General features: G+C 37.8%; 9 protein-coding genes, 3 long non-coding RNA genes and 1 pseudogene across 32 annotated transcripts in view; 6 read left to right on the top strand and 7 right to left on the bottom strand.

Annotated features, from left to right (window-relative positions):
- The window catches only part of LOC136240516 (uncharacterized), a 7598-nt gene extending 1297 nt beyond the window's left edge, over window positions 1-6301 (top strand). The window contains exons 3-25 of one of the 4 annotated variants that reach the window (XM_066031511.1): window positions 1-36; window positions 653-683; window positions 740-775; window positions 826-981; window positions 1342-1419; window positions 1469-1723; window positions 1886-1945; window positions 2001-2054; window positions 2206-2235; window positions 2391-2441; window positions 2598-2654; window positions 2708-2740; window positions 2791-2844; window positions 3003-3062; window positions 3119-3148; window positions 3202-3335; window positions 3388-3485; window positions 3644-3749; window positions 3810-3919; window positions 3968-4160; window positions 4219-4281; window positions 5977-6132; window positions 6192-6301. The exon at window positions 1-36 is cut by the window's left edge and continues 300 nt beyond it. In XM_066031511.1, coding sequence (XP_065887583.1) covers window positions 1-36; window positions 653-683; window positions 740-775; window positions 826-981; window positions 1342-1419; window positions 1469-1723; window positions 1886-1945; window positions 2001-2054; window positions 2206-2235; window positions 2391-2441; window positions 2598-2654; window positions 2708-2740; window positions 2791-2844; window positions 3003-3062; window positions 3119-3148; window positions 3202-3335; window positions 3388-3485; window positions 3644-3749; window positions 3810-3919; window positions 3968-4160; window positions 4219-4281; window positions 5977-6132; window positions 6192-6224 — 1914 coding nt within the window. In that variant the 3' untranslated portion in view covers window positions 6225-6301. Of the gene's footprint in view, window positions 37-624; window positions 684-739; window positions 776-825; window positions 982-1341; window positions 1420-1468; window positions 1724-1885; window positions 1946-2000; window positions 2055-2205; window positions 2236-2390; window positions 2442-2597; window positions 2655-2707; window positions 2741-2790; window positions 2845-3002; window positions 3063-3115; window positions 3149-3201; window positions 3336-3387; window positions 3486-3643; window positions 3750-3809; window positions 3920-3967; window positions 4161-4218; window positions 4282-5976; window positions 6133-6191 lie in introns of all 4 variants that reach the window. The other 3 variants (XM_066031510.1, XM_066031513.1, XM_066031512.1) reach the window with 3 other exon arrangements.
- Window positions 6201-11934, bottom strand: LOC136240518 (uncharacterized). Of its 2 annotated transcripts, XM_066031515.1 has the most exons (12): window positions 11738-11932; window positions 11152-11233; window positions 11013-11103; window positions 9704-9789; window positions 9557-9650; window positions 9248-9327; window positions 9004-9101; window positions 8049-8188; window positions 7931-7996; window positions 7152-7198; window positions 6586-6737; window positions 6201-6543 (listed from the first exon to the last, which is right to left on the bottom strand). In XM_066031515.1, exons 1-12 carry the CDS (start codon window positions 11775-11777, stop codon window positions 6275-6277), a joined length of 1245 nt encoding a protein of 414 aa, XP_065887587.1. In that variant the 5' UTR covers window positions 11778-11932; the 3' UTR covers window positions 6201-6274. The 2 variants fall into 2 exon arrangements, with proteins under 2 accessions (XP_065887587.1, XP_065887586.1); XM_066031514.1 differs by having other exon boundaries at window positions 6201-6737; window positions 11738-11934.
- Window positions 11935-12646: 712 nt separating this feature from the next.
- Window positions 12647-14422, bottom strand: LOC136241346 (uncharacterized). Of its 2 annotated transcripts, XM_066032536.1 has the most exons (10): window positions 14317-14422; window positions 14039-14251; window positions 13869-13991; window positions 13687-13812; window positions 13570-13638; window positions 13432-13517; window positions 13193-13325; window positions 13030-13138; window positions 12902-12978; window positions 12647-12841 (listed from the first exon to the last, which is right to left on the bottom strand). In XM_066032536.1, the coding sequence occupies exons 2-10, from the start codon at window positions 14177-14179 to the stop codon at window positions 12710-12712; spliced, it is 996 nt and encodes a 331-aa protein (XP_065888608.1). In that variant the 5' UTR covers window positions 14180-14251; window positions 14317-14422; the 3' UTR covers window positions 12647-12709. The 2 variants fall into 2 exon arrangements, with proteins under 2 accessions (XP_065888608.1, XP_065888609.1); XM_066032537.1 differs by lacking the exon at window positions 13570-13638 and having other exon boundaries at window positions 12648-12841.
- LOC136241301 (uncharacterized) lies at window positions 14335-16363 on the bottom strand. Its single transcript, XM_066032495.1, has 8 exons — window positions 16300-16363; window positions 15580-16149; window positions 15408-15521; window positions 15186-15353; window positions 14963-15133; window positions 14681-14797; window positions 14485-14626; window positions 14335-14441 (listed from the first exon to the last, which is right to left on the bottom strand). Exons 1-8 carry the CDS (start codon window positions 16348-16350, stop codon window positions 14335-14337), a joined length of 1440 nt encoding a protein of 479 aa, XP_065888567.1. The 5' UTR covers window positions 16351-16363.
- Window positions 16364-16365: 2 nt separating this feature from the next.
- On the bottom strand, window positions 16366-18271 carry LOC136241345 (uncharacterized). The gene is made up of 3 exons (XR_010694256.1): window positions 18157-18271; window positions 17399-17644; window positions 16366-16431 (listed from the first exon to the last, which is right to left on the bottom strand). It is a non-coding gene; the product is annotated as an uncharacterized lncRNA (long non-coding RNA).
- Window positions 18272-26638: 8367 nt separating this feature from the next.
- Window positions 26639-29761, top strand: LOC136240796 (uncharacterized). Its single transcript, XM_066031840.1, has 6 exons — window positions 26639-26738; window positions 26787-26898; window positions 26951-28779; window positions 28834-28938; window positions 28988-29276; window positions 29328-29761. Exons 1-6 carry the CDS (start codon window positions 26673-26675, stop codon window positions 29537-29539), a joined length of 2613 nt encoding a protein of 870 aa, XP_065887912.1. The 5' UTR covers window positions 26639-26672; the 3' UTR covers window positions 29540-29761.
- Window positions 29762-31525: 1764 nt separating this feature from the next.
- Window positions 31526-33219, bottom strand: LOC136241300 (uncharacterized). The gene is made up of 2 exons (XM_066032494.1): window positions 33199-33219; window positions 31526-33132 (listed from the first exon to the last, which is right to left on the bottom strand). Exons 1-2 carry the CDS (start codon window positions 33217-33219, stop codon window positions 31693-31695), a joined length of 1461 nt encoding a protein of 486 aa, XP_065888566.1. The 3' UTR covers window positions 31526-31692.
- Window positions 33220-42823: 9604 nt separating this feature from the next.
- Window positions 42824-58477, top strand: LOC136240170 (epidermal growth factor receptor-like). Of its 6 annotated transcripts, none has more exons than XM_066031079.1 (7): window positions 42824-43112; window positions 43173-43283; window positions 43345-43456; window positions 43521-43927; window positions 47550-47712; window positions 47761-47836; window positions 47892-47953. In XM_066031079.1, the coding sequence occupies exons 1-5, from the start codon at window positions 42989-42991 to the stop codon at window positions 47684-47686; spliced, it is 891 nt and encodes a 296-aa protein (XP_065887151.1). In that variant the 5' UTR covers window positions 42824-42988; the 3' UTR covers window positions 47687-47712; window positions 47761-47836; window positions 47892-47953. The 6 variants fall into 6 exon arrangements, 4 of the variants coding, with proteins under 4 accessions (XP_065887151.1, XP_065887150.1, XP_065887149.1 ...); XM_066031078.1 differs by lacking the exons at window positions 42824-43112; window positions 43173-43283; window positions 43345-43456; window positions 43521-43927 and adding exons at window positions 49503-49581; window positions 56893-56957; window positions 57017-57175; window positions 58226-58367 and having other exon boundaries at window positions 47578-47712; window positions 47892-48705; XR_010693695.1 differs by lacking the exons at window positions 42824-43112; window positions 43173-43283; window positions 43345-43456; ... (2 more) ...; window positions 47761-47836; window positions 47892-47953 and adding exons at window positions 50435-53155; window positions 53215-54568; window positions 55160-55475; ... (2 more) ...; window positions 56893-56957; window positions 57017-57091.
- Window positions 58478-62138: 3661 nt separating this feature from the next.
- LOC136241299 (uncharacterized) lies at window positions 62139-63714 on the bottom strand (annotated as a pseudogene).
- Window positions 63715-66163: 2449 nt separating this feature from the next.
- On the bottom strand, window positions 66164-129733 carry LOC136240186 (uncharacterized). Its single transcript, XR_010693717.1, has 3 exons — window positions 129658-129733; window positions 129573-129607; window positions 66164-66428 (listed from the first exon to the last, which is right to left on the bottom strand). It is a non-coding gene; the product is annotated as an uncharacterized lncRNA (long non-coding RNA).
- On the top strand, window positions 97872-135430 carry LOC136240164 (receptor tyrosine-protein kinase erbB-2-like). Of its 4 annotated transcripts, XM_066031068.1 has the most exons (10): window positions 129746-130001; window positions 130065-130135; window positions 131986-132099; window positions 133436-133531; window positions 133586-133771; window positions 134167-134230; window positions 134286-134453; window positions 134606-134752; window positions 134804-134904; window positions 134960-135430. In XM_066031068.1, exons 3-10 carry the CDS (start codon window positions 132055-132057, stop codon window positions 135188-135190), a joined length of 1038 nt encoding a protein of 345 aa, XP_065887140.1. In that variant the 5' UTR covers window positions 129746-130001; window positions 130065-130135; window positions 131986-132054; the 3' UTR covers window positions 135191-135430. The 4 variants fall into 4 exon arrangements, with proteins under 4 accessions (XP_065887137.1, XP_065887139.1, XP_065887138.1 ...); XM_066031067.1 differs by lacking the exons at window positions 129746-130001; window positions 130065-130135 and adding an exon at window positions 122799-122941; XM_066031066.1 differs by lacking the exons at window positions 129746-130001; window positions 130065-130135 and adding an exon at window positions 123101-123211.
- On the top strand, window positions 106678-109339 carry LOC136240177 (uncharacterized). 5 transcript variants are annotated; one of them, XM_066031086.1, is made up of 8 exons: window positions 106678-107585; window positions 107634-107796; window positions 107922-108026; window positions 108280-108344; window positions 108405-108433; window positions 108524-108616; window positions 109063-109127; window positions 109187-109339. In XM_066031086.1, the coding sequence occupies exons 3-8, from the start codon at window positions 108016-108018 to the stop codon at window positions 109260-109262; spliced, it is 339 nt and encodes a 112-aa protein (XP_065887158.1). In that variant the 5' UTR covers window positions 106678-107585; window positions 107634-107796; window positions 107922-108015; the 3' UTR covers window positions 109263-109339. The 5 variants fall into 5 exon arrangements, with proteins under 5 accessions (XP_065887158.1, XP_065887160.1, XP_065887159.1 ...); XM_066031088.1 differs by having other exon boundaries at window positions 107061-107585; window positions 108484-108616; XM_066031087.1 differs by having other exon boundaries at window positions 107061-107585; window positions 107922-108232; window positions 108484-108616.
- On the top strand, window positions 126013-129369 carry LOC136240183 (uncharacterized). 4 transcript variants are annotated; one of them, XR_010693712.1, is made up of 7 exons: window positions 126013-127628; window positions 127681-128063; window positions 128114-128383; window positions 128444-128472; window positions 128563-128655; window positions 129083-129147; window positions 129207-129369. It is a non-coding gene; the product is annotated as an uncharacterized lncRNA (long non-coding RNA). The 4 variants fall into 4 exon arrangements; XR_010693713.1 differs by having other exon boundaries at window positions 126014-127628; window positions 128319-128383; XR_010693710.1 differs by having other exon boundaries at window positions 126015-127628; window positions 128523-128655.
- Window positions 135431-143349: the final 7919 nt, after the last annotated feature.

The raw sequence follows: 143349 nt of genomic DNA, 5'->3' as shown, positions 1-143349 counted from the left end.
GACGAAGACCCAACTGATGAAGACACAAGTAATGAGGTATAATGTTGTGTTTTATAATAACATGACTATACTTATAGCAAGAGTATGTAATGTGTGAGGGATAGTGTTGAACTACGATGTTATACTCTGTGGAGGATAAGCTTGTAGAGTATTTTTTGTTACTTCTATGTATTCATGTAATCACAGCTAGTGTTGATAGTCCACATGGCTTTGTGTTTAGCCACTGATTATAGTGGTGTAACTACAAAATTTTTGATGGGTGGGCATACATGATGTCCACCAATACACAAGAAACACATTCCCATTCATGAGAAACATTAATAAATATGTGAAGTGTATGTACACAAGATATGCAATGTTAAACCAGTGATGCTGCACATATTCAAGCAACCTAACTAGTTGTTGCCTTGTTATTGGTATTGTATACCTATGAGATTTACCTATGATTGTGGTAACCCATGAAAAAATGACATCAAATTTACATGCTACAAGATCCTGTAATACATCTATCTCCACTATTATATGCTCACATATGTACAACCCATACTCCAATAAACAACGGATCTGATAGTCACTTGCATGAATGGTACCATAGACTTGTTGATTTTGGTGTTTGTTTAATAGCTATCAGTTTTATATCTGCTGCTTACAGGAAACGTCTGTCCTGTCTCCTAAGCGCACAGGTAAACATAAACACTACTTAGTAGTATGTATTTGCATATAATCTGTCTTTCCAAAGGATACGATATCGAAGAGAGCTGGTTTTCATTAAGAGGTGTAGTTACATTTTAGTGTACATGTGCATACATACAATTCTTCCTGTAGTTGAGTATTTTCAACCATCACGTGCACGGCCACACTCAGTCAGAAGCCATGTGACAAGGCAATACATTTGGCGCTGTATATTGGGAAAGGATTTCACACAACTGGGAGTGTACCATCCTGAAGAGGATGGATATCAAGTGTACTCTATTTCCCTAAGTATGTATGAATGTATTATGTAGCTGTTGTTTTCAGTACAAGGATTTCAGAATTACATTCCCAATTTAGTTTGCTACTAAGCTCTATATAGGCTCTCCCTAATTCCTTTATAAAACAACACTGCATGTATTGCATACATGTATGCACATAAACTTGTAGAAGTTGAATTCTTATGATTGTTATGTAAGGTACAGTTTTGTGCACCGCATGTCCCAAGTGTAACGATATCATGGAAGCGTTACATTTCCTTATTGCATTCTGTGTGTAACAATCATAACAGTAGCATTCTGTGTGTAACAATCTAATAACAGTATGTATTATTCATAAGCAATTGCTGACATCCAGGATTGCTGTTTTTAGACAATTCTCAACTGTTGTCGCCCCTGAATGATGCACAGTGCAACTTCGCTGGCTATGTAGTCAAGGATGCAACAAGTGGTAATAAGGTGCATTGTTAAACAACATGAATATTTTGCCAATTATTTAGAATTAAAGATTATGTGGCAGAGTCCTACGGCTATCACTGTGCATAGCATGAAGCAGCCACTGATCTTGTATTGCATTGCTTCGCTTCATGGCATTTGCACTTACCAATGGGAAATCATTGGGGAAAGAGACAGTACACAGCATTTTCCTTCATCACCTGTGGTGTACATCAATAAAGGAGGCTTGTATCAGTGTAAAGCCTTGTGTAACTCAGATGTGGTAGTTGGGAAGATTATTCGAGTTATTGTAGATGCAAGTAAGCTGTTTAAAGTACCATGCTTTACTGAATAGAAAGCTTTGGGTATTCACCGTACATAAAATCCACGCGTCATGATCAATATCATGCCTTTTTGTCCTTTATACTTGATGTTTTTTCTAGCTTTCAACTTGTACACTGTTTATATGCTTTCTATAATAGGTACTGTAGATAGTGATTCAGAACCGTCAGTCATATCTCAGCCTAAGAAAAGGTTTAAGGGTAAATACATGTTCATTCTTTGGTTTTACAGCAATGAATCTATGCTGTTTTATAGGTATCGAGTATGTAGAAGAGACTGTGACAAAACATTCAGTGATTGCAAATAATGGTAAATTGACGCACTCTAATTGCATCTGTATCAAACAGTATGTTATCCACCTAGTTATACTGTGATACCATCATTCAACTTTTTGTTTCACTACTTTTCATTGTATAGATCCTACTTCATTTTAGATTTAAATACTTATGTATTTATCCAGGCCCATGCAGTTTCCAAAGTCAACGTAAAAGTGAGTTTTGCATATACTGACATGCATTGAAAGTGGTATAATATTAAGGCAGTTTCTGCTACCATTCTGAGGAATAAGTAGAAGGCACAATCAACAGTGAATTCATTTTGACTTTTGAATAACCATCTACCGTAACATTTTTTTTTAAACGTTAGAATGCTCTGGAGAAAGACATTTGTCGGGTGCAGCTTCTGATGACACCATAGGTAGGTTACTGGTCTGAGAAACCCTTTGGGATGTACTTGCATTGCAACACAGTGGAAAACTGCATGCTTCATAAGCAATATGGATTTGTTTACCCCAACCCTTTTTTTTTATGTGACCACTCTGTACCTTACGGTATGATTTTTAATTATATGCAGATCTACCTGTGCTCCCTCAGTTTCGCAGTAATCAACTGCCACGTAATGATACTCGAAGTATGAATTGTCTTTCATTCGCAGGTAAATTTATGGTACGGTTTCTTGTATAGGTAAAGATCTAGTACCTGTTGCTAACTCTGGTGGTATGTATTTCAATACTGCTGACTGATGTTTAGTATACTCTACCACATAGATCAGGATGTTTTATTGGGGAGCAACCTTATGACAGATCATAGTGAAGATGCTAGTATGTACATATGCCTGACTCTAGTATGCTAGGTCATATTGGCAGCTATGTATACTTGAAACTAAGCCTATTTTAAACCCTACTACATAGCATTTGGACTGTATAAATACATTATTTTTATGCTCTCTTGGATTGTTTTCTCGGTCTTACATGTGCAGGTGTGGCGATTACGGAGGGAAACTTGAATCCAGCTGCACCAGAACAAAGCGGTGACAAAGGTGGGGCAAACTACGTACTTGGTATGTATGTAACATATACTTCTTTACAAAAGCAGCCAATGGAACTAACGATTTACCTATTTATGGTACTGTATGTGTTTGATTTGCTTGGTCGTGTGTTACTATAGTCCCTATTTAGTACCAGAATTCTCTGAAGAGGACATTGTACAAGCATCACAAGGCTTTTCAACCAAATTGGGGGAGGGAGGCTTTGGCCATGTCTACCTCGGCACCATGAAGGGAACTAAAGTTGCCATCAAGAAATTCACCGATGTAAGTAGATGGAGTACATGTACCTTATTATGCGTACTAACATCTCACACAGACTATAGCTGTAGCTCATGCTGCTCAATTGGGAATGCATATCCCAGAAAAGTTTACAACTGGTGGACAGCTAAACTGTGAGGCATGGGCACTTACAAGGTATAATGGTCAGGGGGGGGGGGGGGGAGATCCATTCAGTAAATTAGAATACTTTACAAGGTTGCACATATTATCAAAATACTGAAAGTGTGGTCGACCCTAATCACAGCATTATGTAAATACAATATTGTCATCATTATATGCCTTTGTTTAATTAGATGTCGTCACAAGAATCTTGTTGAGTTGATGGGTTATTGCTCAAAGCCACCTATGCTGATTTACGAGTTTATGGAGCAAGGAAGTCTTCATCAACGGTTGTTTAAGGTACACATGGTGCATTAAGGTCTACATCTTACAATTTTGTATTTCTATTTTGCTTTGTAGAAACCTTCATTAACCTGGAGGCTAAAGTCAAAGATTTTAATAGACATTTGCCGTGGGTTAGCATGGCTTCATTCGGCCACACCACCCATCATGCATGGAGATATAAAACTGTTTGTACAGGTGGTATATTGCTGCATTTAAAATTCCTTGTTTGGTAGGCGCAACATCTTACTTGATGAAAACCTCCGTGCAAAACTGGGAGACTTTGGATTCTCACAGGAAATCCCCCAGTTGATAGCTGGAAGATCCGTGATCACCGTACCCATGGTGTCCAGATCAGCAGGGTACACAGCTCCAGAAACAGAATATGCACATGTATCAGTGAAAACTGACATGTACAGCTATGGAGTGGTATGAAAACTTGCAATTAAAGATTGTTTGTGTATAGTTAAGCAATGAATTCATGCAGGTAGCTTTGGAGTTATTTACAAAGAAAGTGGCGCATGACAAGAAGAGAGATGACCCGAAATTGGTATGCTAGATACACATGTGCTGCTTGAATGTATTAGAATTCTAGTAAATTTAATATGCAGTGCTTGGGTATGTCTGTTTATGCCATGCACATGCACGCATCTGTACAGTCATCTGCTTAGGGCTTTGTTATCATGAACCACGATAGTGGTTCATAGTAGGGACCACACAGGAGTAGGCGTGGCCCACGAATAAGAATCACCCGAAAACCAGCCTCGTTTTTCCCAAACAATGATAAGTCAGTATTGGTTAGTTGAAGCTAAGCCCAAACAACCCTTTAGATCCTTTCACCAAGTTGATACAGAATTTTAAACATTATTTATTAAACATAATTTTCTACTGACTTCCTGGTGCCTTCAGACAAGCATAACTCGATAATGGCTAATGCTATGGGCTTGATTTTTTCACTGTTTGACGTCGCTTCAGCCTGAGAGGTGCCTTTTGGCATACCGCAGTCCATACAATGCATCCTTCATGGACTTACCAGTGTCCTCCTTTGTGTCCCATTAATTTTTTGCTGACAGCTAAATGGTGCACGTGTGATGGCTTCCCTTTCGCAATGGAAAAAGTCCATATTTTCGTACACGCTGATTAGAATGTAGAGGTGCTTTTCAAACAGTTCTTGATTCGTAATGCTGTGTAACGGGTGGAGCATAGCTGACAACGAAGCATAATGCTACTTCACTTTTCAGACAATATCTGAGACGCGCATAGCCATTTATTTCATTTAATGCTGTATGCGTGGGTGCACCAGTAATAATAATTATTTTGCATAAAAAGTTAACAAACAAGTACACAAAAAAAATGAATTTTCAACTAGAGTAGGGACCATAGTAAGATCGAGAAAAAGTACTGAAACAAGCTAGAGTAGGGCACAATACTATAAATCACAGCTTGAGCACGGTAGGGATATAACCCTTCTTATTGTTTTACTGTGATTTTTAGTATCATGTCCTACTCTAGTTGAAAATTCCAATTTTTGTGTACTTGTTTAAATACTATGTCTTAATTGTGTGTGGTCAGAATTTCTGTCATTGTTAAAATATTGTTGTGAATAGCTTGGACCATGAAAGTTAATAATATAGAACTTTACATTGTGTCATGAAGTGGATTATAACCAGCAGAAATAACCACGTCAAAGCGTGTTTAAACTCCTTTTACCATATAAGTGCGATGGTGGGAGTTGTAACATCACTGCAAGCGTTATTGGCAGGTGCCTTGCTAACTAAGATTCCAGCCATAGCAATCGTTTGCTATGTATCAGAATTATTTGCTACAAATATACTTTTAAATTTGATCCGATGGAACAATGCATCTTACACAATCATGATCTGTTTAAAAAGGATCTGTTTAAAAAGGTGGTAGTAAAATGTGACCAGATTTTGAAAAATCAGTGCTTATGTCACAGACAGAATTATACCATTCATTGGGTTGCCGTTACGGAGGCTATGCATCTGCTGAATTATTTCACATTATTTCTGATAATTCAAGGCATAGAAAATATTACTGTGAAGTTATAAGTTCCTCATAAATACTTTACTGTCAAATGTGACATTAGAACTGATTTTCCAAAATCCGGTCACAAATATTGTCCAAGAGAATATTTCGCCTTGAAAGTTTATAATGACGGAAATAATTTCAATTTTTCCAGAATGTGCGGCACATACAGTATGTAACAAGGGTATTTCCTACTCAGACCGAACATTATGATGAAGAGAGGAGGTCACTGGAAGGCTACCGCTCCATAGCTGATGATTCAGCCGATGATATTGCCCCAAACCTCCTACAGCTATACTATAAGATTATTGAACAGTGCCTCCTCAAACACAGCAAGAGGTGTTCGAGTGACCAAGTAAGTTACCTATAGCATGTGCATACTGGAAATTACTTATTCAGCCATTGTTGTTAAAGGTGATGGAATGGTGGTCAGAAACAAACTTTTAATTGTTGAAAATGATATTTGCACTTTAGTACATCATATTTGCACTTTATGCTTACATTGCTGAAGTAGTTGCTGAGAACATTGAGCATATAGTAATACCTCTATTTACCAGTTCATCTATTAACTCTACTAAAGTGAGGTAAACGTTGCGGCAATTGTCATGAGTAATTCCACCATGTGTCAATCCCAAAGCACTTTGTAAGATGGTGGTAGCAGATGTCTTGAAATCATCTGGATAAAATGTGGGAGATGAACTGGATTCATTCAGCATGCACGTAACCCATAAATCAGTGTCAAATGGTTGCAATTGATCTTCTACCCCTGTAAAATTACATGCTGACAGAACATCTACAAATATGATACCTTGCAATGCTGGCATGTCAAATAGATCATCGGGACAACCATGTGGTGATTTAATGCGTCTATTTTTTCTGATTGGGTGAGAATTCCAATCAGCAGCAAAGCTATCTAGATCTTTCTGCAGCAGATTTGCAAATGAAAAGGCAAGTGTGTATCTGAAATCACAAAGAACACAGTTCACATATGAAATTGTTTTTGTAGGGGGGATGCACACTTTAACCCTTAAGCCCACATGATACTGAAAATACATGTACTACTTACAAAGAGCGTGTCCTCAAGCGAAGACTTGTAACTTTTAAAATGAACTTCTATGGCTATGCAGTTTACGTCATTCTACTGTATTAAGATTAAAATCCTAGCACTAAACTGCACCCAAAATGTGCCGTGTAAAGCTCACAGACTCTTTCCCATTCCTTTATAAAATAAAATATACCTCAGGGGCAGTCCCTCCTATCACCTTTGGACCACTTTCATTTGATGCGCAGTTAATTTTGGCATGAATATGCAATCTCAGAAATTTTGTGTGTTTAAGGGTTAAATCTTATTTAAAATTTCTTGGGATAGCTAACCTGTGAATGGTGTTAGAATGGTCATAAAGTCCTTCAGACTGAAGTCCCTATGCAAAACAATGATATCCTGAATATACATGCATGCACTACACTATATACAGATCACAAAGATAAACGCACAAAAAACCAGTAAAATCAAATGTACAGAGGAAGAGATTACTTAAGCCACAGTACCTATGTGAATAACCATCCATGGGGCAATGTGCCCGTATTATTTACATTATGAGGTTGCTGGAATTTATTGCATCATCAATTCATCATAATAAATATGTCATTGAATGATCATGTGTTGCACCTACATTTGTACCATATTATTCCATGGATGGAGATATCAAAACTTCGTAGACAAACTATAGGTAGATACTGCCTATGACCTGTACGTGTGATTGTCAAGTTGCACAACAAAATAGGCTAACATTTTAGAATCTTTATGTAATAAATGATACGAGCACATCATTCCTTCAAAAATTTATAAAGTACCAACTATACAATATGTGACCAATCAGCTGAGCTAAAACCCAACTTAATGCATTTTGTTCTCAAATTTCATCTTATGACTTCATTGTTATCCTACAGTATATGGGAAACAGTACAACAATCAATTTGTACAATCAGCGTGCTGAAGGTATAGTCTATTTTACTGTTTTCTGAAGCAAAAAAAAACATGCATAAGATTTTTGTAACATACAACTTTTACCCTGCATATTTCAATGTGTTGTTATATTTGAAAAATGGAAGCAAGTCGAGTTATTGCTCAGCATGTCAGATATAGGACATACTTTACATAAATCTATCCACCAGTTGGTCTTAAACCTTCGCAACTGTGACCACCATGCCTCTATCCTCTTGACAATGAACAAAGATATAAACAACCATAAAACCATGGATAGAACTCACAATGTTAGCTGTTGAAGGTCCATATATAAAACTCCTGGCACCAGACAAACAATCTTCATGATCCATTCGGAAGGCAATGTGACATTTTGCAACTAGGCAGTTTTCAGTACCATGGTCAGCACGTACCACCCTTGGACAACCTATATCAATAACAACAGCTGTTGGCTATACTTTATGATATAAATAGTTGTGTTTTGTTTTTTCATATAAAACTATTTGGCATTTATAATATACAAAGGAAATCTGAGTGATGTTACCTTTCGATTAAAATCATGTACCACCATTCATTAAGTATGTGACCCAGTCTGACAATATCAGGCTCATCGCCCATCACAGGAAGTTTGATATTTTGCCACAAATACAAAGGTACATGAATGAACTATCAAATATCAGCAGCACAGTCAGCCAGGATTCAGTGGTCTGCTTCTTCTGGCTGCTTTTCCCCAGTCCTGTGGCGAGCTGCACTAGCGGTCTGGTGCCTTCATGAAGCCCCATCAACCAGGAGATGGCTGTGTGTGGCTGTGCAGCTACGTGGTGTTGGACAATGAGCTGTTGTGTAAATTTCCTCTGTTTTTGGCTAGTTTTGAGCCCTTAATGGCCCATAATTTGACCTTGTCCATCCCAACACCTCGCCATTTAATTTTTTTCAGTAAACTTAGTGCCACCACCAGCCCCCTCCCGCCCTCCCAAGTTGAGCTCGCCTGATACAGTCAACCTTGGTTTAAAAACTATCTAAAATGACGGGAAACTTAATAGTTGGGTGCTTGTGAGATGGATGCTCTAGAAGGTAAGAAAATGTAGTAAAACGTGTGAAATTATCACTGGCATAGCTCCAGCCTTTAGCGAGCTACAACACTTTGAATACTTCAAACCGTCTTTTCTCAATACTTTGAAATAGGCGATAAGCCCGGTTTTGTCAGACCAGGTCACATATATGAGTACATGTACATGATACCTTTAATTGTTTCAATGCTTTCTAGGTAATGCCTAGAAATGACTTTTGGATCATGATTTGTTGGAGAGAGCTTTAACCAAATCAGTTTCCTTGAATACCTACAGAATAATTAAGAGTAGGTTATAGGCAATTCACCCTATAAGCACAGCACACGACAACCAAAATCAACTCCCTTATGCAGTATATACTACAAAATTTAAGTTACTGTACAAGTTCATGAGAATACTTTACACATTCCATTTACCCATCGATGCATCCATGAATTGTTAGTCCATATGGACTCAATTTGTCATATCCGTCCAAATGCCAGATGTAATTTGGACCCTATAACAAGTATGGATATATCTTAAACAGCATAGATGTTCCATTGTGTACATACTATAAATCACTGCAAGTGCAACAACTTATGAAACTCTGTAAATGATCTGATGCACTAATGAGTATGCATAATGGCAAGCAAAATAATTAGTAGAGATAATGCAGTAAAAGCATTGAAACAATGCATAATATTTGATTGCATACATTTCAACTCCTATTTTAGCCACACGCTTACTTTGGAATTGTACAATCTACGCTTAAGTCTCCTTTTCTTTCGTAGTTTAACACCTTCAGGATCTATTTGTCTCATAATTCTCATAACTGTATCTCTACAAGGATACCCTTTATACTACACTGATACTCTTTGGAATTTAATCTGTACCTCCTAACAGGCAGCCTGTACTTGCTGTATAGAATCCTCCAAACAGCCCGGTATCCTCGAAGTTGATTTGAGCAACTTATTATTGACTACGTATAACATACAAACACAATGAGTAGTCATATTATCACAAATATATCATATAAAGGAATCCTTGAATTGGTGGATTTGCCTATGGACCTACTGTACAGTCTACAGTGACCAACTATATAACTAAATACTCAATAGTATATGTCCAGAGGGACCCCTCCTCAAGAAATTATTATATTACGGTATGGAAGAAAACTTTGGCGAATCAGTATTTTGGCGGAAAAAACTTTGGTGATTTGATGTGCTGACACTAATAAGGACTCACAATAGCAATAGCAATTCAGTGGGAAAAACTTTGGCGAATCACAAGTCATTCACTAAATTCGTCAAAGTTTTTGACCGCCAAAGTTTTCTTCCGTAAGGTATGTTTATGAGTGCACAACAGGCCCCTATTACTGTATGTTGTCCTGTACTACCTATACTGCATGACTGCAGGCAGTGTAGGGACAGTGACTCAGGGTCAAACACAGAGGAAGCTCCCTTGGAAAAGTAAAAATACTCTAATAGAACAGTCAGGATTCAAACTAGAAATAGATTGAAGTGCTGCGGATTATTCAAATCTCAACAAATGGCATAAGACACGCAATCACTATAAGTGGAAACCCATAGATCTGCCACAGATGTCTGATTAGCTTGTAATGTATATATTCTTTTGGCAATGGTGGACTCTAGTGATGATTCTCTCAAATCAACCAGTTTGTAACATCACATGACTGTTCTAATAACTCTAAAGGCATCACTGCAAGATCAATTTAACTTCACAAAAATGAAAAGAGTCAATCAAATCACTCCGGGTTCTGTACAACCAGAAAGGAGAGTGCCAGATGAGCAAACAAAAACCTGACCATTTGTAGTACTGCCACAGTAAACAAACAGCTTGTACATGTAGTGAGCTATATCCACATTAGCTTAGTAAGGCAATAACCTGCACTAACATCAGTATAAGTGTAGGTTTCCAGTTGGTTAGCTAGATGTGCACATCATGGCAATATGATATGCCGGAGGAACATTATTGTGTAAACAATGCACAGGGTGTGCAGAATCACCTTGTTTGAAGTCGTAAGGGTTATTTTTTACCAATTTCCAAGACCTCTCCCTTCAAAAAATCCTGGATCCACCCCCCTAGTGTCTACTTTCTCAATAACAGAAATTATACAGTGTATAGGTTCACTGTTAGGTCAAACGTTTGCTGGCCTTTATATAAAGTAGCCAAATAACCAACTTCAATCAGTGTCTTTACTGTCTCGTCAGGAGGGTCTGGAGAACGCCTCTTTAGACCTAGTCTTTTCAGTTGTCGCTTTAACCAGGACATGCTATAGAATGTGTCATTAGAAATTGACCAGATCACAAAACTCTCTTACCTTCTGTCAATACCATGTATTAGTTTTAAGCGTTGCAGTATAGCTTTGTATTGTCTTGTAGAGTAAAACAACTCAGCAATAACTAAAAAAGATATGTACATAAACAACTAATTGGTGCAACATAATATTATAGTGCATGATGGGGTATGTGACTATAGTAATTCACAATATCCTTTCAGTGCTAGCTACCATACAGCGCTAATTATGGGGAAATTGTGATTTTGCACGTACTCGAGGTATTATATAGTAAATAAGACCGACCAAATTTAGGCATATTAAACCTTGATGTCAATGGTCTGGGGGCAAGACTACCTGTTACACTGTAAGGGGGCGGTATCCTACATAATGAGTAGCCTTTCACGTGATATATCCAAATAAATAATTCTAAGCAATTAAAGACTATCAAATTCTGGCTCTGGGTCATACTATGCTTACTGTATATGATACACGAAGAGAAATCACCGAGTGGTGAATAGAATGGACTCCCAATACAACTGCAACCAGAGAACATGGGAAAACGGCTATTCATGGTTAATACACTAGCATACATATATGTAAAAAATGCTTTCGTACAAGTCATGCTTACCGTCATCTATAGAGAATTCTTTATCCTCGTCCTGATCCATTCGTTGTTTGCGTGCTCTTTTCTTATTGCAGCTCACCAATACGCAAACGATTGTCACGTGAGCATAACAATATGGCGTGGCCGACGCGGCTTGCACTAGGCCGACGCGGTTTGTACCGGGCCGCAGCGGCTTTTACTTTGCCGAAGCGGCTGACCCTTCTCGGCCACCATACTACTGATGCGTATGTTGATAAAGAACAAGAATCGTCACGGTGATGTCGGGATCAGGGTCAGACAAAGATGCATCAGATAATGAGGCAAGTTGTGCTTTTACCTATAGGCTTTTTGCTCATGCAGTCTCGCCCAGCCACTAGTCGGACCGTTTCCCCCCCCTCTTTTGCCATTGGGTAGGGAAGAAAAGGTCCCAACCAAAAGAAAACGTGGAGGAAAAAGTGGTCCGCTGGCTGTGTCGGTGAGACTATAACTGTTAGTCTGTCACTGTGACCTGTCATGCGACAATTGGTCCCCCCAAAATCAGTCCCCCCGGACTAGTTAAAGCCGCGCTATATGGTCCCCCGGACCACTTGAGACACTTCAACTTGTCCCCCCCGGACAACCTAGAGCGCCACGGTTGGTCCCCCTCTGCTACAAGTGGTCCCCCACGCTGAATATGATCCAGGCGCGGCAAGCAACACGGCCGGATCAGTTTCTTCGTACAGCTTGTTTTTAAACTATAAAGCTACAGTGCCAGTGATCGGGTATGAGGCTACAGGCTGTGCCTTGTATGCTCGGCTAGGCCTGTGCTTCGTGGATTCTCAGCCATGATGCCGGTGATCAGTCTATGTTGTCAATTCACTACTAATGTATTCACTGACATGCGTCATGCCAGGCTATATAGCTAGCCATAAAAGCGATGCAGCTAGCATAATTAATGTATGCCATGAAATAGCTAACTAGTTAGCAATATACATCAACAATTGTTACAGTCATTAGCTAATGTGTAAAGTCTTTACGTTGTTTGACACAATCAATACAGTTAAATTCATAAGAGGGTGCTGAAGGGTCATCCACAGTTACTCCTGAGCAGATTACATGCACCCACGCATTACAGTTACCACACTGGATCTACATACACAATAAATATACATAAAGTTCTCACATGAATAATATATGTGTATAGCATACCCAGCGATCAGTATAATCTTCATGCTGAAAACTTTCTTCAGATCGTCCACACATGATGCAGCACTCAGTCATGTCAACTGAATTTGAAACACACGTATATATGCACACTTTAACGCAGAGCAAATTACTTGAATTGGTGAGGAGTGCTGTGCCTATATCTATTCTGGCTTTCTTCATATTCATTTGCAAAATGGCGTCTTCGTCGATACGGTTAAAATTTAACAATTGTTCAGCAATCTGTGTATAATACACAAACTTTATAGCCTTAGCTACAAAAGCGAGATGTTATACCTTTAAACTCAAAACACCACAGTTGAAGCTGTCTCCTGGCTTTTGCACACCTTTCTTGAGCTGAATGAGCTCAAACTTGTCCAATGAGACGTTGTCTTGACCAACGCAGTTATATCTCATAGCAAAGAACCTTCTATGGAGCATATAAAACTAGGTGTAAAAGTGCATTGCATCAATTTAGTTCACAGTGATGCACTGTATAATTATGTTAACAGTCAATGTTACAGTATTGAACATACTTCAAACCTGTGTATGCTCCACGTATGGCTCGCGATGGTCCAAGAGGATCGATGTAGTAAAACTTTTTTTCTTCCATGTTGATTGCCTACAGAGCAGCACAACAAGTGTATTGGTATCACCCTATGCAAATTGCTTACAATCAATATCCAGTGGTTTTCTCCACGATTGTACATTCCAACAATAAACATTTTGGTGCTTAGCGTCTCCTATAGTATGAATAAACTAACTCCTCCACGTAGCATTTGTGATCTTACCTTGCTTAAAAGGTGCGATGATTTCCCAGATTTTGAGCGATTAACCCAGGCAGTGATGGTTTGTGACAAGACAGCAAAACTGTCATTCCTCAATTCAACTAGCATGCGTAAATATCCATTCACTATCTATAACATTAATTTTAGTGCATCAAATTTAGAGGTATATAATACAATGCACTGACCTCATCATTTAACCAGTTATTTCCTTTCAAGTTGTGAAAGCTACCTTGATGTATAGCCAAATGTCCAAACCTAGCTTTAATTACATAGCACGGCTTTCTTTTCCAGATAGCTTTTAGCTGATCCTGTATGTATATATATGAGTCATATGTACCACAGCACAAAAACATACATAGGCTGTAAGTGGTATGATGCTTCCATTGTTGGCTCCGGCTGTATTAATCATTCCTGTTACTGCTGTAGACATTGTAGCTGTTACGTTAGGTGTGGCTGTTATCTTGGATTCCACTGTCTCTGTTGTTGTCGCAATCATAGGTGCTACCACTGATGGTTCCGCTATTGTAGGAGGCTTTGTTACGGTGTTTTTCTGAAACTCCTCACATCTCTGTGTAATGGTAAGCACACAATAATTACAATAGCTGTCAAGGAATTATCACAACAAAATACAACCTTTATAAGCTTGCGACGTCATCTCAATGGCTTAACTGAATTCGTATCAGGACTATCAGAGAAATTCAGCTTTCTCTTGGTAACAATGTGCTTTGGTGGTGAGAATATATCAACAACCCTCTTTCCTATTGGAACTGTTGTGATGTTTTTCCAGCTATCACAATTTACCTTTATCAGATGTAGGCTTTATTTTAAATTCAGTGTTCCAGTTTTTGGCTGTAAATAGGTGATAGCGCAGGTGCACTAAAACTGCCAAACTCTGGGAAGTAGCCTCCTGCTTGTTTGGGGAACTGTAAACCAATGGGCAATTCTGAAAATAGACATTAGTAAGATATGTGAAGAACGAATTGGAGGAACCTCTAACCACATTAATAGCAACTGATACATTGTGCCCTTGCTCCTTATTCATTCGTACTAGATCTTTACAGTGAGTGATATCTTCCTCATCCCATCGTGATATCAAACTGGGATAGCTGGGTTCCTATTACATGTACTCATATAGAATTCCACGTGGGTGTATATAGTATGCTACAGTAGCTATGTAACCAGCAAATCAGTGAGCTTATTAAAACTACTCAAAGTATGTATGCTGGCTGCACTACAACCATAGTTACCATGCTTGGCAATAAGCCTATACATTACTTACTTTGTCACTCATGATGCTGCTAGGATCATAAGAAATGGACGTTCTTGAAGAAGAGTCACTCTGATCATGAGATGTACGAGCATGTAGGAGCACTGATATGTTGCCATCATCCATTTGGTCCAAAATTTTGGTCTTAGTATCTTCATCACACTGAGATGTCAAGATGGGATCCTATAACATGTACATGATATAAATATTACAGTATAGTATCAAATAATCTTACTTTATCACTTTTGGTGGCACTAGGTTCATGTGAGATAATGGACACTGTTGGGTTGTGAGATTTTGAAGTATGTGTACAAGTATTGTGAGTAACAACTGATGTGTTGTCCTCCTCTATTTGGTCAGTCTTGATATTGTCATCATACTGGGATATCGAGTTGCATGGTTCCTATGTATTGCAAGATAATATTACATCAATTAACATGCAGTTATAAGTTCTTACTTTGTCGCTCACACTGGCACTAGGATCATGTGAAATGGATCCTTTTCCACTTCTGACAGATGTGTTGCCACTATTATCACTTTCGTCATGAGATGTTGAGATACAACCAGTTGCCTATACAATTATAACTTACATAAACACACACCTGTGTGCCGCACATACATGCATGTACCTTCTTGGGTGGATAGAACAATTTCAAATGTGTACCATGGACTTTTAAAGTCTGTTTAATGTCATTGGTGTTTAGGATCTGAAAAATTCCTTTACCAACAGACTTCACAACTTTATAAGGACCCTGCCACTTATAATCCATTTTTCCACCAGCCCGCTTTTTCCTCTTCATATCTTTTCTAAGAACCAATGCTCCAACTTTGAATGTAGCTGGGTTATGATGCTTCCTGTCATACACTTGTTTTTGACGCTTTTGAGCGGTGAGTATGTTCTCCTTCACAATTTGTGCTACTTTTGTTTGATGAATGAAATGTTGTTCTATAACTTCATCATTATGATCCAAGTGCTGTACGATATCTTCTTCTTTGGGATATTGAATTTCAACAGGTAACAGAGCTTGTCGTCCAAACATCACAGCAAAAGGGCAGTATTTTGATGACTCGTGTTTAGAAGTATTGTAAGCAAAAACACAGGTGTCTAAATAATCTTCCCAGAGTTCCTTTTTCTCATTAACAAACTTTACCAGCATATTCTGGATGGTCTGGTTAAAACGCTCAACCAAGCCGTTTGCCTACAACAGACACATAATACAGTTGTATCTACTTAAAGTGCATAAGGTAAATATGCATATTATAGCACTATGCATTTCTTTACCATGCAACTATTAATGTTGATTAGTTACAACATAGCATATAATATAGGATAGTAGAGTAGTAGTTACCTGAGGATGGTAAGGGGTAGTCAAACGGTGGTCAATTTTCATCATCTTCATCAATTTCTTGTCAAGGTGATTGTTAAATTCACTTCCTTGATCAGAAGTAATTACTCTTGGAAATCCAAACTGCATGAATAACTGTAAAGTATGTAATATGCAAGTAAATAACATGGTACACTTTGAATTGCATGGTTCTGGTGGCTGCTTGGGTTATAATGACTACTCCATTCTGTTAGTATTTAATTACATTTTTGCAGCACACTATAATACATTGCTTCGTCTTGGGTGTGTGTGTGTGTGTGTGTGTGTGTGTGTGCGTGTGTGTGTTCATGTATATGTGTGAACTTTTCCGAATGTATTAGTAGATTTTATTTTGCATTGTTTTATTGTTACTGCATGGAAACAGAATTAGATGCAACATACAAAAATATTCTTTAAGTCAATTTGGACACCTGTGGATGTTATTAACTGCATGCACAGTTTCACATTAATGACAAACATTCAAAGTACATGTATTACTTCTGCACGGTTATTCTGTATTCCGTAATCTCCCAAATATTGTGCAGTTGTTTTACATACTCCTACATACAATAAGCAATCAAATTGAAATTTTCAGCACCTAGCTGCTTCTCTACCATCTCTATCTAGCTACTTTTCTACCATCCAGTAACCGAGTCAAAATATTTTGGTGATCATAGCATAGGATTGTGATAGGCTTAATTATAAAGGATCCTTTATGATGAAGCTATGACAAAATTAATAAGTTTCAGCAGCCGCGTGAAAGGATAGGAATACTAAAGCTAATCTATTGACATCCAAGTAAGCAAGATTCACATCTTGCTAAGATAAGTGATTTAGCCAAAGGTTTTCATACAGCTATACAAAATGTTTCAATTAGACGTAGAAAATGAATACTGGAATTGGTATGCTGGGAGAATACGGGTTAAACGGCCCACATAACTGGCTATACAACTCTTTTCCGACCCATATTATATAGCTGCTTTAACAAACATATACTGTAGTTCTGTATTAGTCTATACGTCCAAGTGTTTGCAAACTTTAAGTAAACATGTGCATTATACACACAACATATATATATATATACCTTAAACAAAGCACTAAACACGGTTGAGGATTCCTTATTGCTGCAAGCAAATGCCTGCACAAACTTGCTAAAGTAGTCTGCTACTGTCAGAATATAGCAATTTCCTTGAGTGGACTTGTGCTTTAGTGGTCCGACAAAGTCTATTCCAATGTGGTACCAAGTTGCTACAACTGGAATAGGGTTAAGTTCTGGTACCCCTGTGTCCATTTTCTTTGTCATCCGTTGGCACACATCACATTCCTTCACCTTAGATGTATAGAAAAATGTGATGATGCAAGTTTATTACTGATGAAATATTTTGCATCTTGTGCAAAGGCATTATGTATACGTGCATGGTAAACCATTATTCTTTACAATCTGAAAGCATATAAAATTAATAGAGTTTTGCAGTACAGTTCTATAGCAACTCCAACATGTTGATTGATATAATTGGGTCATTTTTCATTTATGTAGCTATTTAGAAAACAGAATACTGCAGTTGCAAGTGGTATAGAAGCATGCAAGCAGGGTAAATTTTCAACATAATCATAATTATTATATATGTCTACAACATTATCATAAAGTAAAACTGACAAGACCAAAAAGATGTAACAGGGGCATCATACTGTAATAAGCAACCAAATTACATAGCTGTTTGGTATACGTATTGTGAAAGCTGAGTATTAGTCTGCTATTCTAAATTGCAAGGCATCAACTGCATGATATACTTCCGCATATATGTATACCCCCAAGGTATAGCTGTATAGGTATGTACTTACAAATGCTTTTACATCCTTTCCTACTCCTTGCCACATGTAGCGTTCTGTAATCCTTGCCTGTGGGTCATTCCATGTCAAATCAACAAGGAATTTAGGGTCACCTCTCGGATTTTGACGAAACTTGGTACGTTTGTAGTACCTGTGGTGCTTATCACTCATGCAAATTTTTAGCTCCATACATTCCATAGTTTCTGATTTATAACCACAAATATTTTGAATATTTCATGAAAATTTGGTCCATCTCTAGTTACAAAATCAACTGCAACTTTGTACTGTGTAAATATTTTTACAGACAATTTTCACCGATAGAAGACTGTTGATTGACCTTTCCAGAGATCCCTAAATTATGGGATATCTACTTAATTAAGGTTCAATAGTACTTCATTGAAAACTTTAAACCTTTATATTTTGAAAAATGCTGCTTGAAATTTTTTGAATTCTTTTGTGAATAATGATTGGGTCATAGTCTATGTTTGATAAAATTTTTGTGGTGGGACCACAATGGGCTCAAGAGGTATAATGAATTATGTTGTGGTATGTGATGAAATTTGCAGTCTATTATTGCTGTATTGGAGTCTACACCTCCAATAACCACTCACAACAAGGCCATGCCAAGTTTATCTTACAGAGTGAAGGTGTCTAGGTACATTGCAACCTGTATTAATGACCACCTGTATTGGAAGACCATCTATAAGCTGCAGCTAATTTATACTTTAATTGGATCTTAATGTATAGCACCAAAGCATCAATCTTTTCTAGTAAATCCAAAAATGGTCCTTATTAGACAGGTTGACTATAAATGAGATCATCATGCGTCCATAAACACATTAATGTTGTACCATCTCTTCAGTTATACCTTATTTATTTTATTAAGTAAAATCTTGCCGTTATGCGCTTACATACATATCCCCACTCTACACTATTCAAGTTATGTACATGGCTGCATAGGTACAACAGGCCTCCTCAAAAAGGATATCTGGGCACCTTGATAACCTCATGATCTTACTTTATAATTGTACGTACATTTTGGACCCAAGATAAGTCTGTGGTTTCTCAAAAATGAACACTTCATCAATGGTCCAGGGAATAGAAGAGTTACACTATATACAGTAGATGCATTACTTGTACCAAAAGTTTTTATATTATTAACACTTGTTTGCACCTCAATGTGTGATTTGTAGTACTGTAATTACTAAAATTAATGGTTTTTTAAAGTATTTTGCGTTCACGTTTTGAAGATCTTTACAGGTAAATGTTAAATATGTGGTCATCACGTTTAGTTCCTACGTGAGTATGTGTATGAATTTATGACTTGATCTTCAAAGTGGTCGTGAATGTAAAGTAATTTAGTAGTTAATTTCACACATTGAAGTGTATGGTGCATGTATACAGTAAAACCCCTCCATCCCTAGGACCATAATCAAGTGCTCATATTACAGAAGCCACAGAAGTATCTTGGTCTAAATGTACGTGCACTGCTAGAGTGGGAGTACAGTGTATAAACAGGTGTCCTGGTTATCAAGGTGTCCAGGTATCCCTTCTGAGGAGTTCTGTTGTTTGTACCTATGCAGCCACATACAGAACTTAAATATGGCTAAGTCGACTACAGTGGGATTCAACTTAATTAAGAAGGTACTTGTGAAGAGATGGTACAACATTTACATGATGCTTATGGACACATGGTGGTCAGATCTGTAATGTATAGTCAACCTGTCTAATAAGGACCATTTTTGGATTTGCTAGAAAGGGTTGATGCTTTGGTGCTATACATTAAAGAAGTACAACTTAACTGCAGCACATAGATGGCCTTTCAATACAGGTGGTCATTAATACAGGTTGCAATGTACCTAGACACCTTCACTCTGTAAGATAAACTTGGTATGGCCTTGTTGTGAGTGGTTATTGGAGGTGTAGACTCCCAATACAGCAATAATAGACCGCAAATTCCACCACATACCACAACATAATTCATTATATCTCTTGAGCCCATTGTGGTCCCACCACAAAAATGTTATCAAACATAAACTATGAGCCAATCATTATTCACAAAAGAATTCGAAAAATTTCAAGCAGCATTTTTCAAAATATAAAGGATTAAAGTTTTCAATGAAGTACTATTGAACCTTAATTACATAGATATCCCATAATTTAGGGATCACTGGAAAGGTCAATCAACAGTCTTCCATCGGTGAAAATTGTGTGTAAAAATATTTACACAGTGCAAAGTTGCAGTCAATGTTATAACTAGAGATGGACCAAATTTTCATGAAATACCCAAATTTGTGGTCATAAATCAGAAACTATGGAATGTATGGAGCTAAAAATTTGCATGAGTGATAAGCACCACAGGTACTACAAACATACCAAGTTTCGTCAAAATCCAAGAGGTGACCCTAAATTCCTTGTTGATTTGACATGGAATGACCCCTGTGTCTTCTTTGTCCCCATGTGACCTGATGTAGGGTGTACATGACAACCTCGCAATATCCGCTCTTTCTCTTTCGGGTCTAGTATGTATCTGACCTATACAAACCATACACTTGTATTACCAGTCACATACACTGCATTATAGTATGCTGAGTTAGCAGCTATATATGGCCCTACAGCTCTATACAACTTAGAATTAGAGAGTCAATAGGGTCTTGAACTAAAAGAGAAATTATCACACCAAGCAATTTGTCCATGTAGACAACAGCAGGCCATGCAAACTAGGTGGCTACCAAGTACCGGAACCATAACATCCTGAACGAAAAGAACTTCTTATTTCAGTGGAAACTGAATCAGTTCTGTTTCATTTACCAGAGGTTGCACTATATGTATGTTTTGCATTGATTTTGCAAAAGTTCAGAAATACTCTATAGCAGCCAGCCACTCCAACAGAACAGTGACAATTTTGTTTATTCAGCTGTGCATAGCAATTCACTAAAATGGTCCAAAACTTTATTTCAGTTGACCCACCCTGTTTAAGTGAAAAGTTTGGAAGCCATATAGTCACTGCTGCAAAAGTTTATTCCTGACTCATAGGTTTGCTTTCTGTACTCAGGGTTACTGTGATTAAACAAATAATAAATATGGCAGGGAGACAGAAACATAACTATATGTTTAAGTTTTCATAGTACAATTATCTGGAAGCTAGCCAGATGTAATAAATAACAGAAAGGAACCATGGGACACGTGGTAGACTGTAAATACAATGGCTTATACGTTGGCAGCTGCATTCGCAGTTTCTAAGTGTGACTGCTCTATTAGAGCAACTGACTGTTCTATTAGAGTAAGTGGCTGAGCCACTTTCTTTCTACAATTATAGAAAGTAAGCCCGACTCGGGGAGTCTATGCCACGGCCTCCTAATGCTGGCTTCTCCACCTCCGTCCTATGCATACATGATGCATTATAATAGTAAATCTTTACCTTGGTCTTGTCCTGTTTGGTGTACAGAAGCGCTCCATCTTCTAAAGTGTACCTCATTGCCTTTCTTCTAATACACCTCTTCTCGTTCTTTGTACACTCTTGTCTGTACCTCTGCTCTTGAAGATACAGTAAAACATCCTCGTGCAGTTGTCTCTCAATCTCTCCACGACTATCTTCCGACTCCGTACATTGGCTGCTGCTACTGTGACCAGCAGGGTTAGCGGAGCCATCCGCTATCATCCTTAAACTGAACTGTTACAAATACTGCTCTAAGCATCCTTACAGTGCGAGTTAAAGTGACGAGCACTCAGCCGAATCAGTACAGCTATAAACTTGAATCAAGTAAAGTCACGCCAACAGTCGAGGCCAACAGTCGCTGTTCAGCAACTGACACGTGTTTAGACTGTAGATCAACCGTATCAATATAAAATATGGCTGAGTCGACAGCTGCCAGTCACCTTTGAACTCCTTTCGACACGATAATCAAAGGCAGCGGTGTGCCGGAAAGCTACTGATAACATCCACATAACTGAGTTTTCCGGTAACGACCAAGTAACCCATATCTAACCGGCCTCTATACAGCTGTTTCATTGGGGGGACCAATTGAAGCAAGGCGGACCACTTGACGCAACTTCACATGGTCCGGCCGGACAGCCTGAAGTGCGCTAGTTGGTCCGGCCGGACCACTTGGGGCGAGGGACCATCTGTAGCGTGACAGACCTCGTTCGTGTGGTAAAGTCAGTGCCGCCAGCAAGGCAAAAACTCCGGCCGGGATAATTTTTTTGCTCAACTTGAAGAAACTTACCGGCTAATACTATAGCTATACATTAGTGTCGGGATGAATGCATGAGATCAATATGTCATGGTACTTACTGTAATGTTTATTTACCGCGTAGCTAACTGGGGATGTGAAATCTAGCTCACTGCCATAGCATAACTGAAATACCAAGCATTGTTTTCTGCAGTGTCAGCTATGCAACTGCCTCCTGTTTACTCTAGCTGTGATTAGACAATGGTATGCAGCATTTCGTTTGATGTGTGGAGGTCTATAATTAGTGAAGACACCTCCTACCAGGTATCCTATTGGTAAGACACCTGGCTCAATAAGACACCTGTTTACAACCTCAACATAACAATTGTAATTTTGTCTGTCATCATTTAAAAAAAGAAATAAAAGATTTAAAAGATTAGTACAAGTTTTTAAACAGTTCAGTAAAGTTTTTAAACAGTTCAGTAAACACATAAGTAATCATTTTTGAGCACACTAGTTATAGTACACATCAGTTGTAGTAGCAGAAAGTCACTTGAAGTTAAAGTTAATAGTGAAACCAGAGGCTCCCTCAAAGTTCCAAGGCATAGTGGGAAGGTTAACATTAGGGCATACCTTTTGTGTGTTTTCTTTTTGCTCTTCTTTGATGCTTGCCTTTTCTTCAACTTTTGGTGTCTTAACAATAGTTCCATTTAATACAGCTGACGTTAACTCTTCAAGTTTATCAGTACGTCTCTTGTATGCACGCACCCCATTGACACTCCTATGACCAGTGCATTGCATTATGGAAGCTTCGTCCAGTTGTGCTTCATACATTCCGGTAGTTGAGGTAGCTCGCAGAGAGTGGTTTGTGTAGAAGCCAGGTACTCCAGCTTGTTTCAGTAAACGAGGTATTGTTTCTGCCAGCTTATTATGCCCAATATTGGGCACATGGCTATACCAACAATTTTCTGTTGGATTCTTTGATGGAGTCAAATACAATGCATTGTTTGGGCGATCATTGGGACACAGTTCACTATATCTAAGAAACAAGTGCACTAAACATTGCGATGGATTGTCTGTATTTGCATGATGAATGACACGTTTAGGGGTAAGTTTTCGGCTCTTTAATCCCCCTTGATTAGTTTTAGAAATATCTTCATTGTACATGATGTATGGTACCATACCTTCCTTGCGGACAACAGTTATTTGACTTGGGTTGTGTCGAAGACGCCGATGTTCTTCTCCACTCCTAAGTGCAAAGTTCAATCCATTTAAGTATACCAGTGTATCAACAAGGACTTGTGGGCTGTGATCACCCAGTAAGCTACTTTCCCATAGTTTGTCTTCCATCTCAGCAGTAATTAACTCTGCTTTTCTCTTTTCAACGTACTTTCCAGTCCTATTTAACTGCTTCAGCTTACCATCCAGCACACCACGAAATTCAGCAAACGCACCATCTTCGAATATATTAACAACTTGTTCAGTATTTTTCACACTCCGTTGAAGACCACAGCACAATTGATATAAACTATCAGGGTTGTATTCTTTACCTGACATCGCCCTCGCTTCAAGGATAAATCGACATAGCCAGAAGTTCATAGCTTCCACCTTCATAAGTACAAATGTTTTTTCTAGTACGTGTCCACTCCCTGCTTCATCAGAGGACAACTTTTCCACTTGCTGTGTAGCCCAATTAAACCAAGCTCTTTCTGCCCATTCCGTATTCTGTTGTGTCTTCTTTGGAATAACTGACATTCTTACCATTGAAACGTCGCTGGCACTTTTAGCACAAGAAAACCTTGTACTAGCACAATTACTTTCTGGTTGGCTTCCTGCTTCTGTCGTAAGGGTCGGTAGGGTCTTTTGTTCAGACTCGGTGTACTTAGCTAACTGTTTTTCCACTTCCTGTGATGCTTCGAGTAGTAGTTGATCGATGGCTTCTTCGCTATCATTATCTGCCCTTGGTTTCTCATACAATTGTGATGCTTGTATAAGTAATTCATCCTCAAACTCATCAATCTTAGTGTCGTAATCATTGAGGCAATTATAAGGCGGTTTGTCCTCCGGAGTGTCACTAAACAAGTGCATAAAAATTCTACCAAATCCTTCAGGAACTGGCTCACTAAAATCCCCACGATATATCAGAGACAGACTAACCACCGGCACAGCGTTCGCTTCCATTGTCTAAAACACCTAGACACTCGTAATACGGTGTCTTTGAGGATTTAAAAACCATCGGTGACGTCAATAATTACCTCGGCTGCGCCTCGGTAATTATTGACGTCACCTCAGGTTTTTAAATTCTCGAAGACACCTATTACGAGTGTCTAACTATTACTAAGACATAAAAGTGCATTCATGACTTGTTTCATTTATTACCTGGTTCAGTTGTTCAAATATTTACTTTCATTCTCTCCTGTACACTCAGCTAAGCTACAGAATTTTTGTTTCTTTACAGATGGTAGTAGAAAGCTATGCTAGAGATCTTAGTTGTACATGTAGCTACCACCTTCTTATCATTTAGTTAATGGGTCAAGAATTAAAATGATCTGGCTGCACAAGACTGGGCTTTTCTTACAATTGGGAGTGAAATGAGGTTTTGAACATTCATTAATATTGTTCTTTTTTGTTTGGATTGTGGTATTGTACCTGGATCTAGTAAACATCTAGTACACTTTATTTGTACATATTTTTTTTTTACAAAATATAAGCAATAAAGCTATTAGTTGGCTATCAGCTTCTTTTAGCTACATCATCAAATCTACATTGTTCTGTTCATAGTAGCTATTATTTTTGAAGCATTGCCATGATTGCTATGCGCACAATGGTCCATTCAACAAAGCCTTGCTTTTTTTATCCCAGGATTCTTGTAAACTTTGCTATGCCCATGAAGAATAATATGATGCATTATACAACCAAGTACTAAAGATAATAAGAAATCCAGTTAAAATTACATCACAAGTAATGAATTAATGTATGCAGAAACTGCAAAGCATATGGACATGCACTTTGAACAAAGGCACAAACATATATTACTTACTCATTTTTGTGCTGGTGACTAAAACAGCCATGTTATTTCATATGATGCACACTACAAGCAGATAGTTAAGATGGCCATCCCGTGCCAGCTGCACAAGGCAACAAGAGGAAGAAGATTAATGGTGGTAGTTTGTTTGTATTGTTTACTTGTATTATATATTTTTTATCCTTACACCTGGCTTGCTTGGCTTGGCTTGGCTATCTATAAATGCATTGTAAACAGTAGAGATGTACCTATCTAGTATTGGATCAGTACCAATCTCAACAATTTGAGCAAAATCGGTAGAACCAATTTTCTGTTGAAGCTAAAGTATAGTGTTGTTTCTTTGCCCGGTGCCCATTGAAACTACAAGAAGCCATATAACTATATGCGGGTTAGCTGTTTTACTTACCCTTGAACTTACCAGATGTTCTTGGCAGAAAACAATGAATAGTGCTACACCATATCAGAACACTAAACTATTAGAATCTCTGCTACAACAGCCTACAAACCATTTCAGGAAAGTCTTGTAGGAGCATGCATTAAAATATTTGTGGGTGCTGTCACTGCTGATTGTCTGGGTGGTGTAATTGAGGCCACACCACCATTGGATATGACTCCAATAACAACGCTGTGATCATTCAGGTAACAATCGACCAATTAGCTTAGTCTGAGATTATAAAATGCTATATGTACAAGATCAGTCAATGATAACTGATCTCAGATTGGTACAATATTAGTAGATCGGTATTAAATTTCCTAGATTGGATCGGTATTAGTAAAGCTCAGAAAATTTGAATTGGTACATCTCTAGTAAACAGCATGGTATGTTTTAATGTTTGTTTATTTTCGTTATAACTTTGCCTTTACCTGGCTTACTAGGCTCTCGCTGGCTTGGCTTGGCTGTCTTACTTTATCAGGCTCACCTGGCTTGCATACTTTCAACTAGTAAAGTATTTTGTATCTTCTATAAGTTATATGTATGCATATAGTGTGTACCCATTACTGCACATGTGCCTTTGCCACACCAGTAATGAACCCCATTTAGCCACCAGTGACCTGTAGTTGATACTGTGCTGTATATTGGCTACATAGCTGAATAATTTCCATCTTCGGTGATGTTGCCAATGATGTGTTGCTGCATACAATACTTCAATAATGTATATTTCTCTCATGTATGTTTTTACCATTATTCATCTCTTGTTTCACTACTTTTCATCACTTCGATCCCTACATATAGCATACAGCTACACCTGTGGGTAGATCCCTACTTAAACAGTACTACCGCACTGTTTGATATGCTAACATAGTGCTTTTATGCATAATGTGAACTGTAGATGGAGTCTGTATTGAGAGATCTAAACTTTTCAGATGAAGTAGTGGAAAGATTCAAGGAAGAAAAGGTTGTTAGGTAGCCAATATTGTGATGTTGTTAATGTATTATTGTAAAGGTTTTTGTTTCCACCATTCCACTGCTAACGGATTCCGACTTCAGTGAACTTGGAATCAAAACTATGGGACAACGGGCAATGCTTAAGAAACGTTGTTGTGACATTTCACAAGGTAATGTACTAGCTGTATGTGCTGAATTTGTTATGGTTCAAGTGCATCATAGGTAAAAAGGTCGCGTCTGAAGTCCGGCGAATAATGGGACCTGCTATTCCTTCAACATCATATAGTTTACCAATGCATTCTATAACAAATTTTGGAACTCCACAGCTGCCACGGAGATCAAAGCAGAAAGGAAAGTATTCAGCAACTGCCTACAATAGGAGTAAAAAAACCTCCGTTTCATTTCAGAAAAGGATTTATGTCTTTGGTTACATGGGTGAAGACCCACCTAAAAAGTTTACCAGGTGTGACAAGGACATTTACTTAAGTGGTTTGTTACCATCTCTCTCAACTAATGCCACAGAGAAAGAGGTGCGAGAGGAAATATGTGCATTGATTCATAGCAGTTCAGGGTCTATTTCTATATCAGTAAAGCCTACAGATTTTGAGTTCATTAATATGTGTGGAAAGCAAGCTTCAGTTGTTTATTGCAAAGAAGGGTTCCATTGGGATGGACGAGCTGTTAAAGAACTCAGTGGATCCGGAGGAGTCTATGTTCGCTTAACAAAGAATATAAGTACAGAAACCAGTTCAAGTGATGAAGAATTGCCCGAAGGTCCGTTCCAATGTTATCATACCAGTAGTAGCAATAATCAGTCCCATGGCAGTCGCAGTAATATTAGTAGATTGGTAACATGCTCTAGTCCTAGCTGTGGTGAAGACTTGTCCCACAGCGTTGAAATCATTGGTGGTAGTTTATCCAGATCTGGACCATCTCACATTAAAGAGAATATAGGCAGTTCATCTGGTAGTAGATCATGTCATGGTAGGCCATGTCGTGAGATTGATGATTTGCACCTTAGTGCAGATTTGCATAGTGTGGCTCATGACAGGCCTCGTGAGAGTAGTGATGATAGTTTGGCTTCTCAAAGAGATAACAGCGGTAGATGGTTGGTTGATGATGCTGGCAACGATAGTAACTTGTTGCCGTTGAGCACTCTCAGTAGTGGAATACCTGGTGGTAGTGGTTTAGGTAACACAGGTAGCACAAATACCTTGTCTCGTAATGACTCAATGACCTATGGTATTCATAGCAGCAGCCAGTTCAGAAATGATGGAGATAGTACCATGGATGTTTCTCATAGTACCAGCAGTATGGATGGTTGTCAACCAGCACCATATGTTATTAATCTTGTGGCAGATGAAAACAGTGACTGTGTCACTCCCAGGGAGGTGGATCGCTATACTGTTAGTTCTCCTGTCACCTCATCTTCTGCAGACATAGCGAACCTACAAGAGATATTTCCAGATAAGTCTTTAGGCCTCTTGAAGTTTGTGCTTGAGCTTTGCTCGTGTTCGTTTTTACACGCTGTTGAGTTTCTGACTTCAGTGACTTCATTTTCATCACTGCGAAGTCTGGCAGCAGAGTCTCTAATTACTACTCCTTTAGATGAAAGCCCTCGCATTCGCTTGGATGATGAAGATGAGTATGAAGACTGGCTGACTGCTGCATTGGCCTTCTATAAATACAGTAAGTTTGACAAGCATGCGGCTGTAAGAATCACCATTCATGGCCAACCAGGAGTTGATGCAGGAGGTGTCCGTAGACAGTTCTTTTCGATTGTGTTCACACAGTTAGTAAAACCATCAGCTACTAGTCTGTTTGAAGGGGAACCATGTAGGCTTTGCCCAGCATACAAAGCCACATCATTGTCATCGGGATTACTACGTACCGTAGGTACAATGGTTGCCCATAGCATCCTCTTAGATGGTCAAGGATTTCCATTCTTAGCAGAGTATTGCTATCATTACCTAACTGGCAATGAAGACCTTGCTATCACGGCCATAACTAGTGAAGATGTAAGCATGGGAATAAAAGATATTCTTCAAAAGGTTTGATTAATAAAACTGTACTTTATCATTATTTGTATTGTTCCATCTATATAGTTAGAGAATGTAGAAACTGAAGATGAACTGCTGGCTCTTAGTCGCGAAGAACGAGAAGAGCTCTGCATTATGATGGAAAAGAGTGGATGTGACCTTCCATTGACAGTATGTGTTATTTGTGCTTTCTTAACTTTACTCTGTTGTATACATATAGGTTGGTAACAAGAAGTGCATTTCTGAGTGCATCATTCTTTATGATGCTTTATATAAGAGAAAGATTTATCTAGATGCTTTTGCAAGTGGCTTGGAGGTGTTAGGAATGCAATCAATGATTATGTATTTTCCTGATCAGTTCAAGGCAGCATTTGTCTTCAGTGAAAGCCTTACAGGAGATGCTGTTATAGCTAAACTGAAGCCAGTGCCGAAAATAACAAGAATGAGTGTAGATGAATATCGTATTTGGTGCTATTTGCTGTCATTCCTTCATGAAGCTACTGAAGAAGGTAAATCCATTATATTTTACATCAGGGTGTAAATGATATATACCTTTATAGATCTCAAGGCATATGTTCGTTACGTGACAGGCTCTCCAAACCTGATCGACACCATTCATGTAAAGTTTGTGTCATATGAAGGTGCAGAGGCTATTTCCAGCAGCACCTGTCATCAGAGGTTGACTCTTTCTACAAATATTCAAGGTGATGAGGAAGAATTTTGTTCTGCTATGAAAGCAGTTGTCCATGATCTGACCTTTACCATGCCGTAGTTTTATTATTACTGACAGTGACTTCTTTTAGTTGTTTTAGATTAACTTGTGATTCTAGGCCAACGTGTACCTTTTAAAATATGCTGGTGGCTGACAGTGACTTCTTTTTAGTTGTCTTAGTTTAACTTGTGATTCTAGGCCAATGTGCACCTTTTTAAATATGCTGGTGGCTGGACCACAACAACCATGATTATAATACATAACATTTCAGTGGTATGATAACATCTGTCTTTAATTTCAGTAAAGTGGGTGGGTAAAACATGAATAATGCTATTTTAACATTATTTATGCACAGTTCCAGAGATACGGACTTTTCAGACCACTAGTACTATATAGACCACCCCTGGTCCCAAGTGGTTTGGATAACTAAAAAAGGTTCCACTGTAGTCATAAATTGGTACCGGAAATTCAATGGAAAAAATTACATGTTTTTAATAGCTACTGAAAATCCAATAAAATATTTTTCACAAGTGTTTCATAGAATTTTCAGTACCAATTTCATGACTGATTCACAACTAATGAAAAAGTGATGAAAAATGATTTAGGCTCATTTCATCACAATTTAATTAATGACACCGATTTTCATTAACTTTTCAGTACCCAGGTTGTGAACATTTTAGAATTCATGCACGACCTACTTCATTACATTTTCACGACAAAATGTTCCGGTAGTGAAAATTTGTAAGTTATTTCATGAAATGACTGAACTCAAGAAAATTCGTAATCACCAACAACAGACTCAGAAACTCACATGAAATTCCTAATAATATGCAATTGCAGTGAACTGCGTGACACTTATTCATATTGTAGATAATACTGTAGTTACCCCCATACATGTTGTTTAACCAGTCCTTGCCTTTCTGTTAGCCATCTATGACTCAGCTACCATAATTTATGCTTGTTTGTATGGTGTGGCTAAATCACATGAGCAAAATTTTTGTAAAAGTAATGAAGCATCGGACATCAGGAGCTTATGAGCTGGCGAAGGAGCATGAAACTGAGTTCCATGACAATCCAAATTATGTCACTGTGTTTGTTTTATGTCATGCACAAATGGCACTCCAGCCGCATGAAGTAGAAACCACTGAAAAAGAAGAAGACTCGGCCAACTTTACCACCGACATGTGTCACTGGTCACACGCAATTTCATATATGGCTTCAAATAATGAGATTTTGTTTTCCTTATATGGAAACTAATCAGTGATTGAGTTGGATCGTGATGGCACCTGGCAGGCAGTGTAGGTTTCATGCTCCTTCGGACATGCATACGAAGATTTCATTGTCATTGAAAACCTGTTGCTATACAGTATTCACAAAGTCATTATGTGCATTTAGTCTTGAAATTGAGAAATACAGAAAGTGAACATGTACAATATTTAATAATTGCTGTTTGAAATCAATGTAATGCTGGATGCTGCTGTGTTAGCATAGGATGGGATACTAGAGATATCCATGCTAAGACCCCACCCTCAAGAGAATAACATGAGCAATGAAGACCATCAAGTTTGGTAATATCTCTTGTGGTTCATAAATAATGCAAATGTTGCAGATTTGAAGAAATTTTTGCAGTTTGTCACAGGGTCCATTCACAGTACTGGCTGTGTTGAGATGGACTTTGATTCTACAAGTAAAGCAATAGCTGTTAGCAGAAGCTGACCCTTTTCAGGAATATAGTGGATCAAGAGACTTTTGTGCTTGGTTTGCAAGCCCTTACAGCAGAAGAGTCATATACAATGCTATAGGCAGGCATGATTTACTTGAGAACTTGTGGGAAAACTGATTGATAATGTTTAATTTTTAGTTTTCTGTGAACTATAGGTGTTTTTTATGCTTTCACAGTTGCTTTGAGTAGTACATAATAACATTTGATTCAAGTAAACTGTTTTGATGCATGTAGCAATATATGTAGTCGCATGTGACACCAGTAACTTTTATGGTACACAATACCAAAAAATGAAAATTACTATGGAATGGTAGATATTAAATACATCAACACCATTGATTAACTTGATTTCTGTATCAGAGTATTAGAGTATTCTGTTAGAAATTCTTGTACAAAAATTTGTGACCTCAGATATACATTCCCTCATGTGGTTGCACTACTTTTCAAGGAACTTATCTATTTATATTGTTGATGCTACAAAATTCTTAAACTACAGCAGACTTTGTAAAACTTCTTTACAACTATGAAAATGTTGAAGGCCTAAATCATCAAAAAAGGTCTCAGTATCTATTATGTATAAAAGTTCTTGCAAGTTGTCATCATCCAGTGGCACAGATGTGGTGGGGACTTGTACTGTTCCTATCTCCTCATCTGCAGCTGGCCCTTTGTAGTCTACACCAAAATCAGAAGCGACCACATCTTGTGCATATACATCGGATTCTCGTATCAAACTATTTAACATTATTTGCCTGGGCGTCCAGTTTCGCTCAGTCCGAATGGGATGGCAGTTCCAAGCTCTTACAAACTCATGTAGACTTCTATTGATTCTGGGAAGATAAATGCAATGTAACAAGAAGAGATCTGCATCCTCATTTGGATCTAATAGACCAGTAGCCTCCATTGAGTAGAACAAGTCGTGATAGATAGAGCATACACATCTGTATACATCACGCCAAAGTCTTTCTATCCTCTGATTATGCACGGAGGAGCCAGCAATGTGACAACCACGATTTGTTCCTCTAGCTGTTAACATGAATTGGCATACCAATACATTTTCACCTCCTTTGTCTGAGCGGACTCGACTGGGTATTCCAAAAGTATTAGTTGCTTCTGTAAACAGTCTAAAGACGGTTGATGATTGATTATTGGTTGATGCAGCCAGGTAAACAACTGTCCTGGAATAACCATCAATACCCCCGTGCACAACAACACGCCATCTTATTAAACTATGGTGGCCATCTATATGCCACAGACTGTTACTTCGCGCTACAGAGTATGTACGCCTGGAAATAACCTGATTCCATCTAGTCAGTCTCCTTACAGGATCTGTTCTAATAACACTGCTCCTTAGTCTGCACCTCTGTACATTTATACCTCTCTCTCTCAAGTGTCCGCAAATCATTTGTTGCCCACAATTAGGATTTTCTGTCTGTATTTGTAAAACCACTGAATCCAATTCATCATCACTGATACTTGCATATGTGTTTACTTCAATTCCAGCATCTTTTAGTCGTCTCCACAGTGTGGTTCTACTTACTTGCATAGCATCTGACACTTGCTCCCAAGTATATCCACAGCTTCGTAAAAATTCTACTGTTTCAATATTTACCAACAGTCTTGGCCTTCCTACAAAACCAGTATGCTCTACGAAACATGATATTATAGACACAGGAGGTATTGTGCTGTCATTAACTCCATACTGTAGTGTGCGTAAACATCTAGACAAATTTGAACGAAATCTAAGTAAAACTGAGTATTCACTGAAATGTGAGGGTAGTGTCAGTAAAAGATTGAGTCCTTCTTCAACAGATATCAATGCTGCCTCAAGTTGACTTATTACTGAATCAGCAGAATGGGCTCTATTAATAATGCACTGCTCTGCTTTATTAATTAGCTGTTGTAAGTGTCGAGTGAATGACTGTGGTAATACCTATGTGAACAGATTTACATGTTTAAAGTATATCTAAAAAGTACATACATTAATGGATAGCTAAACCTGTGTGTGCATAGCATACATTACAACTGAAACTTTACAGCACTGCATGCAAAGTTAGCATATAGTACTCCAATTCTCAACTACCTGTTATTATTTAATCGGTGGCTGATGTACACAATCCATAGTATGATATAAATTTCTGATGATACCAAAAAACCATAATACAGTAGACTCTCGGTAATCCGAAATCGGAAATGACTGCTCTATTAGTAGAGATTTCCAACTAAATTAAATAATTAACATTCCATGCATTCATTGGTATGAGAAATATTGTGCTATTGGTCAGGGTCATTTTAGTGCAAACCCCACCCTATTTGGTGGCTCCTATCAAAAGATATAAGCAAAAGAAGTTGACAGTGTGATGATTCTTGCGTACAGTATTTTCAATGCTTTTTACATGTATCACAAGGCACCAAACACAATATTCAAAGTGTCATAAATCTAGATAGGAAACTAATAATGACATGAAATTTTCACCACATAAATATTTTATGGAGAACAGCATATGAGCTAGGTAAAACCTCTCAAGAGTGACCACTTCTTTGTAGACTGACCACTCAGAACATCATATTACATGAATAAAGAAGTGATTCACAAATAAAAGTGTGTGTATTGTGTAATACTAAGTATACACAGGTACTTAATGCATTTTCAAGGATAACTAACTAGAAAAATCAGTAATATTATATAACGTGGTAAGTAATGGCATCACAAATCACAATTAACAAATACTTCGGAAACATGACAATCAGATAACAAAATGTGAGACCAATATTGTTATTAAAATAGATTTGTTTGGACACTGTTCAGCTTTATTTGTCACATTGTAAGTACTAAGGATAATAATAATTCTTATATAACACAATAACATCACTATGCTACAAAGAGAAATTATAAATAGTTTCTGACCAAAATTACAATCACTGAAGCTGCTATAAAATAGATCAAAACAGCAGTAAATACACCGGAATATAACATCAGGTAAGTGTGGAGCCATATAAGGTTGGTATCACATGCCAGTCTCCACTTTTGAAAACATTATGCTCAACCTTGAGCTTTATATTGCAATTTCGCACAAGACAACAAACTGCTCACCTTCAAACTATATTTGCTTCGATGCAGAGGGATGCCTTGAAGCCCAGGGTGATTGTAATGCTGAATTCTGATTAGTGCTAGATGGCCATTTACTGTTAAAAGGGCCATATTTTCGTTGTAATCCAATGTCAATCGTCCTCCAATCAAAAAACACTCGGAATAATCGAAATCAGCATATACGGGTTTGCCCAGGAACACTTTCTTCGTCCTCATCTGCCATAGACTCACGTGGAAACACTCGGAAACTTTGGCTATCACCAGTGCCGTATTCTTCCAATTAGAATTACATATGCAATTATTTGTATGGGATTCCTATGGGGATTTTTATTTCTCAAACTTTGATTTGACATATTTTAATAAATACCGCATGGATTTTAATCCAGTAAAGTGCATTACAACGTACGAAGCACTGACTACCAGTAACTGGAACGGCAGCTTGTGAAACATTTATTGAAGGTGTGTAATTTAAGCAGCAAAAATATGTGTGAAACATTGGTTGGTTGGAAATCGCTACTATTAGAGTATTTGAGTGTAGGTGTACGTTTTATTAGAGTATTTCAATGGAGCTCTGTATACAAATGTATGGGCTTCAGTTATCTGAACAATTCACTTATCTGAACACTTTTATCATTGCCTGAGAACAAAGGGGTTCGGATAACCGAGGGTCCACTGTATTAATGTACCAACATAGCCTATACAAACACACCGAATAGCTAATATACTGTGAATAATTTTACAATAAGTTCAATGAAATTATGATGTTGTAAACTGAGCATACAGTTGCCACAGACTGTTCATCTATCATTTAGCTAAATAGGGAGGATTCAGACAAATTTGATCCTAAAATTCAACCTTAATGAATGATAGTCACACGTTAAAGCTAGCTACAGCCCACATAAGCCTGCACATCAATCTGTGATGGGGATCATGGACAATTAGTAGGAAAACCTTTGGGGCCTCAAGTGTGCTTGGCACCATTGCAAGATTTTTAAATGTAATTGTAACCAATGGTATGCCTGTTACTATTTGTTGGCTTATGCCCCAGTAGCAAATGCTTTTAGCTCTTACTAGCTGACAACCCCTAGGTGCATGTATTAGCTCAGGTAATACTGATAACAGCTGGATGTAGCTACCAACTGAAATCATACCACACATAATTATAGCTAAGGCAAAACATAATAGCTACACAAATCTGCCTTCTGTGTTCACCCTCAAGTGCCTAACTGGTATAAAAATGAATACGAAGAGGATATTATGTTGTTATTAAGCCAAGCAAAAGCTGTGAAAATTTTAACACCATAGAAAGGCTGAAAAAATTCACCCATAGTGATATGATCCCCATCAATTCCTACAATTACAACTATAGCATAACAGCTAACCATACAATATCATCAAGAGTTCATATACAGTAGTAAGGGATACACATACTCTGTTACTACTGTATTACACTTCATATCATCATAGCGGGATGCGCATTTCTTTATAACCATATATCAACCATCTTGCAGCTCTACAAATTCCAAACTACTTAGCATTCCAATAGCACGTACACTGTAAAACATAAAATGTGTCCTTCATACCATTATGAAATTAAGGGACCTTAGGGTGAAAAGTGCAAATTTACAATATCCCTAATTATCTGAACAAATGTAAAATTTTCATTGTTGTATATATTTGAAAAATATTTTGTGGTATATTGCTATAAACATTAATGTTTTTTTATATATTACAGGGGTGTGTAATTACATATTTTAAATAAATGTGGCATTTTAATTGATGCACATTGTTTAATTTTATATCCAACTTTAATAGTGCTGTTCATAGCCTTTACACATGGGGCAATTGGAAACAGTGGAAATGGAAACTGGAAATAGAAAGTGGAAAAAGAAAATGGAAATGGTCAAATCGTCATATAAATGTACCCTAGAGTAAAACCCTTGTTTAGTGGCCACCTCTTAAAGGCCACCTTCTTATAAAGACCACCTCTGTACAAAGACCACATTGTAATTAGATCTCAAAGATGGCTAACGACCACTTTTTGGTCACCTTTGATAAAGACCACCTCATTACATAGTAATATTTGGTAAGCTTCAAACATGTATTTCATGACTCATATCAATGCTATCTTTTTGTCCACATGTACATTTCACTCAAGTCATATACCATCATCACTTAGTTTGCACCAGCATAGATAATACTATGGCACCAGAATGTATCAAACAAAAATATTCCATGCAAGTGAATGTAGCTACGTAGTACACTAAAAACTACTATATCAACAAAGAGCCTAGTCTTTTAGCTGTTTTGATGACATAGGGTGTTTGGAACCTAGCTATTATTGCAATGTAAAGAAGTAGCCTTTGTAAAGAGGTGATCTTTATAAAAGGTGACCATGAAGTGGTCGGTATGCCTTGGCCATCTTTGAGATCTAACTATAATTATGGTTTTTGCACAGAGGTGGTCTTAAGAGGTTCCACTAAACAAGGGTTTTACTCTAGGGTACATTTATATGATGACTTGACCATTTCCACTTTCCATTTCCAGTTTCCATTTCCACCATGACATAAATATCAAACTATAACAATTAGACACATAGGCAGTGGAGACAGGGGGGCCACTTTTATGGGACACTGTTTGCAAGAAAAGGTCAAGATACCCTAATAAAACACAGTCAGGATCTGGATACTCTAATAAAGCAGTCACAGTATTCAGAGAAGCAGTGTAGCAAGCTACTTCGCTACGTATGTGTAGTTCTAAATAAGGAGATGTAATTGGCGGAAAGCAACTAGCAAGTAGTGACTTTTTTTTGGTATTCAACTTACAGCTGGCCTGGCCCCCTCACTCTTTGGCCTACTCCACCGCCCCCAGATGATACAACACTCATCATAGTGTTTAATAACTGAATAATTGAAATTATTTGAAGTCACCCTGAGGACTCTTTCTATTTTCCATGGCTCATAATTGTTGCAACTGATATACACAGTTACACACCAATCGGCATATTGGTGTGTATACTATGACATTTTGATGTGCATGACATACATTTACAGGGAAATGATTCTAGCAGACTACAATTTTGCCAATACTAGGACAGAATATGATGTTTACATCCATGAATAGTTTAACTAAACCAAACCTTCAGAGAATAAAATATCTTACTCTTATATACATGGTATAGAATCCTCATAAAAAAAAATTATAGTCTGTTCATGTTCACCTGAGCCCTTCTTTCTTGTTAATAACCATTGTTACATGGGCCAGCTACTCAAACATTTAGTAGCACTTTAAATCCTTTTAAACACCAGAACTAAGTAAAAAGGTGTTTTGGTATGGGCAAGAACAAGTGAATTTAAAATATCCCATACATTTAGTATGGATGATTCAGGCATGCAAACATGTTTACAACATTAAAAAATGCTTGTTCCAGTACAAAACCAATAGGAGTGAACATGTCTATATTTGGCAGAGGCTCAGATGAACATATACTGACCATAATGATCAAATAGAAAATTACAGTGGAACCTCTCTTATCCAGGAATTCTGGTATAGCACTGTCCATATCTCAGAAATGTCTGTAACTAAGAAACGCAGATGCTAATATGCATGCTGAAACAACTGTTTTAAATGCTATTATTACTATTAGTTTGTGCTGAACAGTTTAGTGGGTAGAGGGGAAGTCACTACAGACCATCCCCTAGGCTGTAAAAAAATTTTTATCACCTAGCAACCATGTGATAATTATTATTGGTAGAATAAGCAAGCCACCTAACAGGTAAACAGCAACCTTTAGGCTCCCTCTTGTGCTTTGATCACAGATATTGTAATAGCTACAGTGGAACCTTCCTTATCAGGCCCTCAGCCTATGTGGCTTATAGTCTATTGGCAACAACAATGAAGTTTGAGTTTGTCTTATACTATTGTCTTAAATTAGTACTGAATTATTTGTAGTAAGACTGTCTTTGATTTTTATTTACTGAGAGCCATGAGAAATTTAGCCCACACGGATGGATGCTGCATCAAATAAAATAAATTCCAGCCAGGAACCACACTTGCTGTGCCAACCAGGGGGGGGGGGGGGGGGGGATTTAAATTGGAAATGGGACAGAAAATGAATATGCTACAGGATGACTATTTTGTATAATTATAGTTACTGGCCCTATAAGGCCACTCCAAATAAATTCTCTGTTTCCCGTCCACCGCCCGCATCTGGTTACTGCCAGCTCTAAATATTCCATTATGCCGTATTCTTCCATTATTTTCTGGTAAGTCAGCACAAACTTCACGTTTGAGTTATTTTTGCAACTTACAAAGGAAGGAACGAGTTTAAGCATGCTTTTATGCAGCCTTTGTGGCTGTGCCAGGCAAATAATGACTTGAAGAGCTAGCCAATCTTATCATGAAATAATGGAAATGGACCGCCCGCCCGCATGCAAATATGCCTGAAACCAGGTCGGGAAACAGAGAATTTATTTGGAGTGGCCTAATGGCAATGCATGCATGGTGGAAGTAGTTATATAATTAGGTAAGCAGGGCTAAATCCGAGGCTATAAAATCAGTACAATACTCGATTACTTGTGTCCTTATTGTAAGTGTTCTAAACTATTCGGCCATATAAATTTTAATTATTTATGTAGATGAGTAAGTGTCTTTGTATGTTGTCTACATGCATGTACAGTATTAACCAGTATTAGCTACAACTGTACAAGTAATTATTTTGGGAAGTTGGCACATATGCCATCTGACCCTCAACACCACCACTCTATTTTTGTACGTAGCTATTTTAATTAATTCTGTAATCTTGCTTCTGGTGTTGTAAAGCAATAATAAAAATAATAAATAAATTCAGCCGGTTTTAGTAGAAAGTATACTTGCTTTACCTCAAATTGCTGTAGGTTTGCAGTAAACTGTGCCTGCCCATTAGTTGTACCTGCCATTACTTTGAACAACACTACATCTCCACTTCACACGATCCCACTGTTCTTTCTGCTGGAGGCTGCGTCACTGTGAAAGCACTAAGTTGATATTTTGCGTATTACGAAAACGCGCTACTCTATTTTACGCCGGCGTTACAAATACCGAATCTAATTTTTGCGTGTCTATATTATTAACCTCAATTTTTGCGAAAAAACGATTCGATTCTTTGCGTGTTACAAAAACCGAGTTGATTTTTTGCAACGTACTGAAACCGAGTCGTTTTTTGCAATCGACCCACTAAGAGGCACACCATCGGTTTATTTTAGGATCTACTCGGTTTGCAATCAAAACCGAGTCGATTTATTTTAGGACCGACTCGGTTTGCAATCAAACCGGGTCGATATTATCACCATTGCCAGTGCATAATTTTGAAACAAATGGCACACCATACTCCACTGGCCAAAAAATCAGTTACCTTGATAATGTGCTATGCATCTATAGCTAGTAAGTAGTTTGACAGGAATTAAAGCTGTGTTACCTTAATCATTGCTTTGCCGTTATATTGCATCATGCATATGGGTACTTTCATGAGGGCTTTAATTAGGCTTGACTTGTTATGCATGCACTTTGTCATGAATCATTGACAATTGAATTATGTTATAATAGTTAATACCAGCTTGAAGAAAGCCACTTACTTTACATATTACCATGCATGCAAGCAACTAAGAACCAAGTGCATGGACTAGAGACGACACTTGCATACTTTTTACCACTTTGTGCAGTGCTTGAACTAATGTATAAGAGAAGGTCAATAAGCTTTTAGAGGCTATGTACTAGTGTTGTAGACATGTGTGTAGCACACAACAATACAAAAGCATTTTATATTAAAGAAATAAGGCTCAAATAAAGCAATCACCAAACACTGCATTAGTATATAACTGACTGTTGTTTTAGCCTGTTATATTCAGGCTTTATAAATAGTGAAGACCAGCCTTGGATTTGACCAGATGATCCTGTTAAGCCTACAATCATGCAAAGGAAATGAGGCAATGTAGGTACATACTATAAAGCAGTAGGATACTGGGACGAAATACTACTAATAAATTGATTGCACTATATATAACTTTTAATGAATATATATTGTGTATACTTCAGTGATTATCTACTACATATTATTAGTGGTGGCTGTAAAATTAATTATACACCAATTATACTATGACCTTCTAAAATATATAAAACACGACCAGGAATGTGCATGGTTGGCACAAACTAAACCACATCATGCATCTATAATAATAGTTGCAGCCCGTGTGTAATGATTGCTGAAACTTACATGGTGGTAGCATAATACAAATACTAACATCTCTTGATAAGAAAGACTCCATGTGTAGGTAAAACTGAGACCAAATATGTATGTACTGAGTAAGTATGCAAACACTGTAGAATTAGCTAAATGAAAATGTAACCACTCTATATTGTACATCATGTTTCTTATTAATGGTCCAACTAACATTCTGGTATGTTGGAGAGTGATGATCCTAACAAGTGACTAAAATAACATGGCTATTGAAAGACACTCTTGCAGGTATCTTAGATCACTATAGTCAGTAAGACAGAATACAAAACATAATTAAATTTTCTACTAATGTATGCATGTATATGGCGAACATATGCTCCTAATGTACATGGAAAAGACCATTAATACAATTGACAATTGATTGAAATATCATAATGTGTGTTCATGTGTGAGTACAACAGGTTGAGCAGGAATATATGTGAGACATGGGCAGTAGGTTATTGTTATTAAAGCTTTACAGTGACCAGCACTGAGGATCTAGATCTGACAGCAACATGTGCTGCAGCCTTTGGATTATCTAACCTAACAAACTGGAACTAGAGACTTAAACATTACTTAACCTACAGTGGCTACAAGTAAATGACAACAATGTCCCTTGTCTCACATATATATTTTATTCAATGAGGGTTCAGGTAGGCTCACACCTTCACCCAGACACGGTAGCTACAGCTGCCTCCTGTGGGGTACTAGTCCTGAAGAATTTGTCTGCACTCCAAGAACCTGAGTAGCAAATGTCCCGATATTCACTGGGTAAGTGTGACTGTGTATGTGGCAGCCAATTAAAGGCTTTGTTTTGTTGTGTGTTATAACTGAATGCATGTATTATGTAAATGTGTGTAGGGAAACAATATTATGCAGGCCCAGGCTTCTGGTGGTACCCTTCTGCTTTATGATATAAGTGGTAAACAGTAGCATTAGCAGGGAGCGCACACCAATCATTTCTTTTAAAATCTTCTACAATAAGTAATGTGGTTAACCCAGATACAGAGTTCATTAGGTCAATATGTGCGGTTAACATTTTCAGCTGAGGTTAGTTACAGGTCATCAGACAAAGTTTGCTGGTTTACAGTTCAAAGTTGGCCTTGCCACTGTAATATAATGGTTTATATACTAGTCTGAAAGCTAGCTATAAAAGGCAGTTGTATAGAAGCTAGCATTAGCTACCAGTTGGAAGCTATATATCTAAACTTGACACAGCTGAGCAGTTTTCCACTGCGATCAGGATGTTTGCCAGTAAAGTTGTAATCATTGCTTTTGGACTAGCTGCACTCTTTGTAATTGTCAGTGCTTCTCATTGCACTGAAAAAAGTGAGAAATGGGTGTATATTTACAGAGTCAAGCATATGTCAATAGTAATGTACAGATGGATACGTAGATAGCTAATATATACGTAGATCTGTATACATGATTTGTACATTTACTATACTCTGCTTAGCTTTTATGCTCTATGACTGAAGGGTGGATCCAACAATAGTGCATAGCTATGTATATCAGTGTTAATTTTCTTCAAGACATTAAGTACATAAATGCTAGTTTTGTACATACATTTCTCTTATAGGCTTGTGTGATGGACTTGAACTACACACATTTACTGCGGCTGAAGAGCCAAAAGGAGCATTCTTGCAGGACATGCGCATTAGATTCTGTGGGTGCAGAGTGGTTGATGGCAGCATTAACATCAACAGGCCAGGGAATGAGCTCTATAATTCTGAAGATTTCAAATTCTTATCTAGTGTGGAGGAAATTGGTGATTCATTATTCATCCAGAACCTCAATATATCTGACCACATAACATTACCAAATTTACGACTGATCAGAGGACGCAACCTGGTAGATAATACAATTTCTCCAACAAGACATCCAGCATTGTTCATTCACAATGCAACAGGACCGGTATACCTACCAAATCTAACAGAAATCTCAATTGGAGATATGTACATTGTGACTGTCAGCTCTTGTAATCACAGAGGTGTCCTGTGGGAGGATATTCTAACTGATCCTAACAGTCAATATCAAGGCATAGGAAATGATCATTGTCCTAGCAAGTCAAGCTTGTACCTTACAGTGTATGGAATATTATAGACAAATAGGTCGAGATGCCATAATAAATAGGGACTGTCCACACTGTGAGAACCGCTACTGTTGGAGTTCAAACTACTGTCAAACTTGTAAGGATATGATGGAGTATCACACACTGTGTTATACTACTCTATTTAATAGTGACGAAAAATTTGGCACTTGCCTTGAAGTTTGCTCAACTAGGAGATGTTACCTGGACACCATGGGAAATCCTCAGTGTTGTAGTAGAGAATGTGCAGCTGGTTGTGTGGGACCTAATGATAACCAGTGTACTGTGAGTAGATATAAATTCCTTATAGGCATATTCTGTATGTATCTGTCAGGCTTGCAAGAATTACAACAACAATGGTGTACGTATGTGTTACTAACTGCCCTCCAAAAGAAGTATACAATCCAATAACTCAGTCATTAAAGAAGAGTGGGGATCTCAAACTTCATGTTGGGTCACTCTGTGTGGAAACTTGTCCTGGTAAGTGTATACTGTTAATTTGTGATATATGTACTGGTAGCTAAAAGATATGCTTTGTAGATACCAGATATAAACAAGGGGCATTTTGCATGAAAGAATGTCAGTCAGGATTCCAACTTGTGGGGCATGCCTGTCATCCATGTCCAAATGGAGTGTGCAAGACAAAAACAAGTATGTATGTCATAGAATAGCTCAACAAAATCTTTACTATATACACATGTGAACTATTTAGCATGCAGAGGAGTAACTGAAGGATTGCTGCCTCAAGACATTGGAAGGTTCTCAGGTTGCACTGTTATCAATGGTGATCTCATTGTTAATGCAGAATCATATGAAGACTTTGTGTAAGTAGCAACCAACAGAAAGACGTGTACCTGTGTTTAACTGTATTATTATAATCATTTGCAGCAGTCAGAATTTTAGCTTTACCCTGGTAAAAGAAGCATTTTCTAATGTTGAAGTCATTTTGGGACAACTGGCCATTGCTAACTGGGAAGAGGAAGTGTTTGATTACCTTCCAAACCTCATGTACATTGGAGGATTTGATGGGAACAGTGCACTTACACAAGATGCACTCGACTCTGTTGCAATTGTTGACAACGATCCAGCCAGTAGCATCTCCAATGTCAGTCTGATGCAAGTATACCTACCTAAACTGGTGAAAATATTTGGGTTAGATATTTTTATTGTCAACAACCCAAACTTGTGCTATATCGGAGACATGGAGTACTATAAGGCATCGCCAGATCAGAAAGTGTTATATGCAAGTACAGATGATCTAGCAATAACAGGCAGACAACCTTACGATGAATGTAGTAAGTTAAAACAGTTTTCAGATGGACGTGCATGGATACAGTGCAGTATGTGGTAAATTTAAGAAATCAGTATAAAATTATGAATTCCATTAATCATAACTTCTTTCTCTTTGCAACCTTCACGTAGCTTAAGCAACCAACAGACCTGCACAAAAATAAAAAACTACTTTGGGTATATACCAAGTGTTTTGTTTCCAGATTTTATTGTTTGATATATAATCAATTTTCTGTTAAATTCACAAAAAGGGGTCATACACACATATCCAATTTTGTGAATTGAAAAGATTATAACTTAGTCGTCATGATAGATAAAAGCCTGAAATGTTTACTATCTTATAAGCTATGTTAGTGGCCACTACTGACCAAATTTCTAGGCATTGTTTTGTTTTTTAAACTCATCAAAGTTGGTAAATTGGATGTGTGTGGAAGACCCCTTTTCACAAATCCAATCACATATGATTACAATTGAATGATTTGATTTTTATTTTATCATTGTACTATTCGACAAAAGCCAAAGTCACTGACTTATGGATAGGAAACCTGTTCCATATCATTGGACAATATTTGTAACTAATATTTAAAACAGTCAAGAAGAGTCACATTTATAATATCTTTAGTACTAAAATTTATTCAATGAAAATATACATTCCATCTCAGAGCATATATCTCAGCTTACCTGGGTTCATGCCCTTAAGACTCCAGTATGGCATTTATGTCAGTTGATATTTACTTGTTGTAGCTATGCATTGAACTGTGTAGCGTGTACGCTTCATTTGGAGTGTCTTCACTGTGGAAGGTCCTTGATTGGATTCCAACACAACATTCAGTAGGTATATATTGGGGCATTTTGATTGCTGTACTCTGTTCACTGTGCTTTGCAGTTTTATCCTATCACGTGAAATACCTGTATAAGGCACTGTCTCAATCTCATCTAACCTATACGTGTGTTTAGGATTGATATTATATAAGATGGCGCCTAGGACACCACAAATGGTGCAAATCATATCTTGTTTTAGTGCCTTCCAAGAAACATGAATCAACTACTAAGATTAGAGTTCAGTCTTTTGCTGAATCCTAGTCCCGGTGCCTGTACAGTTATGTAGGCTTGTTGATATCAAAGAATAATAACAGTGGAAGGGTTGTAAGAGACAAAGACTTCTTCACAGAGGTGGACCACAGAAATAATATATTCTTGGTACTTCTTAATTAACTACATCAGTACAGTCTTAAAAGTGAGATTGATACAAAAATGCATTGCCAATTTGACTCATTCAAAAGATGTGCTTTATTTGATCTCCACCAACTTCACTATACCCATACATCCCCAAGACGTACCAGACAAAGCAGATTGAGATCTTAAGTTTCAAAAACTTCGTAATAATAATATAATCCTTAATGGGTCCCAGTCCACTGTCACCAACTGCCTGAGACTTGCAAGCAGTTCTGATCTGTTGGCCATGAGCAAGGGAATTAAGCAGAGATAGGAGTACATTTTTTACTTGAATAGTTAATTTACAAGGCCAATAAAGAATTTCAACACTGAGAATATGGGAGGATGGTGAGGGAAGTGTAAGCCATGGTCAGGTGGAATGGAATGTACAGATCAATAAATTTAATGATTTAACTGCATGTACAGTCTGCATTAAATTTTATTCATTTATTAAAACTTTACAGCACATGAAAGCCTGTAGGACTCCTGGTCCTACAGCCTGTTTAAAGTTGTTACAGATCGCATGTTTGAAAGGTGGTGAAAGAAGAAAAAATTCAGACTCTCTTTTCTACATAACTCTGATCTGTCCATCAAAGATCACATTCATCATGCAGCTACTCCATATTTTATAAAGTATGTGTATGGTGGTAGCATTAACCAGTTTTTTCTAGGATTTTTCCTTTGGGGAATCTGAAATTTGGGGGTGACTATATGATAGTCTGCATGATAGCTTGCTACACTTGTTAAAGTTCACAACTATTAAAAAGTATTTGAAATAGTTGTTGGACTAAATTATTAGGTTCTGCATGTGATATTGAATAGCCACCATTATTGAGGAATTTTTGAAAGTCATATATATTTACCCTAGGAATTTTTAATATAATCCAACAACTGAATGTGTTACAATATAATAGCAGCTTGATGTATTATATTGGAATGCGTCAAGCGATTAGCCAATAAAATTAGTATTACACTTCCTTGACAAAAATCTTAATACTAATTTTATTGGCTAAAATAGTGTGGTGTGTTCCTATTAGAAGTAAATGTCCAACTTGACAACTAGTGTTACCATAGTGATAGATGTCCCACGGCATAGCAATAATATGGTTGCTTAGCAATGGTTGCTAGGTAACCATTGCCAAGGTAAGAGTCATTTTGAGACCATAGCAATGGTTGCTAAGTGTGATTGGTTATTTTTGAATTTCTGTTGCCTAGCAACAGTTACTATGGTGGTAGGATTAATTTACAACAGGACGGATGGCAGTAGTATTTGGGATTAATAGTTCTCGCATTGTAAACAGGAAGGAAATAGTGCTCGGCTTCACCTCGCACTATTTACTCCTTCCTGTTTACAATGCTCGCACTATTAATCCTGAATACCACAGCCATCCGTCCCATTACATATACTAATTAGACTATCTGATACTGAATCTGAGAGTGTATGTGACCGAATTTACAAAACAAGGCTTCTGCACACATCCACTTTGAATTACCACAACTCAAGGTAGCAGTACGCGATTAGTTTCACATTTTGACCTGGCATTTTACAATGCTATGGAAGAATGGTATGAATTTTTTAGGCTACAAGCTTACTGAATAGTCAATTAAGTTACAGTTGGTTAAAGTCAAAAATTGAATGTGTGTGGAAACCTTGTTTTGTCAAATTCGGTCACATATTAAGGTTGTGTTGGCAATATATGCAAGTGCACTGTTATGGGATTTTACCAATATACCAATAACTGATACATTAGCTTCAAAATTACTGAATACACTACAGATACCAGTGTTGGGCTGCATCTGAAGATAAAATCTTTTCAACATGGACACTTTAAAACATTAAGACAAAAAGGTTAAAAGGTGGTTGCCAAAACATATTTGTAAAAAGAAAAAAGAGATTTGTGAAAAAGATGTGATGAAAAGATCAGAGCAAAGAAAGAAAAACAAAACAGTTTATATCAACTTGGGAATTCTCTTGGCTAAGTTGGCTTGTAAACTTGGGAATTGAACTCTTGGCTTGTAAACAGCTAGCAACTTTAGCTTTACGCTCTACCCACAATGCTACAAGTGTTTAAGTGAAATCTGCTAAAAAGTCACTGGTCCACCTCTGTGTGTGGTGTATGTGTGTGTTTGTGTGTGCGTGTGTGTGTGTCAGGGTAAAGAGTGAGCAGCACTTCTCCGAATCTATATATTGTCATCTTAAATCATTCTCTATTGCTTTTTGCAGCCACATGTGCTCTGCATATATTGTTAGATGGTTATCTCAAGGTCCATTACACCTAACATCCTGATTTATTGTAAACTACTCAGAATTCGGTTACATAATTATTAATTAATGCAAACAATTGTAGTACCTGTTACTACATGGCACTGCATATATCCCATACAGTTCATTAATAACCATTTTCTCTACAGTTGCTGCAGGAATGTCATGTCACAACCAGTGTAATGAGACATATCGGTGTTGGGGTCCAGCTGATACTGACTGTGTAGTGTGTAAAGTTTACCTGTACAGGAATGGAGCTGAACGTATCTGTGTTGACTCCTGTTAGTCTAAAAGAACCCAATCACTGAATGAGTATGTTGACTATATTATTTACTTATAGCATTAAAATTCCATTAAAAGGTTTTTGTATGCTGACAACTCTACAATGACTTGTGAAGTGTGTCACGAAGAATGTAATGATGCTTGTTCTGGTCCCGTAAGTTCATAATGTAATAATTTATATTTATAAGGTTGTATCATATACATTTCAGACACCTGCTGACTGTTTTGGTCAATGTAAAAATTTTGCTCTTCCCAATGATGTCAACAACACTATCACTTGTGTTTCACAGTGTCCATTAGGAACTTATCCTAATGACACTAACTTCTGTCCCCCTTGTAACAGTGTGTGTGTACCACAAACTGGATGTACTGGTCCTAGTAATCGTTTAGAAGATGGTGGATGTAATCGTTGTTATCTTGTGTTGAGAAATGAGAGTTTAGATCAAGTGAGATGCCTTCCAAATGATGGGTGTATTGACAGAACATTTTTAAATCTTCCATTTGATCCCGTTGAACCATTTCCATTTCCAACAAGATTTAGTGATCCTTGTAATGAACACTGTTTATCTTGTAATGGACCTAAAGCCCATCAATGTTCAGAATGTGTGTTTGCATCAAGAGAAGACAGTGAAAATCGTCCAATTTGTGTTGGTAGTTGTGAATATGGAGAATATGTGAGAAACAAGCGTTGTCCGTTATGTCATGAACAGTGTGATGGATGTATTGGTGAAAGTCAACAACAATGCATTGGTTGCAAAAATGCTAAGAACTTTGTAGGTGGTGGTAGCAGATTTGAGTGCTTGTCTTCAGGAAGATGTCCCAGTAACAAATATGAGAATATAGTTAATTCAACATGTGATCAATGTCATCCTTATTGTGCAGAATATGTTGGTCCAGAGTCCACCAATTGTACATCATGTAATGATCCTCCAGGATATACCATCATTCCACCAAGGGGTGATAATCCTGGAATGTATGGATGCTGTGATCAAAACTCAATGGCAGTGGAAGACAATCAAACATGTATGATATTAAATTATGACTGACCTGTGAAAACCAGGCATGTGGGCACAAAATCAAACAACAAACCATATCTCAGTACCAGAATAGAATAGCTGCACTATTAAACTATAGCATTAGCTACAAAGCAAACTAAATATTTACAGGTAATGAAAGTTTGAAAATTTGAACAAGCTTTATGTGCGCACATGCCAATCTTTTTTTCCCTTTTATATTTTGTTTGTTTGTAGGCTCAGGTCACTTGATAGAATTCAAATAATTCATAATGTAATCTTTTAATCATACCAAGAAAGCAATGGAGTCTTGTGTAATTTTGGCAAAAGGGAAGAGAAGAATTTGAATGTTGGTTATTTGCAGCATGTGAAAGTTCTCATCACAGGGATAGAGGCTATTCACAGCATGTTGCAATTTGCAAAAAATTAATGTGAATATTCTTTGAAACACCCTGTATTAATAAAACACTATAGAAATCCCAAGAACTATGACTTATTTGATAGAGCTGTCAACCACTCTAATAGAACAGTCATATTCATATCTCAAAGAAAAATAAAATTCTATCCCAAAATTTGTTTGGACCCACAGAATGAAATTCCTGTCTGCTGTATGCTTCACAGTCCACTGTGTAACTTTCATTAACAAATTAAAGTTGCCACCTTCCACCTTTTGGCCTGCTCTACTTTACTAGGCCCTGTTGTCAAGTACACATATATATAAAATTATGAATGTGGTAAATTCTGTGTGTATTTGTATCTATGTAGCACATATCTATGGGTGCATATTATAATGTATGACAATCTCAGGTGCCACAAAAGATGATAACACAGTACCAGAGTGTTCACATATCATCTGCAAGACTCAGAATGCCACATTGTGTAGAATGTGAGTTAAATAGTTGAAAGAATGGAAACTCTATGCAACTACAGATGTCATTGTTACATATAAATACTAGAGCCTGCTTTAGCTTTCACCAAAAGGATACCATCCCAAAAACACCTTCGCTGTAAAAAAGGTACGCCCAAGAAACTACAAGTACCTGGAATCCAATGTAAAAAAAAAACAAAAAGAAATAACAGCTCAGCTGAAGTGAAAAGTAACTGGTAACTTAAAGAGCTGATATCTGAAGCGGCCAAGAATACAATTACTAAAGTTTAATCCATGCAAGAACACCTTGTCTATAAAACAGGTGTATACATAAAAGTAACTGGCAACTGAAAGGCTGATATCTGAAGCGGCCAAGAATGAATGGTCATATACAACTAATTCAAAAATTTAACACTGAACCTTTATAATTCAGCTGTGTTCTATATTCACTCTTGCTGCATCGTAAAGTAATTTCTTTTAACTCTAATTGGCTGGTAGTTTGGCTGCCTTTTTAAATAGTCAGTATAATAGTGCAAAAAAGGTGGCCAAATTACCAGCCAATTAGAGTTAAAAGAAATTACTTTACAATGCACCAAGAGTGAATATAGAACACAGCTGAATTATAAAGGTTCAGTGTTAAATTTTTGAATTAATTGTATATGACCATTCATTCTTGGCTGCTTCAGATATCAGCAATTTCAGTTGCCAGTTACTTTTATGTATACACCTGTCAAAGTGTTCTTGCATGGATTAAACTTTAGTAATTGTATTCTTGGCCGCTTCAGATATCAGCTCTTTAAGTTACCAGTTACTTTTCACTTCAGCTGAGCTGTTTTTTCTTTTTGTTTTTTTACATTGGGTTCCAGGTACTTGTAGTTTCTTGGGCACGCCTTTTTTACAGCGAAGGTGTTTTTGGGATGGATATCACTCATTTTTGTCAGTGATAGACTCTACATTTGGTTTAAAAGGTAATTTTTTTGGAAATGAGCAATTAACATTAATGCAGAATATTATCTTGGAGAGTCAGTAAAATCCATACATAATAATGATTGTTTCATAACAACGTAAATTCGGAAGTATGAATTTACGGTGTAGTATGACTGTTCTATTAGAGTATAATTTATCTTTACTGCCTGCATGTGACGAATATATCTCATATCTGTGCATGTTAAATGCTTCAGACACCTAATTAAACTTGCAAGTGCCTAATTAGTTCACAGTTGCTACACAGCTATAAATACATTTGTAATTGTTATCATCATAATCATTTATCATGCTATAACCATTTTTTAATATTTTGGTCACAACTTCAGGATTAGAGCAGCAGAGAAAGGAATAGAGGACTCAACCATCAAGACTTGTATATGGGAGATGGAACAGTATTGCAATGGACAATGCCGGTACTAACCCCTCAAGGGCGTTGCAGTATGGTATAGATGCAAGACCAGAGCCTCGATCGTCACCTTTTGACAGTGGTCACAACTTCAGGATTGGAGCAACAGAGAAAGGAATGGAGGACTCAATCATCAAGACTCAGGGAGATGGAATAGCATTGCCATGGACAATGCCAGCACTAACCCCTCAAGGATGTCACAGTGCAGTATCGATACAACCACTCCAACCAGTGTATAAGACCAGAGCCTCGATCATCACCTTTTGACTGAAATTTTTATACTTGATGAAGCAATTAAAACAAAAAAGTTGTAGTACTTATACTTTCCTGAGGGAGCATGCTCCCAGAGTCCCAGACTCCCTTGCCTGTTCAGCAGAATAATAGGATTGAGCCTTACTACCACTTTCACCTTTATTCTTGGCCCGGATGTACATATCAGCAACATAATACAGTAGCTGTAGATAATGCTAGTTAATTCCCCTAGGCAGAGCTATAGGGGTGGGAATTTTTCCTTACTATCACACTATCATAGTAGTTCTTCTCGCAGTCTCGTCCCCCAGACCCTTCCTCAAGCATACTTATCACATAAAAATAACTTATTAGCAGTGCACAAAGAATTATTGACAGCTTATATTATAATAAAGTACACTTACCGCATTGTTAAACCATGTATACCACCAGAATCTACCGGATTGACAACTAACACGTGATCTATTTAGGGGAAATCTCGTGGAAAGTCCCTAATTACCTTAATCGAACACTCGTGATACGTGGTTTTAAATTGAATGGTTTAAGAATGTAACTGGATGGCTAGGCGTACTTTAATCGGCTCGACTTTACTGAGAAACTCGAGCCCCTCGTGAGAAACTACATCGCTTGAGCAACGCTTGAAGAAGTAAGAGTCAAGAATACTGAGGGACTCTATGATATATGCCGGTCTTGAATGCTAACGAAACGAGGAGTGAAGTTTGTGCAACGTGTCACATCGCCACACACTGCAGGGGCGGATCCAGACTATTAAAAAGGGGGGTTCCATTTTTGGAATTGCAACTTCAGCCTAGTTGTAAGTTGAAGACCAAAAAAAAAACGGAGTGGCTATTCACACGGTCACGTACTAATAGCTTCGTGCTATTCGCACGGTAGTCACGTGATGTTATTATTTTACGGATAGTACACGGTTCATTCATCTCCGAAAACTACACGTGGCTTTTAGCAGGATTTTTCTTTCTGGATGTTTATCTGTGGTCTTTCGTCACATGCCCGATGTTTTGTATAGGAGGCGAGTTCAAGACTGAGTTACGATGATCTTAAAGAGACAGTCTCTGCCTTTGAAAGGACGGAATTCGTCCAATTAAACGTTCAATGATCAACATGGTCAAAATCCGGCAATAGATTCAGCAGCGAAACGTGCACCATCGAAGGTATACAATGAAGATTTGAGGTATAGAAAAATAGATTTTGTTTGTGCACACTGAGGAAAATGTTCGGACTGCATTTAAGCAGGGAGTATACCAAGATCGAGTGTACACCAAGGAGAGTATACCAAGGTAGTATACCACGATCCAGTCATGGATTTTTCTTCTTTCTCTAACTTTTCAAACATACTTAGTGCAGGTGATATAAACATCTTAGGCCTTTATAAGGCCTTCTGGTATACAGGCTCTGCCTTTACCAGGTACTTTAATCATAATAACAATCATAATAAAGAACAAGATACTCTAATAGAGCAGTCATTCTAATAAAGCTGTCATAGTATTAGAACAGTGTGTAGCGAGCTTCTTTTTCAGGCAGTGATAAATGCATAGTTACATGGTAGGGTGGGCAGTTATATTGTCAGCAGGCTGTGACCTTTTTTCAGTGGTCTCACCTTACCAAACCAAACAATGTAGCATGCCAATTTGATCCACTTTCCGAAAGTCTGCATGGATTCACCCCTGGTGTGTGCCACTTTTGTTATCACATAGGCTGAATTGTTTTGACATTGTCGGTGATTTGACAATTAATACCCAGTGAATCCTGGTGCTGACTCTTGCTTGTCGGGTATTACAGAAAATTTTTTCAATTTTGGAATTGAATTCTGTCCATTGTCATGATTCCTCGGAGTTGTAGACCCCCTAGCCACAGTTCAATAACTAAACAAGGGGATGCTACTTGTTCTACTGGAGAAACAATGAAAGTGATGTATGTGATGGAATTAAGGTAAAATTCAGCCTTGTCTATGCTTGTATGCTAATGATAAATTTCTTTGTTTACTGTAGGATGGCATCACTCTTGCGTTCGCATCACTTTGGAAGAGGGCAAGTGAATGAATGCTGTTGGAAAAATGTGGTTTTGTAACTAAAAGGGATGCGAGGATGCATTTGGCAATGTTTTTGACTCAGACTGCTTGACTCCTATTGTATCTAATTAATCTGCTACTTTACAATGTGTGCTATTTTGTAAATCTCTACTTATTAAATTTATCATATCAGTTTGTAAAACTAACTGATTATGAACTTCATGACTGCGTACATTTTACCATCCATGCAGTTGGGTCTAACACATGCTTGCATGTTTTACAACGATGGCTATAATATGTAAGTACACAACCAACAGCTAGCAGTCCATAGCAGAGAAAACGCATTAATGCATGTGCATGCATGGTGTATCCTTGGACTCAAACGACCAAAATTTGGTGACGTATGATCTATCCATTACACTTCCCGCATGCACATACACACCCCGAAGATGTATGCCATAGTAAAGGATCTATGTGTACACACATGCCAACTGCATCTGTCTTCTCTTAGTAACCGTGCGAATAGCTCTGAGCGAGGCTCTGTGCTATTCGCACGGTCACGTACGAATAGCTCCGTGCTATTTGCACGTGACCGTGCGAATAGCTCTATGCTATTCACACGTGACCGAGCGAATAGCAACTGCCAAAAAAAAGGTCATCACCTACTGACAACAGCTACCTCTCATCATAGATACCCTTACCAACTATATTTCCTTATTTATATTAGGGCTAAAACGAATATTCTAAATGAAAGAGAACGAATATTTTTAGTTAAGAACAAATAATAGAATATTCTATATATAGTGTAATGCTCTTATGCAGTGTACATGTGTTATTTCTTATTATTTGTATTCAATTGTAAAACATCATTAAAATTTGATACAGTAGGCAGCTTTTGAAATGAAGTGAAAGTGTCTGATGATGTAGCTACTAGAGGTGTACCGATAAGGATTTTTCAGTTGTATTGATATCTGATTAATTTGTACCTAAAAGAGCTGATACTGATTATATACCGATTAAATTATTGTATATTCGTAAATCAAATAGAACTACAGGTGTAGCTACTGCATGATGTATATTCTAATGATTTGTAGCATTAAGAAAAGAGAAGTGATGTAACTTTACTATATTGCACAACTACCTATGGTGGTATGGCCTCTATTACACAACCCAGACAATTAGGCACCGCAAATATTTTAATACATGCTCCTTTGTCCGGATTACTCCGTGTTTTGATTAGTTACCAAGATGGCTGTTATACACAGGTGATCACTTTAGTTTTCCTGTAGTGCAGTTTTTTATTCTTAAAGTGCAGCTAACAGCTACTGTTCTGGGTAAGAATATTTTAACACTAATAGCAGTACTCACACACGTCGTCATATGGCTTCTCGTAACTTAGCGTTTTATAGAATAGTGTAAAGAGGCTTTCTGTTTGTTTGTAGTGAGAAAAAAGGCTTTTCATAGCTGGCCATGCAAACTAATCGATTCATAGAGCGTTTGTGCCCATTATTACTGAATATGGAAGGCATATCGGCAACCAATCTGATCACCCTCGCGATCACCAATCCGATTATCGGTACATCTCTAGTCCAGTGTCTGATGTTGTTGAAGTTGTAGAGACTGACAAAGATTCCTCATTACTAGTGTCTGCCATCTTTACTGTAATTTCGATGTTTCGAATTCAATAATTCCTTCGAACGAAGTCGAATCGAATACGAATTCGAATATTCGGTATATTCGTTTTAGCCCTAATTTATATCTAGATACATAATTATATAACTTGCTACACTGCTCCTCAAAAGACTACTGTGACTTCTCTATTAGAGTATCTCGAGTAAGAGAGACTTTCAAAAGGGGGGTTCCATGGAACCCTTGGAACCCCCCTGGATCCGCCCCTGCACTGATTCACCGTGTTTGTGCGATAGGGATTTTGGACCTGTCCACCAGATGTTGAAAGGAAATTCATTCCAACTTGTGAAGTTATTGATATACTCATTGTTGGGGTCCATGGGGACATCGATGATCATTTACCAGTCAGCTGTAAGTAATGTCACAACGGAAGGAAAGGAACCATTTCCATATCCCTATGGCATACTGATTTTCCAGGTCACACCCAACCACAGAAATGTAGAACTTTGGTTGCAGGTGGAAAATAAACACCGTTTTACTCAGTTACAAGAGATTTACCCAGCTGGGATAAAATGTTGAAGTGAATGTCATTAGTACCAACTTGTTCATCAGGTATTGGACAATTTCATGCTTACGTATATAATATTTTCCATATTCCAGGCTTTAGGTGTATTGTATTTAACACCTGCTTGTTGGTTTTTGCAGGCCATCTGGTCATACTGGTTTATCCACTAGCAGTTGAATGTGATCATGGTACATATGTAAGTTGAGACCATGCAAGAACAAAGATACAGGTGTCATGAATTTCAGGTCAGTTAACGTTCAGAGGAATTGTGTTATTGCAATTGTTCTTTTTGTAGTTATCAATTATCAGTGACCAGTTTGTGATTGCGTACTTTTGTTTGACTAATGACCAAATTAATGTTCTGATTTACATGCTTACCCAACAGTTATGTTACTCACTTAGCCTGAATGTGGGATATATATTTTTTAGTTCATTTTGATTATCCATCCTTTATTGGTACAGCCTGGCATATTGATTTTTTGCACATTCTCTATTTAATTCAGTGCCTGCTGGATTGTTTCGTCAGATATCGAAACAGGTGTCTTTGGTGTTGCGACCGATGTTCCAGGTCAGTTTTGCATGTGTGTTTAATTTAAGGTTGACTTCAGTGCCTGCCCACCTGTTATGTTTTTAAATTATGGTATATCAGTGTAGACAGTGCAACAGTAAGCCTTCTGTGTTGTAGTAACTATTTGTTTCATAATTACCGTATAGCGGAAAATTTTGGCGGGAGAAAATTTTGGCGAATTTGACGAGCGTGCATTGATTCGCCAAAATTTTACTCGCCATTTTTCTAAACACTGAAAGTGTAGTAGACGCTGTTCATTAGTGGGTGAATATTGTTACAGCGGTGAGTGGTTAGTCTTCCTATCCCATTGAATACAGTATGGTTTTAGACTACTAATAGCTCAGGCAGATGGGCAATTCAGCTCAAGCGATTCAGCTCAGTGCCCTTGCCTCGCTTGCCACGCACGTCCCAGTGACTTAGCGAGCTAGTGCATGCTGTTTTAATTACAGCTAGCTCGAGAGCTAGTAATTTGCATAAGAGCGCGTTGATTCGAATGAGAGACATTGAACTGTAGTAAGCTTCGTCGCCTACGCAGTCAGATTAAAATTGCATAGGCAAAGTAATGTCATACATTCGCCAATTTCTGCCAATGATCAATTCGCCAAAAATTTCTCCCGCCAATATTTTCCGCTATACGGTATGCTGTTGTCCCGGAATGGCACAATTTTTGGGCAACCAGTGTGAAGTCCAGTGGTACAAACATTGTATTATGACTAAGTTGTTATAGCGTACTTTTGTTTGACTAATGTCGTAATGTTCAGGTTTGACATGCTTACCCAACAGTTATGTTATTCATTCACTTAGCCAGGGATATAATTTTTGTTCATTTTGATTATCCATGCTATTATTGATACAGCCCGGCATATTGATTTTTTGTACATTCTCTTTTAATTCAGTGCCTGCTGGATTGTGTCATCAGATACCGAAACAAGTGTTTTTGGTGTTGCGACCGATGTTCCAGGTCAGTTGCATGAGTGTTTAATTTAAGGTTAACTTCAGTGCCTGCTTATTCTTTTACAGGTCTCAGTATCGTCATGCTGACATACAAGAAATCATCACTATTGTTGGAACCATTTTTAGTCAAATCTTGATGTGATGTTGATTAACGTTGTTACACATTGTTGTATGTTTACCGTATGGCAAGAAATTTTTATGGCCATCATGAAATTTGAATATTGTGTAAGTTGTGTGGAACAACCCCAACTCATACATGGTCACTGGAAAACCATGAACCACAATCGAACCACAACACCACCAACCACATTCGAGCAATCCATTACAAAATTTTGTTGCACCATTTGTGTGTGAATAATACTTAATGAAAGCCACAACACAAGCTACATGGTACACACTACATAGAGGTGGTAACCCCCCTAAAGGCTTGTTACCTTTTGTATTCACCTTACCGACCTTTGTTGTTAATCTATTAAAAATTACATGTAAATAGAGAATTGAAGAGTATGCTTAAAGCACCTTCGCTCGTGATTTTGTTCTTCACGCCATAAGACAACTGGCAATTTATAAACGCTTGCATGGGGTGTGGCACTAAATGGAATTTAAAAGATTTCTGCTTAAAACGCCATCTCTAGGGAACTTACGGTTCAGCACGCTGTCACAACTTGTTTATCAGGCATTAGAGTTTGTGTCCACATCGTGTCTTTAAAAGTTATTGTAGGGATTAGAGGTTTGATTGAAGAAAATACGCGTATAGGCAAACCAGGATTGGATAATATCAGTGCTAGATGGACTATACAAACACGGCTATGTTGACTGGTATAACGTGACAGTAGTTGTAACATAAGGTAGAGAAATAAAGTGAAATACACCTATTTTTTATTTTGCGATGGTTACTTTTTTATTTTAGCGAGGTCGCAAGGAAACTGATGATAACGACTCCTAAAAATTTTTTTATTGTGTAACGCAATACAAATCTATTGAGAGATGTTGCGTAATTTAGTACTAATATTGCAAAACTGGCCCTACATGTAAATAACTCACAGTAGTGGCTGCGTGTCTTTTAATTGGGCGTGTGCTTTGTAGTTTCTTGGCCGCGCGACTCACTACCGTGAGTCTTGATTTATCATTATAATTACTTCATACTATTCACTATAGTTTATATCTTGCAATTCCTGTCAATATATGTAGCATGATTAGCTTAATATACATTGGGTTTATATGTACGGATACACAATACTGTTTACAAACAACATAATTTTTCTTGCACATTAGTCCCGATGACAAAGCAGACAATTCATCATGTACCAGTGACCCTCAACTTGGATACTGCACTGCAACTTATTACTCTCGGAGTGTGCGTCCATTACCAGCAACCTGTCGTCTTTGTAGAGATCCTAGTAACTTGAAGTGCTTAAAGAAGTGATCTAGATGTATTCAGAAACGTGACAGAGCTGCTAATGCATATACACCAATGACTATGTATAAATCAAGACTTATTATATTTAATCCCCTTCCTTTGATTTATACTGCTCAGACTTATACTGTATGTAGTTAGGTGATACCATGTTTTTCGTGAAGTTTCCAACCTAGATGATTGATCTTTATTAATTTTGACTATATATATATATATATATATTATGTAGAATTCCATTAGATCTTACCAGATCAGCAGGACTTAACACAATTCAAGACTGGATCTGCCAAGAGTGTGATGAATTATTGTTTTTATCATATATTGCCCTATATGTCAGTTTCATCACTTATACTGGATATCATGCAAAATATCATGCCATCAATATTCTTTTATTTTAACTGAGGAATGCCTTATTTTAAATGCACTGTAAATACAGTAGTGGTCACAACACACTAACACAGGTGTGATATTATTGTCCAAACTGGCACATCCTTACAAGAATAGTATGCACACCATATTAGTCACACTAATAATAGTGTGACCATACATGTACAGCTGAAAAAAAGCAATTGTGCATTCAGGAGTGGAAAGGTAGAATGTGATGGCTTTATTATCAAAGTCAACCACTCATCATAGTGTTATTGTGAAATATTACATGCATCATCTGCAGTTTCACAATTGGTGTAACATTCCTGAAATGCCAACAATCTACAAACAGTACACAACACTATTAGTCAGTCAGCAACTTACTGCTTTCAAATCTATACTTAGACATTAATATTATATTGTTTCAAAATGTATATAAAACCTATACCATGCACCAAGCCTGGAGTTTGATTGTGGGTTTAACTTCACTCAACTGAGGCTACCTTAAGATAATCAAGAGTAAATTTACTCTTGGTTAATGCAAATTGGTTACTTTATTGATACAAACATACCGGCTTTGTTCACCGACTTGAACTGTCACTACAATAAAATGTGTTTTTGTGCATATCACACACACACACACACACACACACACACACACACACACACACACACACACACACACACACACACACACACACACACACACACACACACACACACACACACACACACACACACACACACACACACACACACACACACACACACACACACACACACACACACACACACACACACACACACACACACACACACACACACACACACACACACACACACACACACACACACACACACACACACACACACACACACACACGCACACACACACACACACACATCACATACTTCGGCGGAGTATGTGATGTGTCAGTAGGAGATGATGGTTCACATTTGCTAACTAATGGACAAATTGGTTCACATTTGCAAACTAATGGACAAATGTGGACAATCATCTCCTACATATCACATACACCACAAGAGTGCATGCTATGTACAACACATTTAGAGCATCACCACATATGCACAAATACACATTTTATTGTAGTGTGTCTGTGTAATGGCTTAGCACAAAATGAGTTTATTTATAGCACATAAATTCAATAAAATTGATGCTTTTCTATACATCCTACTACCACTAAATGATAAAGGATGCCAAAGAACACCTAACTTCACTAGAATTGTCTATAATAGCAGAAAATAGTTTTTTTTAAATTTACAAATCTTAGTATCATGTACACCAATATACGGTCACACTGCGTGTCTTGTGTGCCTCACTGAAAGTGTGCCTGCACCCCAAGAGTGTGTTGCTGGTTAAGTGTGCTATGACCACCTCAGTTTTAACAGTGTACTATGATACTATGATTATGATTACTGAAAACACAGTTACAAACTGATATGTTCAGGTAAGGAAAAAACATTACAAATCACATAGATGAGAGTCAGTTATAATTTATCTAAAAATACTTGTAGAGATTGGGATTCTATTGTGTCAGTTGGTAAATTGTTCCAATCGCGGATAGATTTGGGGTAATAGCTGAATTTATAATGATCTGTTCTAGCAAACGGAATCTCAAAATGGAAGGGGTGGTGGTGGCGGGTGGGATATGTGGTGTTGGTGAAATAATTTGGGACTGTTAAGACTGATGAGGAGTAAACAATGTTGTAGAATACTTTTAATCTAGTCACGTATCGTCGGTGTTGAAGTGATGTAGGTTTGCATCATGCAGTAAAGCAAATTCTCGAGCAAATTATATCTTAATTACAGTAAAGCAAAATACATCTCAGCTCTAGAGAATAGAATAGCTAATCAGATCAAAATATGATTGCTCTATAGAGGTATATACCTAGCTAGCTCGATCTTCACTGAACAGAAACCGCTAAGCGATACTAGCCTCTTCCCCCCCCCCCCCTTTCCCCGAAAAGAACTTGAATGAAAGCAGAGTGCCATCCGGCATAGTCAATAGGTACAGGTTAGCTAGCTATATATTAGTCTCGCGGCACCCGACCCTAAAAAGAGGGTCTGGCGAAACTATGTACAAAAAATTTGGCGCTGTCGGAATTTTGGAAGCTCCAATCAGATCGCTCCATTTCAAATTGATTATGTAATGTGTACATTTCAAAAGATTCGCGGCTTACGGTTAATTACATCCGGTGACTCTGCTGCTTAAACTCATTGAGAAAACAGCCATACAATTCTGTTGGGTTCGTTTTAATGTTGAATAAATAAAGTAGCGCTATTGGTTTGGTAATGCTGTAAGCGGATCTGGTTGAATGGATGTTTTTTTTTTCCCCCGGGCTTGATGGACTGCCCTTTCCTACCACCCCAAGGTTCCGTACTTGGTCCTGTGTTGTTCCTAATTTACATTAACGATATTGTAACAAACATCAAGAGTGAAATTAGATTATTTGCTGACTACATTCTACTCTTTAAAACTATAGCTACGCCCAACGATCACAGAATACTGCAAAATGACTTAGATTCCTTAACACAATGGGCTAGCAACTGGCTGATGGAATTTAACATTCCCAAATGCAATATTTTACAATTTACAACCCACCACAGTAAAAGCACTTTTACATATAAAATGTCTAATATTCCATTGAATATTGTATCAGAGCACACCTATCTTGGTATCCGCCTCCATCATACACTATCATGGGAACCTCATGTTAACTATATTTGTGGAAAGGCAAACCGTCTTCTTGGATTTCTGAAAAGGAATTTATATAATGCCCCAATACAAATCAAAGAACACTTATACAAACAATTATTGTTACCTTCTATTGAATACTGCTCAGCTATCTGGGATCCTTATCACCAAACAACAGTTAGCAAATTAGAAATGATCCAACACCGAGCTGCAAGATTTGTTCTTAATAAACCATGGCACAGATCCAGTCAACAACACAGTATTACAGATATGCTTAATTACCTTCAATGGCCAAGTTTAAAAAGTAGGAGAAGAAATGCTAGACTTATATTATTATTCAAGATTGTAAGAAACTTACTGGTGCTACCAAACCATTGTTTACCCCAGCCAACCCCTGTATCATATACTCGTGCCAATAATCCCCTCAAATTTGCACAGCTGCAATCCAGAATTGATTTATATAAGTATTCTTTTCTGCCAAGAACAATTATTGATTGGAATAACTTGAAAATTGACAACATCAACACAATTAACCTTGACACTTTTAAGAACATTATAGATAAGCTAAACAATTTGTGATTTGTAATGCACATTAGCGTGTTGCCCCTGGTGGGCCTTGCTAATTAATAATAATAATTAAATAATTAACCCCCAGCACAGTTTGCAAGTACTGGCCAACTGAACAAAATTAAGCAGACAAATGGGATTCCACAGTCACTAAGTCCACTGACTGTGGAGTCCTGGTGTAAACACCAATGGAAGACCGTGCCCCACGAATATACTGAATTGCCGATCGCAAGAACGAAAAGCTCAGGCAACAACGCAGCCAACCCAGAACCACAGAATAATCATCTCCCCACTTTTTGGCCAGAAGAGAAACAAGTCGCTTATAAAAAACAGTAGCCTCATGGGCTAAACCGCCAGTGGCAGCCAAAACAATTGGAGTGAAAGTGGCATGCTCCACTTCTCGAACCCGCTGACCATAAGCACGATGCTTAATCTTTTCATGCTTCCTAAAGGTGGACGACAGAGAGGAGGAACTATTAGAAGGAGCAAAAGGGTTAAAAACACGGACATCAATGAAACATCAGTCTCCGAACAACCACCCTAGAAGCCAGCGGCGGCGGAAGTAGTTGATATGAGGGGGGGCTGGGCTGACCCAGACTTATTTCTATAGTTTGGTAAGGTGAGACCAAAAAAAAAAGGTCGCAACCAACCAACTGACAAGAGCTTTCCACCTCACCAGCTACCATTCCTAGCTGATAAACTACATAAAAATCCTTTCATAGCTCGCTACACACTGACTACTTTATTAGAGTGACTGCTCTATTAGAGTATCTCGATCTTTATCACGGTTTTCAGCCCCACTCCAAGAAAGATAATTTCGGTGTGATATCATTCTTAGGGGGGGCTTTAGCCCCCTAGCCCCCCCCCCCCCCCCCTTTCCGCCGCCTATGCCAGAAGCCGTTTACAGCAACATCCAAGCGAGCCGAATCCTGAGTATTAGAGGTGGCAAGAGGGAACTCATCAGAATGCTGAACCGGCTGTAACTCTGGCTCAACACACACCTGGGAGCAAACCTCAGTAAGAAGGGTAGCAGTAAGGTCCCTAATCTCGTTATGACGCAAGGAAGGTAAACCCCCTTTGGGACAGGACAAAGCATGCTCAACAGAAAAGGAGGTTCCGCAAGCACAAAGGGAAGGAGGACGAAGTGGGGACCAACCATACCTCAAAGCCAAAGCATCCTGGAAAGCAGATCTATGGAGAGTGAAACCATGCTCACTCAAAAGTAAGGCGGTGAGCCAGCTTGAAGCACCTCTAACAGTAGCCAAGTCCATCGCACGCCTCAAGGAAGGCCCAAGCTGTTGGTATAGCTCAGCAAATTGTGTAGAACAGTGTTCAGATTTGGCTTTCCTTAAAAGGACCTTTCTGGCCTGCTGAGAGGCAACAGCCTCAACAAAACTCAAATCATGATTCAATATACATTGGCTAAGAGGTTCCGTGACATCACGAGATGCAGCCAACTCACTAACACATCTTCTTGTGGGGACAAAAATACCCAGGCCTCCCCACCGAGCAGGAAGGGCAAACAGGAGCCGTGAACTATCACTGGATGTTGTGAATGGATGTTGTGATGGATGTTGAATGGATGTTGAATGGAGCCGTGAACTATCAATGGATGTTGAATGGATGTGAACTATCAATGGATGTTGAATGGATGTTGTGACGTAAACAGTGCACTTACGTAACACGTAAAACGTCATCCAATAAACATTCCAGAGCTCAAACGTTTTGTACAGTTTCACCAGACCCTCTTTTTAGGGTCGGGCGCCGCGAGACTAGCTATATATTATAGCCTATACTCAGATGGTACGATTTTCCGTACCATACGCGTATACGTATATGGTATGTACCATAGTCCATACGCGTATGGTATGGTACAAAATACGCATACTGCGGTTTTCCAAGTTCTTGCAATGCAAAGCGTCATGCGCTATACAAGCATGTACGTGCGCAGCTGTTCAACAGTGGATTTTCAGTGACAACTACTGACTCACAGGACTTCAAGGATGCCTACGCATACAACTCGACAGCCACAGAATATTACAGGAGTTTTTAAAGAACTGCGCATACTGACACATTATTAGCGCATGACGCTTTGATATGCAGGAACCTGGAAAACCGCAGTATGGTATAGAACAGTTGCATAATATTATGACAATGAAGCTACTGCGCTTAAAAAAAAAGGTTGACTTTGGTTTACGAACGCGCATGCGCTCCAAGCTTCCCTGCCCGATTATCTGTTTAATTGTTTTCTGTCGATTGTTTACGTGTTATCATAGATCCCGTAAAGGATGTGTGGTGTTACTCAGCACATTCTGTTGTGCTGCACTATTCCTGTCTGTAGCACCCGGTATATATAGCTATAGTCAAGCAAGTTGGGAAACCTAACGTGTTGAAAGAATTGCAGTAACGACTGATCCGGCATCAGTTTCAGAAAGATGGCCAGCTACCACTGTGTCACCGCCTGTTATCGAGTTTTGCTGATCATGGTAATTTTTGTTGCTACGCATGCTTCTAATTGCCCTGAAAGAGGTGAGTTGAACTATAATGATACATGTATTTAGGTTAGCTTTATCAGTGCTTGTAGCATAACATAATATCAGGAGCGCATCGAATCCTATGGACAAGGGAGCATATAACTCCAGTGGGGTAGGACATAATGTCTCAACGCGAAAAGTTTTTCGTAATTAGTCATCAGGCGGGATATAGTAGCTACCGGCACCGGTTACGAACGTGAACGGCTATTTTACCGGCACAAGTCCATCATTTGCTGGATTATCAAACAAACCAGTTATGTCTAGGCGAGCTAGAGTTAGTACGCGTCCAATATGCCCCGAGCATTCGACTTTAGGGCACGCGTCTATAGTAGGTTTCCCCGAGCATTCAACTTTAGGACACGCGTCTAGTAGGTTGCCCCGAGCATTCAACTTTAGGACACGCGTCTAGTAGGTTGCCCCGAGCATTCAACTTTAGGGGAAGCGAAAAGTAGTTCCTTAGCGGTAGGGTAGGCTAGGGTCCAGCTTTGATTTCTTCTTCACTCTTGTTATATATAGAAGTCACTTCAGTCGGATGTTTATAAGGTAGAAACTAAAGGAGATGTGGAGCTGCAGCACCGGTGGTATAATCGTTACAAACATTGCTTATGAGTACGGATGCCCGTGTTCGAGCCCTCGCCTAGATAACTTTTTTTTTCGCTTTCCTAGGTTTTTTGTACAAGTTTTTTTTAAAAATGCACGTAACATCGTAAGTATTATACCCTCTACTGCCGGCAAAACAGTGTAACCGGCGCCGGCTCTATATAACCTGCCTAATTTAATTGAATTTCAATGATAATTATGTGCATATCAATGTTTTGCTCCACTACTATGAACACGGGCAGAGGTGGAGATTTGAACATTTAAAATTCTTATCCCCACTACCTGGGGCTACCTTTGATGTCGAATCCCCCACTTATCCCCCAATAAAGGACCACGAAACACCTGACTACGTGCTCTCGTAGCATCAAATACCCCACCACCTGGGGCACGGTTTGAGGTCGATTCCCCCACTAATCCCTGCCTAGCCCCCACTTCTGCCTGTGTTCATAGTAGTGGGGCAAATCATTGATAGGTGCATTACATGATGAAAAACCAACGTACCAGTTACTTGCATCATTGTAGGTGCCAAAGTTGATTGTATTTACTACTAAACAACAAGGGGGTCTCACTCCAATATACACTGTATACTACGATCTGCGGCCACAGTCAAAGCTAAAGGTCAATGAACCAGTGGCGTATCTAGACTTCTTATTTCACCAAGACACTGGGTGGGCAAGCCACCCAGCCACATACACATGCCCATCTTCATATGGGCATCGATATAACATCTTTAATGTGTTGTGCATCACTATCTATGTGCTATACCTATACACTAACTGTATGCAAAATACACTACTAACTCATAAACCCATGGTTTTCCTATGAACGCAAATTCACGGGTTATTCATATTTATGACCCTATGAATACTTTCTGTTTCATAGGCTATGAATTTTATGCACCCTATGAATTACACATGAGCAATCACATGAAAACACCATGACTTTAATATGAATTATTATCCCATGACTCCCATATGAATTGACCATGAAACTACTACAATACAATGGATGAATATGGCATGAATACTCCATAAAGTGCTCTATGAAACTTACATGAATGTCTTATGAATTTATTACTGAAATTTACATGAAAACATTAATGAAATTTACATGAATTTAGCAATGAAAATTACATGATTATCTTGTGAACTTCTCAATGAAATTTACATGAACATCCTATGAGATACTACAAAAGTGTTCTGAATCTGACATCATGAAATAATGTCTATGCCAGACAGTTTGTTATTAAGAATCACAAAGTAGCTGCTCCAAAACACCTACAAATTGAAGTTCAGTGTAATTACAACTTATCATGAATTACAACAGTTGAAAGACATTATATTATACCCATGTCCCATACTATGATAATGGATCGCAAATCTGCCAATAGATTATGCATTGCTATTATGCATGTAGCTAATAAACATTTATTAGAAAGTTCTGGAATCACTAGAGTAGCTAACAGCATATAAATATCTAAGTTGACTTGTGCACATATGTTAAACAGTTTCTAATAAGTTACATATACGTAAACGAAATGATATGTAAATTCAAGACTTAAAAATTAAACACAGATATACTGGTATTTGTAGTAAGGTGAAAATAAAACCATCTATTTCATTTGCTAATACATGGGGCTAAAAAGCAAAACAAAAGAATAAAAACAGCCAAACACTTGTAGTTCCTATAGCACCCACAATAATAATTATTTGAGGGGCAGGTACCTGTAACCAGAGTAATGGATACAGCTAAGATGTGCTTAGTCTACCATTTATTCAAATGAAACAGAGAAAAAAGTACTACAGTATTAGCAATAAGTATTAAAGATGAAATGAAGTCCAACTCTGCTCCCAAAATTAATGCTACTCGATAATTCATGACAGCAAACATTAGCCATGCAGTTCTGCTAATTTAAAGAAAATCACAAACAAAATTTCTTGAGGGCACACAGGCGACTAAGTGAACATGTGTAGGTGACTAAGTTAACATGTCAGGTGATTAAGTGATTTCATAAACTATAGGTTAATTTTGAAAAGTATGTAAATGCTATAGATTTGAATTTGTATCTTGTCATACATACCCTATGGCTACTTATTGCTACTTGGAGTCATCAAACACAGAAAGACCTATTTTTATTGATTCATCAAACACTTGACACTACTCACAAGACAGCATGTGCAATTAAACTAGTCTTTGATTCAGGTGTTGGAAGTATGGCAACACCAATAAGTGAACATGTTTACTTTTCCTAAGACCGATTAATATTCTTTCCCTTGGTCTCACCAATGTTGCTGCACTAGCAACATGTAATAATGCAATGTAGCACTTTCTATGTACCTCATTTGATCTGGTATAGTGGCAACCCCTGGAATTTGCATCTTAAACAAAAGTTCCTTGCAATTATTCAGGGTGCTAACTTATGTACTATAGACAACAGTTGTGGCCCTAACAGTAACAGTTTAAGTAGCTGAAAATAATGTAGCTATTCAGTACCACAACAGGGCAAACATCTACAATAACTTCATGTACTACTTACCGCTAGAGAAGGCAGGTGAAGTTGTGGTATGAATTCCTAGGATGGTCTTCTTCACTTCAAACTTCACCTTTCGTGAGGTTCCCATCTTTATAAGCTGTATTAGCATTTTTCTTCCTTATTTGCTAGTAGAACGCAAGGCGGGTGAAAGTTGCGATATGAACTGAATGCCTCCTTCACTTCAATTTAGGCCCCTATTTGGTGATTATTAGTTATTATTATTATTGTTACTGAGCAGACAGCACAGCTGATATGCTCAGGAAAAGAAAAGCAATCATAAAATGAATTTAGCTACGTAGTTACAAAGATTACAGTTATTGAGTTCTATACAATGTTTGCAGTTCCGCTGAAAAAGAGTCAATATTGTTGCTCTCAATGATGGAAGATGGTAAGTTGTTCCAATCCTTAATTGATCTGGAGAAAAAGCTCTGTTGGTATGAATAGGTGGATGAGTTTGGTAGAATAAAATGATGTGGGTGATATAGTCTGGTGGATCTTGTCATTGAAATAAAATGAGGAGGAATTGACAGTGAATAATCTTGATGTATAATTTTAAAAAGTGCTTGTAATCTGGATATTTTACGTCTCAGCTGAAGGCTTGGCCAAGAAAGATGCTGTAACAGCTGTGACTGAGCTGAATCGATTGAAATCATTTAGGACCCATCTAGCTGCCCTACGCTGTACTTTCTCTAGCTGTTGAATATTGTTATGGTGGTATGGGTCCCAGATGACTGCAGCGTATTCCATTGACGGTCGTACTATCGTAAGGTAGGCTGTTGCTTTGATGTTAGACGAGCAGCAACTCAGATTGCGTTTCAAAAAGTTTAATGTTCTATTGGCCTTAGCAGCTATATTACTAATATGTGGAGACCATGATAGTTTGTTGTCCAATATAACACCAAGGTAGGAGTGTTGGTATGATGTACCCAAGTTGTGATTGTTTAGCTTATAGTTGAAAATGATTGGTGATAATGATCTGGTAAACCGCATAATAGTACATTTGGTTACATTGAATCTTAATTGCCACTTAGTTGCCCATTCGTGTAGTTGATCAAGATCATGCTGAAGTTGAATGGCATCCTCCTTGGTGGTGATAATTCTGTAAAGTAAACAGTCATTAGCAAATAACCGTAGTGGCGAATTTACATGTTCTGTTATATCATTAATGTATAGAAGAAACATCAAAGGGCCGAGGACCGTCCCTTGAGGGACTCCTGAGTGAACAGCTATCGAGTCAGAAAAAGTACCGTCCAAAGCTACTTGCTGTGACCTTCTGGTCAGCCAAGTATTGACCCACTGACAGATGTGATCGTTGATACCATAGTGTCTTAATTTAACTAATAGTCTTTGATGTGGGACACTATCAAACGCTTTAGCAAAGTCAAGGAGAATGACATCGGTTTGTTTCTGTTGGTCTAGAGCATGTGACAAGTCTTCTATCAGTGAAATAAGTTGGGTAACACAAGAGTGCTGGGATCTGAAGCCGTGCTGGGTATCAATGAGAATGCTATTAGAGTTTAAATGATTCATTATGGAATGATATATAATATGTTCCATAGTTTTGGAGCATACAGAAGTCAATGATATTGGTCGGTAGTTTGCGGTACTAGTACGGTTTCCTTTCTTGAAAACTGGACATACATTGGCCATGAGCCAATCGGAAGGTAGTATACCTGTGTCTAGTGATTGAGTGAATATAACTTGCAGTATAGGAGATATTTCGTTTGCACAATTCTTCAAGATATATGGATGAATGTTGTCTGGCCCACTGGCTTTGTTGGTATCTAATAGGGATTATTGATGTTGGATACCAGCCACTGAAAATGTAATACTTGGCATAGTAGGCAGAGCATTCACAGGGTTGTTGCAACCATTCATGGAAGGGATATTAGATAAGTTTTCTTTAGTGAAGACTGACTCAAAATAGTTATTTAATGCATTGGCTTTACTCTTTGTATCTGAGATAGATTCACCATCTACAATTAGGGTGGAGATATTATGGTAGTCCTTACGTTTTGCTCTAATATACTTCCAAAATTGTCTACGATTTCCATTAAATGAGTTGTCAAACATTCTATTAAAATAATTATTGTGTGCTACTTTAATCTTGCCATTTATAGAGTTTTTAATCTTGCGATAGGCATTCCAGTCATTACTAGATTTGGTTCTTTTAGCTATGTTGTATAATTGTTTGCGTCTCTTCATATCCCTCTTTATTTCTCTGTTTATCCATGGTAATTTGGAGTTGGAACATATAGTTTTGTATGGCACGTGCTTTGCAACACTGTCATTGATTACACCTTTTAGATCAGTCCAGTTTTGTTCGACAGTTTTATATACAGTAAGGATCATTCCCAAGAAAATAAGTTTGAAATTCAAGTAGGTCTCTTTTAATATTCTCAAGATTAGCTCGGTGGTATAAAGCAACTTTGTGTTCAGATTTAGTATTAATATTTGTGTTATCTATATTATGATGGAAGACAACGGCCTCATGATCCGACATTCCTGGTGCAGTAGTTAAGTCCAAAATGGTAGATGAGGTAGAAAGTACAAGATCAAGTATGTTGTTGTTTCTAGTCGGAGTATTGACAAATTGATTAAGGCCAATATCATTAATTTGATCAAGAAATACATTATTTAGTTCTACTCCATAGCTAGGATTAGAGATAACCTGACCACTTCCATCTAACCAATTAATACCTGGAAGGTTGATATCACCCATTACTATATTATATTAGGTAGTTCAGTAAACCTACGTGTAAGAGTGTTCAAAGATAATCCCAATTGCAGTATGGGGTCAATGGACAGGTCTGGTGGACGATAAAATGAGCAAACATAAATGGGGGCCCTTTTAGAAGGAGTCACTTTTGCCCAAAAGATTTCAGCATTTACATCCAATTCAGGTTCTTCAGATACATCTAGGCCTTCCTTAATGCATAAGAATACACCTCCAGCACCCTCTACTCGATCCTTTCTTAATACAGTATATGTAGGAGGAAAAATTTCAGCGTTGTAATAAAAACTATCAAGATGTGATTCACAGCCACAAATAATATGAGGGTTGTGTTCATCAATTAAGGCTTGGAAATGAGCTCTTTTTCCGGAACTGCGTAAACTACAACAATTTAGACTCAAGATTTTTAGTTTAGTATGATTGGGAGTTTGGAAATTTGAAGCATTGTAACTACTTGTAGCTGAGCAGTCATCAGGAAGACTGCTTCTGTGAGCGCGGTTGTTTCGTGTGTGTTATGTCCATTGGTTGAGCTGACGAATTCGAAGCTGTAGATGAAGAGTATTTAAAAACTGCATTAATAACCTCTCCATGAAGTTGGTTGTTGACAAAAATACGATTGTTGCTAAGTTTGATTTGTTTACGGTTATGACCAGCCTTGATTAGGGACCACCTTTCCTTTAGTAAAACTGACTCTATTGCTCTTTCTTGTGGTGACATATCAGGTTTGATAATCAATGGGGAAGGTAAGGAACTTTTGTTTGCTAAAATTGTATTTACATCCATGGTACGTTGGAGTTTAATTAAGATGGGCCGTGGCCTAGATTGATTCTGTTTGAATTTCCCAAGACGAAAGCAGTCGATTATGTGATCAGGGTTTATCTGAACCTTTATACTACTAAGGGTTTCTAAAACGGCTTTAACATCATTCTGTTGTCTTTCGTGTCTAGATGTTCTTGAAGAGCATTCATCGATACCATACAAAACAACATTGGATTTGCGATCAGGCACTTGTTGAGTAGGATTGGCTGTATGTCTATCAAGGGCATTTGACGTTGTTTGGATTTGGTCAACCAGCTTTGTCTCCTGCAACTGCAAGGTTTCTATTTTATTAGACAAATCGGACACAGCCTTTTCGATTTTGCAGTGTGCTGAAGCCAGTTGCTCAAGATCTGCTGATAAGGTTGAGACAGTTAGATCTGGTTGGGGTAGCCCAGCCTGGTGGATCATCCAATCATTAATGATACTTTTGAGACGAGTTAGACAATCATTAATATTGCAGTAGTACACACAGTTGTTGATTTCAGATAGAGTGTTAATTGCTTTGTACTGTTCTTGAGAAACATTATCACAATTAGCATGTACCCACATACGACATAAATCACATTGTATGGCATCATCATCTTCCTCACATTTCTTATTACATTTCCCACATACATCTAGTTTCTCATCCACCGCCCGCATCCTTCTTAAGCTACCGCATGGTAAGCCATTATTTACTCTGCGCATGCTCAGAAGAACACGTGATACCAAACTGTTATAATTTTTGTTACTGTACTGCTGATTGCACGAATCTTTAAAAAATGCGTGACGCATACGTGTATGCGCACAAAAGACTTTAAATGCTTTGTTTCACGGAACAAGTTTTTTAAGTTGGGAATCTTAGTCCCCGACATCAGCAGCCTGTTCCGTGAAACAAAATGCTTTTAAATCTTGTGTGCGCACATACGCATGCGTCACGCAATTTTTAAAGATTCGTGCAATCAGCAGTACAGAAAATTGCATTGTCTTTGCAACAACCGGCCATGCGCGGTTTGAGCATGCGCGTGTTTTGAATAATAAAACGCTCGCAATACCGGTATAAGTACGCAGGTATCGAAGCCGTTCAATTCCGCGTCAGTTAAATCATTGCATAACCAGAATTATACACACCTTTACGGCAAGTATACCAGGAATGGTAGGATCATCACTAGTTAGCAAATACCAAAACCCTGTATTGTACGCATTTTATTATTCAAAACACGCGCATGCTCAAACCGTGCATGGCCGGTAGTTGCAAAGACAATGCAATTTTCTGTAATGAACGCTACAATGCGCTATATATCACCAGGAGAACTGTTGTTTTCCTTGGCAAATTGCTGCAGTGCCAGTTGCAATCGTGCTCTATCGACATCATCAAAGCAGGCTTTCAGTTGACTGTCGAAAAATAGTTGGCGATCACGAAAATTAGAATCAGCTCAGTGGCGGATCCAGAGTTTTCTGAAAAACAGCTGAAGACCAAAAAAACTTTCTGAAAACCAGTTGAAGACCAAAAAAAAAAAAAAAAAAATGTCACGACAATAATAGCTAGTTATCCTTACCAACTATGTCACGTCTGTTATGTAAAATAAAATCCTATTTATAGCTTCATAGGTAAGCTACACTGCCTCATCAACATTGTGACTGCTTTATTAGAGTAATTGACTGCTCTATTAGAGTATCTCGATCTTGTATGCAATTTCTTGAAGGGGGGGGGGGGGGCATTTGCTCCAAATGCCCCATCCTGGATCCGCCATTGCAGCTGGTGAAGGAAATGTTTGTAGTAAGAAAGAAAGAAAATTTGGACAAGGTCTGTACATCAGTGTGTTAAATAATGGCATAATAGTAATACCCTCCCGCCCGCATCATAATAAGTAGAAAGGCTGGATGAGAAACTAATAATCACCGAATAGGGGCCTTAAGCTACATTATAACCTTTCGCGAGGTTCCCATCTTTATAAGCTGTATTAGCATTTCTCTTCCTTATTTGCTAGTAGAACGCAAGGCGGGTAAAAGTTGCGATATGAACTGAATGCCTCCTTCACTTCAATTTAAGCTACGTTATAACCTTTCGCGAGGTTCCCATCTTTACAAACTGCATTAGTATTTCTCTTCCATGTTTGCTAGTAGAACACTAATTGACTCTGATAAACAAACGTGTGTGGCTTGTTCCACACGCTAGTTGGTCAAGGCGGGGTAGTCACTTCAATACTATCTGTTGAAACACTTACGACCGGGATCAAGATTCAATCAAGCGATCAAGAGGCTTTTGCACAGTGAATCAAGCGATCAAGACGTCCGAAAAAGTGATGGTCAAACACCTTCGAAAGCTAACTTTTGGCGACACGGAAATTTACTAGGCTTTTATGGTAAACGATCAAGAATCAAGGCTATTGTATAGGTGAAATCAAGCGATCAAGGCAATATTTCGACGATCAAGATTCTTGATCCCGGTCGCAAGTGTTTCAACTGGCGGTATGGAAGTGACTACCCCTTGTTGGTGTAACAAAACATCGCGCGATAATTAGCATTTCAGGTGAGCTTTCAGACAAACAGCCAGACAAAACAATACCAGCCCCAAGAGTTAAATAGATTCCTTACTATAAACTACACATTGTAAACTTCTTTAATTACTAAGCTAAAACTACTAGTACTTTCACTGTTGCTATGACTGACTGGTTGCACATTAATTAGAGTTACTAACAATTCATGGAGTTTTCATAGGCTTTATTCCAGAAAAGTTATATCCTTGGTTATTTCATAGGTTGTATAGCACGGCAAATCATCAATGTGATGTGTATTATTCACCTATCAATGTTAAGACCCCCCAGTACGGGGAGGATGGGGATATAGTGGGGATTTGATCAAGTGGAAAGTCAAATTCCCCTACCTGGGGGTGAATTATCAGGTCAAATCCCAACATAGTCCCAGCCTATGAGGTGGGGGATTTGACAACCAACGCGTTGTAAAAATAGAAGCCACAGTGGCAAAGGTATACGAAGTGCTGCAGTTTTATCACGTGTGCTCTCGCGCTTCACATATAAAACTACTGTAAAAGATCTATGCTACTATAGAGCACTTGTTCAAATTCCCCAACCCTGGGGGCAAAATTTAAGTTCAAATCCCCTCCTAATGCCCCACATAGCCCGTACTGGGTGGGGTGGGGCTTGACATTGATAGGTGCATTATATCCACTTGTAAAATTCATTTGCATTTCATAGAGCGTCAAGATGTGATAAAATTGTTTTCATACGGTCTCCACAACCATTATAAAATGGAAAAATTATTTTCATAGGTAACAAAGGAATTCATGTGCTTTTCATAGGGAATGCAGGATCACTGATGTCACCCATGTTTGTAAATTCATAGGAATTTCATAGACTGTTGTAAAATTCATGAGAATTTCCCAACACTATGAATATACTGTGAATGCTTTTCAGGGTAAATTCATGTGTAATTCATAAAATTCATAGATTATTCATGGTGATTTCATAGCTAAAAAAGTTACTAGTGATAGCTAATATCACTAGACACAAAAGTTAACTACTATCGTCTTCTTCACACATACAATACAGCAATGCATAATACTGGAAACTTCGGCTTGGATTTAAAGCACCAGGCGCTTATACGATCATGTGACAACTGTGGACTAAAGTAGTCAACCTACAAATAGAACAAATGAAAACATTGACTAAACAAGTACTCCATACTTTTCGACTAGTCAGTAGCTAGCTATCATCTACCAAGGCATCACACAGCCATGCGCGCGGGGTGCATGTCTCAAAACTTGCTCGCGTCTTCACATCAGAATTTTGAACTTAATTAATCTTGAATGGGCGCTATTCACCACACCATGAAACATTCATTCAGTCCTTGTCACGATGCTGCAGTTGGTAGTCACGTGAGCTTTCTATTAAGTGCCTTACATTGGAAATACCACAATCGAAACCAATTCAAGATCACAATTTCTCCTCTGGAAAGAAAAGCTTGATTTAATGTGGATCAGCATTGCGTAAGTATTCTTTACAATCATTAATGTTTTGTGGTTATTAAACAGTGATATTGGAAAGCATTTCCCAGGGCACAAGTCAAATTAACCAGGGCCCAGGCCCGGTGTTACAGTGATATATGTTTCCCCGGGTAACGTGTTTCCCGCACACATATCCCTAGGGATCCGTGTTTCCCCGCACACATATCACTAGGGATCCGTGTTTCCCCCCAAAAGCTGTCAGTCATATGTGTTTCCCGTAGCGATTTTTTAAATATTTCACCGCACACACATATCCCTAGGGATTCGTGTTTCCCCGCACATATATCACCAGGGATCCGTGTTTCCCACTAAGATATAGCCATCGTGCAGTAACTCCAAGGTCCTATGGCTAGTTGCACATCGTGCAGTAACTCCAAGGTCTTATGGCTAGTTGCAAAGAGTACGCGATCCAACCATTCAGTAGATATATTAGTATCTAGCTAATAGACACCATGCATATTGCATGTATATAGCTATAGTTAGCTAACTAGCTATATAGCTACTTTATAAGCTAATACAATAATTGTACTAGCTAGCTGTACTGATGAACTATAGTCATTTAAAATAAACTTTGTTGCTCTTCTCTGGACCTGCTCAATAAGTGTGATGTCCTTGACAGGGGCGGATCTAGGATTTATAAAGGGGGGGGGGGGGGGGGGGGGCTAACTCAAGGTACTAATCTCTTGGGTAGAGGTGTGCAAAGCACACTTCCCAGCATGCAAAGCATGCTGGAACTAGGGGGGTCTGGGGGCATGCCCCCCTCCCCCCAGGAAAGTTTGAAAAATAGATGCTAAAATACTGCAATTTGGAGACATTCTCACATAAAATTCATAATATTTTCTGTCTGTAGATTATATATACTGCCTTTAGATTATAGGTATGGCTCTCTGAAGCATTTTGCTAATGGAAAAGTTTGGGTAGGTACAGACAACCAAGTACATGATGCACACCTCTCACAATTGCACAACACTGAATAGGTGCATGTTAGAATAATAATGTTGAAAGTGGAAAATTTTGAAATTTGAACAATACAAGATTGAATCTGAGAGCATTTTCAATGGAAATTGTGTACCTGAATTAAGTATTGCCATACATATTAACTACACAAGTAGATGAATGAAGCCCTTTAAACAGACCAATGCACTTCATTGTATGTATAGGTGCAGGTAGATTTGGAAAAAAATCATAACAGAACCAACTAGCTGCATGTTTCCAGTGAATGTTCTATTAGAGTAGTTAGCTGACTGCTCTATTAGAGTATCTCGATCTTGTACACCTCCAATGCTGATCCAGGTCCTTGTTGCATAAACTTTAGCATAAATCCACTGATAATACCTTGGAAAGATGTTTATAAGGTGGTTTTATGAGTATTTGTATTATTAGTGATCATATAATTATGCTAAGACAAAATTTCATTATAATTCTCAGCATCATATTGATCAAGTAAAGCCTAAATACGAAGGGGGGGCTTCAGCCCCCCCTGGATCCGTTCCTGCTTGATATGGTTAGGTGTCTAAATCACTGAACAGTATATAACTTGCGATCTCACTAAGGAAATATACAAAGTTCTCTTGGCTGTCACTGTTTGATGCTTGCTAAAGCTGCGATGGAGCAGTCCTAGCATTCTGTAGGTCTTAGGGATTATGCTTTTGTAGTGTTGATCCCAAGATAGGTCTGATGATATTATAATACCGAGATTTTTATGTGAACTATTTGTTAAAACTTGTGTGTCAGCTATTTTGTAATTAGTGATGACTTTTGCATTAATATAGGTAGACACTCTTTTTTGGATTAAAGAACATATTATTATTATTATTTATTATTATTAGTGCTTTACAGTTATATCTCGTATTCCACAAAGTTGCTGAGTCTAAATCATTTTGAAACAGTGAAATATCTCCAGGACTACAAACAGTATTATAAATCTTGGTGTCGTCAATGAATAGTAAAGTTTTACTGATGGTAACACAAGATGGTAAATCATTCATGTAAATAATGAAGAGTAGGGGTCCCAAAATACTCCCTTGGGGAACCCCAGATAGAACCAGCAAAGGGGTAGATAATGACTGACTGCATGCCAAAGCTGTAGCTACATTGATTAGTTATACATAGCTGCAATCACATGAATTACTCTATATAACTAGAGATAGTATTTTATTGTACATGTACTTGTAGCTACTGTTTTATTAAACTGATGCTATAGCTATACATAGCCAAATCACAGCACAGTTTAGCAGTTATAGTTGAATGCCAGTGAATGGCTTGATTTCCTCCATCAACATGTATAATTATAGTATTAGTTGTATAGGTATATGGCTAGCTATGATTATTAAAAGTGCATGCGCGCCTATGCTATAACACTACGTACATTGCACATGACTTTATAAAGGGGTAACATATTACCCGGGGAAACACATCACTGTGACTTGTAGGTCACTAGTGAGTTAGTGATACGTGTGCGGGGAAACACGGATCCCTAGGGATATGTGTGCGGGAAACACGTTACCTGGGGAAACAAATATCACTGTGACACCGGGTAGGCCTGGGTGTAGATACGCCACTGCAATGAACAAGGCTGATTTTTCATGAAGAACAATGGTCAAACTGTTTTCCAAAGCTTAATTCACAAGTAAGTAGTGCACGAAAATATAGTGAAAATAAATGGAACCAGGTCAATGGACAAGAGAAAAATTTGATGAAAGTCAACAGTCAAAATTGAAAATCAATCTTGACCGGCTTAGACCGCGGTCGCAGATCATAGTACAGTGCTTATTGGAGTGACACCCCCTTGAAACAAGTAACAATACAGCGAACATTAATACAGGTACCTGAAATCAAGATCAGTATTTGCTCTAAATAATGCGATATTGCAAAATATCACTGGGGATTAGTAGATAAAACAATTTCTACTGTAGTGAAGTACCACTTCTAAAAATAAACACAACCCTAAACTTCACGGTTTAATAGGGCTTAACCCTATGGCAAAATGTACAGTACGGATATGTCACACAATTATTGTGATGTCATGTCCTACTGTAGATTTCATGCCCATTGAAAATTCCTGTACTACACAACCACAAATTTTTACGTGGAATTTATTCTCGCAGTGTGGAATTTCTCAACGCACATGAAATCCATAGTATCCCCCCCCTCCCCCCGATGTGACTCTGTAAACAGTGAAATTCAAACATGGCTGCCGTGTAAGGTAAGTGCAGGTAATTCTGGACACTTAGATTGTTCTCAACAATATATGGTAGAATCCCCTGGCCTATAATTTGGTGTGCTAATGTAGTGTCCTATGGCCTATCTACAAGCCAAAATTGAAGTGAATCCATTATTCCACTGCGGAGTTTGACACGAATTCATAGCACAGTCGCGGGTAGCTAATTTTGTTTTAACACTTTGAAAATGTTAATCTAACCAGGCAGCCCAAATCTCATATTTTCAAAAATTTATATGAAGATCATACCCTAGCTCGGGTAATTGCATACTAAAAATCATAAGAATCCATGCAGCCATAGTTCCTTTATACCTTAGGATAGGTATTTCCACATACTTGCTGTAATTTGACCTCAGACCATGTACACCATTAATTAATTGGTGTTGACTGGGGGAAGAAAAGTTGAACTATTGTTCTACTGTGAATTTTGTGTTGTTTTCTACAGTAATCTTATTGACTACAGCGAATAGGGCGAAAAAGCGATTGTGGAGGCAAATAATGGTGACGAAACTTGCTGCCAGACCCAAGCGACTAAAACTTTGGCTAGCTGTAAGTCTCAAATTGTTCATTCTATGAACGTCAAATTCAATCCATAAGTATAACTTGGGTCAAACAATTGAACCGACGAATTCATTTGTCCATTTCTCCTTTGACAGTGCGGTATGTTCGAATCCTACCACTTAAACGATGTGGCAAACTTTGGCTAGTTCTATTCACCTGAAATATTGTCGTCTTAGCTTGAAATTTGTTTTGTGTACTTACCAATCCTTCACTAATCGAACTGAAGTAAGTTCATCACCCCTACTATCCACTGAACAGAGAAATAATATGTTAAAGTTGAGTTACGAATGTGTTAATTCACAGATGTCTTTGTAGAAAGGTGTCAATGGGGGTGCGGAAGAAAGTGCAGCGTGTTGAAAACAGAAGATTCCAATCCTGAGGTGTAAAGGATCCATGATGCAGTACAGGCAGAGTGGAAGTCAATTTTTCAGTAGCTGCTCGGTTGAATTCAAAGAAAGCATTTGCAAATTACGTAAACTTTTAAAAATATGCACTGCTGCTTTCTCCCAAAGGGTATGAACTTTCTACTTGATTTGTAAGCTTCAGATGAGTGGTACCGTAGTCTCCATACTTCAAAAGGGATTGGTATAATTTGTGGAAGGAACTACTTGCTTGTTATTTGAAGTGTTCGGAATTAGCTGCATGTTGCATTATTACATGCTATTAAATTTCAGCTCATAACTCCTTAGCAGTTGATTGTAGCAAAACGAAATTTGTACTGCAGGTGCACCATGAGGTAGACTATAAATCAATTCCTAGAGTTTGTCTTAACTCATTGTGAGTGCAGTGTTAGAGCAATTTTACTAGAGAGTGTTTGGAAATACCCTCATTTACCTTATTATAAATAGTATAATAAGTAACTTTTAAAATTTCTTACTTAGGATATTATGTAAAGGCACATGCTCGAGTACGTCACGTTTCTGCTGCGACGAAGTGAAGCTATGGAAACAAAGTTCAATGGCATGATGGAGGAATAGTAGTACAGGCTTACCAGGACAGTCTTTCTACAGTCACTAATCACGTGAAATCATGCGAAATTACTCCACTTGACTATTCTAAGCTCCACCTTCAACTTGACAATCTTACTATCAACATATTAAGACAATGGAATAGCACCCATTCAGTGTATCCCTATTGCACGTAAGAATGATGTGACCAATTATATACACAGTGATACTGGACACCATGTTTGAATTTATTTATTATTACAAATATGCTATACAAAATTCTAACTAGCTTAACTACCAAACTAAGTACTTTAACTACAAAACTAGCTACCTTAACTACAAAACAACCTTAATTAATAACTTAGTTCAACAAGTCTATGCCATCTTCTAGGCATAAGCCATAATGCCTCAGGATCATTTTGGCATTATATCGCCAGAGAGTAACTGACAAGCGCTGAAGCAATTGTTTCCTTGCTAACTGTCTGGGAATACCACTTTAACAGTGGTATGGTCAGCTTCGTTACTTGTAGTAATAATATTACATAATATTAGATTCGTTACAGTAACTATATTACTTAGGTAACGCGTTACATTTGCAAGTAAAGTAACTTGAGTTATATATTACCTGTTTTTATAGCATATTCCACAAAAGTAATAATATTACATAACACGTTACATAAGTAACGCATTACTCTCAACACTGAAGGTGGTTTACTCCATGAAAATATAATCGGGAAATGTTTCATTTTATAAATATAGCTATTACCTGCTTTCTAGACTTTCGTGAATTTAAAAACATGAAAATCGTATTTTGTACTTTCATCCCTCAAAAACTTCTTACTATATGGTATATACTCAGGAAATATATATATCAGAAGCATACATTATTACAATAATTATTTAAACTATAGTTACATGGTAAGCGTTGAGCAGCCAAAAACAGTAATACCAAAACGTTGACAGGTACAAGTGTTCACTCCCAATGGTTTTGCACTGGAACAAGTATGTTTTCATGTTGTAAACATGTTTGTGCACCTGAATCATTCATACTATATATGGGATATTTTTAAAGCCTTATAACTCACTAGTTCTGCTCTGGATTAGGCTTGATGCCAATACATGATGGCAGCTGGTGAACCATTTATAATGTATCTGCTCTGAGAGGTCATATAGCATTAATGATTTTATTGACCCTGATACATACACCCTAGCTTACATACTGCACTGTTGATCATGTATTTGCCATTGTTAACCAGCTGGGTAAGGGAGCTCTCATGGCAAAGATTGACCTTGGAAATGCGATACCCGTACACCAATATGATTGGCATCTTTTTGGCATTCACTGGAAGAACCATTATTTCATAGACACATGCCTCCTCTTTGGACTGCAGTCAGCCCCATTCCTCTATAATCAGTTTGTCTCTGCCCTTCACTGAGTACTGCAGAACAGATGCAATGTCCCCACCTCCTTCACTACTTGAATGATTTTATTCATAGCAGGTGCCCCCAGCCATCCTTTGAATGTTCAGGAAAACTAGCAGCCATGCTTTCTCTTTGTCAATTTCTCCAGTGAAGCTGTCCAAGGTGGAAGATCCAACTACTAGCATCACATTTCCAGGGATTGTAATAAATGCAAGTACAATGCAAGCTAGCATTTCCATGGAACGTACGTCAGAGCTCCTCAAGGAGCTACAAGTCTTGTGCTCTCTCCCCAAGTGTATATAGCACCACTTACTGTCGGTGGTAGGTAAGCTCTCCTTTGCCTGCAAAGTCATACCAGTGGGGTGAATCTTTCTCAGGTACCTTAAGCTGCAAGGTATAGTTCATGCACCACAGAATCGCCAACAACGCAGAAGCTTGCTTAGACATTGAGCGGTGGTTGGCTTTTTTACCATCATGGGATGGCACGTCTTATATTTTAGACACAGACTGGATTACATCACAAGGCATGTCATTGTACACCAACACATCAGACTCACTATGTTGGGGTGCCTATTGGTCTGGCAGATGGCTACAAGCTCATTGGGCTTCCATCCAATCCACTAGAAGCATCATGTGGAAGGAGCTTTGTGCAATTGTTTGCACTGTGCACACTTGAGGTCACCTCTGGTCACGCCATAAGGTCCTATCCCACTGTGATAACATTGCGGTAATTGAAATTTAGAAAAAAGGATCCACTAACACCACAGTCATAATGACCCTCATTTGACTACTGTATTTTTGTGCTGGCATAACATACATGTCATTATAATGCATGTTGCAGGTGTGGACAATTCCATAGCAGACACATTGTCTCATTTCCAGGTGGGCCAATTCCGACATTTAGCCCCCCAAGCAGCACCACAGTAGGACAGCATTCCTGCATGACCAGTCCACTACTTGAGAGACTCCTCCATCACTATCAGCAACTCGGAGTAGTCTTTTCAACATGCCATACATATTAAGCTGGGGTTCGAGTACTCCAGCAATTCTGTGAACACTTCAACAACAGACTGCTCCCAGCCTCCTCACTTACTCTCTGTTATTTTGGCCCAGAAGGTTCCCTATAATACAATCTGGTATATCTTTCTGGGATTTGCCTTGAACACATAGAGAACCATATTCCTGACCCCACGCAGGATGAATCACTCCACTTCCTGTGCACTGGAATCAGGAGGGCACAACTCAGCAAGAAGAGAACTTGTCTGCCAATCACTATTTCAGTGCTTCGCACCTTAAAGACACAATTGAGACAGCAGGTATTTTTTCCCTGCTGGAGAAATATTTGTTGTGAGCAGCTTTCACCCTAGCCTTCTATGGCTTTCTGAGGGCTAGTGAAATTGCCACAGTTTAGCTTACCTGGCCAGATCTCCACATGGCAGGTGACCACTACTCTATATTAGTATGCCAGTCACAGACAGGTCCATTCTGCTGTGGCCATTTGCTAATGATTCACACTTCAAGCACTTCTACATGTACTGTACAAGCCATGCACCAGTATGCTAGTCTAGTGCCGGAGTCTTAGGCAGGTCCACTGTTTATGGAGGCTACTTCTCCTCTCTCACCCAGCAGAATCTCACATGCACTCTGCAGCCTGCTACAATCAACAAATCTTAATGAGCGTCATTTTTCCAGCCATAGCTTTCACATAGGAGCAGCAACAACAGCAGCAGCTGCTGGCTTACCTAATTGGCTAATCAAGACCTTAAGGAAGATGGAGCAGTGATGCATATGGAACATGCATACAACCTCCTCCTTCAATTTTTCAATCAGTTCCTTGACTCCTCTCCAAAGCTGACAACATTCAGCGGACCATTTGGAACCCAGATCATCATGCCTAAGACAGACATTCACATCGTAAGACGGTATGTCATTGATATGCATCCTGTATTGCCTGCTGTGCTTTTTTGCTGTATGTGACATGAATTGCTGCATGTATGCTTACTAACTGCTGGACATTGCTGACTATTGGATGCGTGCCTACATAATCATTGCGTGGCTACTTAATATTGACTACTGTTTGTGTGCCTACTCAGTCGTTGCTTTGTGTATGCTTTTATCAGTTGCTGGGAATTATTGACTGCTGTACGTGTGCCTACTGAATTGTTGTGGTACATATGCTCTTTAGTTTTTTTCTGTGCATTATTGGCTACTATACGTGTGTCTATTTAGTCGTGCCTATTTAGTTGTTGCTGTATGGATGCCTTCTAGATGCTGTCCATTGCTGACTTTGGTATGCGTGGCTTCCTAGTGGTTGTATGCATGCGTAATAGTTGCAGGCCATTAGGCATGCAGGCTTCTTACTAGTTGCTGGGAATTTTGTATGTATGTTGTCATTGTGGTATCACCCACCATGAATGCACTCCTTCTTACTTACTGCTTGTCACATAATGTTAATCATTTGCTACTTCATTGATTGTCAGTCAATTGTGTTTGTGGCTTCTCATACATTACTCATTAAATTTGAGTGGCACACCTTCCTCTCAGTTTGTGGCTCATTGTTTGTTTATTGCTTATCATGCATTGCTCATTAGTTAGGGCTTTCATGCCTTGCTCTTTATCCTGGTCAATTATAGTTGCTTTATGTGCTTAGTATTTGGGCTTGTCATGCATTGCTTGTTTTTGTGGCTCATCATGTGTTTTCTTACTATTAATTGCTTATGCTTGCTCTTTATTAGCGCATTGCTCACTGACTTATCATGCATTGCTTGATTTGTTGTGCATTGCTTATTGTTGGTGTCTTTGTTGTTTATCATGCTTGGCTCATTAGTAGTAGGTGCTTATCATGCGTTGCTCATTAGCTTTTTTATGCATTGCTCATTAGTTTGTTTCCATACATTGCTCATTTGCATTGCTTATTGCCATGCATTGTTCATTAGCTTATTAGCCTATCATCCATTGCTCATTAATAACTACTTATCATATATTACTCATTAATGGCTGCTATCATATCATTAATAGCTGAGTTGCCTATTGCTTATCATGCTTTTGCTGCTCATGTGGCTGCTCATACTACATTCTTATTTGAATTGGCCTAAGGCCACTCCAAATAAGACTGTAGTTTCCCATCCTGAGGTTTTCATTTTTCGGTGCGGGCAGGAGGCTTATTATCATTATTCATTATTAAAGATTCGACTGCTCTATTAGAGTAACTCGATCTTGAGAGGATTTCAAGGTCATGAAAATGGCTTTTTTGCAAGCTAGCAACCATTAGAACAGTTCATTTTAATAGGTTTCATTGTGCTTTTTAGCAATGCAAAATAAAAGGCTCCATGAGAAGTTTCCAGAAAGCAGCACAGGAAGTGGTTTTGGAAAAATAATGACAATAATGACCATTTAATGTGGGTGCCCAGACATGATACGGGTGGAGGACGGGAAACTACACTCTCATTTGGAGTGGCCTAATGTAGCAATTACTTATGCATCTTACTTGGCTTGTTAATCGTGCACTTGCTCATTGCTTGTTCATTAGTTGCCTTAGTATGCATCACTTGGTGGTTTCACTTATTGTGTGTTGCTACCACATTTTCCTTTTGTGCCCTTACAATGCTGGCAGAGTTTGGGGAAATTGGGTGCAGTCCAGCTGCTTTGATATGACTAAGTACTGGCTATAGCAATAGGCATACAGCAGCTAACTTCCTCACTAGTGCAGATACGAGTGCATTTAGCACCTAGTGTCTGGCAATGTCCTGGGCTGCCCCATCCAACCCCAAACTATGCTTAGCTTCATGCATGCTGTGCAGTAGAAGTGCATGTGGGCTGAGTGGAAGTAGGATGTTAACACTAATTATATGAAAATAATTAAACTGTAGTAAAATAATTAAACTATAGTTGCATGGTAGCATTCAAAACAGTAATATCAAAAAGTTGACATGTACATGTGTTCACTCACAATGGTATTGTACTGGAATAAGTATGTTTTCATGTTGCAAACATGTTTGTGCACCTGAATTGTCCATACTATAATTGTCCATACTATATATGGGATATTTTTACAGCCTCATAACTCACTTGTTCTTGCCCATATCAAGGCACTTTTTTGACTACAATAATACTGCATTTACACTTGGTGTGGTTTTGCAAACCAGTTTATGAAACTGCAACATCTGTTTATGGGCACGTGTTTAGATCAGTATAGAGCATATTCACATGACATCACAAATGCGGCATTTATTTAAGACACATGCAGCATTTATTTGAGATGAGTGGATAAAGCCTCAATGGTGCAATAGAAAATAATTGCATCTTTGTTCTTTCTAACAGATCTTTTACAGGAGCACCTATTTCGTGACCACCTATGAATGGGTAACAACATACTAGAAGCATGAACTCGTAGCTGGTCTACTTCCTGATGTAGCAGTGGAACGCTTCACATCTTGTGTAGCAACTTGGCAGGCTCAGTGGTCATTTTTTCAGAAACCATACTAATTATGCTCTTATCCTTGTAGTACTATATTCTTCATCGATAGGCAACTACCAAACTGCCATTAAGTGGCTGTTCAGTGTATTTGTGATGGTGAGAAGACACGCAGAAGAATTGCGCCATATCGTGACATGCATGGGCAAACAGATGGGGCATTGTATTGTGATATCGGAAAGTTGACCAGCTAGGAGGTTGTACTTCTAGTATGCTTTTACCCATCCATTGGTGATTACCACATATGGTGTAGCCATGAATTGGCTGCTGCTGTACCAGGTCTGGTGGAAAGAACAGAAACATGATATTTTTGTATTGCAGCATTGGGCTTCTTACCATACATATTTTAAGTGTCTCGTTTGTAATTTCTTCCTAAATATGCTCTATAATGAAGCATGTTAACCTGGAAAAGGGCATAAAATAGGGCTCTGTTAATGGATGGTTAGGAAAGAAGATGGTGGCGAATTAGCACTGTTGTGCTCTAGGGATGGTTAATGGCTTATACCAGCCATTAATATCACTTATTACAATGTGGTCAATATACCGTAAGTGATCGTGTGCTCTTCTTGCTATGAAGTGTTGAATTGTTCCATTTGATATAGTGTTTCTGTTATCCATTGTGCTTTACTTTGATACAATATCTAGTGGACAAATTGAATATAGGAAACTGGACCAAGTCATGCTGGCATGGCAGTTTTATGAGGGCTGGCTGGTTTGGTTTGGCTCAGTTCGGTGTGTGTTTATACTGCAGCGAAAACCAAGACGAGTCATGCCGAACTGAGCCAGTGCATGATATGAGGCAAGTGTAAACGCAGTATTTGTTTCATCGTTTAAAGGGCTTTACAGCACTATTGGCAGCTGCCAGAGTTATTAACAAGAAGCGAGGGCTCAGGTGAATGTGAGGCGAACTGACTATATTAAAGTCATTTAGATTAATTGCAGTGTGCAACTCATTATGAACTTAACACCATGACCAATCCATCTTTTATGTCCATACCATCAATGCTCAATTTCAATCTCCGCAATTTGTTGTATGGATGCTAGCTAGTACACCTTCAGTATGCAACTGAGCAATTCACAAAGCAGAGAATGAACTGTAATGATATTGATGTAGCTATGCATCTTGTAAAGCAAATACATAAAATTCAGTCAAGAGCCAAAGGCATTTTTAGTACAAGTCAAGGATCAAAGTTTATTTTTTGAGTTGACCACCTTGACTGAGGATGAAGATCAGAGTATAGAGATTATCGAAATGCCATGCACCCTGCAGTTCCCATTCTATTCTACTGTATAACTTTCTACCTGAGTTCATCCATTTTTGGCATCGCTTGTAATGAAAATTTTGCATATACCCTGCGTTGCTTGTTGATAAAGGAAAGTTGGCTCATGAACATAATGTGTTCTATAAGCATGAATAGTTGGGCTTCATCATGTCTTATGCAGTCTGGATTTCAAGCATTACTAAACCCATTTTGGTTATTAATACTAAAGCAACATAATTATTATGTTCCCTTTTCTGTTGGATATTCTGTTGGAATCTTGTTCAGTTGCCTTGCTGTCCAGCACATTGGCAACAAGTGCTGGAGTTGGTACAACAAAGTCAAACCATCTATACTCATTACTCTTATTGTATACATGCAGCATTTATTACCAATTAAAGCTGCTATAGATTTGTCAATGGACAATAAATAATATAAGTGCATGCAAGGAAAACTCTGAAATTTTATATGAATAGGGATCATAGAAATAAAAAGCAATGAAACAAGGGAATTCATGATTGAAGTAGTTATCAAAACATGTTAATGTCGACTAGGCCAAGTATAACTGCAGGTGTAGATAACTTACCTTGTCATTACTTTTCATTATAATATTATGATCCGTATATGCTGAAATATAGAAGTTTCCTTGCACTTGTTTGTTTACTTTTTTGTAACCTAATTTATGACTGGTGAACCAATACATACCACATCAAAGGAAAGAATGGCACTAGCAACACGCATTTAAAAAATCAACTGAGCAACTAAACACATGCCCCAACTGAAAATGATGTGGCCATACTGCTTTGTTTTCAGGTATTTTCTACTCATTACGCAGTGTTACAAATAAAGGACAGTATGGTACCACCCAAAAGTAATGTTGTGAGCACAAATTGCACATAATTGAAACTCATTCAAAAAGGGGTGTGGCAACCATTTCATTTGAGAGTCTCCTATAGACTTAATAACAAAATGGCTGTCACATCCCTTTTTTGAAGAATCACGAATGAAATGGCTGCCACGCCCATATTTCGAGCAAGTTATTTAATCACATGCAATTAGTGCTCATTACGTTGCATTTGGGTGGTACCATATATGAAAGTTCCTCTGCGATCAGTCTACTCACTGCAGAAATTACCAACAATTCTTGTGGTTCCCACAATACTGTAGAAGTCATAACATGCTCACCTGCAAAGCAATGCATTACGTAGTAGTGGAGAAAGAAATGAAGGAGGACAAAGCAAGTCCATCCTCCAGCTGGTGCAGTTGGCAAAACCGCATGTCTAAGTTCACCAAACACTAAAACATTCACAATAGTTGTGTTATGCTTGGCTGTAATTATCAGTATAGGCAACAGAAAATTCAGTTAAATAATGTTTTTCACAGGAACCTCTTGGAAGAGTTTGGGATCACTCTGCAGGAATTGAGTTTGATTATATACCTAATCTACTACCTATGCTACAAAGCTGTCAAAGGAATAATTTGAGGCTGCAGCTGGTTTTGGGGAAATACTATTAGCCAGAAAAGCCCAAACCGTCATGATCCATACTATGCTACTATGCAGTATTACTGTACTGTATAATAGCAAGCTACTTATATATACATTACATAATCAAGACACACGGTAGTGTGTCGTGCGGCCCAAGTAGCCGGCGCGCCACACCGTGAGTATATTTACAGGAAGAAAGTAAACGCGATTCTCACACCTTTGTAGCTCCGTGATTCCTTATCCGATTGAAACCAAAGTTGCTACAGAAGTGCCGGCTAGGTCGGGGAGTCCACATTCCAAATTTGAAGAAAATCGCTCCAGCCATTTCCGAGATACAAGCGGCCAAAGTTTGGGGTTTTTTTCTTCGTTTTTTTCTTCTACTTCTTTTCGCACACTTTGCAAAATCCGCCATAAAACGCGAATTCGTGCTCCAATCGGGCTGAAATTTGGTACACTTAAAGGGCTCATTAAAGCGAATCTCAGTACCAAGTTTGGTAGGAATCCGATGAACCTTCACGGAGTTATGACCAATTATTTGCATAAAATAAGGTTGAAAATCTGTCACGCCCAAAGGGTAAACCGCTTGAAGGAATGAGCTGAAAATTGTTATGTAGATGGAGTAGATGATGGTTTGACCATGCTTGAAAAGGTTTTGCTTGATGGTTCCTGGGATGAGATATTTAAAGTTGATGATGTAAGTGTTTGTACAGAGGCGTTTACTTTAGTGATGCAGTATGTCCTTGATGCAGTGTTACCTCTTAAAAAGATGAGGGTTAAATGTACTAGTCATCCATGGTCACATGATGCTGATATTACTGTTTTGCGACACCAGAGGGACTGGTTGCATCGTAGGGCATTGAAATCAGGCAACCCTGAAGATTGGGATAGATACAAGAAAAGTCGAAACCAGGTTACAGCTTTGACTAGATCTGCAAAGCAGAAGTTTTTGGCAACACTATCACATAATCTATCAAATGACTCACATAAGTTTTGGAGAAATTTTAAACATCTATCAACGCGACAGAGGGTTCACAGCTGCATCCCTAATATAGATGTTGAATCCATTAACCAGCATTTTCTTACTATTGCTCATAAAACTGTTGGTAAGATGCAATTGTCAACTACGTCTCCACTTTCCTATATTGCAGTTTCGGATGTGCCGGATATGGTAATGAAGGAAGTTGATGTGTGGGAAGTACATAGGCGCATTTGTGACCTGAGTATTCACAAATCTGCAGGGATAGATAAAATACCAACTAAGTTTATTAAAGCCTCAACATTCAATATGGCTATGCTTCTCACTAAACTTATTAACAAAAGTATTATATCACAAACATTTCCCGATATTTGGAAAAATGCTGTTGTGACACCAGTTCAGAAATCTAATCAAAATTGTTCATTGTCTAACTTTCGTCCTATCTCTGTCTTACCGGTTTTTTCGAAGATTCTGGAGAGGGTTGTTTTTGATCAGCTTGTGTCACATTTTACTTGTTATAACCTTTTTTCAAACAAACAATCTGGTTTTAGAGCTGGGTATTCTACTCAAGATGTGCTGCTGCATGTCAGTGAATCATGGCTCCGGGCAATTGATGTTGGACAGTATGTGGGTGCCATCTTTTTAGACCTGACTAAGGCTTTTGATTGTGTAAATCATAATATCCTGTTACAGAAGTTGGACTGCTACGGCATTAGAGGAGGTGCGTATGAGTGGATTGAAAGTTTTTTATGTAACAGAACACAGCAAGTAAGTGTAAAAGATGCCCTTTCATCCAAGGGACTTGTTACTATTGGAGTTCCTCAGGGGTCTATCTTGGGACCTCTGCTGTTTTCAATATATGTGAATGATTTGCCAAATTCAATTACTTTATGTGATGTTAACATGTATGCTGATGACACAGAGTTGCACTATAGTAGCAGTCAACTAGAAAGAGTGGAGCAAGTACTTCAGAATGGCCTTGAGGAGGCTTCTAACTGGATGTCAGTGAATGGATTTAAATTGAACATTGATAAATCAGTTTGTATGTTGATTGGTACACGACAAAGAGTTAGTGATGGGACTTTATGCTTGTCACTTAATGACAGTATGTTGAAGCAAGTGACATCAACCAAGTATCCAGGTTTGTTTATAGATCAATATTTAACATGGCAAAATCATATAGATTATGTTTTGAAAAGAGTGAGGGGAAAAATCTACTCTATTAATCGCCTAAAACCTCCTCCTACTGTCAGGAAGTTACTGTACCAAGTGTATCTTCTGCCCATTCTAGAATATTGTGATGTGGTGTGGCAACCAACAAATGCAAGCCAAACTAGACATTTAGAAAGATTTCACTCTAAGTATATTTCTCTTTGTAATGACTCATCTATCTCAGGACAGTCCCTTACTGAACGACGCAAGTTTCATACCATTCTACAAACTTACAAAGTATTGCACAAGTTGGCTCCAGATTATCTCCATGGCATATTTGAATATGCTGTTAATGTTACGGGACGTATCAGCAGAAATGCTCATCGCTTGTTTGTTCCACAGCTACGGACTAATTATGGGAAAAGAAGCCTATATTACAGAGGTACTATATTGTGGAACGCTCTGCCAGCTGCTTTGTATCACGCATCAACTTTATTTCAATTCAGGAGTAGCTATTTAGAACAATATAATTGTAGTTAATATTAATTTGTAAATGTATGTAGTTTTATACATGTATGCTGTATACAGGGCGTAGCTGAAAAACAGCTTTGCTGATGCTACCTTCCCTGTTTAAATAAATTGAGAAAAAAAAAAAAAAAAAGTAACTATCGTAGGAGTGCCTTTTTGTGGTTTGAAAGGAATCCAGTTAAAGGCCATCGAGATATGACACAAAACCCAACCTGTGTCACAATTACGCGATCGATTTTTATGAAAAAAAAACCTATTAGTTTTCACGCCTACCAGGCAAACCGCTTAGAGCAGTGAGCTGAAAATCGGTGTGTAGCTGGAATAATTATCATAGAAATTCCTTGCAGTAGTACAGAAGAATCGGATTATAAACCACTGAGTTATGATTCCAAAGCCAACTACGTGTAGCATATGCGAGATCGAGATACTCTAATAGAACAGTCACTCTAATGGAGCATTCAGCTACGTATATAACTTACTCCATTACAGAATTATATGACATTGCAAGTTATTCTGTAGGGAGTTCAGCTACAAACAGTTAATCTTATAGACAATTCAGCTACAAGCAAGTCACCCTGTAGAGAGTTCAGCTACAAATATGTTGCTGTAGAGATTCAGAACATTATAAGTCACACTGAAGAGAATTCAGCTATAAACAAGTCACCCTGTAGAGACAACAAGTCACTCTGTAGAGAATTCAGCTACAAGCAAGTCACTACGTAAAGGGTTCAGCTACAAAATAGCTACCCAGCAGAGAGTTCATCTAGATCAGCTACAAACAAGTTACTTTATGCAATGTTCAGTTACAAGTAAGTCACTCTGTAGAGACTTCAGCTACAAACAAGTCACTCTGTAGTACAAACAAGTCACCGTGTAGCTGGAGAGTTCAGCAATCAATCAAAAAAACCACTCTGTAAAGAGTTCAGCTATACAAACATGTTATAACTCTATAGAGAAAGTTATAACTCTATAGAGAGATCAGGTAGAAACAATTAGTCATCCAGTAGAGAGATCAGCTACAAGTCATCACCTTATAGAGAGTTTAGTTACAAAGGAACCACCATGTAGAGAGTTCAGCTGCAAACATATCACCCTGTAGAGAGTGCAGCTATGAACAGATCACCCTGTAGAGAGTTCAGCTAGAAAAAGTTATTCTGTAGAGAGATCAGCTAGAAGGATCACCTTGTAGAGAGTTCAACTACAAACAAATCACTCTGTAGATAGTTCAGCTACAAACAAGTCACCCTATATAGAGAGATCAGCTAGAAGAAGTTACCTTGTACAGAGCTCAGCTACAAAGAAACCATCATATAAAGAGTTCAGCTGCAAACAAATCATCCTGTAGAAAGTTCAGCTACGAACAGATCACCCTGCACTACGAACAGATCACCCTGCAGAGAGATCAGCTAGAAACAAGTCACCCCATAGAGAGAGCAGCTACAAAGACACCATCCTGTAGAGAGTTCTATTACAAACAGATAACCCTATAGAGAGTTCAGCTACAAACAATTCACCCTGTAGAGAGAGCTCCTAGAAGATGTTACCTTGTAGATAGTTCAGCTATAAACAACAAACCACCCTGTAGAAAGATCAGCTAGAAGAAGTCAACTTGTAGAGAGTTAAGTTACAAACAAACCACCACGTAGAGAGTTCAGCTAAAAGAAGTTACCTTGTAGAGAGTTCAGCTACAAAGAAACCATTCTGTAAAGAGCTCAGCTGCAAACAAATCACCTGTACAGAATTCAGCTACAATCAAATCACCCTGTAGCTAGAAGGAGTTACCTTGTAGAGAGTTCCGTTACAAAGAAACCACCATGTAGAGAAGTCAGCTACAAACAAACCACCACGTACAGAGTTCAGCCAGATGAAGTTACCTTGTAGAGAGTTCAGCTACCAAGGAACCATTCTTTAAAGAGCTCAGCTGCAAACAAATCACCTATATACAGAATTCAGCTACAAACAAATCACCCTGTAGAGAGATCAGCTAGAAGAAGTTATCTTGTAGATAGTTCAGCTACAAATAAATCTCCCTGTAGAGAGATTAGCTACAAGATGTTACCTTGTAGATAGTTCATCTACAAACAAATCACCCTGTAGAAAGATCAGCTAGAAGAAGTCACCTTGTAGAGAGTTCAGCTACACACAAACCACCATGTAGAGAGTTCAGCTAGAAGAAGTTACCTTGTATTAGGGAGTTCAGCTACAAAGAAACCATCATGTAGAGAGTTCAGCTGCAAACAAATCACCTGTAGAGAGTTCATGCAGCTACAAACAAATCTCCCTGTAGAGAGATCAGCTAGAAGAAGTTATCTTGTAGATAGTTCAGCTACAAACAAATCTCCCTGTAGAGAGATCAGCTAGAAGAAGTTTCCTTGTAGATAGTTCAGCTACAAACAAATCACCCTGTAGAAAGATCAGCTAGAAGAAATCACCTTGTAGAGAGTTTAGTTACAACTAAACCACCATGTAGAGAGTTCAGCTATAAACTATACCTTGTAGAGACATCAGCTAGAAGAAGTTACCTTGTAGAGAGTTCAGCTACAAAGAAACCATTCTGTAAAGAACTCAGCTGCAAACAAATCACCTGTACAAAATTCAGGTACAAACAAATAACCCTGTAGAAAGATCAGCTAGAAGAAGTTACCTTGTAGAGAGTTCAGTTACAAAGAAAACACCATGTAGAGAATTCAGCTACAAACAAATCACCCTGTAGAGAGATGAGCTAGAGGAAATTACCTTGTAGAGAGTTCAGCTACAAAGAAACCACCATGTAGAGAGTTCAGCTGCAAAGAAATCACCCTGTAGAAAATTCAGCCACAAACAGATTGCCCTGTAGAAAGATCAGTTAAAAGAAGTTACCTTGTAGAGAGTTCAGCTACAAAGAAACTATTCTGTAAAGAGTTCAGCTGCAAACAAATCACCTGTACAGAATTCAGCTACAAACAAATCTCCCTGTAGAGAGATCAGCTAGAAGAAGTTACCTTGTAGATAGTTCAGCTACAAACAAATCACCCTGTAGAAAGATCAGCTAGAAGAAGTCACCTTGTAGAGAGTTCAGCTACAAACAAACCACCATGTAGAGAGTTCAGCTAGAAGAAGTTACCTTGTAGAGAGTTCAGCTACAAAGAAACCATTCTGTAAATAGCTCAGCTGCAACAAATCACCTGTACAGAATTTAACTACAAACAAATCATCCTGTAGAGAGATCAGCTAGAAGAAATTACCTTGTAGAGAGTTCAGCTACAAAGAAACTATTCTGTAAAGAATTCAGTTTCACTAGAAATACCTACCTATATTACAGCCACTACCACCACACCCTTCACTAGATTTCAACATTATTTTCACTTCAATATACCTACTGCTAGAACTAATCATTATCATAATAGCTACTTTCTAAAATCCTTTCGTGATTGGAACTTACTACCCATTTCTGCTATCGAAGCTGCTACTCTAGATAATTTTACTAATCAACTACGTAAGTTATTAATTGTATAACTATATTATCGTAACTTTTCTTTTTTTTTCTTTTATTGTAATATATGCACTATAACTCACTGATTGATTATAACTAACAATTATATGTATGTACTGTATGCTGTAACTTATTATTTATGAATAGTAATTGTAATCAACACATGCACTGTTTATTATTAGTAATTGTAACATACACATTGTAGCATACATGCTTTAACTTATTGATCGTAATGCGTTTTGTGATTTACATCCTAGGCAAACCAGCTGTGCTGCCTGCCTAGTAATTAATAATAAAAATAAAGAGTTCAGCTGCAAACAAATCACCTGTACAGAATTCAGCTACAAACAAATCTCCCTGTAGAGAGATCAGCTAGAAGAAGTTATCTTGTAGATAGTTTAGCTACAAACAAATCACCCTGTAGAGAGATCAGCTAGAAGATATTACATTGTAGATAGTTCAGCTACAAACAAATCACCCTGTAGAAAGATCAGCTAGAAGAAGTCACCTTGTAGAGAGTTCAGCTACAAACAAACCACCCTGTAGAAAGATCAGCTAGAAGAAGTCACCTTGTAGAGAGTTCAGCTACAAAGAAACCATTCTGTAAAGAACTCAGTTGCAAACAAATCACCTGTACAGAATTCAGCTACAAACAAATCACCCTGTAGAGAGATCAGCTAGAAGAAATTACCTTGTAGAGAGTTCAGCTACAAATAAATCACCCTGTAGAAAGATCAGCTAGAAGAAGTCACCTTGTAGAGAGTTCAGCTACAAACAAACCACCATGTAGAGAGTTCAGCTAGAAGAAGTTACCTTGTAGAGAGTTCAGCTACAAAGAAACCATTCTGTAAAGAGCTCAGTTGCAAACAAATCACCTGTACAGAATTCAGCTACAAACAAATCACCCTGTAGAGAGATCAGCTAGAAGAAATTACCTTGTAGAGAGTTCAGCTACAAATAAATCACCCTGTAGAAAGATCAGCTAGAAGAAGTCACCTTGTAGAGAGTTCAGCTACAAACAAACCACCATGTAGAGAGTTCAGCTAGAAGAAGTTACCTTGTAGAGAGTTCAGCTACAAAGAAACCATTCTGTAAAGAGCTCAGTTGCAAACAAATCACCTGTACAGAATTCAGCTACAAACAAATCACCCTGTAGAGAGATCAGCTAGAAGAAATTACCTTGTAGAGAGTTCAGCTACAAATAAATCACCCTGTAGAGAGATCAGCTAGAAGATGTTACCTTGTAGAGAATTCAGTTACAAAGAAACCACCATGGAGAGTTCTGTAATAAATATATGTATTATATACATAATTTGTACATTTACTGATAAAATCAGAAATATTTAAAGTACATTTGCTTCATCTTTTCTTCTTCCTGTGGTAAAGAAAAAAAGATAGGTTAAAAAAGTCCCAAAGATACAAATACAAAAAGAAGTGAAATCTAATCCAAAACAGCCTAGCTGTAAAAAAAGAGTGCGGCCCTCAAAAAGGCTATGGTGAAAAAAGATGTGAAATCCAAGGTGGCGGCCAAGAAATGGCTGTGATGGTAGGTTAATGGTAAAAATTTTAATAACGACAATTCAGATGAATTTGGTGCCGCTTGGTCTTGGCACAAAATTCACCTAAATTGTCGTTATTAAAATTTTTACCTTTAACCTACCATCACAGCCATTTCTTGGCCGCCACCTTGGATTTCACATCTTTTTTCACCATAGCCTTTTTGAGGGCCGCACTCTTTTTTTACAGCTAGGCTGTTTTGGATTAGATATATATTACATAATACTTTATAGCTTTTCCTGCATTATAAAAGCTAGCTATAGTGTATATATATATATATGAGTAGCACTTTTGCATTACAATTTACATGGTATCTATAATGACATGATGTAAGAGTTGTCCTAGTATACCAAGCATAATTAGTCATATTGTACACATCCAAAACTTTGAAAACCCATCATAACCAGCTGTCTTATTAGTGGAATGGAATTTGTGTATGGTACTAATTTTTGGACATGACTTCCAACACATGTTATCCCTAATAGACCAAATTTGTATAATGATTACTGTGATAATTGTTGTAGATTTTTGTGAAGGTCGCAAAATACAAGAAACTGTTGCTGGTGATCAATCAAAAGAAGAATTTTTAGAAGTTATGAGTAATGTGTATTGTGGGTGTAGGGTGGTTGATGGAAGTGTTAACATTTTAGAGAGACCAATGAATGAGACTTATAGTTCTACAGATTTTGAATTCCTGTCTAGTGTGGAGGAAATTGGTGACACATTAAATATTCAGAACATCAACGTAACTGATAATATAACACTACCAAATTTACGACTGATCAGAGGACGTAACCTGATTGGATATTTATTACCTCCTTCAGGAGATCCGGCATTGGTCATCCTTAATGTTACAGCACCAGTGTACCTACCAAAACTGACAGAGATCACATTAGGAGATGTGTACATTGTGAATGTTAGCTCTTGTAATCACAGAGGTGTCCTGTGGGAGGATATTCTTACTGACCCTAACAGTCAATATCAAGACATAGGAAATGATCATTGTCCTAGTAAGTCAAGCTTGTACATAACAGTGTATGGTGTAATGATATTTTCGTTTAGGCAGTACAGACATAATTGCTAGTGACTGTTCACACTGTGAGTACCAATATTGTTGGAGCTCGGGATTGTGTCAAACTTGTAAGAAGCTCTCATCTTTGATATTGTAATTATCCTGTTCTATAGTGACAAAGAATTTTGGCACTTGCTTTGAAGACTGTTCAACTAGGAGGTGTTACCTGAACATTGCAGGGAATCCTCAGTGTTGTAGTAGAGAATGTGCAGCTGGTTGTGTGGGACCTAATGATAACCAGTGTACTGTGAGTATACTACCGAATGTGCAGATGATTATATTATGTACGTTAACATTGCAGGCCTGTGAAAATTTTGACAACAATGGTACTTGTGTTACTAACTGTCCTCCAAGAGAAGTATACAATCCAGAAACTGAATCATTTGAGAATAATGACAATTTCAGATTTCATTCCGGATCACTCTGTTTGGAATCATGTCCTAGTAATTATAAGTGATTTAAGTGCTCTAACTAATAATGAAGTATTCTTTCATAGGTACTCGGTTTGAACAAGGAACATTTTGTGTAAGTGAGTGTCAACCAGGTTTTCAAATGGTGGGACGTGTTTGTGAACCATGTCCGAATGGAGTGTGTGTGGGAGGAAGAGGTGAATTATTACAATTTGGAATATTTACTCACTAGTGTGAACTCATTATCGATAGTGTGTAGAGGAGTAGATGAAGCATTACTATCTGCAGCAGTTCAGACATTCTCTGGATGTACTATTGTTAATGGTGACCTCACTTTTAATTTGCTGACTTATGAAGAATTCATGTAAGTGACTGATACAATAGTTTACATGACTTATAATTTTCACAGCAATCAAAATCTTAATTTAACGCAAGTAAAAGAGGATTTATCCAGTATTGAGGTGATCTTAGGTCGACTAACCATAAGTGGATGGGGAGAGGAAGTGTTTGACTATCTTCCGAATCTCATGTACATTGGAGGCTTTGAGGAACAAACTGCTTTATCAGATGATTATCTTGATTCTCTGAACATCAGTGACAACAATCCAACCATCAATCCTAGCATAATCACTATCAGTTTGACCCAAATACACTTTCCCAAACTTGTGGAAATATCAGGGTTGGATATTTTGGTAGCAAATAACCCTGCTTTGTGCTATATTGGAGAATTGGAGTATTATAAAGCATCACCTAAACAGACAGTGTTCTACACTGACCCTGTGATTCCTACTGCAGTAGGCCGAAGACCCTACAGTGAATGTGGTAAGTGATTTTGCATCATATTATTACATGCTATTATGATCCAAAAGCAGTAAATATGCTTGACTACAGTTCATGCGATATGTGGTTGCTAGTTTCTGCCTTTTACATCATGTTATATAGAATCTAATCCAAAACAGCCAAGCTGTAAAAAAAGGTGTGGCCAGCGGCACAAAATTCACCTGAATTGTCATTATTAAAATTTTTACCATTAACCTACCATCACAGCCATTTCTTGGCCGCCACCTTGGATTTCACATCTTTTTTCACCATAGCCTTTTTGAGGGCCGCACACTTTTTTTACAGCTTGGCTGTTTTGGATTAGATTTCATTTCTTTTTGTATTTGTATACCCCAAAGCCGGCCTATGGCCGGCTTTGGGATTTTTTTAACCTATCTTTTTTCTTTACTACAGGAAGAAGAAAAGATGTAGATGTACTTTAAATGTTTTATCAGTAAATGTACAAATTATATATATATATATATAATACATAATATCATATTGATTACAGAAATCTCCATGGTGGTTCTTTGTAACTGAACACTCTACAAGGTGACTTCTTCTAGATGCTCTCTCTACAGGGTGAATTGTTTGTAGCTGAACGATCTACAAGGTAGCTTCTTCTAGCTGATCTCTCTACAGGATGATTTGTTTGTAGCTGAATTCTGTACAGGTGATTTGTTTGTAGCTGAGCTCTTTACAGAATGGTTTCTTTGTAGCTGAACTCTCTACAAGGTAACTTCTTCTAACTGATCTTTCTACAGGGCAATTTGTTTGTAGCTGAATTTTCTACAGGGTGATTTCTTTGCAGCTGAACTCTCTACATGGTGGTTTCTTTGTAGCTGAACTCTCTACAAGGAAATTTCTTCTAGCTGAACTCTCTACAAGGAGATTTGTTTGTGGCTGAACTATCTACAAGGTAACTTCTTCTAGCTGATCTCTCTACAGGGTGATTTGTTCGTAGCTGAACTCTTTACAGAATGGTTTCTTTGTAGCTGAATTCTCTACAAGGTATCTTCTTCTAGCTGATGTCTCTACAAGGTCACTAGTTTGTAGCTGAGCTCTCTACATGGTGGTTTCTTTGTAACTGAACTCTCTACAAGGTGACTTCTTCTAGCTGATCTTTCTACAGGGTGATTTGTTTGAAGGTGAACTCTCTACAAGGAAACTTCTTCTAGCTGATCTCTCTACAGGGAGATTTGTTTGTAGCTCTACAGGTGATTTGTTTGCAGCTGAACTCTCTACATGATGGTTTCTTTGTAGCTGAACTCTCTACAAGGTAACTTATTCCAGCTGATCTCTCTACATGGAGATTTGTTTGTAGCTGAACTCTCTACATGATGGTTTATTTGTAGCTGAACTCTCTGCAAGGTAACTTCTTCTGTTGATCTCTCTACAGGGCGATTTGTTTGTAGCTGAACTCTCTACATGGTGGTTTCTGTGTAGCTGAACTCTACAAGGTGATTTTTTCTAGCTGAACTATCTCTTTCCATAGTTGCATGAACTCCCTACAAGGTAACTTCTTCTAGCTGATCTCTGTACAGGGTGAATTTTTTGTAGCTGATCTCTCTACAGGGTGACTTGTTTGTAGCTGATCTCTATACAGGTTTCTTGTTTCTAGTTGATCTCTTGAATTCTCTTCAGCGTGACTGCTCTATTAGGATGACTGCTCTATTAGAGTATCTCGATCTCGCACTTGCTGCACCAAGTTAGATTTCGTGTTATAACTCCGTGGCTTTAAGTCTGATTCTTCTACATCATTGATGAGCCTTTCTAAGATGATTACTCCATCTGTACAACGATTTTCAAAGCATTACTCCAAGCGGTTTATCTGGTAGGCGTAGCAAGCAGTTGTTTTTTTATTAGCTAATCTCGATTGCGTAATTGTTATAATACACACTGTTGGTTTTTTCGTTGTATCTTCCTGGTTTTTAGCTCGATTTCTTTCAAACCACAAAAGGTTTGAGGTTCAATAGTTAACCTATTAACCCACCGATTTTCAGCTTCTTCACATACGCGGTTTACCCTGTAGGCGTGACAACATATTGGAGTTATGTTTCGTGAATAATCGCTCATAACTCTTTGCCTGTTTATCGTATTCCAGCCAAAGTTGGTACCGAGATGCGCCGTTATACCCCCCTTCTGTGTGCCAAAATTCAAGGCAATCGGATATGGCGTTCGCGTTTTATAGCAGTTTTTGTAAGTGTGCGACAAGAGGAAGAAAAATAAGAAGAAGAAAAACGAAGAAACTAAGCCAATTTTTGAAGTCGCATATCTCGGGAATGCGTGAAGCGATTTCGCTCAAATTTGGAATGTGGAGTACTGAAGTTGGAGGGAGTGTCCACAGCAAAGTCGTCTTGTTTCTTTAAGGCAGCACAGAGCTACGGAGGTGCTAAAATTGCATTTTCTTTCTTCCTGTCAATATACTCACAGGTGTTGCGCGCCGGCTTCTTGGGCCGCACGACACACTACCGTGTGTCTTGATATATGCAAGTTGACCAAAATGTGACCATCTCAGCAAAACCCTGACTTAGCATTATCTGCAGTATCCAAGGAATGGATCACCAAACTTTCAGCCTTCTGTAGTTTTGGAATTACAACACTAGACAGTAGTAGGAAGAACAAGATAATCGATTTATACAGCAACTATATATACTGAAAATATTCTACAGGTGTTTACATTCGCAGTCATAACTTTCATTTCATTAGTCTACGACGTTGCGATTTGGCTTAAAATGTTCACCAATGATTAGCAAATCAGTCAAGGTATAGTTGTTAACCTTGTAGTCACTTACACATATGGGTGTGAAGGCGGTTTAGTTGCAGGGGCGTAGCTAGCCAGACGGTGGTGGGGGGCAGGCATCCCCCACAAAACACTAGACATTGTTCATAATTGCACAAAAGACTAATGACCCAATGATGGGCTAGCCAACATACGGTGTTGTATTATTACAGCTTACATAACTAGCTACATAACTACTTCATTACTGATTGCTACCAGTTACCACTTATCAATGGAAATATTTTCGTTGAGCATCATCGCACGTGCCACAACTGTACTCCAACAAATTCGTCCACAATCCGGTAGAACTATATTGTGAATATTTTAGTACAAAATACAATGTGTCACAGTTAGCTACTTATGCCAGCCAAAGTCTGTGCTTTAGTCCTAGCACACTGGCATAGTATGACTAGCTCACTCACTTCAGCCAGCAAAATTCAAACGCCATGTATTGGCATGAAATCCCAACTCTATACCTTTCCTGTTAGCAGAATTTGTAAGCTTGTGACGGATCATCTGACTGACTGACAAAGTGCCGGAAAAAAATTTAACTGGCATGCCACCACACTGTATGAAGATTCAGTGTAATTAACTCGGGAAAATAAAGTTGGTCCATTTAACACTTTATCACCTCATAGGTTTGTTGCATCATTGCATATCACTTGTCACTTCTGAGTTGCAACTCTTGCAAAGTCACTTTGAGTGGGTCATCTGTCTTTAGATTTCAAAAAATGCACTATTACGTGAGTAATGTAGGCTAAATATAGAACTGTGTCTAATATTTTCGTTCGGTGAAAGCATAGTCTACAGGGTATATGGGGGAACCCCTGGGGATTCGGGCATACCTTATTTTTAGCGCATCGTTTTATTAATTGCTTGTAACACGCAAGAAATCATCGTATTATTATTATTATTCACAAATGAGTTGAATGTTGCGTGCACTCGCGTAGTAGCGCACAAACAGTAATTTGGGATGCGTGTCAGTTACTGGAAAGCTTGTGACGGAAGTTTTAAAAAAACATCACTTAGTGATGGGGGGCAAATGCCTCCCCTTGCTTCCCTTGGCTACGCCACTGTTTAGCTGAAGAAATGATGTCGATATCACTTACGTTTACCGCATTGTAAACAAATGCACATGACATGCATACCATTGGAACTACAGAAACGGAAAATTATTTTCAAACTCTATGAACAGGCGAATAAGATGGTGTGTAGTATTAATCTATTTGAGTCTTCCTTGGTCCAATAAAACCTTGCATATTTTTTCTTTGTAGCCTTTAAATTTTGATTTTTCTTTGTAGCCTTTAAATTTTGATTTTCTCAATATGCGTGCTTGTGTGAAAAAGTCAGGTTTTTGCTGAGACAGTCACAAATAATAATACGAGTACACAAAAAAATTGGAGTTGATAAAAAAGTACTGAAACAAGCTGGAATAGTGCATGATATTAAATAACGGTAAAACAATAAGAAGTGTTATATCCAGCACAGTAGGGATGTAATACTTCCTATTGCTTTACTGTAGTAATATCATGCACTACTCCAGCTTGTTTCAGTACTTTTTATCAATGTGCTATGGTCCCTACTCTAGTTGAAATTCCAATTTTTTGTGTACTTGTTTGTTAACTTTTTTGCAAAATAAAATTATTGTGACTGGTGAGCCCACACATACCGCATCAAAAGAAAGAAATTACATCACATGCCCATCTATCAATAAGTAAAGTATCCATTGCACTTCATTGTCGACTATGTTCAACCTGTTACACAGCATTGTGAATCAAGAACTGTTTGAAAAACACCTCTGCAATCAAAGTAGTCACTATGGAAAATACGGACGATTTCTGTTAGAAGGGAAGCCATCACATGCTACTGCCAAATTGACACCTTTAGGTGTCAGCAAAGATGAATAGAATTTAAGGGAAGACACTGGTAAGCCCATGAAGAATGCATTGTACGTACTGCAATATGCCAAAGGGCATGTGTCTGGCTGAAGTGACATTGAACAGTGAAACAATTAAGCCCGTAGTCTTAGCCATTATTGAGTTACGCTATTATGAAGGCATCAGTCAGTTACCAGCGTTGGGAGTAACGCGTTACATATGTAACGCGTTACATATGTAACGCGTTACATAATATTATTACTTTTGTGGTAACAAAGTAATATAACGAAATACACTATGAAAACAGGTAATATAATGCAAGATACTTTACTTACAAATATAACGCGTTACCTAAGTAATATAATTACTGTAACGAGTGTAATCCTCTGAGTAATGCCTAACCACAACGGAGTAAAGAGGTCTACTGAATGAAACTTATTCACTAGCTTCTTAATTATAACCAAGATTTGCACATTGTCCAACAACACAATCATGTCACGTGATAAGGTGGTAGTTTCACACGTAAGGCTGTGGACACAAAGTAATATAATATGTAATATTATTACAGTTACTTTATTATATGGGTAATATGTAACTGTAACTAAATAGTTTAGTTGCAAGTAATATGTAATATGTAACTAGTTACTTTTACAAAGTAACTTGCCCAACACTGTCAGTTACTCAAGCAGAAAACTCCATTCAAAAATTTATAACTTCTTGAGAGTATTTCAGGTCAATCTGAAGACTTGTTTGGGCTTATTTACCTAACCAATACTGCCTCATAATTGTCAGGGGAAAAGCGAGGCTGGTTTTTGAGTGATACTTTTATATGGGCCATGCCCAAACCTTTGTGGTCCCTACTATACAGTACTATCATACTGCATGATAGTAAGTATTTCTAACGATTTATCTTGTATCAATGCCACCTCGCATAGATTATTACTACTCACTATCGCACTAGGGAGTAGTAGGGACCTGTAAGAAGCCTGTGTAGCAGGGAGTCAGAAACATGATACTGAAACCATAGAAAAATCCCTGAAGAGGTGGTGACTTGATCTACGGACAGCTTGCAGTCTAGGCAAGTGCCTGAGGAGCCACACAACCTGAGATCCAGGATTTTCTCTGTATTCGACCTGTACTTAAACAACATGGCTTCTGGTGTTTTCATTAGGGGTTGAATATTCGTCATATTTTTAGTAAAAGCCTTTCACACAGGAACTTAAGATCTTGTCTATAAACTGTCGTGCATGATATATAATTCCATTTCTAGAATATGCCAGCAAAGACATCTCTGATCTCATCACACCAGGAAAGAAATCTGAACAAGTCAAGAAAAGTGCTAGATTCGTTTTACAATATTTTAACCAAATACTTTCCATCCCATATCTTGAAAGTTGATAAGGGATAGGGAATATATTTTATTGTAAAAGGATATATACTTGTAGCATTATTGATATTCCTCCCACTGACCTAACACCACGTACATCATCAATGAGAGAATACAACAAAGATTGTCATATTAAGTGGTACTACATCCTATCCCCTATTTGTGAACCTTTCTGCCACAGCAACAAGTCCAGCAGCATTTGCTATCTATTTAACCAACATCTGAAATCACTAATATTTTTAGTAAGCCAATCATTATTGCATAGGATCTGTAGCTGCATTTTCTGGACACAACCAAGTTTCAGTTTAAGGCATAGTTAATTGCTCTGTTAGAGTCAAGGCATTGTGAATGCTTTATTAAAATCACTGACTGCTTTATTAGAGAATCTCAATCTTTGCAGTAATGTATATCCACCCCAAAAACACCTTCGCTGTAAAAAAGGCGCGCCCAAGAAACTACAAGTACCTGGAACCCAATGTAAAAAAGAAAAAGAAAAATCAGCTTAGCTGAAGTGAAAAGTAACTGGTAACTTAAAGAGCTGATATCTGAAGCGGCCAAGAATACAATTACTAAAGTTTAATCCATGCAAGAACACCTTGGCTATAAAACAGGTGTATACATGAAAGTAACTGGCAACTGAAATGGCTGATATCTGAAGTGGCCAAGAATGAATGGTCATATACAACTAATCCAAAAATTTAACACTGAACCTTTATAATTCAGCTGTGTTCTATATTCACTCTTGCTGCATCGTAAAGTAATTTCTTTTAACTCTAATTGGCTGGTAATTTGGCCGCCTTTTTAATAGTCAGTATAATAGAGAAAAAAAAGGCGGCCAAATTACCAGCCAATTAGAGTTAAAAGAAATTACTTTACGATGCAGCAAGAGTGAATATAGAACACAGCTGAATTATAAAGGTTCAGTGTTAAATTTTTGGATTAGTTGTATATGACCATTCATTCTTGGCCACTTCAGATATCAGCCATTTCAGTTGCCAGTTACTTTCATGTATACACCTGTTTTATAGCCAAGGTGTTCTTGCATGGATTAAACTTTAGTAATTGTATTCTTGGCCGCTTCAGATATCAGCTCTTTAAGTTACCAGTTACTTTTCACTTCAGCTAAGCTGATTTTTCTTTTTCTTTTTTACATTGGGTTCCAGGTACTTGTAGTTTCTTGGGCACGCCTTTTTTACAGCGAAGGTGTTTTTGGGGTGGATATCACTCATTTTTGTCAGTGATAGACTCTACATTTGGTTTAAAGCTAATTTTTTGGAAATGAGCAATTAACATTAATGCAGAATATTATCTAGGAGAGTCAGTAAAATCCATACATAATAATGATTGTTTCATAACACCGTAAATTCGGAAGTATGAATTTACGGTGTAGTATGACTGTTCTATTAGAGTAAATTTATCTTTGCTGCCTGCACGTCATGAATATATCTCATATCTGTGCATGTTAAATGCTTCAGACACCTAATTAAACTTGCAAGTGCCTAATTGGTTCACAGTTGCTACACAGCTATAAATACATTTGTAATTGTTATCATCATAATCATTTATCATGTTATAACCATTTTTTAATATTTTGGTCACAACTTCAGGATTAGAGCAGCAGAGAAAGGAATAGAGGACTCAACCATCAAGACTTGTATATGGGAGATGGAACAGTATTGCGATGGACAATGCCGGTACTAACCCCTCAAGGGTGTTGCAGTACAGTATAGATGCAAGACCAGAGCCTCGATCGTCACCTTTTGACTGTGGTCACAACTTCAGGATTGGAGCAGCAGAGAAAGGAATGGAGGACTCAATCATCAAGACTCGGGGAGATGGAATAGTATTGCCATGCACAATGCCAGCACTAACCCCTCAAGGATGTCACAGTGCAGTATCGATACAACCACTCCAACCAGTGCATAAGACCAGAGCTCGATCATCACCTTTTGACTGAAATTTTTAAAGGGATGAAACAATTAAAACAAAAAAAGTTGTAGTACTTGTACTTTCCTGAGGGAACATGTCCCCACAGTCCCAGACTCCCTTGCCTGTTCAGCAGAATAATAGGATTGAGCCTTACTACCACTTTCACCTTTATTCTTGGCCTGAATGTACATATCAGCAACATAATACAGTAGCTGTAGATAATGCTAGTTAATGCCCCTAGGCAGAGCTATAGGGGTGGGAATTTTTCCCTACTATCATACTATCATAGTAGTTCTTCTCGCAGTTCTTTGCCTGGCCATCATCAACTGCTGTCCATCAACTGCTGTCAAAACATTAGTTTCGTCCCCCAGACCCTTCCTCAAGCATACTTATCACACAAAAATAACTTAGTTTAGCAGTGCACAAACAATTATTCATTGACAGCTTATACTACACTTACCGCATTGTTGAACCATGTATACCACCAGAATCCACCAGATTGACAACTAACACGTGATCTATTTAGGGGAAATCTCATGGAAAGTCCCTAATTACCTTAAGCGGACACTCATGATACGTGGTTTTAAATTGAATGGTTTAAGAATGTAACTGGATGGTGAGGCGTACTTTAATCGGCTCGACTTTACTGAGAAACTCGAGCCCCTCGTGAGAAACTACATCGCTTGAGCAACGTTTGAAAAAGTAAGAGTCCGGCAAGAATACTGAGGGACTCTATGATATATGCCGGTCTTGAATGCTAACGAAACGAGGAGTCAAGTTTGTGCAACGTGTCGCATCGCCACACACTGATTCACCGTGTTTGTGCGATAGGGTTTTTGGACCTGTCCACCAGATGTTGAAAGGAAATTCATTCCAACTTGTGAAGTTATTGGTATATTCATTGTTGGGGTCCATGGGGACATCGATGATCATTTACCAGTCAGCTGTAAGTAATGTCACAACAGAAGGAAAGGAACCATTTCCATACCCCTATGGCATACTGATTTTCCAGGTCAGTTTATGTACACCCAACCACAGAAATGTAGAACTTTGGTTGCAGGTGGAAAATAAACACCTTTTTACTCAGTTACAAGAGATTCACCCAGCTGGGATAAAATGTTGAGGTGAATGTCATTAGTACCTACTTGCGGTTCATCAGGTATTGGACAATTCCAAGTGTCCAGATTATGCAGTTGTCCTCATGTTCAAGTTTACACGTTTAGGCAAGTTCCACAACATCCTATAATCTATTACTATATCAGTGTGGAATAATGCTTATATAATATTTTTCATATCCAGGCTTTAGGTATGTGTATTGTATTTAACACCTGCTTGTTGGTTTTTGCAGGCCATCTGGTCATACTGGTTTATCCACTAGCAGTTGAATGTGATCATGGTACATATGTAAGTTGAGACCATGCAGGAACAAAGATACAGGTGTCATGAATTTCAGGTCAGTTGACATTCAGAGGAATTGTATTATTGCAATTGTTCTTTTTGTAGTTATCAATTATCAGTGACCAGTTTGTGATAGCGTACTTTTGTTTGACTAATGACCAAATGTTCTGGTTTACATGCTTACCCAACAGTTATGTTACTCACTTAACCTGCATATGGGATATATATTTTTAGTTCATTTTGATTATTCATCCTTTATTGGTACAGCCTGGCATATTGATTTTTTGCACAATCTCTTTTTAATTCAGTGCCTGCTGGATTGTTTCGTCAGATATCGAAACAGATGTCTTTGGTGTTGTGACCGATGTTCCAGGTCAGTTTGCATGTGTGTTTAATTTAAGGTTGACTTCAGTGCCTGCTTATTCTTTTACAGGTCTCGGTATTGAGTGTCATGAATTTCAGGTCAGTTGACGTACAGAAGAATTGTATTATTGCAATTGTTGTTTTTGCAGTTATCAATTATCACTGTATACTAGTGATGTGAATTTGCAGGTCAGTCTACTCAGATGTATCAGGCATAGTGTTGATGGGTTCGAACAAGTATCCAGTGTAGACTGTAGTGGCATCAAGGGTGTTAATTTCCAGGTCAGTTTACATGTTGTGATGTTAGTGATTTTTTCCTAGTACCCAGATATTAAGTGTATTGTATTTAATGCCCACCTGTTATGTTTTTAAATTATGGTATATCAGTGTAGACAGTGCAACAGTAAGCCTGCTGTGTTGTAGTAACTATTTGTTTCATAATATTATGCTGTTGTCCCGGAATGGCACAATTTTTGGGCAACCATTGTGAAGTCCAATGGTACAAACATTGTATTATGACCAAGTTGTGATAGCGTACTTTTGTTTGACTAATGTCCTAATGTTCTGGTTTGACTAATGTCCTAATGTTCTGGTTTAACATGCTTACCCAACAGTTATGTTATTCATTCACTTAGCCTGGGATATAATTTTTGTTCATTTTGATTATCCATGCTATTATTGACACAGCCCGGCATATTGATTTTTTTGTACATTCTCTTTTAATTCAGTGCCTGCTGGATTGTGTCATCAGATATCGAAACAAGTGTTTTTGGTGTTGCGACCGATGTTCCAGGTCAGTTGCACGAGTGTTTAATTTAAGGTTAACTTCAGTGCCTGCTTATTCTTTTACAGGTCTCAGTATCGTCATGCTGACATACAAGAAATCATCACTATTGTTGGAACTATTTTTAGTCAAGTCTTGATGTGATGTTAATTAACGTTGTTACACATTGTTGTATGTTTACCATATGGCAAGAAATTATCATGGCCATCATGAAATTTGAATATTGTGTAAGTTGTGTGGACCAACCCCAACTCATACATGGTCACTGGCAAACCACGAACCACATTCGAGCCACAACACCACCAACCACATTCGAGCAATCCATTACAAAATTTTGTTGCACCATTTGTGTGTGCATAATACTTAATGAAAGCCACAACACAAACTACATGGTACACACTACATAGAGGTGGTAACCCCTAAAGGCTTGTTACCTTTTGTATTCACCTTATCGGCCTTTGTGGTTAATCTATTAAAAATTACATGTAAATAGAGAATTGAAGAGTATGCTTAAAGCACCTTCGCTAGTGATTTTGTTCTAAGACAACTGGCGATTTATAAACGCTCGCATGGGGTGTGGTACTACATGGAATTTTAAAGATTTCTGCTAAAAACGCCATCCCTAGGGAACTTACGGTTCAGCACGCTGTCACAACTTGTTTATCAGGCATTAGAGTTTGTGTCCACGTCGTGTCTTTAAAAGTTATTGTAGGGATTAGAGGTTGATTGAAGAAAATACGCGTATAGGCAAACCAGGATTGGATAATGTCAGTGCTAGATGGACTATACAAACACGGCTATGTTGACTGGTTGACTGGTATAACGTGACAGTAGTTGTAACATAAGGTAGAGAAATAAAGTGAAATACGCCTATTTTTTTATTTTGCGATGGTTACTTTTTTATTTTAGCGAGGTCGCAAGAAAACTATAACGACTCCTAAAGATTTTTTATCACGTAACGCAATACAAATCTATTGAGAGATGTTGCATAATTTAAGACTAATATTGCAAAACCGGCCCTACACGTAAATAACTCACAGTAGTGGCCGCGCGTCTTTTAATTGGGCGTGCGCTTTGTAGTTTCTTGGCCGCGCGACTCTACCGTGAGTCTTGATCTAATCCAAAACAGCCAAGCTATAAAAAAAGTGTGCGGCCCTCAAAAAGGCTATGGTGAAAAAAGATGTGAAATCCAAGGTGGCGACCAAGAAATGGCTGTGATGGTAGGTTAATGGTAAAAATTTTAATAACAACAATTCAGGTGAATTTTGGTGCCGCTTGGTCAATTGGCACAAAATTCACCTGAATTGTCGTTATTAAAATTTTTACCATTAACCTACCATCACAGCCATTTCTTGGCCGCCACCTTAGATTTCACATCTTTTTTCTCCATAGCCTTTTTGAGGGCCGCACACTTTTTTTACAGCTTGGCTGTTTTGGATTAGATTTCACTTCTTTTTGTATTTGTATACCCCAAAGCCGGCCTATGGCCTGCTTTGGGACTTTTTAAACCTATCTTTCTTTCTTTACCACAGGAAGAAGAAAAGATGAAGCAGATGTACCTTAAATATTTCTGATTTTATCAGTAAATGTACAAATTATATATATAATACATATATTTATTACAGAACTGTCCATGGTGGTTTCTTTGTAACTGAACACTCTTCAAGGTAACTTCTTCTAGCTGTTCTCTCTACAGGGTGATTTATTTGTAGCTGGATTCTGTACAGGTGATTTTTTTTTGCTGCTGAGCTCTTTACAGAATGGTTTCTTTGTAGCTGAACTTTCTACAAGGTAACTTCTTCTAACTGATCTCTCTACAGGGAGATTTGTTTGTAGCTGAACTCTCTACGGTGATTTGTTTGCAGCTGAACTATCTAGATGATGGTTTCTTTGTAGCTGAACTCTCTACAAGGTAATTTCTTCTAGCTGAACTCTCTACATGGTGGTTTCTTTGTAGCTGAACTCTCTACAAGATAACTTCTTCTAACTAATCTTTCTACAGGGCAATTTGTTTGTGGCAGAATTTTCTACAGGGTGATTTCTTTGCAGCTGAACTCTCTACATGGTAGTTTCTTTTTACTGTAGCTGAACTCTCTACAAGGTAATTTCTTCTAGCTGATCTCTCTACAGGGTGATTTGTTTGTAGCTGAATTCTATACAGGTGATTTGTTTGCAGCTAAGCTCTTTACAGAATGGTTTCTTTGTAGCTGAACTCTCTACAAGGTAACTTCTTCTAACTAAACTCTCTACAGGGAGATTTGTTTGCAGCCGAACTCTCTTCATGATGGTTTCTTTGTAGCTGAACTCTCTACAAGGTAACTTCTTCTAGCTGAACTCCCTACATGGTGGTTTCTTTGTAGCTGAACTCTCTACAAGGTAACTTCTTCTAGCTGATCTTTCTACAGGGTGATTTGTTTGTAGCTGAATTCTGTACAGGTGATTTGTTTGCAGCTGAGCTCTTTACAGAATGGTTTCTTTGTAGCTGAACTCTCTACAAGGTAACTTCTTCTAACTAAACTCTCTACAGGGAGATTTGTTTACAGCTGAACTCTCTTCATGATGGTTTCTTTGTAGCTGAACTCTCTACAAGGTAACTTCTTCTAGCTGAACTCCCTACATGGTGGTTTCTTTGTAGCTGAACTCTCAACAAGGTGACTTCTTCTAACTGATCTTTCTACAGGGTGATTTGTTTGTAGCTGAACTCTCTTCATGATGGTTTCTTTGTAGCTGAAATCTCTACAAGGTAACTTCTTCTAGCTGAACTCCCTACATGGTGGTTTCTTTGTAGCTGAACTCTCTACAACGTGACTTCTTCTAGCTGATCTTTCTACAGGGTGATTTGTTTGCAGCTGAACTCTCTATATGGTGGTTTATTTGTAGCTGAACTCTCTACAAGGTGACTTCTTCTAACTGATCTTTCTACAGGGTGATTTGTTTGTAGCTGAACTCTCTTCATGATGGTTTCTTTGTAGCTGAACTCTCTACAAGGTAACTTCTTCTAGCTGAACTCCCTACATGGTGGTTTCTTTGTAGCTGAACTCTCTACAACGTGACTTCTTCTAGCTGATCTTTTTACAGGGTGATTTGTTTGCAGCTGAACTCTCTATATGGTGGTTTATTTGTAGCTGAACTCTCTACAAGGTGACTTCTTCTAGCTGATCTCTCTACAGGGTGATTTGTTTGTAGCTGAACTCTCTTCATGATGGTTTCTTTGTAGCTGAACTCTCTACAAGGTAACTTCTTCTAGCTGAACTCCCTACATGGTGGTTTCTTTGTAGCTGAACTCTCTACAAGGTGACTTCTTCTAGCTGATCTTTCTACAGGGTGATTTGTTTGCAGCTGAACTCTCTATATGGTGGTTTCTTTGTAGCTGAACTCTCTACAAGGTGGCTTCTTCTGGCTGATCTCTCTACAGGGTGATTTGTTTGTAGCTGAACTCTCTTCATGATGGTTTCTTTGTAGCTGAACTCTCTACAAGGTAACTTCTTCTAACTGAAGTCTCTACAGGGAGATTTGTTTGCAGCTGAACTCTCTTCATGATGGTTTCTTTGTAGCTGAACTCTCTACAAGGTAACTTCTTCTAGCTGAACTCCCTACATGGTGGTTTCTTTGTAGCTGAACTCTCTACAAGTTGACTTCTTCTAGCTGATCTTTCTACAGGGTGATTTGTTTGTAGCTGAATTCTGTACAGGTGATTTGTTTGCAGCTGAGCTCTTTCAGAATGGTTTCTTTGTAGCTGAACTCTCTACAAGGTAACTTCTTCTAGCTGAATTCCCTACATGGTGGTTTCTTTGTAGCTGAACTCTCTACAAGTTGACTTCTTCTAGCTGATCTTTCTACAGGGTGATTTGTTTGTAGCTGAATTCTGTACAGGTGATTTGTTTGCAGCTGAGCTCTTTCAGAATGGTTTCTTTGTAGCTGAACTCTCTACAAGGTAACTTCTTCTAACTAAACTCTCTACAGGGAGATTTGTTTGCAGCTGAACTCTCTTCATGATGGTTTCTTTGTAGCTGAACTCTCTACAAGGTAACTTCTTCTAGCTGAACTCCCTACATGGTGGTTTCTTTGTAGCTGAACTCTCTACAAGGTGACTTCTTCTAGCTGATCTTTCTACAGGGTGATTTGTTTGTAGCTGAATTCTGTACAGGTGATTTGTTTGCAGCTGAGCTCTTTACAGAATGGTTTCTTTGTAGCTGAGCTCTCTACAAGGTAGTTTCTTCCAGCTGATGTCTCCACAAGGTCACTAGTTTGTAGCTGAACTTTCTACATGGTGGTTTCTTTGTAACTGAACTCTCTACAAGGTAACTTCTTCTAGCTGATCTTTCTACAGGGTGATTTGTTTGTGGCTGAACTCTCTACAGGTGATTTGTTTGTAGCTGAACTCTCCACATGATGGTTTCTTTGTAGCTGAACTCTCTACAAGGTAACTTCTCCTAGCTGATCTCTCTACAGGGAGATTGGTTTGTAGCTGAACTCTCTACAGGTGATTTGTTTGCAGCTGAACTCTCCACATGATGGTTTCTTTGTAGCTGAACTCTCTACAAGGGAACTTCTTCTAGCTGATCTCTCTACAGGGTGATTTGTTTGTAGCTGAATTCTGTACAGGTGATTTGTTTGCAGCTGAGCTCTTTACAGAATGGTTTCTATGTAGCTGAACTCTTAACAAGGTAATTTCTTCTAGCTGATGTCTCTACAGGGTCACTAGTTTGTAAATGAATTCTCTACATGGTGGTTTCTTTGCAACTGAACTCTCTACGAGGTAACTTCTTCTAGCTGATCTCTCTACAGGGTGATTTGTTTGTAGCTGAATCCTGTACAGGTGATTTGTTTGCAGCTGAGCTCTTTACAGAATGGTTTCTATGTAGCTGAACTCTTTACAAGGTAACTTCTTCTAGCTGATGTCTCTACAGGGTCACTAGTTTGTAAACGAATTCTCTATATGGTGGTTTCTTTGTAACTGAACACTCTACAAGGAAACTTCTCCTAGCTGATCTCTCTACAGGGAGATTTGTTTGTAGCTGAATTCTCTACAGGTGATTTGTTTGCAGCTGAATTCTCCACATGATGGTTTCTTTGTAGCTGAACTCTCTACAAAGTAACTTCTTCTAGCTGATCTCTCTACAGGGTGATTTGTTTGTAGCTGAACTATCAACAAGGTAACTTCTTCTAGCTGATCTCTCTACAGGGTGATTTGTTTGCAGCTGAATTCTGTACAGGTGATTTGTTTGCAGCTGAGCTCTTTACAGAATGGTTTCTATGTAGCTGAACTCTTTATAAGGTAACTTCTTCTAGCTGATGTCTCTACAGGGTCACTAGTTTGTAAATGAATTCTCTACATGGTGGTTTCTTTGTAACTGAACTCTCTACGAGGTAACTTCTTCTAGCTGATCTTTCTATAGGGTGACTTGTTTGTAGTGGAATTCTGTACAGGTGATTTTTTTTGCAGCTGAGCTCTTTACAGAATGGTTTCTATGTAGCTGAACTCTTTACAAGGTAACTTCTTCTAGCTGATGTCTCTACAGGGTCACTAGTTTGTAAACGAATTCTATGGTGGTTTCTTTGTAACTGAACTCTCTACAAGGAAACTTCTCCTAGCTGATCTCTCTACAGGGAGATTTGTTTGTAGCTGAATTCTCTACAGGTGATTTGTTTGCAGCTGAATTCTCCACATGATGGTTTCTTTGTAGCTGAACTCTCTACAAAGTAACTTCTTCTAGCTGATCTCTCTACAGGGTGATTTGTTTGTAGCTAAACTATCAACAAGGTAACTTCTTCTAGCTGATCTCTCTACAGGGTGATTTGTTTGCAGCTGAATTCTGTACAGGTGATTTGTTTGCAGCTGAGCTCTTTACAGAATGGTTTCTATGTAGCTGAACTCTTTATAAGGTAACTTCTTCTAGCTGATGTCTCTACATGGTCACTAGTTTGTAAATGAATTCTCTACATGGTGGTTTCTTTGTAACTGAACTCTCTACGAGGTAACTTCTTCTAGCTGATCTTTCTTTAGGGTGACTTGTTTGTAGTGGAATTCTTTACTGGTGATTTTTTCTGCAGCTGAGCTCTTTACAGAATGGTTTCTATGTAGCTGAACTCTTTACAAGGTAACTTCTTCTAGCTGATGTTTTTACAGGGTCACTAGTTTGTAAACAAATTCTCTACATGGCGGTTTCTTTGTAACTGAACTCTGTACAAGGAAACTTCTCCTAGCTGATCTCTCTACAGGGAGATTTCTTTGTAGCTGAACTCTCTACATGCAGGTGATTCGTTTGCAGCTGAACTCTCTACATGATGGTTTCTTTGTAGCTGAACTCTCTACAAGTTAACTTCTAGCTGATCTCTCTACAGGGTGATTTGTTTGTAGCTGAACTCTCTACATTGTGGTTTCTTTGTAGCTGAACTCTACAAGGTGATTTCTTCTAGCTGAATTATCTCTTTCTATAGTTGCATGAATTCCCTACAAGGTAACTTCTTCTAGCTGATCTCTCTACAGGGTGAATTGTTTGAGGCTGATCTCTCTACAGGGTGACTTGTTTGTAGCTGATCTCTATACAGGTTACTTGTTTCTAGCTGATCTCTTGAATTCTCTTCTGGTGACTGCTCTATTAGGATGACTGCTCTATTAGGATGACTGCTCTATTAGAGTATCTCGATCTCGCACTTGCTACACCAAGTTGGATTTCGTGTTATAACTCCGTGGCTTTAAGTCTGATTCTTCTACACCATTGAAGAGCCTTTCTAAGATGATAACTCCATCTGTACAGTGATTTTCAAAGCATTACCCCAAGCGGTTTACCTGGTAGGCGTGGCAAGCAGTTATTTTTTATTAGCTAATCTCGATTGCGTAATTGTTACACACTGTTGGTTTGTTCGTTGTATCTTCCTGGTTTTTAGCTCGATTTCTTTAAAACCACAAAAGGTTTGAGGTTCAATAGTTAACCTATTCACCCACCGATTTTCAGCTTCTTCACATACGCGGTTTACCCTGTAAGCGTGACAACATATTGGTGTTATTTTTCGTGAATAATCGCTCATAACTCTTTGCCTGTTTATCGTATTCCAGCCAAAGTTGGTACAGAGATGCGCCTTTATACCCCCCTTCTGTGTGCCAAATTTCAAGGCGATCGGATATGGCGTTCGAGTTTTATAGCAGTTTCTGTAAGTGTGCGAAAAGAGGAAGAAAAATAAGAAGAAAAAAAACACGAAGAAGCTAAGCCAATTTTTGAAGTCGCATATCTCGGGAACGCTTGAAGCGATTTCGCTCAAATTTGGAATGTGGAGTGCTGAAGGTGGAGGGAGTGTCCACAGCAAAAATCGTCTTGTTTCATCAAGGCAGCACAGAGCTACGGAGGTGCGAAAATTGCGTTTTCTTTCTTCCTGTCAATATACTCACGGGTGTTACGCGCCGGCTTCTTGGGCCGCACGACACACTACCGTGTGTCTTGATTCTTCATTCAAACTCAAATGTTATCTGAGGCAGTATCCATACCTGTGGATTCTGATTACAAGCTTTCAGTGTTTTTGACAGGTTCTTATAGCCATAGTAAAATATGTACATGTTATTGCACCATCAATAGCAAGGCATTAATGTATAGACTCAAAAAGTAACTATATTTGTTCGGATTAGATTAGATTAGATTATCGATTTTTGTCAAAAGACAAGGGTCACACAAAAGGCAAAGCCTGCAAACGTGCTCCCCTTACAAAGACATACATACATACATACAGTTACAAGTACAAAATAAAACATACAGCAAAAACATGACACACGACAACTACATACCTATACAAAAAGAAAACAAAGAGAAAATTACAAAATCAGGTTAGCTGAGCAGAATTCGACGAAGTGCCATCCGAAAAGGAATTGCTTTGGAAATTTGTAAAATTTCTACAGGTACTGAGTTCCAAAGAAATGGAGAATTTATAAAAAAAGAAAAACGATATGCGTTAATGGTAGATGATGATGTGGTAAGTGAAAGTGAATGGGATCTAGTATTGGTGCTTGAAAACTTGAAATGTGAGTTGAATGGGATAGAAACTCTGTCATGTAAAATATCGTGTACTTGAGTGATAGTAAAATAGGACTGACGAGTGTGGAGCGCAGGCCATCTTAGGTCCTGCAAACAAGATGTAGAAGATTTGGACCAGTTATGTGAATGAGGATTCCATCTGCTACCACACACCCAGCGTGCAGCTCGTCTCTGAATTGCTTCTAGTCTATCAATGTCTCTAGCAGTGTGTAAATACCATACAGGTGAGGCATATTCTAGTAATGGTCTAACAAGGCAATTGTAGGCAGCAGATATAACAGTAGATGGACTTGCAAAAAGAGTGTGTCTTAAATAGTTGAGTGAACGGGAGGCTTTAGCTGTTATATGTTTGACATGATCACTCCATTTAAGATGAGAATTGATGTACATCCCCAAGTAACGAACTACAGATTTAGATGGAATAGGCTGGTCATTAAGATGGTACTTGTACATTGGTGGCGATCGCTTATAAGATATACAAATACTTTCACATTTTTGTGGATTTAATTTCAGTTGCCATAACTGTGACCATTGATAAACTTTGGTCAAGTCTTCTTGAAGTAAAGTTTCATCATGAGTTGAAACAATTTGCTTGTATAAAGCAATGTCATCAGCAAATAACTTAACAGTACTGTTGGAAATAACGTGATGGATTTCGTCAATGTAGAGTAAAAATAACAACGATCCAAGAACAGAGCCTTGTGGGACACCTGAACGAACAGGAAGCCATTCTGAGAAACAGCCAATAATAACAACTCTTTGATAGCGATTGGTAAGGAACGAACCAAACCAAGAGAGTAGATTTCCATGTATGCCGAGACATTCAAGCTTAAGTAACAGGTGGCAATGAGGAACCGAGTCAAATGCCTTAGCTAAATCCAATAAAACACAGTGTACTGAGTTTCGTCTTTCAAGGCAAAAAGCCCAGTCATTAATAGCTGAAAGTAAGAGAGTCACAGTTGAACGTTTACGACGAAAGCCATGTTGAGAATCACTAATGAGATGTTTAGACTCTAGAGCAAGTACAAGTTGTCTGTGAATAATTCTTTCCATAACTTTTACAACAATGGAAGTAAGGCTTATTGGGCGATAATTAGATGGAAGCTGTTTATCACCCTTTTTGTGAACAGGTACCACATTGGCAGTCACCCAGTCCCTAGGCAGGGCACCAGAGGACAGTGACAGTTGAAATAAACGTGATAAAGGTAAGGAGATGAAATCGGCAGCAACTTGTAATAATTGAGATGGTAGATTGTCTGGACCACAGGCCTTATCCCGTTGTAAAGATTTAAGTTCTTCATAAACATTCTCTGGTGTGAATTGTACAGAGTCAATAAGCTTTCCATTAAATTTGACAGACTCACGCAGAGATTGCAAGCCTGAGCAGTTTTCAGTTGTAAACACAGAGTTAAAATACTGATTAAAAGCTGTTGCCTTCTCAACATCATCTGAAACATGATTACCAGAGATGCTAAGTGGAGGAGGGGACTGATGAAATCCCTTGACTGAATTTACAAAACTCCAAAACTTCTTTGCATTTGCTGAATACGAGACAGAAAGTGCAGAAATGTAGTCCACGGTATCCTGTCTAGTCTTGGAACGAACCAAATTACTTATCGCTTTATACTTAGATCTATTTAGTTCAGAGCTGTTACGTTTCATTCTACGATACAAACGTCGCTTGACACATATCAAATGGAGGGTGTCTGGTGTAAACCAATGCTTGAGTTTTTTCTGTTTCCATTGAGTTTTAGGTATAATAGAGTCAACAACTGCAAAAAATAAATCCTTCCAGCATGTCCAAGCATTTTCAATGTCTGATTCAAAATCCAGCTGATCCCAAGGAACATGGGACAACAGCTCCTGAAATGCACAAAAATTGGCCTTTTTGTAATTATACAATTTCTTTTCACTGGTAGATGATTTTGTGGGAGAAATACAAATTGAGAATTCAACAGAATCGTGATCGGTTCCTGGCAAATTATCTACAGTCCGAATAGTGGAGATAGAGTCAGGACAGTTAGTAAACACTAGATCAAGAATGTTATTTCCTCTAGTAGGATGAACAACCAGCTGATTGAGAAAGTGATCATGTGTAATTGAACAGAGATGAGTAGCGGTTGGAGATGATACAGCTGGAGAAACCACTGACCAGTCGATTGAGGGAACATTAAAGTCACCACGTAATACTAAAGGTGTACCACCATTAATTAGTGATAACGAGGAGTTCAGTTCATCCAGAGCTGACAGGGATGGACCTGGTGGACGATAGAATACTCCAAACAAAAGATGACTAGGTGAGGTAAGGAGTTTTACCCACACTATTTCACAGTTTGTTTCTAACTCAGACATTCTCACCACGGGAATGGAGGAGCAAACTAGTATCATAATTCCACCACCGTGTCTATTTCGATCTTTACAAAAAACAACATAATTTGTGAGTAAAAATTGAGAGTCAAGAATAGATTCGTTTAAAAATGTCTCAGTTATAGCGACTACATCTGCATCAACTGCTGATAAATAGGCTAACAAAGTAAAACGTTTTGGAAACAAACTGCGAGCATTAAAACAGATACAGTTCAAGGAAGAGGACTGTCTAGGGCAAACATTGTCAACTGCTAAATCAATACATGTACAACAATACCATGGATCAGATGATGGAGACTTAACAAGGTCATCATAGATAGATTCAGAAATATATCTATCACAGGATACATGAATCCACTGGTCACAACCATCACAACACATTGCTTTGTCATCGTCATTGACATTTAATCTACACTTGCCACAAGGGTACTCCGGTCCAGGATTCAAATGGACATCTCCAGATAATAAAATGATTAACTGCAAACAAAACGAAGCATTTCTCCAATTAAAGCCCGCCACACGGGGCGAGCGAAAGTAACCGTTTAAGCAAGAAAGTACAACATAATTCTTCATCATCCTCACAGATAATGACAAGGAATAATTCTCTAACTGTTGCTGGTCCAAAGGTCCACAAACTTTCCAACAAACGAGAGTGAACACAAAGAGCCAAGCACATGCCGCCATTTTTTTTTTATGTAGCTATTATTGAGCAATGAAATGGTTCATAGCCTGTTACAACATCCATAGAAATTAAAATGTTGTAAAATTTAGAGACATAATGGCATAAGTTCAAATATTTCATGACAAAATATTTTCATGAAAAAATCTGAGGCATATTTACTTCATGAACTAGGTGATACACTTATGCATAAGCCTCATGCAAGTCTGGTGAACAATCATGTGCACATAACAAAACACACAACACAGAAAAAAATAATATATGCACATAAGAGTAGAGTCACTTTAATTATCAATTGCTGTTGGTCAGTGATTGTACAACAGCTTTAGCTAACCATGTAATAATTGTCATTACTCAGTCGTTACCGTGGCTGTGTTCATTGTTCACTACAAAGCAGTAGGACAGTATAGTGAGTCACTGTGTTCACTACAAAGCAGTCAGTAGTCGCTGTGTTCATCATGAAGCAGCAGTCACTGTTTTCACCACAAATCAGTAGTCTCTGTATTCACCATGAAGCATTGCTTACTGTGTTTACCATGAAGCAGTAGTCACTATGTTCACCATGAAGCATGCAGCAGCCAATGTTTTGACCATGAAACAGTTGTCACTGTATTCACCATGAAACAGTTGTCACTGTATTCACCATGAAACAGTAGCCACTGTTCACCTGGCTGTTCACTGCCATGAAACTCTCTACAGCTGAAGCTCCAGGCGTGTTCTGCATCCCCTTACAACCCCTTACAACCAACCAAGCCTGTATGAAACTTGAACAAAAGGTGTCATGTAGCATTCATTGTATTATCAGCTGCATATTTTCTTGCTCAGTAATAGACACTGTATACAACAATATAAGGTTTAATATTTTATTTTATAAAGACGTGGGTTAGTTAGTACTGACATCATGACTTATGTACGTATTTGTGGGGGACACTTCCATTGCAGACATATATTTATTTATTTATTTATACACGGGGTCAAATAAAACCAGATTCCTTGCCTTACGCTAAGGCGTTCAGCAATTATCTTTACCATGAAAATTTGTTAGTTTTTCAGTGTGAAATAGTGCAATAACCATCCTCAGTTCTTTGAAGACACTTCAAGACAGCCATCATATTATCACCTGATACATGTATTAATGGCTTTTGATTTATCTATATACTCGGTTGTCTGTAGCAATACATTTCAGGATCATGCATGTGTAGATCTTGTTTCATTAACATTGTGTGATAGAACTTATGATAGATATTCAAATTAGAAAGTTTAGCTCATTTATTGTAGTACTTTAATTGCTTGGTCCCTATAATAGTCAGTTTGAATTCATCCATCTGAGTTCTCCTTAATAACATTTATTACAAGAGCTACCAGTCATAACTATTAGCAGGGCTATGTGGTCAACATAAACAAGTTGTTGCACCAAAATAGAACCACTGGAGGCAGAACACAAGTTACTTTTTTGATATCACTGATGTTTATGGAGCTTAAATAAATCTAAATGGATTCAGAAAAGTGTTTAAAATTTTTGCTTTCTTTCTTTCTTTTGATTTATGTAACAAGATGCTTCTTTTCCCAGTTGCTGCAGGAATGTCATGTCACAACCAGTGTAATGAGACATATCGGTGTTGGGGTCCAGCTGATACTGACTGTGTAGTGTGTAAAGTTTACCTGTACAGGAATGGAGCTGAACGTATCTGTGTTGAATCCTGTGAGTCCACTAGACTACAATCACTAAATGTGTAAGTGATGGTCCTGTAATGGGTATGATCATATATACTACATATTACATAGGTTTACATATGCTGACAACTCTACAATGATATGTGAAGTGTGTCATGAAGAGTGTAATGATACTTGTTCTGGTCCAGTAAGTTCATTACACGGTAATATTTCATTAGTTTGTGTCATATATTACAGGAACCTAGTGATTGTTTTGGTCAATGTAAGAACTTTGCTATTCCCACTGCTGGCAACGCCATTACTTGTGTTTCACAGTGTCCATTAGGTACTTATCCTAATGACACAGACTTCTGTCTCCCTTGTAACAGTGTGTGTGTGCCACAAACTGGATGTAATGGTCCTAGTGATCGTTTAGAAGATGGTGGATGTAATCGTTGTTATCATGTGTTGAGAAATGAGAGTTTAGGTCAAGTTAGGTGTCTACTAGATGACGGTTGTATTGACAGAACATTTTTGAATCTTCCATTTGATCCTGTTGAACAATTTCCATTCCCAACAAGATTTTGTGATCCTTGTCATGAACACTGTCAATCTTGTAGTGGACGTGAGGCCCACCAGTGCTCACAATGTGTGTTTGCATCAAGAGAAGACAGTCAAGGCCGTTCCATTTGTGTTGGTAGTTGTGAAGATGGAGAATATGTCAGTGCCAAACGTTGTCTATTATGTCATGAAGAGTGTGATGGATGTATTGGTGGGAGTCATCAAGAATGTATTGCTTGTCAGAATCTGAAAAACTTTTTGGGTGATGGTGACAGATTTGAGTGTAGAGCTTTTGGAACATGTCCTGATAACAAATATGAGAATTTGCTCAATTTAACATGTGATCAATGTCATCTTAATTGTGAAGAATGTGTTGGTCCAGAGTCCACCAATTGTACAATATGTAATGATGCAGGATATATTATCATTCCACCAGTAGATGAAGATGTAGAACTGCGTAATTGCTGTGATGCTGGATTTATGGCAGTACAAGAAAATCAAACATGTATTCCAGAAGTATCTATTGCTCCAATTGTGTAAGTAATTGAATGGTTACATATATCAGTTTTAAATCACTACAATAATACAGGAGTGAAGATGAAACTCCAGTGGGTGCAGTGATAGGAGGAGTATTAGGTGGTCTAGTACTGATAATTGTTATACTAGTAATAGTGCTTGCATTCTTTTGGAGAAGGCAATATCTGTCAGCAAATTTTAAGGTATTATTTCTTTAGTGACAATGGTTGGCTACAATTATGCAGGTTTCCAGTGATGTAGTACACTTTTCTAACAGTCAAGCATGTGATGTAAGTTTTTTTCTAAATATTTAAGTGTATAGATTATAGAGCAAGTTATTTATTTATTATTAAGATTCAGTTCTACTGTAGCTCTGCAGCTGGTTGACAGTACAGGGTGGGCTATCTCCATAAGTTCTACATAATGACTCAGTTTGCAAACAGATTTTCTTTCACACATAATGTAATACATATAGATATACATACGTAGCAGTTTAAAGTATTTAAGCAGTCACATTATCATCTGTCTGTCTTTTCAACAGTAGGCTGTTTGTTACTACAATTGAGCCTCCTAAAAGTTAATACATAACTTTATGTTTGTCAAAAGTGTCCACATTTCTGTAATAATAAAACCTGAGAATTATGAGGGTGGGAATGAGCAACAAGTAATTGAGAAATTTGCTAGTATCATCTTTGATTGTTAATTTCCACCATTTCCTAACACACAATTAATAATCTTATACTTGGACTTGTTAAAATTTCTGGTGTTACTGTTATTAAATGCTATCCCACTAGTAGTCAGGTTCACTATGTACTTTTGTTCAAATTTTATGGGGATTAGCAAACCTATACATTTTTGGAAAGCTTAGAGCATGAGGAATCTGAAAATCAATGTTCACATTTGCACAAATTTCTGCAAGGTTAGCATTTTAAAATTACAAAATGGTAGCTTATAAAGTAAAAATTCCTGGTATATCAATTTTAATTTAACATTAAAGTTCATTATGAACTCAACAGATTCTCTGGTGACATTTTCACATCCCTATTCATTAGAGGTGATAGTTAATCAGAAATTTTTACAAACAGAATAGAAGAGCATCCATTATGCTGCAATAACTCAGGAATAACTTTTAGCAAAAAGAATTGAGGAATATTCCAGATCAAATGGACGAGATCTATGTATAACTGGTGCAAAGTATAAGTTTGGATTCCACTGAAACAGTTCAAGCCTAAAAACAGCACATAAGATTGAGTTACTCTAATAGAGCAGTCACATATTCCAATAAAGCAGTCAACTTTGAGTCCATATTTCTAATGTAGCAGTCACTTTTGTTGTGAAAATCCTAGCTAGTGTGCTTATGTTAGGCATAAATTTCAGGAGATTAGCTAATACTAGGTTTGAAAGAAAAATTGTAATTTGCATAAAACATTCTCCTTTAAAAGGTAACTTTGAAAATTAGCAATTGAAAACTATGATTTCACCCTGACTAGATCCAAGAGTACTTTTGCACCAGATGGTGGCATGCATTGACACATTTAATTATGTCAAAGATAACTTTGCTCAAAATTTATGGGCCTATACATATCTAAGACAATGGAGATCAATGAAAATCAATGCTTATACATTTATACAGATACCTACATGTTAGTCAATTAGCAGTTTGAAAATATCAGTCCATATGGTGCAAATTTCTCTATATGTCAGCCTCTTATTTGCAACAAACACTATTTCTATGTTCTCACACCCATATAGAATCCATTGATAACCTCTAAAGTGCTAAGAAACTTAATTTGGCAGATAGTTATTGCATGAAACAAAGTGAATTACTAACATTGAGATGTAGGGTATAGCTACGTATAAAAACATCACAGCTATGTATCTATGTACATATACGTATATGTATTAATATCTACAGCTTAACTGTGGTTGTGTAAGCTTATCGCCGCAGTATTTTCCATAGCAATATGATTGATAGTTGAGACACTTCTCATGCTGTTCTTTGTTTGCAACGCTGTGTAATGGAAAAAGCGTAGCTGAACATGAAGTGTAATGGCTACCTCCATTTTTGCTTCATAATTGATAGTTGGGGCATGCGATCAGACATATTTTTTTTCAGATTCCCTTCTTCCTTTTGATGCAGAATACACGCGGGTTCACCATGTAGTCACAATTCACCCCAAAAACACCTTCGCTGTAAAAAAGGCACGCCCAAGAAACTACAAGTACCTGGAACCCAATGTAAAAAAACAAAAAGAAAACAGCTCAGCTGAAGTGAAAAGTAACTGGTAACTTAAAGAGCTGATATCTGAAGCGGCCAAGAATACAATTACTAAAGTTTAATCCATGCAAGAACACCTTGGCTATAAAACAGGTGTGTACATGAAAGTAACTGGCAACTGAAATGGCTGATATCTGAAGCGGCCAAGAATGAATGGTCATATACAACTAATTCAAAAATTTAACACTGAACCTTTATAATTTGGCTGTGTTCTATATTCACTCTTGCTGCATCGTAAAGTAATTTCTTTTAACTCTAATTGGCTGGTAATTTGGCCGCCTTTTTTTGCTCTATTATACTGACTATTAAAAAAGGCGGCCAAATTACCAGCCAATTAGAGTTAAAAGAAATTACTTTACGATGCAGCAAGAGTGAATATAGAACACAGCCAAATTATAAAGGTTCAGTGTTAAATTTTTGAATTAGTTGTATATGACCATTCATTCTTGGCCGCTTCAGATATCAGCCATTTCAGTTGCCAGTTACTTTCATGTACACACCTGTTTTATAGCCAAGGTGTTCTTGCATGGATTAAACTTTAGTAATTGTATTCTTGGCCGCTTCAGATATCAGCTCTTTAAGTTACCAGTTACTTTTCACTTCAGCTGAGCTGTTTTCTTTTTGTTTTTTTTACATTGGGTTCCAGGTACTTGTAGTTTCTTGGGCGCGCCTTTTTTACAGCGAAGGTGTTTTTGGGGTGGATATCACTCATTTTTGTCAGTGATAGACTCTACATTTGGTTTAAAAGGTAATTTTTTTTGGAAATTAGCAATTAACATTAATGCAGAATATTATCTAGGAGAGTCAGTAAAATCCATACATAATAATGATTGTTTCATAACACCGTAAATTCGGAAGTATGAATTTACGGTGTAGTATGACTGTTCTATTAGAGTAAATCTATCTTTACTGCCTGCATGTGACGAATATATCTCATATCTGTGCATGTTAAATGCTTCAGACACCTAATTAAACTTGCAAGTGACTAATTAGTTTACAGTTGCTACACAGCTATAAATACATTTGTAATTGTTATCACCATAATCATTTATCATGTTATAACCATTTTTTATTATTTTGGTCACAACTTCAGGATTAGAGCAGCAGAGAAAGGAATAGAGGACTCAACCATCAAGACTTGTATATGGGAGATGGAACAGTATTGCGATGGACAATGCCGGTACTAACCCCTCAAGGGTGTTGCAGTACAGTATAGATGCAAGACCAGAGCCTCGATCGTCACCTTTTGACTGTGGTCACAACTTCAGGATTGGAGCAGCAGAGAAAGGAATGGAGGACTCAATCATCAAGACTCGGGGAGATGGAATAGTATTGCCAAGGATAATGCCAGTACTAACCCCTCAAGGTTGCCACAGTGCAGTATCGATACAACCACTCCAACCAGTGCATAAGACCAGAGCCTCGATCATCACCTTTTGACTGAAATTTTTATACTTGATGAAGCAATTAAAACAAAAAAGTTGTAGTACTTATACTTTCCTGAGGGAGCATGCCCCCAGAGTCCCAGACTCCCTTGCCCGTTCAGCAGAATAATAGGATTGAGCCTTACTACCACTTTCACCTTTATTCTTGGCCCGGATGTACATATCGGCAACATAATACAGTAGCTGTAGATAATGCCCCTAGGCAGAGCTATAGGGGTGGGAATTTTTCCCTACTATCACACTATCACAGTAGTTCTTCTCGCAGTTCTTTGCCTGGCCATCATCAACTGCTGTCAAAACATTAGTGTCGTCCCCCAGACCCTTCCTCAAGCATACTTACCACACAAAAATAACTTAGTTTAGCAGTGCACAAACAATTATTGACAGCATATGTACACTTACCGCATTGTTGAACCATGTATACCATCAGAATCCACCGGATTGACAACTAACACGTGATCTATTTAGGGGAAATCTCTTGGAAAGTCCCTAATTACCTTAAGCGGACACTCGTGATACGTGGTTTTAAATTGAATGGTTTAAGAATGTAACTAGATGGTGAGGCGTACTTTAATCGGCTCGACTTTAATGAGAAACTCGAGCTCCTCGTGAGAAACTACATCGCTTGAGCAACGCTTGAAGAAGTAAGAGTCAAGAATACTGATCGAGGTACTCTATGATATATGCCGGTCTTGAATGCTAACGAAACGAGGAGTGAAGTTTGTGTAACGTGTCACATCGCCACACACTGATTCACCGTGTTTGTGCGATAGGGTTTATGGACCTGTCCACCAGATGCTGAAAGGAAATTCATTCCACCACATGTTGAAAGGAAATTCATTCCAACTTGTGAAGTTATTGATATACTCATTGTTGGGGTCCACGGGGAAATCGATGATCATTTACCAGTCAGCTGTAAGTAATGTCACAACAGAAGGAAAGGAACCATTTCCATACCCCAGCTATGGCATACTGATTTTCCTGGTCAGTTTATGTACACTCAACCACAGATCGAAATGTAGAACTTTGGTTGCAGGTGGAAAATAAACACCTTTTTACTCAGTTAGCTACAAGAGATTCACCCAGCTGGGATAAAATGTTGAAGTGAATGTCTAACTTGTTCATCAGGTATTGGATAATTCCAAGTGTCCAGATTATGCAGTTGTCCTCTTGTTCAAGTTTACACGTTTAGGCAAGTTCCACAACGTCCTATAATCTATTACTATATCAGTGTGGAATAATGCTTATATAATATTTTTCATATTCCAGGCTTTAGGTGTATTGTATTTAACACCTGCTTGTTGGTTTTTGCAGGCCATCTGGTCATACTGGTTTATCCACTAGCAGTTGAATATGATCATGGTGCATATATAAGTTGAGACCATGCAAGAACAAAGATACAGGTGTCATGAATTTCAGGTCAGTTAACGTTCAGAGGAATTGTATTATTGCAATTGTTCTTTTTGTAGTTATCAATTATCAGTGACCAGTTTGTGATAGCGTACTTTTGTTTGACCAATGACCTAATGTTCTGGTTTATATGCTTACCCAACAGTTATGTTACTCACTTAACCTGCATATGGGATATATATATTTTTAGTTCATTTTGATTATCCATCCTTTATTGGTACAGCCTGGCATATTGATTTTTTGCACATTCTCTTTTTAATTCAGTGCCTGCTGGATTGCTTCGTCAGATATCGAAACAGGTGTCTTTGGTGTTGCGACCGATGTTCCAGGTCAGTTTGCATGTGTGTTTAATTTAAGGTTGACTTCAGTGCCTGCTTATTCTTTTACAGGTCTCGGTATCGAGTGTCATGAATTTCAGGTCAGTTGACGTACAGAAGAATTGTATTATTGCAATTGTTGTTTTTGTAGTTATCAACTATCACTGTATACTAGTGATGTGAATTTGCAGGTCAGTCTACTCAGATGTATCGGGTATAGTGTTGATGGGTTCAAACAAATATCCAGTGTAGACTGTAGTGGCATCAAGGGTGTTAATTTCTAGGTCAGTTTATATGTTGTGATGTTAGTGATTTTTCCTAGTACCCAGATGTTAAGTGTATTGTATTTAATGCCTAGCTACCTGTTATGTTTTTTAAATTATGGTATATCAGTGTAGACGGTACAACAGTAAGCCTTCTGTGTTGTAGTAACTATTTGTTTCATAATTATGCTGTTGTCCTGGAATGGCACAATTTTTGGGCAACCAGTGTGAAGTCCAGTGGTACAAACATTGTATTATGACCAAGTTGTGATAGCGTACTTTTGTTTGACTAATGTCCTAATGTTCAGGTTTGACATGCTTACCCAACAGTTAGCTATGTTATTCATTCACTTAGCCTGGGATATAATTTTTGTTCATTTTGATTATCCATGCTATTATTGATACAGCCCGGCATATTGATTTTTTTATACATTCTCTTTTAATTCAGTGCCTGCTGGATTGTGTCATCAGATATCGAAACAAGTGTTTTTGGTGTTGCGACCAATGTTCCAGGTCAGTTGCATGAGTGTTTAATTTAAGGTTAACTTCAGTGCCTGCTTATTCTTTTACAGGTCTCAGTATCGCCATGCTGACATACACGAAATCATCACTATTGTTGGAACTATTTTTAGTCAAGTCTTGATGTGATGTTGATTAACGTTGTTACACATTGTTGTATGTTTACCATATGGCAAGAAATTTTCATGGCCATCATGAAATTTGAATATTGTGTAAGTTGTGTGGAACAACCCCAACTCATACATGGTCACTGGCAAACCACGAACCACATTCGAGCCACAACACCACCAACCACATTCGAGCAATCCATTACAAAATTTTGTTGCACCATTTGTGTGTGCATAATACTTAATGAAAGCCACAACACAAGCTACATGGTACACACTACATAGAGGTGGTAACCCCTAAAGGCTTGTTACCTTTTGTATTCACCTTATCGTCCTTTGTGGTTAATCTATTAAAAATTACATGTAAATAGAGAATTGAAGAGTATGCTTAAAGCACCTTCGCTAGTGATTTTGTTCTTCGATCACACCATAAGACATAAGACAACTGGCGATTTATAAACGCTCGCATGGGGTGTGGCACTAAATGGAATTTAAAAGATTTCTGCTTAGAACGCCATCCCTAGGGAACTTACGGTTCAGCACGTTGTCACAACTTGTTTATCAGGCATTAGAGTTTGTGTCCACGTCGTGCCTTTAAAAGTTATTGTAGGGATTAGAGGTTTGATTGAAGAAAATACGCGTATAGGCAAACCAGGATTGGATAATGTCAGTGCTAGATGGACTATACAAACACGACTATGTTGACTGGTATAACGTGACAGTAGTTGTAACACTGATAAGGTAGAGAAATAAAGTGAAATACGCCTATTTTTTATTTTGCGATGGTTACTTTTTTTATTTTAGCGAGGTCGCAAGAAAACTATGATGATGATGATGATGATGATGATGACGACTCCTAAAGATTTTTTTATCACGTAACGCAATACAAATCTATTGAGAGATGTTGCGTAATCTAGGACTAATATTGCGAAACCGGCCCTACACGTAAATAACTCACAGTAGTGGCCGCGCGTCTTTTAATTGGGCGTGCGCTTTGTAGTTTCTTGGCCGCGCGACTCACTACCTAATCCCTATACTTCAGTCTAATACAGTAGTGAAAAGAGAGAGATTGCATATATGCTGCAGTGGACATTTAATCCCTAATTCAGTCGTGGTTGTAGACTGAATGAAGTATAGGGATTAAATGTCCACTAGTATATAATATTATGCAGTATATATGCAGATGTATAGGCAACCTGTCTTCTTTCACAACTTCTTATATATATAGCAATTCCCTACTTTTAAATCTCTAATCCAACTTTAAAGTTTTCATTTTTCCTTCTACTTGTATTTTTACATCTTCATCTGTACCACACGACTATGCAAGATAAGTTGTTGCAATAGCACTAGCATTTTAGCATGGAGCAGTTACTTGTAAGCCTGTCATTAAAAACATGTTGGCTAGATATTTTATTACTGTGCCAAATGTCCTTGTTTAATTTTGTCATCTTTTGGATAAGAATCACTCCATCGACAATGGTACTATTTGGATTATTAAATATGTGTGATATGCAATCATTCTGTCACTGGAAATAAAGTTTTCATTGGATTAACAGTTGGGTAACAGTGAATCCTATAATTTTCAAAAATTGTGTATCGATTTTAACTAGTCGGTGCATGTCTATCTGGTGCATAAAATTGCTTGGTGATCAGAGTAAATTCACTGTTGCCAGTTGTTTATGTGAAAAGGAAACTTCCTTTTAGGGGAGAGATAATTCCAATTACTGTAATTTTAAAATTAAAATTGTTTCAAAATTCATCTAGTGCTAATTATGCTAAACATACGTAAGCACATTAGCAAAAAAATGGGTTCAAAAGTTAACTGCTTATAAGTGACTGCTTTATTAGAGTATCTAAATTTTCAGCTTTTGTTTAGGTTTGAACCTTTTTAGTAGAAGTCAAATTATACTTTGCACTAGTTATAGCTACTTTGCACCAGTTATACCCAAATAATCGTGCAGTATATATTATTCCTGAATTATTGTAGTACAATAGGTGTTCAATTTCCTTTGTAAAACTTTCAATTATTCATGATTAACTGTCTCACCTCTAATGAATAGAGGTGTAAAAATGTCACTAGAGAACTAAAGAATTTGTTGAGTTCATTTGTTAAATTTTATGTCAAATTAAACTTGATATGTTAGAATTTTCTTATTTTATTAGCTGTCACTTTGAAATTTAAAAATGCTGACCTTGCAGGAATCTGTGCAAATGTAAACATTGATTTTCAGATTCCTCATGCTCTAAGCTTTCCAAAAATGTATAGGTTTGCTAATCCCCATAAACTTTGAACGAAAGTGTATTTTTTAACATAGTGAACCTGACTATAGGGACCTGTGAGAAGGCTAAATCCTGTGAATACAGGGAGTCAAATGCTACAAACATATTGTGTACTGAACAGTTGCATTTCAGGTGAAATTTGTTGAGAAAAGTAAAGTTCTAATGTGTGCTGAGATGCACTTGCTCCCTGTGCCCCCCCCCCCCCCCCCCCATGATTTTCTCCTGCAATATATAAATCATCAGGATAATTATATGATTTTATCTTTCTTGAGCACAAGCTTAAGACTGGCATTTATATTCATTACACTGTCCACCGGTATAATACCAAAATGTACAGTGGCTGTGAAACTGAGTACATGCATAGATCAGCATAATATTATACACAAAAAAAGTGATGACTATATATTATATGCACAAGAAGTTATTATTAATGCTTTACTTTTAGACATTACAACCTCCAAAAGCAGCTCCCAATCAAGCAAGACTGATTACTGTACCAGAAACTGCTTTAGAGATGAGAGAGGAACTTGGAAGTGGAGCATTTGGAAGTGTTTATAAAGTATGTTACAGCTAGATAGTTGTTGTATAACATAGCTGAATTCCTCCAGACAGATATGTACTGTACCTAACTGGTATAGCCATATACACCTGTAGTAAGTGTTCATTACTCTACTAAGTCTACTTGTATGCCATCAATGAAATTCATATGAGAGTTAAGCCACAGTTTTAATGTTGAAACTAGGCCCCGGCCTTTCAAAATCAAGATTGTACTTTAGAAATGACTGTTTATTAGAGTACATTAGTGTTCACTGACTGCTGTATTAGAGTAAGTGACTGCTCTATTAGAGTATCTTGATCTTATTTCTGCAAAGTGTGAATAACCAACAAAGGACCAGTTAGTTAAGTCATATTACATGTTTTTAAATATGACATGTACTAACAATGCTATTGATAGTGATTATTTGCTTTCTTTCAGGCACATGTATTGCACATTTTATCAAATATTGTCCCTATTAAGCTAGCAATATGCTTAATGCTTTGGTCACCTATTATGCTTTAAATTATACTGGCATAATCGGCCGGGGCCTAGTTGAAATAGTTGTTAACCAAACATCATGAGTTTTCTGTGTGCTTGTGGTTTATATTATTGCCACTATAGTTGGCTATACCCCTTTATGGGTTAAGGGTTTTAATCATGGAATGCTTCGCAGATGTAACTGTGTACATCTGATAGATATTAACAGTAAAGCAGTGAGTGCACTGTATCTCTACTAATCTTGTTCCACAGTCTTCTTCACCTGATTTCAGTCATAAAACTGTCCTTGATCAGCAAGAATTGCCTTTAGCTAACTTGAAGGATCCAGATGTGAAGATTGCATGATCTTAATTGAGTGATTTGTTGAACACTACACTGTTGTATAAACAGTCCCACAGTGGACCATTATCTTGCAGATCGACAAAAAACCTTCCACATGACTATAATCTACAACCCTGATGATATTAAAGCATTAAGTGACTTATACCCTTGTATTTAAACCATTGTGGATTGGTGACAAAACATTGCAGTCAATGAAACCTGTACACAATTTCGTTCTTTATGACATCACCATTCTAAATTGTACGTCCATGTGACTTTTTGTATATGAGTCACTGATTGATGAATATCAAAAACCACCATAAAGATTTATGCGGATACAGTGCATGCATTTTAATAGATTTTATGTGGCTTTCACTGTTATACTATAAAGCGTCGGGCCAGAATTTTATTAGGAGAGAAGTCTTCTTCAACATCCATGTAAAGTAACAATAGACTTGGCCACATTATAGACTCAGCAAGTACTCACACACATTATGTACATGATGAATTGTGATAATATAGAGATTTTTACACACAGGGATACTGGAAACCAGAAGGAGATATTAATAAATACACGGTAGCCATTAAAGTGTTGAAAGAAACTTCTTCAGCAAGTCAAAAAGAACTGCTCCAGGTAAGGTTTAATTTTTAAAGTGTCACTTTGGTTAACTCTTGCATTAAACTGCAGGAAGGAGTTACTATGGCCTCCATTGATAATGAGTATGTAGTACGACTGTTTTGTGTATGTCTTGGAACAAGAATAATGCTTGTGTCTGAGTTTGTACCATTTGGATCACTGAAAGATCACTTAATGAATTTCAGATCAGAGATAAATGCTGAAACACTGCTGACCTTTGTAAAACAAGTAGCATCGGTAAGTTAACTAGTACAGCAAACTAACACTTTGCATGGTTTATAGTCTGGCAAACAGCAGGATGAACTTTGCAATTAAAGTGCAAAATACTGTAGCTTATAATTTATTTTCATGCAGTTTTAGATTGTCCTACATACCTAAAGCAATGTTCCACCAGCTGGGCAGGTGTCAGCATTGAAAATTTTGCCACGGAAACAAAAGTTTAAATACTGTCTAGCAATCTTAGAAAGTTTATAAAACAACTGCTGTGGGTTAACAAAACAATTATTGATATCACAAACTGCATTAATCAATCACATTCATGCATTGCTTAAGCACCACCTACAATGAATTAGTTTAGTAGTTTGACATGCAATGATTCATAGTGTATTATATGCATACATATATTTCTACAGGGTATGAAATATCTAGAGAGCATTAGGATGGTTCATCGTGATTTAGCTACCAGAAATGTGTTAGGTACAGTGTACGTATTTTATAGTACAGTGTATGTTAATATAAAATGTATCTGCAGTTCAAGGACCACAACATGTTAAAATAACTGACTTTGGTCTTACAAAGATTCTTGAAATTGGAGAAACAACTTTTAAATCGGCAAAAGGAAAAGTGCCAGTAAGATGGTTAGCTCCAGAGTCTCTTATAAACAGAATGTACACTCACAAATCTGATGTGTGGTCCTATGGTAGGTTGTGTTAGATAAGAAAGTCAACAACTGTAAAATTCCCCATAAGACATGTTGTGTCAACAACAATGGCTAATGTACAAATGCACATGGTTGATGCAGATACAGCAAGTCTTTAATTCATAGTCATTATATAGATAATATATTTTCAGGAGTGACAGTATGGGAGATACTTACATTTGGTGCTAGACCTTATCCTGGTATAAAAGCTCATGAACTACTGGGAGCTATTTATAAAGGAGTGAGATTAGAACAATCACAAACTTGTTCACCAGATATGTACGCTGTACTGCTAAAATGTGAGTTTGTCATTTGATTAATACAACATGCACAGTACAACCTTGTGATAGGCTGGACAGTTGACTCTAATGCTCGTCCATCATTTACTGAACTAGAAAGTACAATGGAACACCTTCTTAAGAATGAACCAACAAAATATGTTTTCACTGTAGTAAGTGTACTAGTAATATCACTGAGCATGTACAATGTGTGAACTGGTTCTTTAGAGCGATGCAGTTTTACAGAATTATGATCTACCAGAAAGCAGTCAAGAAACTACTTACGAGTATGCATATTCAACTGAAAATGATGTTGATACAACTGGCTACATCAAACCATCACAACTGAATACTGCACAATGTCAGTATGACACAATTGGAGACCCTATACCAACTAACAGTAACAATGAGGATCACAGCAATGATGTGAAAGAGTACCTTGAACTGAACATCAAATAACATAAGTATATTATTTGGTATCTAATCCATAGTGAAAAAAACATAAAAAAAAATAGCCAGTTATTAGTTTTATATTAAGTGACAACAGTTTTAAAAAACATTAAGCACATACATACATGCGTGCGTGCAATGATTGTAACATACTGTAGTTGTATTGGAGAAACCAATTTACATTATACAGTGTTGTAAAAGTGTACTTCAATGTATATAATTATCCACTGTTATATTGAATAAATATTTTATGGTAAAATATGCTCATAATTACACTGCTACTAAAGTAACTACTGCAACAGTCGACTTCAGAAAAATGTATGAGTTTAGGCAAAAGGGTTGACATAAGTCCATCATTAGCTGCCATGGACAGTAGAAAGGAGGGCTTAAATGAATGTTTGAACAATCCATTAAACTAAAAAGAGTTTGACCTGAGGTGCCCTTTTACTAACCAAGAGAAAAAAAGTTACTTACAATTGTCTGTTTTTAAGTAGCTAGTTTTACAAGAAAAAAAACTCATCACCCTGCTTTGAATCTCTCATGTATATTAGCTAATTTGTTTATTTTACACTTTATCAAGTGAAATGATTTCCATGCAGCATAGGAAACAGTGTATGCTATTATACTGTTTTCTATGCTGCATGGAAATCATTATGGTGACACTGAAAACTCTGTAATATAGCTTTTGCTTAGAATGCACATGATCAGATTGTCTAACTAACTCTTTAAGAAAGTTGATATAATCAATCATGCACCATACTGCTATCCCACTGTGATTAAAACCTGTGAATACAGGGAGTCAGTCAAATCCTTATACTAAAAATCCTATCAAGTGCAGAATATTATCCCATACCCAGTGGTAACTTGATCGATCTCCAAAGTACGTGTAACTACATCTTCAAGTGACTCTGGATGCTGCTGCCTCATGGCAAACACAACGTTTGGGCTGTCTATCACGCTGAGGAAGCAGTCGAGAATGAGTTGATCCTTTGCTTGATTGTTTAGTTCTGGAAATGCTTTGTCAGCTAGAATTCATAGATCATGATCATCTGCAACTTCCCACAAGGTCTCACCAGTTTTCTGCAAGGTGAAGTTCAAGTGAGTCTGAAGTGAGTGGATGGATTCAAAATGAGTCTGAAGTGCAACCTTATAGGTTAGCTGTGTCATATGTAGCATAGCTTAACCTCTTGATCTAAGTATCTTCATGCCAGCTCATTGTGCTTGGCTAGTAAGTCTGACTTGGAGCCATCACAGTTGAGTAGCCCAGTGATTAATATTTGTGACAAAATGTTTTATCCAGTCAACACCCATCAAATTTATCAGGAGTGTTCACACACAAGGAACAATCACTGTTACTATTGTTCATAGTGTACATAGAAACTTCCCCAGTTCAATATACAATTAAATTTTAATGAATAGCAGCAATGGTTTAACAATAACACAACAACTACAGTTCAACAGCAATACCAAGACCAGACAGGCAGTACAACAATCATTCCAGCTATTTATATCAGTAAAGTCATACGATTGAGTTCTAGAACATTCTGAAATCTGTTTACACCTATATAATCACAGAAAGTGCATATATTATTTCCATGTTGTTATACACATGCAGTCTATAGAGGAGCAACAACAGTCAGGATCCAGATTCTTTTGCATTATCAGGGGCGGATCCAGGGGGGGGGGGCTTTGGGGGCTGAAGCCCCCCCTTCATATTTAGGTTTAACTTGATCAATATGCTGAGTATTATAATGAAATTTTGTCTTAGCATAATTATATGATCACTAATAATACAAATACTCATAAAACTACCTTATAAACATCTTTCCAAGGTATTATCAGTGGATTTATGCTAAAGTTTATGCAACAAGGACCCGGATCAGCATTGGAGGTGGACAATATCGAGATACTCTAATAGAGCAGTCAGCTAACTACTCTAATAGAACATTCACTGGAAACATGTAGTTGGTTCTGATATGGAATTTTTCCAAATCTATCTGCACCTATACATACAATGAAGTGCATTGGTCTGTTTAAAGGGCTTCATTCATCTACTTGTGTAGTTAATATGCATGGCAATACTTAATTCAGGTACACAATTTCCATTGAAAATGCTCTCAGATTCAATCTTGTATTGTTCAAATTTCAAAATTTTCCACTTTCAACATTCTAATTCTAACATGCACCTATTCAGTGTTGTGCAATTTTGAGAGGGTGCATCATGTGCTTGGTTGTCTGTACCTACCCAAACTTTTCCATTAACAAAGTGCTTCAGAGAGCCATACCTGCAGTATATAAAATATCTACAGGCAGAAAATATTATGAATTTTATGTGGAACTATCTCCAAATTGCAGTATTTTAGTATCTATTTTTCTAAATTTTCCTGGGGGGGGCATGCCCCCAGACCCCCCTAGTTCCAGCATGCGAAGCATGCTGGGAAGTGCACTTTGCACACCTCTACCAAGAGATTAGTACCTTGAGTTAGCCCCCCCCTTTTATAAATCCTAGATCCGCCCCTGATTATAGCTACCTATACTTAAACAATCTTGGTTTCTTGCCAACAAGGGTTGATCATAGTCCTTCAGGGACTTAAGAAGGCTACTACAATGTTAACATTGAATTGCTTTCATTAATGCACATGACTACAGTAGTTTGTATGGAGTATCATAAACTCTGAAGTAACAACATGGACAATTTAGTCTGTTTTCAGCTTTGTATTACAAAGTAACTCCACCATAACCAAGTAGATTTGTTTGCTGAGATAATATATGTTTCTACATACATTTTTTCTTGAATCTTGAGTTGCCTTGTACACTGCATATCTATTCATGTGACACTCTACCATTTCATCTAAAATTACATGGGAGCAAATTGCATTGTGTGTAGCTAGTCATTATATTCTTTCGTACTCCCCCAGCTTGATAGGTTTCTAGATCATTAACATAACTGTGTCACATGCATGCATAAAATCAATGTTATTTGGAACTTGGAAGTACACCAAAGATGTAATAATTACACTGTGATGAGCTACCATGAGGTTGTCATGGTCTTTGCAAGTTTTAAGGGCAAACTGGTCAAAAATATATGTAGACTTACACTGCATAAGCAACATAAGAGAAGCCAAAGGAAATGCTGCTTTCCCAACCGCTATACTCTTAGCATGCAGCAGGGGGGGTAACTTTGGAAATGAAATTAGACAGTGAAGTTTGAATAATAGCTACAACAGATATGGCCCATGCCATTCTGGGGTCTGCTCCCCCAGGAATATTTTAGATTAACTGCTGGATGACTCCACTATTATTGGAATTTTAAAGATATACAAGATTACACCAATTACGCATGTATAATACTGCAGATAAACTAGATTCAGTGAAAAAAGTAACATACATGTACAAGATTCTTACAGTTGTGCATGGTTATAGCAATAAAACATAAAAGTCCATCACGAAACATTGTTTTGTTATTGTTCACTAAGCTGTGAAAAATATCTTCAAAGCTTGGCGATTGTTCAGTAAATGTTGTCTCCATCCTTTTCTTTCATTATTATTAATTACTAGGCAGGCAGCACAGCTGGTTTTGCCTAGGATGTAAATCACAGAACACATTACAATCAATGAGTTAAAGTATGTATGCTACATTGTGTATGTTACAGTTACTAATAATAAACAGTGCATGTGTTGATTACAATTACTATTCATAAATAATAAGTTACAGCATACAGTACATACATATAATTGCTAGTTATAATCAATCAGTGAGTTATAGTGCATATATTACAATAGAAAGAAAAAAGAAAAGTTACGATAATATAGTTATACAATTAATAACTCACGTAGTTGATTAGTAAAATTATCTAGAGTAGCAGCTTCGATAGCAGAAATGGGTAGTAAATTCCAATCACGAAAGGATTTTGGAAAGTAACTATTATGATAAAAATTAGTTCTAGCAGTAGGTATATTGAAGTGAAAATAATGTTGAAATCTAGTGAAGGGTGTGGTGGTAGTGGCTGTAATATAGGTAGGTATTTCTAGTGAAACTGAATTGTGTAGTCCTTGGTATAAGATAGAGAGCCTTGAAATTTGTCTTCTAATGTTCAATGCAGGCCATTGCAATTCTGAAAGCATGCTGGTCACACTGTTTTCCCAGTTGTAGTTAGATTTTACCCATCTGGCAGTAATTCTCTGCACCCTCTCAATGGCTTGGATATCTTTAGATAAGTGAGGATCCCAGACTGAGGATGCATACTCTAGTTTTGGTCGAATTAGTCCCAGGTAGGCAGCGGATTTAACTGATTCATCACAATTATTTAAGTTACGTCTCACAAAGTTTAGTGACTTTATTGCATTACTAGTGATGTTGCTAATGTGTGGAGAGAATGACATTGATGAGTGGAATAGGACTCCGAGATATAGATGCTGATTTGTACGAGTAAGTGCTTCATTGTCTATGTAGTACTGGAACTCAGGTGGTGAGGCAGATCTAGAACAGGTGAGTATAGCACATTTGTTGGTATTTAGGCTCATCTGCCATCGCTTAGTCCATTGGATGATGTAGTTTAAGTTCTGTTGTAAAAGATGGTGATCTTGTTCTGAGTGAATGACACGGTACAGTACACAGTCATCTGCAAATAGTCTGACACTGGATGTGATGTTGGTAGTAATGTCATTGATGTATAATAAAAACATTAGTGGGCCTAAGACTGTACCCTGTGGAACTCCTGAATCAACATGAATCCTAGTAGTCACCAAATCCTCCCATTCTGCCAATGGATCTTGTCCGAACTCACTGAACAGTACCTCCATTCTCTTCATATTGTCTGCCAGCTTCGTTGGCTGCTGGGACCACGGAGTTGTCAATAGGTTTTGTCTGATTGTTTTGAGCCATCAGCACGTTTGGAATACCCCTGCCAGTACAAAAAGAAATGATGATATAACTTATAAGATTTAGTGACAGTTATGCATAAACACTGTGCATTAATTTTTTTTGATATACCTCGGATCCGATGCTCATTCCAGGCAGCCACAAACTTTTTCATCCCTACTTGGCTAACTTGGATGCTATACCAGGAGACACAAAATTTGACATCGTCATGATGATGTTCCAAGTTAAAATCGTGGTTTTCTTGCATTCAATTAGGATGGCCTTAATCGGATAGCTTAGGCCACACCAAGTCAAACCTTAGTTTCTGGTCACCCGCCCGCATGGTAAACCTGGAACCCTAGTTTATGAGGACTATTATTAATATTACAGGTGCTTAAGTGCATGTGACCCAGCAAGACACTTATTGTTTACTGTAAAAGATCGAGATACTCTAATAGAGCAGTCAGGGATTCCAATAGAGCAGTCACACTAATTACTTTATTGTTCTCCTTTATGGCACCCCTACCTTATTTGCGACATCTCTGCTTTAGAAAGAATCCAACGCCGGGCAACCAAATTTATTCTAAATGACTATGTAACCGATTACAAAACACGTCTTATCAAACTTAACATACTACCACTGATGTACACCTATGATCTTTATGACATACTTTTCTTCGTAAAATCAATCCAGCATCCATCTAATCATTTCAATATCAGTAACTATGTCAACTTTTGCCGCAATCCTACCAGATCCTCCACCAGTAACAAGCTTCAACACAATTTTACATCATCCAACAAACAAAGTAACTTCTACTTTAACAGATTACCAAGAACCTACAACAGTCTACCAGTACTTGACTTAAATCAACCTTTTTCCACCATTAAATCACAGTTACTCAAGATCTTTTGGCAGCATTTTACAAACAATTTTAACTCTGACAATCCTCACAGTATGCACTTTGTTTGCCCTTGTAGTACCTGCTCCAAGTCTCCTCGCCCACCAAACTTCAGCAGTAATTAATTTTTTTTCTCTTCTCGCTCTCTCTTAAAATAAGTACTTAGCTATATAAGTAAGTTTATTATTAAATACACATGTAAGTTTTAAAATTATAGGATAGTTCAACTATATACCAAATGTAAATGTATGTAATAACCTTAGCCAGCTAACTTAATTTCATTGTAATTTTATACATTCAATTGTAAATGTAAGTTGTACGTATACTTTTTCTGGCTGTGGGCACCAGTTGCCCACAGACCATTAATGCAGGCCTTGCCTGCATTAAAAAGCAGTTAAAATAAAAAATAAAATAAATAAATAAATACTCTTAACTCTAATATTAGGTATATATGCCACACTAATAAAATGTTTCTAACTATAGCTAGTTTTGTCCTTGATTATATAGCTGTTCAGATTATAACTGTTACTAATGCTTCTGTAACCAAAGTAATTTCAGTAGCATTAACTACTAGTCCATGCAGATGGGCCATAGCTTTAACTTTATAATTCAAATGTAGTCCTCTAATGATTAGTCTAGTAACTTCAAATTCCTTATCACTGAACACTGCAGGGGTATGGAAAGCCGGCAACATTCGGTGAGCTTAAACTTAAACTTTTCCATAACTAAAATTGGATTGGCAAGTAGAAACCCTTATAGTTTAAACATTCCCAGATGATCACTAAAAAACACTAGTCTGGAGCACTCAATGACTCAAAACTTTGACAGTTACTTTTCTCAAGGTTACTGAATAGAAGGCTGGAAACACATAGCTAGTGGGCTACGACTTCACATCTGAATGAAGAATTTATGATGTGAAAATAGAAGTTAAATTTCATTTTGGATCATGATCATTTGAACAACTTAGCTATATAAGTCATAGTAATATTTTCCTGACATAGCTAATGAGACATTTATATCACTTGGAAAGCATAAGTAGCTACATGAGCAAAACATTTCCTATAGTATATTCTAAATAAATAATTAAATAAATAAATAAATATACTTAAATGCTATACATCAGTGTATAGCTAGCCATGATCCATCAACAACTTTCCTAGTGCATTTTTGCCGAAGCACAACTACTTATGTTGTTGGTTAAGTTTGACTAAAAACAAAATCAACATGAATTTGCTAAATTGAGCAAATAATAATACCATACAGTATATTGTCACAGTAGAGTCTATAGTCCTGAAGTCCTGATCATCCGCCCGCCCGCATCCATTTGTAGGCTTGGGAGTGACCAGAAACTAAGGTATGACTTGGAGTGGCCTTACCCTTCCATTGACTTCAACCAAGAGTTCATAATATATATACTAAGGAGAGTATCCTACTCTCATATACCCCTGTAGAAAGGCGTATCGTGAAGTTATGACGTAACACTTCTGAGTTCGCCCGTTTTTCTTTGTATAATTAATGATGTCATTAGTTGAACACGGTATCGATTGAATGCGTGCCTACCAACGTCGCTAGCAACCAAATTAACTCCAGCTCTAAGCGTTTCTCACCCAACTACAATCGTTCCTTCATTGATTAAGACCGCTTCGTAGGCGTTTCTTACTAGGCCATTCGCGAATACGGCTATCCTGAGCGTCGCAAGTGTGAAACGGTGCTAACGATTCTTGCACTTTTACGGCTTCCTATACGTCACAAACCACAACATCTTGTCGTTACGTCGTAACTTCACGATACGCCTTTCTACAGGGGTATATGAGAGTAGGATACTCTCCTTAGTATATATATTATGAACTCTTGCTTCAACCCGGATCCTTTCAACCACATGATTCTATTATACAAAAGTCAACACGTTATCCAATGCTAACAAGTACACTGTATAGCATAATAGTGTGTATGTACTGCTTGTTAATTAAAATTTAATTTTGCATCAATGCTAATATTTTATCCGATCTTTAAAATGTATCAAAGTTATTTATCCTGTATGTGTATCCAATTGAAATATCTACTTTAGCTAGTTGCTGACATTGTTAATTTTACTATCAGAAGGTTAAGGTTATTTCATCACGTCATAAAATCTCACCTGGGTTGAGGATGTTTGCAAATGAGGTGGTGCAGAAGGGTTTCTTCTATATTCTGCCAGCTGTTCCTGCATGTACAGCATTAGATACCACTACTTCCCCTGATCAACCCTGAGTTGATCCCACATTCCATAGTGGCAGATGATCTGTCTAAACAATAATAAACAGACACTTGTACATATACATGAGATGGTAGTATGTACAGTACATATAGCACGTATTATACTTGTAGTGCGTAACGTAATACCTGTATACTGCGGTTTTCCAAGTTCT

The sequence above is a fragment of the Dysidea avara genome, chromosome 12, assembly GCF_963678975.1.
Source record: "Dysidea avara chromosome 12, odDysAvar1.4, whole genome shotgun sequence".
In the NCBI taxonomy this organism is placed as follows: Eukaryota; Metazoa; Porifera; class Demospongiae; order Dictyoceratida; family Dysideidae; genus Dysidea; species Dysidea avara.
The sequence above is the reverse complement of the archived record's forward strand: the minus strand, read 5'-3'. Positions and strand labels throughout refer to the sequence as shown.

Excerpts from the sequence above, each read along its gene's own strand:
- LOC136240518 (XM_066031514.1), bottom strand. The coding sequence starts at position 11,777 with ATGGATCAGGACGAGGATAAAGAATTCTCTATAGATGACG. Across the intron at positions 9,790-11,012 it reads CAGTAAAGACACTGATTGAA|TCAATAATAAGTTGCTCAAA; the intron begins GTTGGTTATTTG and ends TGTTATACGTAG. Across the intron at positions 9,328-9,556 it reads GTAGATTGTACAATTCCAAA|GGTCCAAATTACATCTGGCA; the intron begins GTAAGCGTGTGG and ends TACTTGTTATAG.
- LOC136241346 (XM_066032536.1), bottom strand. The coding sequence starts at position 14,179 with ATGATTGCGACAACAACAGAGACAGTGGAATCCAAGATAACAGCCACA. Across the intron at positions 13,992-14,038 it reads TCATACCACTTACAGCCTAT|GATCAGCTAAAAGCTATCTG; the intron begins GTATGTTTTTGT and ends ATATACATACAG. Across the intron at positions 12,842-12,901 it reads AAGATTATACTGATCGCTGG|ATCCAGTGTGGTAACTGTAA; the intron begins GTATGCTATACA and ends TTGTGTATGTAG.
- LOC136241301 (XM_066032495.1), bottom strand. The coding sequence starts at position 16,350 with ATGAAGATGATGAAAATTGACCACCGTTTGACTACCCCTTACCATCCT. Across the intron at positions 15,354-15,407 it reads GTGCCAGTGTGAGCGACAAA|GAACCATGCAACTCGATATC; the intron begins GTAAGAACTTAT and ends TGCAATACATAG. Across the intron at positions 15,134-15,185 it reads GTGCCACCAAAAGTGATAAA|GATCCCATCTTGACATCTCA; the intron begins GTAAGATTATTT and ends TACATGTTATAG.
- LOC136240796 (XM_066031840.1), top strand. The coding sequence starts at position 26,673 with ATGGAGTCTGTATTGAGAGATCTAAACTTTTCAGATGAAGTAGTGGAA. Across the intron at positions 28,939-28,987 it reads GATGTGACCTTCCATTGACA|GTTGGTAACAAGAAGTGCAT; the intron begins GTATGTGTTATT and ends GTATACATATAG. Across the intron at positions 29,277-29,327 it reads TCATGAAGCTACTGAAGAAG|ATCTCAAGGCATATGTTCGT; the intron begins GTAAATCCATTA and ends ATACCTTTATAG.
- LOC136241300 (XM_066032494.1), bottom strand. The coding sequence starts at position 33,219 with ATGTATGCTATGCACACACAG. Across the intron at positions 33,133-33,198 it reads TGTATGCTATGCACACACAG|GTATTACCACAGTCATTCAC; the intron begins GTTTAGCTATCC and ends CTGTTCACATAG.
- LOC136240170 (XM_066031077.1), top strand. The coding sequence starts at position 47,786 with ATGACTTGTGAAGTGTGTCACGAAGAATGTAATGATGCTTGTTCTGGT. Across the intron at positions 47,837-47,891 it reads ATGATGCTTGTTCTGGTCCC|ACACCTGCTGACTGTTTTGG; the intron begins GTAAGTTCATAA and ends TATACATTTCAG. Across the intron at positions 48,706-49,502 it reads AGTGGAAGACAATCAAACAT|GTGCCACAAAAGATGATAAC; the intron begins GTATGATATTAA and ends TGACAATCTCAG.
- LOC136240164 (XM_066031065.1), top strand. The coding sequence starts at position 97,922 with ATGGTGGGACGTGTTTGTGAACCATGTCCGAATGGAGTGTGTGTGGGA. Across the intron at positions 98,144-98,188 it reads CTGACTTATGAAGAATTCAT|CAATCAAAATCTTAATTTAA; the intron begins GTAAGTGACTGA and ends TAATTTTCACAG. Across the intron at positions 98,602-121,761 it reads AAGACCCTACAGTGAATGTG|TTGCTGCAGGAATGTCATGT; the intron begins GTAAGTGATTTT and ends TTCTTTTCCCAG.
- LOC136240177 (XM_066031086.1), top strand. Across the intron at positions 108,434-108,523 it reads TTGAGTGTCATGAATTTCAG|GTCAGTCTACTCAGATGTAT; the intron begins GTCAGTTGACGT and ends GTGAATTTGCAG. Across the intron at positions 109,128-109,186 it reads TGTTGCGACCGATGTTCCAG|GTCTCAGTATCGTCATGCTG; the intron begins GTCAGTTGCACG and ends ATTCTTTTACAG.